Source organism: Trematomus bernacchii, unplaced genomic scaffold (genome assembly GCF_902827165.1).
Source record: "Trematomus bernacchii unplaced genomic scaffold, fTreBer1.1, whole genome shotgun sequence".
Taxonomy (NCBI): domain Eukaryota; kingdom Metazoa; phylum Chordata; class Actinopteri; order Perciformes; family Nototheniidae; genus Trematomus; species Trematomus bernacchii.
In genome coordinates, this window is record NW_022987720.1 from 337,877 (window position 1) to 454,801 (window position 116,925).

General features: G+C 41.0%; 10 protein-coding genes and 13 pseudogenes across 10 annotated transcripts; 1 reads left to right on the forward strand and 22 right to left on the reverse strand.

Annotated features, from left to right (window-relative positions):
* Positions 1 to 12,919: 12,919 nt before the first annotated feature.
* Positions 12,920 to 18,383, reverse strand: LOC117492731 (terminal nucleotidyltransferase 5A-like). Its single transcript, XM_034143118.1, has 2 exons — positions 17,344 to 18,383; positions 12,920 to 16,297 (listed from the first exon to the last, which is right to left on the reverse strand). The coding sequence occupies exons 1-2, from the start codon at positions 17,761 to 17,763 to the stop codon at positions 15,482 to 15,484; spliced, it is 1,236 nt and encodes a 411-aa protein (XP_033999009.1). The 5' UTR covers positions 17,764 to 18,383; the 3' UTR covers positions 12,920 to 15,481.
* Positions 18,384 to 37,580: 19,197 nt separating this feature from the next.
* On the reverse strand, positions 37,581 to 38,581 carry LOC117493510 (C-X-C chemokine receptor type 4-like). The gene has a single exon (XM_034144103.1). The coding sequence runs from the start codon at positions 38,576 to 38,578 to the stop codon at positions 37,685 to 37,687; it is 894 nt and encodes a 297-aa protein (XP_033999994.1). The 5' UTR covers positions 38,579 to 38,581; the 3' UTR covers positions 37,581 to 37,684.
* Positions 38,582 to 40,150: 1,569 nt separating this feature from the next.
* On the reverse strand, positions 40,151 to 40,957 carry LOC117492696 (C-X-C chemokine receptor type 4-like). Its single transcript, XM_034143091.1, has one exon. The coding sequence runs from the start codon at positions 40,955 to 40,957 to the stop codon at positions 40,151 to 40,153; it is 807 nt and encodes a 268-aa protein (XP_033998982.1).
* Positions 40,958 to 42,061: 1,104 nt separating this feature from the next.
* LOC117492699 lies at positions 42,062 to 43,446 on the reverse strand (annotated as a pseudogene).
* A 2,982-nt stretch (positions 43,447 to 46,428) lies between these two features.
* On the reverse strand, positions 46,429 to 48,826 carry LOC117492700 (annotated as a pseudogene).
* Positions 48,827 to 48,837: 11 nt separating this feature from the next.
* On the reverse strand, positions 48,838 to 53,502 carry LOC117492702 (annotated as a pseudogene).
* On the reverse strand, positions 53,443 to 53,973 carry LOC117493316 (C-C chemokine receptor type 2-like). Its single transcript, XM_034143822.1, has one exon. It carries the CDS (start codon positions 53,948 to 53,950, stop codon positions 53,549 to 53,551), a length of 402 nt encoding a protein of 133 aa, XP_033999713.1. The 5' UTR covers positions 53,951 to 53,973; the 3' UTR covers positions 53,443 to 53,548.
* Positions 53,974 to 58,432: 4,459 nt separating this feature from the next.
* Positions 58,433 to 59,887, reverse strand: LOC117492707 (annotated as a pseudogene).
* Positions 59,888 to 62,958: 3,071 nt separating this feature from the next.
* On the reverse strand, positions 62,959 to 64,076 carry LOC117492713 (annotated as a pseudogene).
* Positions 64,077 to 65,381: 1,305 nt separating this feature from the next.
* Positions 65,382 to 66,213, reverse strand: LOC117492715 (annotated as a pseudogene).
* A 3,325-nt stretch (positions 66,214 to 69,538) lies between these two features.
* LOC117492716 lies at positions 69,539 to 70,586 on the reverse strand (annotated as a pseudogene).
* A 4,387-nt stretch (positions 70,587 to 74,973) lies between these two features.
* On the reverse strand, positions 74,974 to 76,430 carry LOC117492717 (annotated as a pseudogene).
* Positions 76,431 to 79,483: 3,053 nt separating this feature from the next.
* On the reverse strand, positions 79,484 to 80,592 carry LOC117492719 (annotated as a pseudogene).
* Positions 80,593 to 81,872: 1,280 nt separating this feature from the next.
* Positions 81,873 to 86,540, reverse strand: LOC117492720 (annotated as a pseudogene).
* Positions 86,499 to 87,011, reverse strand: LOC117493567 (C-C chemokine receptor type 2-like). The gene has a single exon (XM_034144194.1). It carries the CDS (start codon positions 86,986 to 86,988, stop codon positions 86,587 to 86,589), a length of 402 nt encoding a protein of 133 aa, XP_034000085.1. The 5' UTR covers positions 86,989 to 87,011; the 3' UTR covers positions 86,499 to 86,586.
* Positions 87,012 to 91,405: 4,394 nt separating this feature from the next.
* Positions 91,406 to 92,767, reverse strand: LOC117492721 (annotated as a pseudogene).
* Positions 92,768 to 95,271: 2,504 nt separating this feature from the next.
* On the reverse strand, positions 95,272 to 97,774 carry LOC117492723 (annotated as a pseudogene).
* LOC117492725 lies at positions 97,192 to 98,960 on the reverse strand (annotated as a pseudogene).
* A 301-nt stretch (positions 98,961 to 99,261) lies between these two features.
* Positions 99,262 to 101,095, reverse strand: LOC117493565 (leukotriene B4 receptor 1-like). Its single transcript, XM_034144193.1, has one exon. It carries the CDS (start codon positions 100,918 to 100,920, stop codon positions 100,012 to 100,014), a length of 909 nt encoding a protein of 302 aa, XP_034000084.1. The 5' UTR covers positions 100,921 to 101,095; the 3' UTR covers positions 99,262 to 100,011.
* Positions 101,096 to 102,530: 1,435 nt separating this feature from the next.
* Positions 102,531 to 103,703, reverse strand: LOC117493564 (leukotriene B4 receptor 1-like). The gene has a single exon (XM_034144192.1). The coding sequence runs from the start codon at positions 103,563 to 103,565 to the stop codon at positions 102,657 to 102,659; it is 909 nt and encodes a 302-aa protein (XP_034000083.1). The 5' UTR covers positions 103,566 to 103,703; the 3' UTR covers positions 102,531 to 102,656.
* Positions 103,704 to 103,777: 74 nt separating this feature from the next.
* LOC117493563 (C-X-C chemokine receptor type 4-like) lies at positions 103,778 to 104,844 on the reverse strand. The gene has a single exon (XM_034144191.1). It carries the CDS (start codon positions 104,813 to 104,815, stop codon positions 103,907 to 103,909), a length of 909 nt encoding a protein of 302 aa, XP_034000082.1. The 5' UTR covers positions 104,816 to 104,844; the 3' UTR covers positions 103,778 to 103,906.
* A 1,267-nt stretch (positions 104,845 to 106,111) lies between these two features.
* On the reverse strand, positions 106,112 to 106,756 carry LOC117492726 (C-C chemokine receptor type 8-like). Its single transcript, XM_034143108.1, has one exon. The coding sequence runs from the start codon at positions 106,694 to 106,696 to the stop codon at positions 106,112 to 106,114; it is 585 nt and encodes a 194-aa protein (XP_033998999.1). The 5' UTR covers positions 106,697 to 106,756.
* A 6,071-nt stretch (positions 106,757 to 112,827) lies between these two features.
* Positions 112,828 to 115,848, forward strand: LOC117492282 (serine protease 23-like). Its single transcript, XM_034142442.1, has 2 exons — positions 112,828 to 112,925; positions 113,485 to 115,848. Exons 1-2 carry the CDS (start codon positions 112,873 to 112,875, stop codon positions 114,890 to 114,892), a joined length of 1,461 nt encoding a protein of 486 aa, XP_033998333.1. The 5' UTR covers positions 112,828 to 112,872; the 3' UTR covers positions 114,893 to 115,848.
* Positions 115,849 to 116,925: the final 1,077 nt, after the last annotated feature.

Here is a 116,925-nt window from a genome sequence, read left to right on the forward strand (position 1 = left end):
CCTTCTCTTTCAATCTTTTTGAATGTACTTTTTAACAACTTTGTATTGGATCTCAAAATGAAGTTTTCCATGGCAGTAACCGCACAGAGCACACAGCTTCTGTGCTTTTATAGGATGTGGTTTTGTGACATATTAATGGTATAATTACTTTTTCTTGCCACGTTAGACTAACCTTCAGCTTTTTCGTATCTCTGAACATTTCTATTGAGTATTTAGCTGCTAACTCTACCCTCCAATAGAAATAACACGCACATAAACCAAACAGTTAGGGAGGAAGACAGATTAAGGGAGGGAGAAAAAGGGTGGAAAGATTTGCTGGTGTGAAAGAGGGTCAGAATGTGGGAAATATAAATCTTAAAGGAATGGGTAGATGCAGTGAAAACAGTGTTTTAAACCCAAACCCTAGACAACCCCACATTCAAACTGGTTAAGTAATTAAACTAAATAAACTAGAAATAATCAATTTCTCAGGGATAACTGGGATAAATGCAACTGCAAACCATACTATCTACTTCTTCCTAATCCGTTTAATTGGAAAGCCAAAGGTAGTAAGCTAAATGTGTCATTATTTAAGCATTAAGACTCTAAACATGTCAATGAAGCTATCAAATAACACTAGAAAGGAGACTGAACCCTTAAACACAGCTGTACATATTTTCAGAAGCCCTGTTTGAACTCCAGTTTTAAACCTATATTGTTTCTCTTTATTACTTAAATCTATCTCACCCTGGATTACCTTTGTCCCCTCTTTCACCCCAAAAAGGAGATGTCCTTTTCTCTCACTGTCTAACTTTCTTCATCCCTGTCCTTCCTTTCTATCTCTTCCCAGATGTCTGCTCACCAGCTGCGTTCAGATGGCTGAGGGGAGCAGACGGAATGGGTTCTTACAGAGCGTGCACACACACACACACACACACACACACACACACACACACACACACACACACACACACACACACACACACACACACACACACACACACACACACACACACACACACACACACACACACACACACACACACACACACACACACACACACACACACACACAACGCTGCAAGCAAACACGCACATTATTACAGTGACCCACCACACCGGGGATCCAGGACTCTTCTCCCAAAGTTGAAAGAGTTTTCTCCATGATCATTTTCATTTTGACATCTTCCCACTGTCTATGACCACATCAATATGAAACAGATGCCCTTAACTCACAAGTGACTGCAGACAAACATGGGATACGGTCCGAAGAGGTCAGGAATTTGGCTGTTTCTCTGCTCTAATCGGATAAGTCTTTTTTCTGTGTATGAAAATGATTAGACTGCAGCCTTTGGCCCAGAGAATGGGGGAAGTTTGTGGCAAAAAGGGCTGATGGAATAAGTTTTAATTATGTTGAGTCAGTATATCTCTCTATGTGTAGAATTAAATCTGTTGTATTTCAAGCTTATGAAAACATATGCGCGATTATGTTTATCTTATTTAGCCAGCTTTAGCTTCAATCTTATGATTTAGAGGGCCTCACAGTCACCTGTTAAAAATTTCAAGGGCTTATTTTCTTTTTTTTAACCCCTCAAAGTATGATGTGCTCCTTGGTATCAGTTCCTTAAACTTTATTTCTCATATGTTTGGTTTTGGAAAGAGTGGGAAATATACAGAACCCTTCAAACTCTCTACCCGCGCCCAGTGCACACACATATTCAACATATGAAGAATATTCAAAGAAGATTTAAAGCTTGTCAGGCCCTACTTGCCGAGTTACGAATGCTCAGCTTTGATTGAACCATTGCTGTTCATGGGATTGGATAAGCAAGCTGTCAATTGGCTTACATTTTACCGCATAGATAGCAGTTTATGTTTTAAGTCTGTGTTGTTGCCATGGTGACGAGATGAGGATGTGATGCCAGCCCCTTCAGACCTTGGGCAAACCGAGACCAGACCTTCTGCAAGGTTTCCTTCTGATTGACTTTTGATGGTGACATAACTCTGGGGTCGTCTTGTTGACCTCCCCACAGAAAGTAGAACAGAGTGTGTGTTTGTATGTATGTATGTGTGTGTATTGGGTAGCTGGGTAGGGCTACAGGAGGGGTTGAAGGGGAGCAAAGAAAGGTGAAAGTATGGACAGAGGGTGGATAGACTGAACAGGTTTCAGGATGTGAAATATGGTGGGCCTCATGAGTAAACATAGCTCTAGAGTGAGAGGAGAGGATACTTTGAAGTGTGTGTGTGTGTGTGTGTGTGTGTGTGTGTGTGTGTGTGTGTGTGTGTGTGTGTGTGTGTGTGTGTGTGTGTGTGTGTGTGTGTGTGTGTGTGTGTGTGTGTGTGTGTGTGTGTGTGTGTGTGTGTGTGTGTGTGTGTGTGTGTGTGTGTGTGTGTGTGTGTGTGTGTGTGTGTGTGTGTGTGTGTGTGTTCTTCAAGAATACTTTCCCATAGTGCTCCAGTCCAACTCCTCCTGTCCCTCCCTTTGGATTTCCCAACTTTAAGAGGATAAATATTCAACTCAGATAATCGATCAGGACATGAGAGGGTTCCAGACAGGAAAGAGTAAAGTGTTTGGTCTGATCTACAACATATTGCTGACACGTTGCTGTCTCTTTCACGCCCTCCTCTCAGCTTTCTGTCCCACCTTTGTTCTCCCCCTCACCCCTGACCTTTGACCGCAAAGCCCTCGCTGGGGTCAATGAAGACTATAAATCTGTCCACAAGCAGATGAGGGAGTTCTAGACTTCACCTTCACTTCAGATTTCCAGTTTTTAAAGTATGTTGTTTTCCAGCAAGAGAGCATTGAATACAGTTTGGTTTATGATAAGAATTATTATGAGTCAGAAACAAACAAAGTTAGTCCCGTTCTAAATGTGATAGCAACCCATCCATGTTGCCCTGACTATTTGCTGAAAACACAAAAATGCTAAGTTCTTAAAAAATAAATCCTAAAGCAATTTTGGCTTAGACCAATTACTGAGGAAATGTCACCTTCCAAAAAGTACAAACCACTAAACATAGTTTCCTCCCTGCACATTAAGCGAGCCAAATCTCACAAGGGAACATTTGATGAGCACAACAATAACAAAGCTGTTCCTCAGATATTTATATGTAAAAAAGAATGAACCAATCAAACTAAACCAAAACATAGCACGGAAATAACGTATAAACCCAGAAAACAGCCGTTAAATGATGAGAGAATGCAAAATAGAAAGCGAGCGAAAAAAAAAGACAAACCTACAAGAGAGGAATATAGGACAAATATGGGCAAGAAGGCCAAATGTGGAGAGAAAGGGGGGGGGATATTTCACAGTCTGGGTGACTTTTCCTACATTGGTGATCTCGGTCGAGGGCTGCATGGTTATTGTCTGGCTGTTGCAGTCACGCCATGGCTATGGTTTACTTGACTGCAATTAAAATACACATTGCAATGCAATAAGTCATTTAAAAGAGTTCGCTTTTGTAAACAATCTGTAAACAACTACTCTGGTATGTTTTCCAAATCAAGCAAAGAACGGTACAGAATACAGACATACATCTGACCAGACGATCTTAAAAGGAAGCAACGTTTTTCCCAGTTTGGTAATGGTTGGATTGGAATCACTGGTTTGTGTGACAGGTCAGAATGGGATGTTGATAATAGGCTCTCTAACCTTCTGTAACAAATTGACGGTCCGAGAAACTTCATAAATATAGGCTCAGTAATTGTTTTGGAATGATATTTTGGCCAAAGAAGGAGGGGAAAAAAGAAAGAAAGAAGCTGATTTACTATACTGATTATGCTGAATCCGGCATTTCGTCTTTTGTTGGGTTTTTTTCTTCATGAAAATGGCTTTCAACCATTGCTGACTAAAATATATTCATAAATGTCCCATTCCCGCTGTATGTACCCACTATATTTTTCTTTAAACATGTTAATACGAGCACCAACACTGCTGAAAGTCAAGCAGTACAACGCAACTTGCTTAAAGAATACAGTAGTAACATCACCTCATACTTGAGATAATCATTGTGCAAACATCCCAGAGAATATGTGCATTACATGCAGCGACATACATTATGTGCAATTTCTCACAATCAAATACAGACATGGTGATGCAGGCATTACAGTTTCCATTCATGCTGGTGCCTATCAAATACCAGGAACTGGGAGGTACACCTCGTGTGTGAAAACGTATTCTCTTTAATCATTGGTCGACAGTAAAAAAAAAGCTTAGCTTGCCCTTTGACTATCTTATCGACGGACATGATTATCCAGTACAGTTGAGTAGTAGTACCCAAGCAAGAGTTGGAAGATATGATTCATTTAGCTGTTTTGGCGGCTTGTGAAGTGATGAACACTGTATTTGCGGAGTAGCTAATCCCCCCAGTATAAGCTCATTGGTGACAGATATACTCTCTTTATACACTAACAAGTAAACATGTAAAGCGTTAGTGAGACAACAAAGGATAATGCTAAGAAGGCTCAAAACAATCCAATTCCCATTTTGTGATTGATAGAGTTCAAAGTTTACAAGTCCCCCATGTGCTAGCGTTCTGTATTAGTTACAACAATGACTATGCATAACTAAAGGAAAGTGTGAGGGGTATCAGAGCCAAAGGAACACATGTAGAGTTGGTTCTCCTAGGGTTTTTATGAAACCTTTATATTTTTCACTTTTTTGTAGCTTGTCACATACTCTGTTATCAATTACAATGTGTTAGGCCTTGACATGTTGAATCTCTCTTGGCTGTTAACTCAAATAAATAGTAACTTATTTTGTGTCTCAGAAGCAGAAGAAGCTTGACAGCGCCATAGAGCTGCTAAACCTCTTGGGTTTGGGTTGATGGGTACACAAAGTGTCTGACTTTGATACGAGTTTTTTACAGTAAACAAATCACTTTCCAGGAGTCTTCTTTAAACCATCACTTGAACTTTCCCTAACTTAACCAAGTAGTTTAAGCTGCCACACCAAACCTTACCATAGGGTTTGCAGATTGGAAAATGCCAATCTGAATCATTTTGATGGTCATGTGGGTTAATCACAATAAGCCTAGTGGTTGTGTCACACTTTGCTGTTTTGGTTGGTTTACAAGATTTGCAACACCTGACTGGAATAATTTCAACTCGAAGTCTAAAATAAGTAATTTACACAGCTGAATCCAAACCGTGAGAAAAGTCTGGGTCTGGGTGAAGGCCAGGCAGTCTGATAAGGGTAACGGGTCCATTTTCATGCAGCATCCATCCAACTGATAGCTCTTTTACATAAACACATCAACAGGTTTATCATGATAGCATCTTTGTTTGTATTTCTAGGGGCCCTGAAGATCTGTGTGTCAGGTTAGGGTTAGGGTTATCTTGTACAATACAGTAAATGTTATTTATTTATGGAGGTTAGCATTTAGTTTCTGTCTGTTTAATGAAAACTTAGCAGCTGTTTCCAACTGTTGAGCTCGAGGTATGTTTGTTCTGGTTTGCTCTGGCCAGGAAAATGTGCTGTGATCAGGAACCAACAAACCCAGAGTCTGCAGACTAATCACTGCCTGCTTGTGTTTTTCTGACAAGCAGCAGTAATAATGCATAACTCCTCGAAAACATTTAACCAGATTGCTTGTTTGAAGACAAACTGCTGTGACTAAGAAGGTTTCTATGATTATTCACACAAAAGATCTTAATCTTACAGAGCTTTTACATGTTTTAATTTCAGAGAGCCTTCATGAAGTGATGACACATACATTATCAGCCATACAGATATAAAGATCAGAGGATATATGATGCTATAAAGCTGAAAACGAAGTCATTTTCTTCTCTCCGTTTCCCTATATAGCGACACAGCTATACTTAACCACATACAGGTGTGTTTTTGGCATGGGCAGCGAGCTGGCAGGTGTGTTTGCTATTACAATGTGATAATGTCTATCATTACAGCACAGTAAGAACAGGCGTGTTAGCAGGAGGCTGGGACCGAGAGGAAAGCAATAATGCTTTTATCAGGATGTGAGCGCACCACCGGCATTTCTGCCCCTTAAGAGTCATAAACACACACACACACACCCATCAGAACAGTATAAGAGACATACGACTCACTCAAATTAGCACCCTGGTGGTTTAAATTTAGCTCCAAATTATCCCTTTAGAGGGAATATGTGCAGTGAATAAATGCCCATTACAGATTACAGTCATTTCATGGAAGGAGGAAAGTGCAAGTCAGAGTTTGAGACTATAATTACTTATAGATAAAGTGCACATAATGAGAAAATGCACATAAACCTAAGCTGTATTAAAACTAGTGATTCTTAAATAAATAATTACAGGAAAGGGTTTATACTTTTTAAATCTCTACATTTGACAGAGATGAAATGCTCACAGACATACACACGCACGCACACACACACACACACACACACACACACACACACACACACACACACACACACACACACACACACACACACACACACACACACACACACACACACACACACACACACACACACACACACACCCAGGTAGATGTTGCAAACAAATATTTTCTCAGGCTTGATCTCCATTTCTGCTGCCTCACCATCTGGAGCAAATCCATCACAGCTTTTCAGCACCTCCTTGGGTGTTGTAAACACGCGGATGTGCGCACACACCCACATTCACACACACCCCTTTAAATCATTATACTTGTGAGGGCTTTCACTGACCATGTTAACTTTGCCTCATGAGCAACTTTAACCTATAAACCTGATTCTGACTCTACCTTAAATCTTTGATTCAACACCTAACCCTTAGGGTGAATGCGAGGATCAGCTACATGTCATCATGTTTTTATAATTGCAAGCACATTCATTTTTGTATACCTTCCAAAAAAACGTACTTACTTCTAAACAACTTTAAGACCCGGGTGTATTGCAGTCACTTTCTGTGGCAATGCTCCAAAGAAATCCTTATTTTTCTGAAGTGGAGTTTTAATGACTGGACTCTGGCGCCAAGACAATAATATGGCATGATGAGCTCTGACTAAAAGTTGGAGATAACAGCAAAAACTGTTGCTTCTTATTATATCTATGGTAATGATGATGGTGATAATTGCTATTGTTTAAACCCTGATTGTCTTCGCATGAATATTTAAGTGGGTGTTATTTCACACTCTTTGAACTCTTAGCAGCTTTGTGTGTAGCTGTAATGTTTTCAAAGTCATCATGCACTTAAAATAGTTATATATCTTTGATGCTTAACCACAGAATATGACAATTCAAGGGTTTTTCCCATATTTGTACTTTCATAACGCTCTGTCTTTTCCTGTGTGTGTGTTAGAGCAATGTACCAGATGTTATTTTTTTGTGAAGAGGAGACCAGCCTCTCATGACTAGTTGTAAAAAAGAGAATTGTTACAACACTGTTGTGGTAACATGCTGTTTATATTAAGGCTATGGCAGTGAAGAAACATCTGTTTAAAAACTGACATAGGTTCCTTTTATTTTGGATTCATGCATTTTAATTAATGGATTTAATAATAGGTATTTTTGGTAAGAAGCTATAAATAAGAACAACTTTGTAACTGTCTGCTCTCCACTTCAAGCATGGGAATTCCTTTTTTTTTTAGCTAGCTGTTTTAAGCTAGCTCTTTACAATGTGATAGTGTGAAAAATATAAATGTGTAAAAGTGTTAACCTTTGCAACATCTTTGTGATGTTCTCTCTGCAGACATACCCCAAAACTGGAAGAACAGTTTTACTTGTTGCGACAGACATTTTTTGAGTTTCTGTCTGAGGCCCTGCTCAACTTATTCGACATGGATGAAAATCAAGAGATGTCATCGCAGATGGTATTGCAGTTAAATGAAATCCACCACTCCACTATGTTTTTTCCTTGTCGGTCTACCTGCAGCCATAAGGAGGCTGATAGTAGGATGTTACTCCATGTTTCACATGCTGCACTTCATGAGAAGATATTGATTTGCTCTGTTGATTCAGGTGCTAGCTGTTCTGTGTTGCAAAGTCTTAGAGAAGGGTATGAAGTTGGACTTGCATTCGTAGCAGGCAAAAATGTCAGACACTTTGCAGTAAATTCGGTTTTAAAGGGCCTTGGATCTGAAAAGGCATGTGCACACCCAATGATCCAAACTCTATGTGGGTGTGCCACTGAGAATAAGAGGTTTGTGATGTTGCTCTATGATAGAACCAGTATAGCACCAGTATAGCCTCTAAGAAAGAAAGATGGTTTGAACCAAAAATAAATAATATTTAACCAACCAGTACCTCTCTGGAACAAGGGAGAGTAACTTAATAGGATGATATGTGCGGTAAATACTGTTATCCAAATGCTTGCTCAGGGCTGTCTCTGTATGAAGAGGAGTGTGAGAAAGTGTAAACAATGTGCGGGTATGTCAAATTTAGTTAGCGTTATTGTTTAACCTTTGTTCTCAGCATCCTGCTTCCTTAGATTTTGTTACATTAAATAACCCAGCCACTTGTTCTGTAACAAACTTTATGAACATATATTCATTTAAAACCCCCATCTTTAGGAGTCATAAGATCAGAATTGTGCAGAATCGTTTGACATATTTAGCGCTTATTTTGCAACTAATTTGGAAATTGGACACCAAAATGGTAGAACCTGAGATCTATATATTTTCATAACAAATGAACCAAAACGGTGGTAAATGCGCTGCGTATGATTGCGAAATGCAGAGATGTTAGCTGATGTTAGCTAAACTTAGATGCCTAACTATACTAACACCAGGCAAAAGAGATTTCTTTCATAACTTAGCAACTTTTATTTCGGTCCTTTAGTTGACAAAGCATTTTATTGGATTTTATAATTTACTGCTTACAAACCCTAACCTGGTTAGCATGCTGTTTTTAGCATCTAGCTCAAAGCACTGTTGTACCCGAGTAAATCACAGAGCCGCTCCCGAAGTTGGATGACCTTCAACATCTGTCCAGGTACTGCAGATGAAAAATAGCCTGTTGGCTAACTCTGGCGCATTTACAGAAATGTTAATCAATGTGCACTGTCCCTGTCAAATAAATAAATTAAAAAGTAGACCCGTAATCCTGTTAAAGGGTGCCTTATTAAAAAGTGTTACAAAATAACTGAATTGAACTTTATTGCAATAAAGAGAATTGGCTACAGCAACATGTGTGCATACAAACAATGAGACACAGATCTATTTATGGATTTATCCCTGCTCTTATTGAGAAAACAAGCCAATTATTTACACTGCTGTCAAATCGCCTCTATATCTGTTACCGGCTGGTTCCTGCTCTGCAACACGCCAATCTGCGCTGTCGCGTCTCTCTATCTGGTCAAACTATTTACACTACAGCATAAACACTTAAGATTATGAAGGAATCTGATTTGTGGCTCCAGCCAGGCAGTTGTCGAGTGATGTCACCGAAAGACTCTCTCTGGGATTGGTTTGTCCCACACAAAGGGATTATTGTTATTATGTTGGCTAATAATCAAGGGGATCAAGTTTTGCTTATGACTGCTAGTCATAATCTCTAAAAGCAACCTCACCCACACATGTCTCACACTGCAAACTAGACTAAAGTTCTTCTGTCAGACAAATACACAAACAGCACAAATACAGGCACACACACTATTTTTTCCCTCCATCTCACACTATCTTTTTTTTTGCTTTCCTTCACACGCAGACTGACACACATCGCTGTTTCTCACAGTCTGGACTTGCTTTTGTTTGATTTACTCAGTGACCTCTGACCCTAGCTGGACTGAGCTGGATGGACTCTGGGCCATGCTGCGGCTCAGACAGTTCATTTCCAACAAAACCCCATGCATGTGTGTGTGTTTGCATTTCAACATACTCATCTTCCTCATTAAATTCCAGTTTTACTCTGTGGTCCAAAAAGCGAAAGTGTTATAATGTGCCTTTGATATTTCGAAAGTGCCTGACAAATAAATTGTGTTTTTATACCACATAGCATCTGTTAAAAAGCTGCACCTGTGCGACCCACTGTTCCTAAAAAAGAGTTAAACTAAATGAAGTTGCCTTCGTGTGCATATGAAACCCTCTTGGTAGCACTACACTTGTAATTCCAGTGTTTGACAAGCTGTTAACTGACCTTTTGGCACTTTCATTTCCTGTTTTTGTGAAGCTCAAATCAATTAAAGATGGCAACAGTTATGTGACTCCTTCTGACCTTAGCCTGTGAAAATACCCACTTATGAGTCTGAGAGAGCATCAGGGAGAAAGGAAAGAGCTGTGTTCACTCAATCAAGATGACTATTTCATTACTGTTAAAAGTACCGTTAACATAGAGAATATTGCAGTAGCTTTCTATTTAAAAGATACATTTAATTGAAAGTGACTTTAAATTTGACTGAGTTGCTTTGTGGTCCACTTTTTCCCACTTGTTTTTAAAACCACATCTTTAGGTCTCCATCTGTCTTATGTTAGATTATGGATTTCTAGGCATTTTCATGGTGGTCGAAACCAAATGTGATAATCACTTTGTTTTCACATTTATACCATCGGAGGACTTACATTTTAACTGATGTTAAAGCTTTGGATATAATACTCATACATCTTTCCTTAATAATCCGCCTCAATCTATCTTTTGCTCCGATCTGTGAAAAGCTAAAACAAAACTATGTGGTGATAGATATATATCCTCCCTGACTGTAAGAAATATCTAAATCTGCAGTGAATAAATCTGTCATCCCTTATTCGCACGGATCAAGAAGAAATCTTTTGTTGTCATACTTCTTTGATGGCTCCTCTTAAAGTCGTAGCTGGGGTATTTTTCTCAAGTCATCTTTGAAGGCGGTCCATTGCTCTGAGTTTTTAAACAGATGTGGGATTCCCAATGTTTACTCCCTGACGTGCAGTGCCTAAATATGGAGATAATAAAGACTGAAAACAGCCTGGAACTGTGCAAAGCCATCAAAAACAAAAAAGAGAAGTGATGGATGTTGTCACCTTTGGAAAGAGCTATGCTAGATCTTCTGCTAAGCTAAGCTAACCAGCTGCTGGCTTTAGGCCATTTTTTTGTGCAAGTTAAACAAAGAAGATATCATTTTCCCCTTGATAACAACTACGTATACAAAGATTACATTTATCTATAACTTACCTTTTTTTATTAAAATAAGTTTAAATTACTCATTATTAAGGCGTAGTTGCTTTGAGTGACAGATGGCTGTTGCTAGCCACATTTCTGTTTTGAGATGGCCGACTTTCCAGGATAAACTAGGCTTGGCGCAACACTGTTAACTGTTACAGCAACATAGTAACACACTTCTTAAGCTGTGTTATTAGGTTAGCTATTTTTCTTGTTGTGCAACACATTAAACGGCTCAACCCCTCGTTCTCAGTTCCCTTTAAGCCGTTGATAAGGAAGTGGACTGAATTTTTTTCGGGTTTCCAACGAGAGTGACCTGAAAGACAGCGGGAGATGGGGGAGGTATGTGTTACAGTGCAATAGCCGGTAAGTCTCTTTGCAGTAACCACACCAGAGCTCTGAGCACATGCTTATAGAGGGAGGCTAATCAGCTTTCTGCAGATGGGCTAATGTCCTTACAGTGGCCGAGAGGGGGGCCTATATTTAGCGTCTACTCTCTCCCTCTTAACAGCGGATAACATTGGTCCTGTTCTCCTTTTGTATAGCTCATCTCTGCTTAAAATCGCCAAGAAGAACATGCAGACAAAGATATAGGAAATGAGTGAGGAAAACAAATCAAAAGGGAAAGAAAAGATGACACTATACTAGACTTGCATGTAGCAGATTTTCGAAAGCATGGTATTCAAAGAAATGATGTAGAAGCTGAAAATAAAGAAGAAAGAGAAAGGATTACAAACAGACAGACAGGCGGCAGATTGAAAAAGAAATGAAAGAGTCTAGGAAAATATCCTTTCTCAATGACAGCAGGGAAAGTGACATCTGGAGGCAGAGGCCTGTGGGCATTAGAGTAATGCAGACCTGAAACAAATCTACTCAATCAGTTACCATGTGTCTCTGGACACCAAGGCTCTGCTGGTACTGAGGTCTGTGCATACGGTTGACATTTACCTGCTTACCTGTGTTACAAATACACTTACAGCTGATGAAGTCTGCAAGCGCTGCCATGACGGCGGTTGACGCTCGTTGTGACGTCTCTTGGAGGGGAACCCGTTAAGTTTAGCTTTCACTGGCAGCAGCTGTGGTGCCCGTCAGGATTGTGCGGGCAATTTGGGACGTTGACCTGAAGAAGACTTTTGCTCTGTCTGTAAAACCTTGGCACAACACTTAAATGCCAGAGCTACTTATCTGTAATCAAAGTAGGCGGAGCTTAGAGGTTCAAGAGGACCTGCTCTACATTTGGTCCTTTTGAACCTCTAAGCTCCGCCTACTTTGATTTGTTTTTTATTAGCATAATGTTCAAAACAGTGAAATATTCACTTAAATTTCAATTTTTTGTTTTTCGACACCAAACTTAATATACAGCATTGGTGGAGGGTCACACACATTACCCTAGGAAATGAGCATGTTCAGTCGATAAATATGGCCGCCATTAATCAAAACGTATTTGCAAAAAGGCGGGGCTTAGAAAGAAATGCTCATAACTCATCAACAATGTATCCAAATATCACAGATGTTGGTGGATAGGTTCAGTCTGTCTTGGGGAATAGGCACACTAAAGCATTTTCATTTTGGACTATAGGGGGTGCCAAAAACACCACAAATGTATAACTCAAGGACGGATGGACAAAATAATTTTCTTTTTTTTGACATACTCTGGGGGTGAGTATGAACTGTAATTCAAAGTGTCGCAACGAATGACGAACGTGGGCGTGGCCTATACTTTTTTTTAAAATTGCGATGTGCTAAAAAGTTTTCCTTCGAGACGCCGCGACGACCGGCTGCCCTCCCCGACAGGCGCATAGACGCGAGGGCCTGCTCATTTAATTCAAATTGTTATTGTAGCAGGTACTGTTTCCGAGTCAAAAACCGAACTGTACAACTCTTGTCTGATGTTTTTTTGCTTTTAATTCTCAAGTTGATCAACTTGAACACACTTATCAGATCATTATTTTCCTGTCCACAAAGGGCGGCAGTTTAAAAACACGTAAAACAGTGTAACAATCTCTTTAAAGCAACAGAAACCCATGTAAAACAGCTCGGAGCACACATGTAACAAACTTAAGCTAAATCTGCATCTCAGCATAGCCGCCGTCTCATCCTGTTCTGCTCTTCATCAGCCAAAAAAACCCACACATTTGCATACACCACAAAGTACTCAACGACACAGCTTTGGATCTGCCAGCTACATCAGCCAAATATAAACTGTACAAAAATCGATAGAAAAATAGGAGATCTGACATGTTTGAGAGAATACGCACTTGCAAAGCAAAAGAGTTACACCAGTTATTTTCATCAATATATCAAATACATGTCTTATAGCCCTTCAAATATCTTTGTGATGGTCCTCATCTGAACTACACACTTTTTGCATTGCTCCCCATTGTTTGGTGCTTTTCCATGCTAAGGAGTAAGAATATTTTTGACAGCTTGTATCTGAACATACAGCCCAATTTCCACACATCTCAAACAATCAAAACAAGCTGAAATGTACATTGGCCAATATTCACTGTGCTTTAATCAATTTTCAGGCTTCGTGCAGCACATTTTCTACATTGTTCCTCTTCTGCTGGGCCTCTGACTCTACCAGTAGTTTGCTTTTACTCCACTTCTCTCAGGAGTTGCTCTGCTGCTACATCCTTGCACACACAATCCAACCTCCACCCCTCTGACAAACATACAGTTTGTTTTGTGCTGCAGATGTTCTCTTTCTCTCTCACACAAGGAAGGAAAACATGTTTTTACAGTGCATACAACATGTCAAAATCATCTTCATACGGCATACAAAAGATGTAAAAAATAGTTGAGTTATATATTCGATAAGAACAATATATAAAATGAATAAAATAACTGTATTTAAACTTTCCAGTGTAATTTAAAATAAATGGTTGTCCCTGTTTCAGAATGATTTCATACAAAATGCTGCCCTTTTTTGTGTGTAACATTTTCTTTTTAAGTCAATGGTACCCTGTGGACCTTCTGACCATTAGTAGCACTATGGACAAATGTTTTTACCAGTAGGTCCTTTTTTGGAAAATCTTAATTCAAGCACACAAGGATACATGTGTGTGATATCCTGTTATCAATGTCACACTCTTCCACTGAGACCAAATCCTGCTTTAGACGCAGTTAAGAAGAAGCAAACATGGATGTGACCAATGCAAAGAAAACAATTATCCAAATTGGCTTTGCAAATGTTTGAGGAAGAAATAGTGTGCAACACTTTGGTGAGTCAGAATGTCAACATAACTTTTGTTTGTTTACATGGAAACTCCACAGGGCACCTTTAAGTAAGTTCGAGTTCTATGTTTCAGTTTTCAATCAAACATGTCTCAAATGCATTTTAGTATAGACCACATGAAATGAAGATGCATTTTGAAAATATTCATGGCCAGAAATTATTTAAGTAGCCATTCTGTGATAAATTGCTTTTTGGAAATCAAGCGTTCCACCTTCCCTCTAATTTTGCATTTCAATAAAACTGCAGATAAAAGCTTTCTCTCTAGTTTGCTCTCTCAGCGCCAAACCTCTTTCTCTGTACATTTCTCTTAACATTGATCATCTATTTTACTCTCATAAGAATTTTGATGCAATCACCACCTACCCCCTCTCTCTAAAGATGATGAGATTATGTTGCTACTTCCTCTTTGGTAATCAGGATGTGAGTTCGTCAAGCAGGGCTGCGGATAAGGGCAGAACTAAACATTGTCAGAAATGATTGCAAAACCGTTAGAGACCTTACTCAGCATAGGTAAACTCTCCATTCCACAGTACATTCATCACCTCGGAAATCAATGACTCAACAGCTCTCTACGATAAAGACTCATAAAGACATCTCTTCCCTTTAGGCTTGATCTAGGCACTTAAAGAAAACATGCATTGCTTCGTTGTTTTTTTTTGTTTCAGTATTTAGATGGGAATCAAAGTCAGTAAACAGTATCCAGTTCCTCTTTTTTTTTGCATTGTCTGTGAAAAGGAGTGTCATAGGAACAGTGTCACCTCTTGTCTGACCATAACTCGATACAAGCGCATCACGTGTGTCCTAAGCCACTCTCCGCAGCTGTATGCAAGTCTGTTTTGGTTATAATATGAAGAGAATGTGCAAGTTCCTGTCAGTCGCAACATTCTTACAAAACTCTTGTTTGCCAAGTCAACCATAGCGCTGATGAGAGAACCCTAAATGTGATGGGTCAGCCTCTCTCTCGTTGGCATCCCTCCCTGTGTGCTCAGCTTCTCCTACTGTGGCACCTTGACCCAAGGAAAAGCCTTTCTCTGACCCACTGCCTCGATCCAAGTTCCTTGTCCTCATTTCCCCTGCTTCCTTTATTCCCTTTTTTTTATCTGTCTAATTATGTCCCATGTCCTTTTCTCATTTCCCTCAATTTCTAATCTCAAGGAGCAGATTAAAATGCATCCCTTTTTAAGGAGTTGGTTCCAAAAGTTCCAAAGTTTAGTTACACGGCAACCAGGTGGCGTACATGGGATGGTGCTGAGGAGGAATGTACTGGTGGGAAGGCGAGGGAGGACAGTGGTACATGGGCTGAACCTGCGCTACGTAATAGTTGCTGAAGTTGCCGTCTGACACATAAGGAGCCGGCTGGTAGAAGCAGGTGACGTTGGCGGCGTTTGGGATGGCGTTCTGCTCGGCTAGGACGCGCAACGCCAGCGACGATATTAGGCTGAGCGTCTGGCGCCTCTCATGGCCCATCAGACACACCGTGCTCTCCTGCACCACTTCGTACAGCGTGGCCAGATAGTCGTACTTCCTGTCCTCCAGGTCCACAAAGTGGTTCTGCAGATAGGACTCCAGCTTCCTTCTTTGCTCGCTGACATCAGGAAAGTCTATGAAGAAGCGCGAGCACATGTAGCGCTGCAGCAGTTTCATCTCAGGTTCAGAGGCTGCGCGGAAACCCCGCACCAGCAAGTGGCAGTACTTCAGCAGACCCCCGCCTCGAATCTCCTCTGGGCTCCTGGTGCAGATGAGGCGCTTGCGCAGGTGATCGAGGGCAGTGGGGAAGTCGCCGTAGACGCTCTCCCCGAGGATTGTAGGGTGGAAAGTGGCAGCCATGGGGTGCTCCGAGCACTCGTAGAAAAGGAGAAGTGAGTCCAGGCGGATCTGGAAGGAGTCCACGCTGAACTCAAACTGCCGTCGAAGAGAGTCCACAAATTTGAGCTCCACGTTCTTGCCACGGTTGTTGGAGAGGGAGATGAGACTCCAGCGGTCCGAGTCATTGCACACTTTCACCATCTTTTGCACATAGGCCTCCTAAAACAAGGCACAAGGGAATTGTTAGGAGTTTTTACAGACTAAATAATGCATCAAAGTTTGTAGACAGTGACTGAAAACTGAAGTCAAGACACCAAAAAACATTGTTGGAGTTAATTGGTACACAAAGATAGATTTAACTGCCATATCATCCTGAATGAGAGCAAATGCATAATTATCAATATATAATACACATTCCTCGTTTTATTCCTATTTACAAGAGGTCAAAAGATATGTTATTCCAACTTTATGGGCAACAGTGCATAACAAACTTCAAAACATTTGTTAATGTGTTTGTCTATATTCAAGTCCTGAAGACTACTCCAATATAATCAAAGCAAATTAAAGGCCACAATGATGAATGTCAGATTTTCTTTTTTCCATCACACAGGCCTACTTCTTTCCCTGTGTTTATCTCTTTTTTTCCTCCTTTTGCAGCTGGTGTAATATGGTGTTAGTGCATCAACATAAACATGCTTTTCTTATTCTTCTAAACTTCACACATGTACCCATGGTGGTGTTTAAGCACTGTGAGTGTTACATTGAGATCCTCTGAATAAAACATGTAAAAAAAAAACAGGATTACTTTGATCAGGCTTCAACAATAGGACATTAATGCTATTTGCAGTAGATAGAAATCTTGGATTTGGTCTGTTAGTAATGATGTTTTGCTTATCACATCTGTTAGTGGGCCATTAGTAGCTGGGTCAGTCCTCAGTATCCAGGTAACTGAGGCCAGACTTATTAATGTGGATCCAACTACAATTGGATTAGACAGAATCCTCTTTGAATTGGAAACAGACCTTTTTACTATTTCAGGGCTTATGTATCCGTGCAGATTGCATGTATTCAGGTCAGATCTAAATCTTTTTTGTGTACGATTTATTTACAGTACATTTAAGTGCATTTACAAAAATAAAATGCACGTGACTGCAGCAGTGTTTACTGTGTAAATACATGGGAAAGGAAATGATATAATGATGTGCATATTCTGTCAGGTTTGACAATCATATGATCTACATATATGTTAAATATAGGCCTACTACCTTTAATGTCACTGGTGTGATCTTTTCTTTATTCACCCCCTCGGGCAGGAAGTCCAGAAGAGAGTCCAGCACAATATCTTTCACTATCTGAAACTCCATCTCTGATTTCAGGTCGGCGCAGAATATTAAGTCCAAATCTTTCCAGCCCAGACCGCTGTCCTCGTGCAAGACGTAGCTGGCCGCAGAACCGTTCAGCCGCACCTCCCGGACATGGATCCGCTTCTCCTCCATGCGGCTCCGGACCACCTTGACGATATCCCGGGGCTTCACCTCCAGAGTAGGGAAGCTCCAGCGGCCGTGGATGGGGATGGAGCTGGTGAGGATGGTGTCCAGCCGCTGCACTTGCTCCCAATTGAGCACACTGAGGTTGATGCTCTCCCCATCCGAGCAGCTGTCAACACTATCAACACTTTCGTTCATGTTGAGAAGAGGTAGACAGAATGATGTAGAAACTTGCCACTAACTCCTGCTGGAGCTTTGGGAGCTAATGAGTATCATAACATCAAGATTCTGGATGAAAAATCGTCTCTGCGCGTGGCGGAAATAACTAGACGGTGTCCTAACTTCTTGTCCTACTTCTTACATAAAGTCTGCAGTCCAGACACATTCAATGTATTAGCTTCCCAGCCGTAAGGCTTAGTCACTGTCCAGCATCTGCTGCTACACTGCGCGCTCCGCTCCGGTTCGGTCGCCAAACTCTAAAAACATCAACTGCAAAAGTTTGAACAATTCTTCTTCTCAGTGTCAGCTTCTCATTTCGTCCCAAAGGCACACAAACGCATCCATTGCAAACATGAAAACGTTTCTTCCACCGCAGAAGTTTTACTTTACCCCCTTTGACTCACTTTTACGCACGGAGTAGTGCGCGCCTCTGCTGCCTAACAACAACTTTACGCACTCGTTTAAGGACTGCTACACTTTCCCACTGCACACCCACTTTCAGAAAGTGGTGTATGGCAGTTTCCCTTCACATTTTGCCCGTATCTTGCTCGTTGGTACTGTGTGGTGTGTCACCGAGGTCCCACTCCACAGCTGCAGGAGAAGTTGTGAACAGAGCGCTTCCCGTCTGAGAGGCGTTGGGGCGGGGCGGTTTGATTGACAGCCCACACCTACTAATAGCCGCAGCCGCTTCCCATACTTTGAGTTGCTGCAAGCACAGGGAGGCGTGTCTGGAGAATGGGCGTTACTACACCAACAAATGAGACCCACTATGTATCGATGTATCGACACTCCATCCTCTCCAAACTAACCATCAATATGGGTGCTCCACTCTCTGTTCCAAATTGTTACGTTTGATCATTGCAGGAATGATAAACGTGCTTAGATATCAGCTTAATTTACCAATAGATGCCCAATATTTGATGTCTGGAATAAACTTTAACCTGGTACAATAATGGCCAGTAAACAGAAAGGGTTGCTCAAGCTGCTGACTAATTACAATTACTGTAAATGATTTCACTATTATATGACATTTCCTTAAGTGATCATTCACAGGTGAGGAAGGGGGATGTACATACAGCCACATTCCCCTAGGTCTTTTTTTTTTAACCCACTATCATTTGGCCCTGCATACATTTATGTGCATCAATCCGGGACTACTACACACTTTTACAGGTACATTACTTGTATACAGTATATATCCAATGTAATATACATTTATAAATAAATGTAAAAAAGGTCTGTATTCGGTGCATGTGTGCAATGAACTCCCCTGATGTTTAGGATGTAGACAGTCTGTCAGTATAGGGTATAGGCCATGCAGGTTTAGTTGTCATTAAGAATCTATCAGTGCAAGGCTTGCGTCACTGCAGACGAGCCCATAAACCAGCTTACCGCAGATTACCCTGTATGTGCTGTGACACACACATTTACACACAGGCATGCATAGAAACGCATGCATTGAAACACATGCATATACATATAATTCAATGCTTATGCCCCTTAGCTTAAAAGTATTATCACTGCATTCTCTGTGCATCAGACCATAACACATCAATGGAAGCTTGTTTTTAATAAGCAACCTTTAGATTTATTTCTGCAAAATTACTTTGACATACTGTTGTTTCGTGTGTGTATTTGTCTGGATAAAACTGAATCTGATAGCACTTTATTCATCAAGCATTCCAGCAATTAATACCGAGATATCAAATGAAACACTATTATGTACAAATATGGCCTACAGGTCAAATGTACTCTGACTTGTTAAAGGCTTTTACTTTTTCAGGTAATTGGAGTGTTTTTTTTTCTTCTGACATTACTAAGTTTGTGTTAATCAAATGTCACATACTGTAAAGACAAATTAAAATGACAATAAGTTCAATGTTGAACCTAAAACTTTATTCATGCCACGGTACAGAGTACATTTTGTGTCAACAGATTGACTGAGTTGTAAGTGTCACGGAACTTTCCCCATTCACCAAGGGGCTCAATGTCAGGCTTACTGCTGGGGATGCTTACCGTGAATCTTCTCCTTACCTGACCTCTGACCTGTCAAGTGGATGACACCTTGATTTTCTCATTTCTGACGAAATTAGAGGATTAGCAAGGGGATTTCAGACAGACCCCTTGTTTGGCTGCCAAAGCAATTGCCAAGTATGGAAACAATTGCGTGCGTGTTAGTTTTTGTGAATGAGCTGAATGTGCCTACATCCCTCTTTATGCACGTACACAGGATAGTCAATTAAATTAAGTTTGTTGAAAGTGTTGTGTACACTTAGTTAACTCACCACTTGATCTATGGCCACCTCCCTTCTGACCACATCATTCCTTCCCTGTGTCCTATCCCATCCCACTGTTCTTCTTTTTTAGCTGAGCCTCTTTTCCATCCACTTTTCTTTCATTCTCACACGTAGAAGTTCATCATGAGATTACAGTGAGCCCGTTAGCTGAATGGCCTCTACTCTCTTGCTGCTTCCTTTTCCCCTCTCACTCCTTAACACCGTCAACTATTTTTATTCTTTGGTCTGGATTTCAATTAGAAGGGAAAACTATCAGTTTTTGAGGCCATATTGACTGAATGCACTCTTCCTTAGGCCAATTAGCAAAAACGTCTTTATTTGTTCTAAAGTAGCAGACTTGGGAGTACAATTCATAAAAGGGAATATGATCAGCTTTTGTTAATATCGGTAGAGGGTAACAGTATCCATTTTTAAGGGCTAAAAAATAATAAAACCACCCCCACATTTCCTACACTTCCACTTTTCCACTTAATATTGAATTCAAACCCTGGTGATTGTGTACGAAGTTGCTAACAGGGACGTGTTTCAAAATAACATTCAGTAAAAAAAAATCAGACCTAAATCAAATATCATGATCAGACGTACAAACCTAGCTAACCTCAGTTTACTTGAGTGAATGCTAGAAGAGATTAGCGAGGTAGCTAGCTGTAAAGAGCAGCTAGTGGTTAGCTAGTTTGTGAAGATGCTAATGTTAGCTGGTTACATTTTTGCTACCTATTTTATGTCAAATGGGTCGTTCAGTGCATTGTTGAAAAATAGTTTTTGCTGTTAAAGTTGAGCCAGATTGCATAAACAGTGAGAAGTTCTGCTAATAAAGTGGCTAGTTAGCAACACCTGTTGGTCAGCTGACAGACTGGACCTGGGTTACTGTTTGTTTCAACCTGTTAGCACAGATTAATTGATGTTTGCATAACTAGATATATATCTGCTTCACCTTAAAGGACCATTTTGTAGGATTTAGGTTGATCTATTAGCATGTGATACAGAACATCATATTTATTTCTACCTTTTCATTTGTGCATAATCATCTGAAACTGAGAACCTGCAAACTCACAGTTATTTCCCACTAGAATTATAATTATTTTGTTATTCTAAATGGTGGCACAATTTGCATTCTAAATTATTTTACAATTTCATTTAATCATGATATATTTGAGATGGAAAGGATCAGCAAAGTGCATTATTAAGAATGTATTATTAACAGCTTAATTATTTAAGAGAGGTAGGCCTACAGGAGGGATCGGTATTGTGATTCAAGGTTGCGGTACACGAAAAATGATATTGCGATTTGAAGTATTGAAGTTGATACACTTGCACTTTTGCAGTAAAAATGAATCTGCTACAGACCTTCCTGTTCCTCCTACTGTACTATGCAAGAAACTTAACATGTTCAGCCCATGTAAAGCAGTAGCTAATTTAGCTAATGACACTTCATGCAGGACGAACCTTAACATTAGGCCTATTTCCAATCAGTTTTAACCCTGACCTCAGTAAGAGCCCTTTGCTGAGTAGTAGTGTAAGCCCCCACTAAACTCTTCCACAGCCTCTAATGAGATTCTCTGACGTGCTCTGCGCTGTAAGCCATGCTGCAGCGCTCCAAAGTGCTCCGTGTGGGAGTATGTTAATGGCACATTTACACTGTGAGAATATCATGTTTAAAAAAAGGGCAGTGAAGATGGTGGCTTTCCATATCACTTTTCTTCACCAAAACATAAAGGAACACACACAGTTTTGCAAATGTTCACATTGTTAAATTTAACATCTGCAAAATGTTCTTTCTCACCAATAAAAAACGCATATGATCATTTTCAGACAATGCATTCATTCACAGATGTGTGTTGCTCAAAACAAAACACACATATTGTCCATGAGAAAATGTTTATAAAAGTCTTAGCACTCCTAAGGTTTACAAGTTGTTTACAATTTAATGATCCCAGAGCATATATTATGTGTAGAAAAACACTGTGTGAACTGAACTCAGTATTTTAAAGAAGCCGCAGAGATACATACAGCCTCTCTGCCAATTTGTTTCCCCATTTTGGTATAAGACTGTTCTGCGTTCTTGACCAGTCATGACTTAAGGCAGCAAACTGCTGTGACAAGATCAACAGGAAGCAAATGGCTCTATCTGTGACTCAGCTTCCTGTTTGATGCGGTAGCTGGAGATGTCAAGACCACATTGATATCTGCGCTGATCTCTGGCCCATGTGAACAGACACATGCACAGACACAATATGGATGACTCCTGGCCCTCAGCTGTGACCTTAAATGAGTTTTATGGGCACTAAACTAGAGGTATAGCACCCACAAGTGGTTACAAATTGAACCTGAGCGGTCCAGGGATTATTGACAGGATAGGAAAGCACGAAAAATCAGGAGCATTCATTTCTGCCCGTCTCAGATATTTATTGATTCATTAAAAAATAAATATTGGAACAAAAACAGGGAGACATCAGTCTTGAGTTGAACTGGTTACAATTGGTTTGTATTCAAGGCTGGATAACTAGCCATCAATGTGGGCCCCTGAACTCCAAGGCCCAAATGCTCCTGTTTTAAATTATTGTGCCATTTTTTTAATATTTCTTCCTTGCATGATGTTTCAAAAAGGGTTCCTATGTCAAGATCTACTCTTAATGCATTCATACATTCAGTTTTGTAGGTATTTGTCACAAATTCCTAAAGGAATAAGTGGAATCAAATGTTCAGGTGGTAGCATACACACATTTAAAAACGTTGATACTGTAGTTGTTGGATTCAAATATCAACCTAAGGCAGGAATTCGACAAAAGGTCCATACTTTGAATGAAAGATTCCAAGCAATTTTAATTGTGCTAATTTTTTTCTTTGTCAGGCTTGGTGTAAGGATTTGTTAGATCTAAATGTTGCACAATTAAAATGTAAGGGTGCTGGTTGTAAGTTACTTCTGTCTGATTCTTCACCAGGTTACTGAGCAGTCTCAGAAATAAAATGACAAGTTATTAGAATAATTGTATCTAATAAAAAAGTACATTGTAATAACAGATTAACAATTTACCGACATTTTCTTCTAGTTTCATGGAGAAGCTGGAAAACCCCTCATACTGTAAATCTCGACGGTCCCGCAGCATGAAAGAACTATGGTGCCATCTGCTGGATTTTAGCAGGCAACCCATGTTGTAGCGAACTAACATGAGATGTGTGACTCTGTGAACACGTCCTCTGATATCTCACTAGGTGTCGCTCTTTTCATACTATTTATTTTAGAATAAATCTTTCCTCTCTTTCCCACACTGCAGCCTGCACTGAAACGTTAACACATGTATTTGTACAGCTGTGTTGAGTAAACAGTGTCATCCAAGAGCCAAGTTAGGTCATCTTATCCTTTAATGTGGTGTATTGTGATTCTGGTATTAAAATCTGAAGGAGTTGGATGAACCAGTGAAATGTATGAGAACATAAACCAAATCAGCCATCAATCATTCAAAGCATCTCCATCTTTCTTCACATGTGTATCTTATGTGCCGAGAGAAGAGGGGTGAGCAGATTTAGTTTTTTTTTTAGTCCAGTGTTTAGTCCCCAATGACTATTGAATCAGAGATAAGTTTGAATAACTTTTCAATACAATTTTCTGTGTGTATTTTTCACAAATAGGCTCACCAAATTTAGAATTGTATTTTACCTTACACTTGGCTCTTTTTATTTAGCTCTTGGCTATTTTATCTGCTACGGCTCTGTGGACATATAGCAGCCTGTGTTTAGTTCTTCACCATGCCTTTTATCTGATCTTTTTCAAATGTAAATCTTACGATATCTCAACAATAATCCAAACATTATAAATAATAGAAATGGATGAAATCCTGAGATATCCACCGCCCAAAAATACACCTTGAGACCCCTCATGAAGCTTTTATGACTTCCATTTGGGGTTCGGACCCCCAGGTTTAGAATAATGCTCACATTTGAGATATTGCAGGTATCTACTGTGAACAAACGTTGGGTCTTCTAGGTTTCATGCATGGTTTAACCTCAGTATTTCAACATGTGTATTCTCTTCTGCTGTTTATTTTGGGAGACTTGTGTCAGCAGTAGCCACGACAACAGTGCTGAGCCTTTTCTGTTCCTCGCCTGTGGGACGGATGACTCAAATGATTGCGGAAGGAATGCTCAGGCTCAGTTTAGTTTTGAATCAGAATGATTAATGGCGTTGCAAAAGTAGGAACAAATGCGTTTGAGCTGTTGGCCAAGATTGTGTGTGCACATTTTTATAGACCAATTACCATCTGACGATCTGTATCTCCTGCATGTGCTCATGTAAACGGTGAGAAAGATAACATATTTATTGCGCTTCTGCATCTGCAACTTGTTAGCTCCCATCCTTAGTGGCCTCGGTTACACCATTTGTTGAAATGGCACAGAAAGTAAAAGCACAGCAAACCCACACATGTGCAGTCACACCCTGCTGGTGACATTCAGCTTATGGGGTCAGTGGTGCAAAGTAACTCAGTACATTTGAGTACTGTTCTTAAGTACAATTTTGAGGTACATGTACTTTTCTAAATAAATTCAATTTTATGCTACAGTACTTTACACTTCTACTACAATATGGAAGCACATATTGTACCTTTTATTACTCTGCATTTATTTGACACCATAAGTTAAATGTTACTTTTCGAGTTCAGATTATTATGACAAAATATAAATCAACTAATGAATTGTGATGCTTTATTAAGAAATAACTCATTACAGTTAGCTTCATTAGCTAAATGAACATGCTAAACATATTAATCCCTCAATAATTATATCAAATATTATTCTAAAAATTGCCAATATGCAGGACCTTTTTAGTTTTAGTTTATTTTTGTTTGATTTGATGTAAATACTTTGTACTTTACTTCATAAGAAAATGAAGGCTGCACTTTTATTTACAAGATCTGAGTTCTTCTTCCACCGCTGCATAGATCAGGTTGGGTTTTTAGGAGATGTTTTCGGCTCCAAAGGAACAAAGATGATCTGATTGGTAAGATCTTGAAGGAAATCCCAGCCCTGTACGAGCTGCAGCTGCAGGTGATGTGGCAGTCATTTTGCACCGAGGCCAGTCATTTGGCTCTTTGCTCTTTCATGATTGAAGGTTTAGGGTGGAGCTCAACTCCTCTGCTCTTCTGTCTGGACGTCTCTGAGAGTATGACCTCGGTGAATAGTGATTTAGGGTAAGGTGTTCTTGTCTCTCTCCCACCATGCAGAACAGTGGCGGGGGATTGGAGGGTAAGAGGAAAGTGAATGAAAGATTAAACGATAAAAATAGTCTCTGGTGTATAATTGAGGTCTTGAATGAAGAGACAGAAGAGAGAGGGAAGTGAAGACTACACGATGAGTTCAGGGAAGGGTGGGGAAGAATGAGGGGGTGGGGAAGCATAAACAAAACATTAAAAGAAGAGGTGGATAGATGATGGGAGTCTGAAGTCAAATTGCTAACTGAAGCCCCAGAGGAACGAGTCCCCGCCTCATATGCCAAGCCAAACACAGATTTCTCTATTTCACTCACATGAGACTGCTTCCCTTCTATGGCCTACTTCTCAAACTAGACCATGTTTTCTTTTGAAAGATAGCTTAAAACTCCTGCCTGCACTTGATATTTTATCAGAAAAGTATTTATTTAATTAGTGAATACTGTGTTTAAAGCAACATTAAGAACACTTGGGATTTAAAGCATGTTCAAAAACAAATAATTTATATTGCATGCTAACCTATTTTCGGCTTCATGTGTTACAATTACATTCGTGTCAATCATCCGCTCTTCTGAAGTATATACCCGGCAATCTTCAAGAATATTTTTCAGTACAGTCAATTTAAAGTTTGCTGCACAATAAAGCTATATATATTTGTGAATCTATGGCGCCTGATCTTGCTCTTTTTGAGCGACACAAGATAATAAATGATAAGTCTAAAAATACAACTAGCATTTAAGTGATATTCATTCTTTAAATTCAGTTCCTGTTTTATATTTATCGTTCACACTTGTAAACAACCTGATATGTCCGCTGCAGAAGGGTAACATATCTCTGAACCACAATGTCACATTAGCTTAAATATGTATACTTTACATTTTCAGAAAGAGTAACTTCATGTAAACAACCAAAAGTGTGTTTAAATTTGTGTGCAGCCATCATATTTTCAAAAGATCTTGGTTTAATACACGATGCTCTGATAGAAATGTTGTGTCAATTTAGCTATCATGTTATGTATAATCCCATATCTGCATATGAATGAAAAAGCCAGTTTTCATATCAGAAGTGCTGTGGTTTCCGTAGTCCGAGTAGACCAATCAGTGAGCTCGCTTGAATGCAGGTAAACAGCCGTGGCATGAGATAATAGCATGTGTGTTGGCAGACTGTGTTTTCTCATACTGCAAGTTACCATCATTGTTCATTTCCACGTGTGTGTTTTTTTAAATTAGTTTGGACCCTCTATTGTAATTGTGATTATTAAATAAGAAGTTTTTAAATATGTAATGGTAACATTTAAATATTTACCAAAATGTGACACAGCCAAGGGACCCTCAACAGTTTTCAGTGATTCTTTGAACTTGATCAACTCTTTCTGGACTCTGTTTTCCAAAGTATTTATTGGACTGGATTCTATGTTGTCTCGTAAATAATTGCTGTGTGTTTATAATCAGATTCCTTCCTGTTTGGAGCAGAGGAACGGACTCAAAGTTTAAGGTCGATTGCGGTCATAGAGAAGTGTGTCTGTGTGTGTGTGTTGGAGTTTTTGCATGTGTTTGGTGGTTAAGAAATGGCAAGAATTACACCAGAGGGAATTTCATCTCTCATAAATAATTAGTAGATGACCCTGCTGTGTTGTTTAGTTGGACCAATATCTTACTTTCTGTTCCAGCAGCTGATTTAAATGCAACTCAGTGTCCCATGTTGACGTGTTCAGGGAAGGAAAAAGTCAGATTGAAATCAACAGCTGCGTGTTATTTTACTTCATTAGTCTCCGTCTCGACCTGCCACCTTTCAAGTATCTGCATCATCAGTGTAAATTACATGGATTTTTGTTCTTTCTTTGACCGTTTTTCCTCATAATTTCTTTTTACTTTTTATTGTACTTTTGATATGTGGATGGAAACACAAGTTGTTTGGTTGGAAAGGGTATTTTTGATGTCCATTAGTCAAATTGATTTAAAGGTGGAACCACAAGGCAAGCTCTGTATATTCATGTTTTTTTGTTCATTTCTTTGCATTTTAAGCAAAAATAAAATGACTTGACTTGGTGGAACAATTTGAAACCTTGCAAAATAATCAAAAATTACTCCAAATTAGGGGTTTTATTCCTGAATATCTAAAGCATCCTTTGGTATCTACCGCACACAGGTGTTTGGTTTTCAGCAAATTAATAGATAAGGAAATTCAGCAATTAAGGTATCTAGGGCACAACCATCAGAGGTCATAAGAAGGACAGAGACATTCCCAAAAAGTCAAGTGAGGTGACATTATCTCTTACTCTAACTCCAGTTGTTTGTGAAACTTGGCAACAAAGCTTGTTATCCTTTTCCATACAGATGGATTCAGACATAAACATAGCCAATACAGTTATGGATGTGTCATTATGTATTCAGTAACTTTGCCAAACTGTCTCCCACTATCACACATGACTTAGTGGGATTTTCTTGTTCAATCCCAAAACAGTGGACCCACTACTTAAACAAGGCGGGCGGCTGTCAAAGCATAAAGCATGATATAGCACAGCTGAATCACAAAGACTGAAGTAATTGCCAAAAGACAGAGGAAGTAGAAAGAGTAAATCTGAACACATAAATGGTTAACCAGCTTGTCGGTGGTCATATTTCATGTCAGGTAATATTTACTGACATTTTTTAATTTATTTTTTGCAAATAAATCTGACCACGCAAACTATATCTGCCAGCAGTCAAACTCTTTTCTTTGTTCGGTCACTGCCATGGGTTCAACAAGCACAGGCTGTGAGCTGGTAAACACAACTCATTGTATCCATTACACTCGGTGCTGCAAAGTTTCAACATGCACTTTTTTTGGAGTTGAAACAGAAGCAACATGCTAAATCTCTTCCTTATCCAAGCGTTTCACCAGCAAGAGGGCGTCATGTCTGAGGGGAGATTACCATGCAGAAGAATGTCTCTTAAATTACAATGATGCAAGCTAGCAGGGCCACTTCTCATGGTACTAAATCGTCATCATCGTGCTAACGACACATGTTATTTAGCACCACACACCGAGATAAAATGCAGTTTAGCAAAAATCTGTCCCCTACCAAGTAAACATCCAAGAAAAAAACTTTTTTTCATCCCATATTGGTTTCTAAGTGAAGCTCCTCACAGACATGTTTTCCTCAGACATTATGGATAGCAAATGTAGTACATATGCCATTAATAACTTATTTAATATTCCAAGGTGTCAAATGTTGTAATTCAACGAATACTACAAATTTGGAGCTGAATAATTTTAGCTACAAATGCAGATTCAATGCACTAGTGTATGACTCCGGCCCTTATTTATCAAATTGATGAGGTTTAATGGCGCATTTCCACTGCAGGACCTAGCCCGGCTTAGTATGGTATGGTTAGGCCTTGTTAGGCCAGGCTCACTTTATGCTGCGTTTCCATTACAGTTTAGGAATTGGGGTAGTAACTATAGTAACGCAGTGTAGGCAGGGCGATCGGCTGTTCGGCAGGCGGGGCGACGCTGCGTAAAACTGCCGTGACGTCATCTTCAATGCGAACCACAAAACCATAACATCAGCTCCTCATATCTGTTCAGAAACTAGACAAAAGTTAAACAAGTACAAACCACAGACTGTCTGTGTCATGGCGAATACAGTCGCTGGTTTATTTATGTCTGTAGGCCGTTGTTGTGAGTGTGGACGGAGCATATACAACGTTAGCTTAGCCTGATCGATCCGATCTCCATTCAGAAAACACGCTTAAACCGTGCTACGTGCTGCAGTGGAAAAGCGCCATTAGAGAACTTTTTCAGCTTTTGGCAAACACACAGCGAGCTATTATTCATCATGGAGGAACAGAGAGACATGCGCTACATTGCCAAAGGTTTGGAGAAACCTGAATATTATACCCATATGTGTTTATTGAACAAATCATTCCACATTTATTTTGCTGCTATGACAACCTAAACTTGTCTCATACAGACACTAGCCAGGACCCTTTTGTGTCAGTTTTCAATGCAGTGGGCATGTTTAACGTAATGATTTAAACAGAACTGTTCTGTTAGGTTCAGCAAAAGATCATGGTTTGGGCTAAAATATGTTTGTTAGCCAAGTTAAGGAATTATTACATAAATTAACTATGTTACGTGCCTGGTGTAAGTAAGTTAACTTTGATAGTATGTTACAATAAGCTAACATTGAGTTTTGTTTCACATTGGACACAGCAGTATCCTGGATAAAAGTCTTTCTTTGGTTTGAACCATCCATCAAATCCTTACTCTTGCTTATGCAGACTTAGGCCCCGGCCACACGAGGACGATAACGGTCGTATCTGCTACAGTTCTCTATCAGATAGACGGTTCGGCCACACGAGGCACGTTTTTATTATTATATTATTATATAGAGTCGTTATCAATTTGTTTTAAAGCTCAATAAATAACAAAGAAGACCTTTGACCGGCACTTTTCTAATTTTGTCCGGAAGATTTAAACTTTAACTGACATGTTGACCGGCGAAAAAAAATCTAACTGAAACTCTGACGCACGGTCCCTTCGTCCCTTGGAAGAGGCGGAGAGGTGGGTGTTTTTCATCTGCTGGTGGCAAACCGGAGAGAATTACAGCGCTTGCCTCGGGGAGGGAGAAAAAGAGTCAGAGCGTCCACAGCGGAGAATAAACAGAAGGGCAACCATGGCAACCATGCGCGGGAAGTCTTCTTCGCTGCTTTTGTGGCAGGAGTACAGCGCCACTTACAGGCCCGGCATATGTACTACAGCGTCTCCAGCGCTTTCGAGCGGTCTCGTGTGAACGGACACGTTTCTGGTGCCTGTTGCGTGTGTACGGAAGACTTTTTTGATATCGATTTCGGTCCGTTTGCGTTATCGTCCTCGTGTGGCTCCAGCCTTAGTTGCTCTTGTTGCTCAGTCATCAAACTTAGAGGCAGCCCTGAATGTCAGAAACTGTGGCTAGGGGTGCACTTGGAACGTCATAGTTAGAAGTAAAGAGCCACTGATCAAGGTGCTATATTTGACGCGTTGGGAGTGAGAAACCACTGATTAGATGGGGTAGAGGTTAGGGTACTTTCATTAAAGGGCCTTCCCTGAACTGCTTCTGAAAAGTTGGACATCTTAAAAGGCAGTAGGGTTACAAATAGGCATTGCTTTGCTACATAGGGTCACAAGCCAAAAAGGTTGGTAGCCATAACTTTATCCAAGTAATGGTAGGTCAATATAGACTGACTGTAAAGCTGGCAGCAGGAAATCAGGGGTTTATTCAAGGAAACTGATCTAGTGAGGACTGGCCTGTCATGCCATGCATCAGTATCTAGGTTCATTTAGGGATTACACTTCTTTAGATCTGTCCCAACTGCTAAACATATGGTTTGTGATGTGTAACGCTGAGTGATAAAAGAAAGTAAACACAACAAAAGCGTAAACAGCTGACCATTATCGTGGCAGAGAGTCTATAAACAGAAACTGGACCACACACACTTGTAACTGGTATACACACACACAGTAAGAAACGCACACACACCAACAAACATACCAACAGCAGGATGGACGTTTAAGTCTGTCAAACACATGCACACATCTGTTTTGATTTGGACTAATAGAACAACAAAACCTCCTCCTTCTGGAGCGATAACATCATGACTGTCAGCACACACATCAGCATGTTTACCAGAACTAGGCTTCACAGATGTTTTAAGGAACAAACGTCATCAAATGATATTTAAATTGACTTCAAGCCACCTTCATTTGTGTGAAGAATTGAAACTGATGGACAAAATCAGCAACTAGCTAGCTGGTAAACACAATTAGCAGCGAAAAGCCTGGTCAATTTCTCACGAGTTGGTGGAGATTTTGCATTTGTCATACTTGACAAGTCAATTAAAACCTTCTACTCGCCTTGAATATTGATATTATCAAATGCAACACACTGCAAATTCAACATAAGTTAACGCATAAATAACCAGTTGAATGAGTGCCATCTCATCTTGGTATACTTGGCTTCTAGTGGTCTGTGAACGAAGCTTAAAGACTAGCTGGGAACCAGCTACAATCCCATGAACCACAGCCATTGCTTTATTTCCAACGTAATTACATTTTTGAGACCTCCATGATTTGTTTGTTAAATTACTCATGTCGAAACTTGTACAAGAACGTATAGCCCTTTTTAGCATCAAGTATTTACACTGTATTTACTTTCTGTGTCCTCCTCGGTTTATCACAACTTTGTGTTCCGTTGGCTGAGAATGAGACTGGACAGAAAGTGTACACTTATTTCTACAGAAGAGCCCTACCCTTTGTGTTGTAAATCCTCCAATGAGACATCAAGAAGTCGGAAAAACACCCCCTGAAAGCTCAAATGGCCCATAACTTCTACATTCCTCATTAATTTCACAGTTGTAGGTTAGGTTTTGTATTTACATCTCTCTGAAAAGATGTCCATGAAAAAATCTAAAGGCAGCTGTTGGAAAGTCATTGTTGTAAGTTACCTATAGGAACTCGAGCTGATGTTTTCAAAAACGTCAGATCTCATTCAAATGAAAACAAATGTTTGGAAAGTGGTGCTGTTGTCTTTATTTCAGGTTAATGTTTTCATAGGAGTCAAAGACTTACAGATGTGCCTCTTTACAGTGTAGTGTAACAATGCACGACTAATCACAGTTACTAAAACGCTTGTGGGTAGAATGATTTGTTGGCAACACAAACAAACACAAGTGAGTTCTTTGTTTTTAATTTGTGCATGAACTGCATTTCATCAATGCATGCACATAAAATGTCAAAATGCATGGCATTGGTTTCTGCCTGCTCTGTTGTGTCGTTGTGCATATGCTTCCTGAGAAATTGCTTTCACCATTACTCCAGTCACATTCATTGGCACCTGCATTCGGCCACCGTCTGCTGCACTGATGAGTACTTCAACACGTGTGTCCATTATGTTCAGTGGTGGAATGTAATGAATACATTTACTCAAGTGTACTTAAGTACCAATTCAACTTACTATTTGCTCATGTCCTTTGTAGCGAAAACCATTATCTCGAGATTTTGTGAATTTGTGTTTACAATATTTCTACTGAACTGAAAGAAGAAGTGTTCCTTCATGTTTGAGAAAATTACCTAGAAAAATGCTGTCTCATGAAGCTGAAAACAATGTGTGTTGTTCTGATAAAACTTGATGGATGGTGACAGAGATGTGTGGTTCTCACAGGACAGCAGTGCTAATGACCAATGCTTTTGACTATTTCTCAAATAATGTTTTGAATGCAGGGCTCATACTTGTGTCATTACTTTTGTAGTAAAGAAGAAAGAAAAGACAATGAACCTTTATTTATCCCCCTAGCGGGAAATTCAGTTTTCACTCTGGTTTATATTTTTATACAGATACAGATACAAACAGTTTCCTTTAGATGACATTAGTTACATATAATAATGTTAAAGGCATAAGGTAATATTTTTCATGGTGATGGTTGTTTATTACAGTAGTTTATTCTCCATGTCCACAACCTTGGTATCTCACTGTATCATTTAAATATGTTGTTTCGATGAGGGTTAAGTGTTTGAGTGTCAATGCGTCACCAATGAGATGATTTCACACCCCGAAAACAAACCACTGTGAGGAAAGTACTCACTTCCTCTAGGCTTCTTAGAAGCAATCAGAGATATAATGCATCAATGATTCAGTTATGTTTCAAACATTATTGAGAAATTAAAGTCAATTATCTTCTATCTATTTTTTTGATGATCCATTTTTATAAACCATATTTTTGTTTCACACAATATGCAGATGAACTGTTTCTTTCCTTAAAATAATAATAACCCGGAAGTAGTCTGTCTTTTTATAGAGATGACATTAATTACATAACTCATAATGTTTTGAGAAGACATCATTAAAAATGTTGCCATAATTGTTTATGCAAAATGTTCACTTACTGTATGACATTTTGTAGGATGAAGGTTGAGTGTTCGAGTGTCAAAGCGTTACCGATTAAATGACTTTACACCTTAAAACTAAAACAAACGGGAAACACATCTGTCACTTCCTACAGGCTTCTTAAGAAGCTATCAGAAAAATATTATCAGTGGGAAAGTTTGCATCAATGTTGCAGTTGTGTTTCACCAAATATAAAGGAACTTAATGCTATGCAGGGCTACCTTAAGCTTTCAGTGCACGCCCTTAACACCCTAGGTCTATATAAAACAACTCAACCGAACATGTATGCACAAAAATAATTACCCAGACATTCACCCACACCCTTGAGATATTTTTACCCTTAAAGGGGACCTATCATGCAAAATGCACTTTGTGATGTCTTTTATACATAACGAGCGGATACAGATTCCATCCGAACTGACGTCAAATCAGCAGCGGACCCACAGAAAGTTGCTATCAGAAACAATGCCTGACATGTTTTGGACGTAATCTCGTCTTTGTTTACATTAGCAAGCCTCGCTAACGCTCAGAGCTAACCTGTACTGTAGAGCTGTATGTGTTTAAAAAGCAGGAAATAAAAAAAGAACTCACCTTGTGATAAACCTGCAAGAGAAAAAGCATTTGAGCTCCATACTATTTCAGAAATAATCCTTGACGTGGTTTAAACAGGATGGCGTTTTATCACAGCAGAATTTAACTTTATCTCCGGTAGAATTCTGATCAGGCATTAGCTCCGCCTCCTCTTCTTTCGTTTTTTCAAGCTAAGGACCCAAGATCCGCGTTTCTCTAACAGGGCTTCAAAAGAGGGGTATGAGCAATATGAGGCATGGCTACAATGGGTGATCTGTTTGGTATTTTGAAAAAAAACTTCACAGACATGTTTTGTATAGGTATGGCCCTACAATATATGTTTCAAATATAGCATGATAGGTCCACTTTAACAAACCTTTCTGCCCAAAGTATGTTTTAAAAAGAAAGAAGCTAGTAATTCCTGACCTGTCATTATATTTCCATCTTTGTTGATTAATACTGGCAATAATGCTGGAGTTATTCAAGCAACCAAAGGCCACGTTATCAAAAATATATCAACCCTCCACTCAGCAGGTCCCACTGAGCCTTAATACTCAAATCAGTAATGCTGCTGATGGGGAAGCTTTTCCACTTACTTGCAAAATCCCACTCACTTTACACAAGAATTACGGTTGGACAGGAACCAGTAAAGCTCTAAATAAAGACACATGAAGGTGAAGAGAGCCAATATAAACCAGCTCCTTTTCTTTTTCCTCACTATCTCTCACACCTGGCTTCTGAATACTGCCAGCTGGAAGAAACCTAAATGGGGGAGGAAAGAGAAAGAAAAAGGTACTTACTCATCTTTTAATAAAACGTAAGAGAAAGATTGTAGAGTGAAAGAAAGGACAGGATGTGAGAGGGAAAATGAGAGAAAATCTTAGATGCGTGAGAAGAGAGGAAAGCTCAGGCAACAATGAGTCATCTACCATCCCAGACTGTTATCACTAGTCCTCCACAGACTTGACCCAACTTAATTTAAAAAATCTAATTTCGTCAAAGTATTGGCATCTTTCCATATGCTTGCTTCCCACGATCTGTAGTTATTACATTATCTGGGATAATAAAAGCATTTTATTTATTTTTTTAGTCACTGAATTTCCTGAATTGGATGTAGGACTTGAATGTAGAACTCAAGTTATTTCCAAAGACACACATGTAAATAATGTTTAGAAAGAATAGGATAATAGGAGGAATAGTTCAACATTTCAACAACACTAGGGCTTTTTGGGGCGAGAGAGTTTTATGAGAAGATTATAACCCCTCTCATTTACAGTAAATGTGAAGACATTCTGGCAGGAGGTAGTTAGCTTAGACTAGCATAAAGTACAAAAACGGGGAAACAAATACAGACTGGCTCTTATGATAACACGGTTCAAGCGTTAAAGCAGCATGTTGCTGGACTATTACTTGACAAGTACCTGTAACTTCCTGGAGTGACGTCTTCACTGCTTGCTAACTGTTAGCTCCTTGTCCAGTCTTTGTGCTAATGTAGGCTAACCGTCTACCAGCTGTAGCTTCATAATTACAGTGTGTTATCAATCTTCTCATCAAGAAAGTGAATAAGGGTATTTCCCAAAATTGAATTAGACGTCAGACTGCTGAGCAAAAACAAAGATTAAGCTCAGTTTATTGCTTTATAATAAGCTTTGCGGTTTTGTAAACACTCCCTGATTAGATGGATGTAGCCATGAGTTGGAATTTATGATGTTGCAATCTGAATAACTAAAATGTAATTATAATTTGAAAATTCATTTAAATTAGCAGATGTTATGATAAGACCATAATTATCCCATAATGTATTCCTTTGCATGACTAAACTGCATCTTCAAACCACACAAAGTACATTGACAGAAACATAAAAAACTAAAAGTATTTGTATAGAGTCATTTTTTATTTTGTTTTCATTCCCACAAAGAAGAAATGTACCACTTCTTAAGCCTTTAAGCATTCAAATACACTCAGTCTTTTAATATATTATTCCTTTGTTTGCTCAGCATCGAGATGACCCCTTTCTGATGACCAAAAGTGTTTGATATTATGAAATTGCAAGAGAGCCTCTTGGCAGCAGGACATGAACAGAATTTAGAGGAGAAGTCATCCTTGCATGGGAAAGGGGTGCTTTCCTTGTTGAAAACAGGCCAGACAAAACCCTGCCTGGGCCTAAAGGAGCAGCTGGGGGAAATACTGAGTCACAAAAACTCTCCCCAGCAGCAGTTCTGACCCTTTGGTTAGACTGTTTTTTTATTAATCAACAGTGGTGCCTGGACAGAGATCATCAAAAAAAAAATGGTTGTGAGGTGACCCAGCCTGCTGCTCACACAGCCCGAGGAGAGAGCTTAAATTGTGGAGGTTTTGCAGCCTATGAGGGCAAGACCGTCTGAGTAACTTCAGGAAAAAAGTCCCTCTTCTCAGCCAAACACAGGAGAAGACCCCCTGGACTTCCTGGTTCACAAAACATATCAAAGTCTCAGTTCTAGTTGTGCCGGAAATTAATGAAATGAAGGCACAAAAGGTGAAGGCTGAAGAGGGTGCAAAGGGAAGGAGAACAAAAACATGCAGTGATGGATGTAGCCAACTATCATGGGACACATCAGCAGAAGAACAAAGAGCTTTATTGAGAATGATTTGTACAACGACTAAGCATAGTCTCGTAGGCCGTAATAAAACACAGCTAAGGAAAACAACACATTTCAAACATCATATGAGCACAGTCCGACAAAGACGTTGTGGTGTGTAGGACAAGAACTGTACATTACATAGTTACAATTATAATTGTTTTACTCTGCTTCAATCAAGAAGAAAATGTTTTAATTAACTTGTTTACATTGTGATAGATTATCACTGAACTAGTTAAACATTAGATCCACATCAACCGAACTACAACAATAAAACACTGCTAACTCATTTATGCAAGAGTTACTTAAAGGTATAACTAATAATCATAAACTGAGCAGTATACGAGATTTAACTTTTGATTCTTCAAGTGCATTCTGAAAACACTTCTGTGCTATTAACAAAATCCATATAGAGAAAACAAATGTAAAGGCTGAAAATGTGTCTGGATTCAAGCTGTCCGTACACATCCCCGATAGAGATGATAAAAAAGCATTTAAGGAAGTTAGAAAGATTATCCAATAAAGTTATTTCCAGTTGTTCTTAATTCATAAACACATAGATCAGTCGTCTTTCAGGACTTCCATAGGTCATAGACAAAGGAAGGAGAGTAAATGAATGAATGAATGAATGGGTTTAAAAATCTGCTTGTATTATTAGTAAAGTACATTCTTTCTCTCTCTGAATGCTTCCCTTTAGCTTTCTCGTTGTCTGTCTGTTATTTGCAGATACATGGTCTTTCCTTTTCTCTTGGTTGCACACCAACACATACATTCATTCAATCTATTCATTAACTGTTGTTTCCTCTGAATGGATCCCTCCAATAAAGATAAGATGCTTATGGATATAATGTACACAGTAAAAATTGCATTATTTCACAGTGCCGGAAAAGGCTTTTGGACAGTTTGACCATACACATATTCACATCAAATCACCCAAAAAATAATATATATATATATATGAGGAAGTATACAAAATATATCTGGGGATTATCCACACATTTCAAATAAACATACATTTTCTATGGAATTTCTTTTTTGAATTTTCAATTGAAAAGATTATATTATTCCTGTGTTCGTCTTTTCACTGTGTCTGATTCATTTTATTTGTACAGCTCTGACTTAAGGCCACAGTTGATTTGAGGCAAGACGTTGCCTATTAACCTTACATTTTTTCATTAAACTACAAAACATCCACAGCGAGATTAGAGAGACACACCCTCAAAACAGATCAGTAGGGAAGTTGAGCTTTCTTGAAACTTTTTTTAGTTCAACAAACTGTAACGGCAAGCCTGTGCATTAACATCGCTATTCATTTTCCCTTTTACGGCACACAGCAAATGCATAAAGGAGTGGATTAAGGCAGCTATTCACCACTACCAGTGCTGTAACAAGGTTCCAGATTTTCCAGCAAAACTTCAACAGGGCTTCATTTTTTAGCAGAATAGCTGCCACACCAAGAACATTTGTGATGTAAAATGGCATCCTTAGAACAAAAAGGGTCACAATGATGCTTGTGACCAGCCGGGTCGTCTGTGGGTTGTTGAAGAAAGCTGCCTGGTTCACTTTCCTGTGGAGACCCATGTATGCAAATGCGACAACAGAAATTGAAAAAAATCCTATCAGGCACTCTTTCAGCAGCACGGACACCAGCTGGGAAGGGGGAGCGTAGGTACCTGTGCAGAATGTCCAATGATGGTCTTTGATCACCTCTTGGTTCACTAAAGCAGGGATAGACAGGATCATGGTAACCAGCCAGAGCAGAACCAGAAGCCTCCTCTTTCCTGCCCGGTCGAAGGTTTTCTGCCGGTGCACCACCTGTAGGTAGCGCTGGACACTCAGCAATGTCACAGAAAGCAGGCTAGAATAGAGGCTGCAGTACATGAGATACGCCAGAAGCTTACAGGCCACCAGGCCGAGAGTCCAGCTGTACAGTAAGGTGAAAATCCAAAGTGGCAGTGTGAGCAGGCAGATCAGATCTGATATGGCCAAATTCAGCATCAGACTCTGGCTCAGACTGGACAGGTGCTGCCAGTTTGGTTTGAGGATGATCACAGCAATATTTCCAGGAACTCCCAGCAGGAAGCAGATGGACAGCACCACCGCTGGGATCAGATGGATGGAGGCCCAGGACGCAGGAGATGGATGATCAGGAGTGGAGGAGATGTTGAAGGGGACCAGAGAGGTGTTGAACTCTTCCATGCTGCAAACTGCTGGCAGACAAGATGAGTGTTGGGCACCGAGTGAGTGATAGCAACTCAGTCAGTCTTTTAAAGGAACAAAAAAATCAGGAAATAGTTTTCACCACTACAACCCCAGAGAAGTAAAAATAAAACCTAAGTGCTACTTTTTTTTACTTATTGACAGGTGCACCACCTGTAGGTAGCGCTGGACACTCAGCAATGTCACCGAAAGCATAGAGGTTGCACAACATGAGATACGTGAGGAGCCACCAGGCCGAGAGTCCAGCTGTTCAGTAAGGTGTAAATCCACAGAGGCAGGGGTAGCAGGAAGATCAGATCTGATATGGCCAAATTCAGCATCAGACTCTGGCTCAGACTGGACAGGTGCTGCCAGTTTGGTTTGAGGATGATCACAGCAATATTTCCAGGAACTCCTAGGAGGAAGCAAATTAAAAAAAGGAACATAACTGCAGAGACGTTAACTAATTGTGGAACAATTAAAGTTTGGTTAACTACACCCCCTGGATTGCTGCAGTCTTTCTGACAGAAGATTTAGGCCAGACTTGTATTCATCTTTTTTCACAACAACCAAAAATGACCACATCTTTATCATAACTAGGTTGATTTTGGAGTCATCAACAGTAGAGGTTGGCAGCATGCACTCTTGTACAATATCAATAACAGACCAGCATATACAGTAGATTAAAAAAGCATTTATTAAAAAAGATAATAATGGTAAACACACAAACGTTCTTTCAGCAAAATATCCACTCCTAAAAAAGAAAGCGTGTGTGTGTACACGTGCGCGCAAGAGCATTCATCAGGTCGGAAAAAAAAACATGTGGGTAATGATGAGCCATTTTTAACTTTGTATTTCCTCTCTGTGTGTCTTTGAAGACCAACTCAAGGTACATCCAAAACTATTCAATAACGTGACTTGAAAGAGACCAAAACAATAAAGCTCACTTTCTAAAATTAAACCACATCAACATTAAGACTTTCGAACAACATCAAGCAGTCCTATTCTTAGCCAAATATACTATAAAAACGATATAATATCTCGATTTCATATATAAAAAATGCTAAACGCTGTTATGTTATACTATCGAAAGTTCTCAGGACGCTGTTCTCAAGACAAAGATGAACATTGAATCTTAACATTAGCATTTAGTTTGCAAAGGAAACTTCCAGATGAATCACTTTAATTCATCTTGATGACCACAAACATCATCTTTCAGTGTGATGACAGTAATTACTGAGCCTTTGATGTGTGGGTGTGTTTATCATTACAATGTTCATCTTTCAACTCTTCGCGTGATTAAATTAAAAAATATATACTTTTTGGGAAGTCCAGGGAAGTCAATGGTTAACCTAACAATTGATCAAAGAATAAAACAAACTGCATATCAGCTGATATCTTTAGACTAACATATCTTTTTTTAAGATCCATGAGTTATTGTAAAATGATTTCTGTGCTTTCTTTTAACATCATACAAGTTCAGCATTTTGTACAGTTTTTTTGTGATCATGCAAAATCAAATGATTAGGCGTCCTATAATGTTGAGCTACTGCATTAAAAACAGTATTACATTTAGCTTTCTCTGCACCCAGTGCACATGTTTCTATAAGCAAAAGCATAAAGGAATGGATTCAGAGAGGAATTCACAAATACCAGTGATTTGACAAGGTTGTAGCTGATCAAGCAAAACCTCCATAGGCCTTGATTTTTGAGCGAAATAGCTGCAACACCAAGTACATTTGTGATACAAAATGGCATCCATAGGACAAAAAAAGCCACAGTGATACTTATGATGAGCCGGGTCGTCTGTGGGTTGTTGAAGAAAGCTGCATGGTTCAGTTTGCTGTGGAGGCCGATGTATGAAAATGCCACGACAGAAATTGCAACCAATCCTACAAGACACTCTGTCAGCAGCATGGCAACCAGCTGGGAAGGGAGAGAGTCAGTACGTGTGCAGGATGTACCATACTGGTCTTTAGTGACATGTGGAACCACTGAAGCAGGGATAGACAGGATCATGGTAACCAGCCAGAGCAGAACCAGAAGCCTCCTCTTTCCTACACATTTGAAGATCGTCTGCAGGTGCACCACCTGTAGGTAGCGCTGCACACTCAGCACCGTCACTGTAAGCATGCTAGAATAGACACCACAGTACATGAGATACGTGAGGATCTTACAAGCCACCAGGCCAAAAGTCCAGCTGTACTGTAAGGTGTAAATCCACAGAGGCAGGGGGAGCAGGCAGATCAGATCTGATATGGCCAAATTCAGCATCAGACTCTGACTCAGACTGGACAGGTGCTGCCAGTTTGGTTTGAGGATGATCACAGCAATATTTCCAGGAACTCCTAGGAGGAAGCAAATTAAAAAAACGAACATAACTGCACAGACGTTAACTAATTGTGGAACAATTAAAGTTTGGTTAACTACACCCCCTGGATTGCTGCAGTCTTTCTGACAGAAGATTTAGGCCAGACTTGTATTCATCTTTTTTCACAACAACCAAAAATGACCACATCTTTATCATAACTAGGTTGATTTTGGAGTCATCAACAGTAGAGGTTGGCAGCATGCACTCTTGTACAATATCAATAACAGACCAGCATATACAGTAGATTAAAAAAGCATTTATTAAAAAAGATAATAATGGTAAACACACAAACGTTCTTTCAGCAAAATATCTACTCCTAAAAAAGAAAGCGTGTGTGTGTACACGTGCACGCAAGAGCATTCATCAGGTCGGAAAAAAAACATGTGGGTAATGATGAGCCATTTTTAACTTTGTATTTCCTCTCTGTGTGTCTTTGAAGACCAACTCAAGGTACATCCAAAACTATTCAATAACGTGACTTGAAAGAGACCAAAACAAAAAAGCTCACTTTCTAAAATTAAACCACATCAACATTAAGACTTTCGAACAACATCAAGCAGTCCTATTCTTAGCCAAATATGCTATAAAAACGATATAATATCTCGATTTCATATATAAAAAATGCTAAACGCTGTTATGTTATACTATCGAAAGTTCTCAGGACGCTGTTCTCAAGACAAAGATGAACATTGAATCTTAACATTAGCATTTAGTTTGCAAAGGAAACTTCCAGATGAATTACTCGAATTCATCTTTCAGTGTGATGACAGTAAGTACTGAGCCTTTGATGTGTGGGTGTGTTTATCATCACAATGTTCATCTTTCAACTCTTCGCCTGATTAAATAAAAAAATATATACTTTTTGGGAAGTCCAGGGAAGTCAATGGTTAACCTAACAATTGATCAAAGAATAAAACAAACTGCATATCAGCTGATATCTTTAGACTAACATATCTTTTTTTAAGATCCATGAGTTATTGTAAAATGATTTCTGTGCTTTCTTTTAACATCATACAAGTTCAGCATTTTGTACAGTTTTTTTGTGATCATGCAAAATGAAATGATTAGGCGTCCTATAATGTTGAGCTACTGCATTAAAAACAGTATTACATTTAGCTTTCTCTGCACCCAGTGCACATGTTTCTATAAGCAAAAGCATAAAGGAATGGATTCAGAGAGGAATTCACAAATACCAGTGATTTGACAAGGTTGTAGCTGATCAAGCAAAACCTCCATAGGCCTTGATTTTTTAGCGAAATAGCTGCAACACCAAGTACATTTGTGATACAAAATGGCATCCATAGGACAAAAAAAGCCACAGTGAGACTTATGATGAGCCGGGTCGTCTGTGGGTTGTTGAAGAAAGCTGCATGGTTCAGTTCAGTTTGCTGTGGTGGCCGATGTATGAAAATGCCACGACAGAAATTGCAACCAATCCCTCAAGACACTCTGTCAGCAGCATGGCAACCAGCTGGGAAGGGAGAGAGTCAATATGTGTGCAGGATGTACCATACTGGTCTTTAGTGTCATGTGGAACCACTAAAGCAGGGATAGACAGGATCATGGTAACCAGCCAGAGCAGAACCAGAAGCCTCCTCTTTCCTACACATTCGAAGATCTTCTGCAGGTGCACCACCTGTAGGTAGCGCTGCACACTCAGCACTGTCACAGTCAGTGTGCTAGAATAGACACAACAGTACATGATATACGTGAGGATCTTACATTCGGCTAGCAAGAGCGTGTTTACAATTGCAATCTTATACGGTAGTCTGCTACGTTTCGGTAATTCTTTTTAGCTTGCATAAAAACAATGTCTTCCCTAGCATCTCAAGCTCTAGGTAGCCTTGTTGTTTAGCTTTGTAGCATACATGCTAGGAAAGCCAAATATCTACTAACCACTGACTTCGTCGTGGTTCTTCCGTCGGTAGGAGAAACAGCTCAGATTTCCCCTCACATTTCAAGAAACAGGTCCTTGGCTTTGGCATGACTGGATCGATTGTGAACTGAACCAGAGCTTCCAACAGTAAATGTTAGGCTGGCAGAGGGTGCGGCCAGCGCCGCTGGGTGTGGCCATAGCTCTTCCGGATTGGTCCATTTTGTTCCGGGTACGGCATGACATAATGCCGTACCCGGAACGAAATGGAAGAATCAAATGGACAATGACGTATCTCCAACGAGGCGTTTTGGGGAGGTATTTTCTGCGTTAGAGTTTTACTCGCTACAGGGTGTACTTTGAGGGTTTGTGACTCTGCACACCGTTTACATGCATAACCTTCATAACACAGTAGTTATGGGTACTTTTTACTTAAGTACATTTCGAAGCCCATACTTCTTTACTTTTACTTGAGTAAAGAAGTTTAGTCAGTACTTCTACTTTTACCAGAGTATTTTTAAACACGAGTATCTCTACTTTTACTTGAGTAAATGATGTGTGTACTTTTGCCATCTCTGGACATGAGGTGAAAAGAGCCTGGACCATAACCTGCATCACCTTCATGGTCAGTTCAGGACGTGGAAAAGACAGAGTCAGTTGAGTGACATCTGCATAGCAGTGGAAGCAGAATCCATGCAAGAGAATAACAGAGCCAATTTAATTGATGTAAAGAAAAAGAGGGGACCCAGGACGAAGCCATGAGGGACACCAGTCATGAGTTGACAAGGTTCTGGCACACATCCTTTACAAGTTGCACTGTGTATGCGCTCATATTTGTGGCCTTATACTGTATAGATATACTGCAACAAGGAAGACATGTTCGAACAGGATGTCAAAGGTAATGCATTTTCCACAAAATAATCCCAATGTAATTTGCATCCAACATCACTCATTACATTTAATTTTAATTTAATTTAAATTTTTGTATTTTATTATATATGTTGCATTGTTGGAGGAGCTCGGGTCATAAGAATGTCATTGCCTTTTCTACACTGTAGCTCAGGGGTACTCAAACTTTTTTATTAAAGGTCCACTTGTGAACTTTATACAAGGTCACTGGTCCGGATCAATGCCAGTAAAGTCACCCCCCCCCGGAGCGGAGCAACGAAACTGAAATTAAGAAAATGTTTCTTACGGCGCTCTATGCATGGGGCCCCCTTGAGGGGGTTTCCCGACATGTTGTTGCAGTAAATTAAAGGGTGTTTCATGTTGTCGTTGCTGTGGACCTTCTTAATCTACCTTCTTTGGGGGCCCCCTTCTGGTCCAAGCACTTGCCTGCCTTGCCTGTCGGCAAACGGCGCCCCTGTAATATACACACACACACATTCAATACATACATACAGTATGATGGCTTGAACTATGGGAGAAATGGCACTGTTTGTCTGTAGCCAATGCCTTGAACCTCGGCAAAAAAGGCATTAGAAGCATTAGAAAGTCAAGGTAAACTTGCGGTTAACTTGCGGTCTGCAATGCGTGTCACGCTCGCGCACACAAGTAAATATATATGCACGTTCATTCTCACAATGCGTCTGACACAAGACGCGCGTACACAATGATGTACATTAATTTATCAGAATCATTATAATTTTTTTTTTTTTTTATAATGGGACACAGGGTTCGGTCCGGATTGATTTGCAGTTCGGTCCGGATCCGGACCTTGGTCCGGAGTTTGAAAAGCCCTGCTGTAGCTCATGTGCATATATGACAATAAAATAAAACCTGAATCTTGTATTTAATACAGAAACTGATGTAGAACAAATTGCTTTCTCCCTGCATGCTACATATTCATTTTATGGGAACAATATACCTTAATATTTACAACTTTAAAATGATTTTAATAAAACCTTGTATCTCTTGACAAAAATAGTCTCCACATTAAGCCATTTAGAAAAGCTGTTTAGTAGATGTACTACAGATTTGAAGCGATTACATTATTTGAGGCACAGCATATGATTGAGATGAAATGGGCAAACGCTAAAACACTTAAAGACATACACCAATGTAACAATCCCTTTTCAATTACAAATTATGCTGCTGTGTATCATTCAGACACAATAAGAGTTTCTTGTTCCTCTATATCAGCAGAGATGTGGAAAGAGACGCAACAGGGCATGACAAAGTTGCAATCTGACAAACAGGGAATGAGAACTGGCTGAACACCCTGATTATTGGCTCGGGGTAATTCCTTAAGACTAGGCCCAAAGGTTCTTCGACGAACTACCCATTGAAAGGGAAAGCAATAGTAATTAATGTAGTCGGATAAAATAAATTGAACTTTCTATTTCAAAATGTAAATAATGATTAAAATAATAACTACAACCACAAATGACAATATCACAAGCCTAACACAAAACCATTAATCATCGCCAAATTTCATTTAACACCCTTTCAAACTGTAAATATTGTATCAGACTACTGGTATACATGAAAAACTGCAGTAAATATACAAAGAATAGGCACTGAACATGTATTGCGTGTGTCAGGTGTGATCCATGTGGGGGGATGGGCACATAAGAGCGGGAAATGTATCAAATTGTTCTGTGTGTGTGTTTGTGTGTGCCAGGTGTGATTCACATGGGGGATGGCCACATAAGGGGGTGAAAACACATATAGTGTGTGTGTGTGTGTGTGTGTGTGTGTGTGTGTGTGTGTGTGTGGTGTGTGTGTGTGTGTGTGTGTGTGTGTGTGTGTGTGTGTGTGTGTGTGTGTGTGTGTGTGTGTGTGTGTGTGTGTGTGTGTGTGTGTTTGTGTGGGTGTTTTATCTCATCCGGATGGTTACTAATTCCTTTTCTTTATGGTGGTCATTTTTGACCGGGAACACCATGTGTTACAAAGTTGACTAAAGCATCCAAAATTAAATGAAAGTGTTGATCAACAATTTTATATGTTCAAATGTCTACTGTGAAGGATATCATAAAGCCTTAATGCAATCGAATGTAAAACAAAAAAGTTATAATTGATGAAAGTAGTAAATCGGTCAGATTTGACCCGAACACAACAGGAGGGTTAACTCAGTTGAAGGATTCAATAGTAGAGGTTAGCAGCATTCACTCTTGTACAACATCAAAAACAGACAAGCATTTAGATGAAAAAGCATTTATTAAAAAAAGATGATAATGGTAAACACACAACATTCATTCAACAAAATATAAAGACTGAAACAAATGGAAGTGTGTCAGTGTGTGTTGATTGCGCGACATTAAGAGTGTGTGTGTTTGTGTGTGCAAGAGCAGGTGTCAGGTCAGAAAAAAACATCTGGGTAGTGATAAGCCATTTTGAACATTGTATTTCCACTCTGTGTGTCTTCAAAGACCAACACAAGTTACATGTATTCACATAAATAACTACTCAATAACATGACTGAACAGATATTACAACAGTAAAGCTCAGTGAACAACATTACACATTAAACCCAATCAATACATGAACATTTACAAAAGTAAAGCAGTCGTGTTCTTTGTCAATACCTGCTACAATAACAATAAATTATCTTGATTTTGTATTTTAAGTTCTGCATTATGTAATATTATTTGAGATCATACTTAATCATGAGATTACATTACCCGAAATGCTTATCTTCTGCCTTACTAACTTTTTTTTTTTGCACACAGTGCACATATTTGTAAAAGCAAAAGCATAAAGGAATGGATTAAGGCAGCTAATCACAAATACCAGTCCTGAAACAACGTTCCAGCTTTTCAAGCAAGACTTCCAAAGGCCGTCATTTTTTTGCAGAATAGCTGCCACACCAAGTACGTTTGTGATATGATATGGCATCCATAGAACAAAAAAGGTCACAATGATACTTGTGATGAGCCGGGTCGTCTGTGGGTTGTTGAAGAAAGCTGCCTGGTTCACTTTTCTCTGGACACCGATGTATGAAAAGGCCACAACAGAAATTGAAACAAATCCTATGAGGCACTCTGACAGCAGCACAGCCACCAGCTGGGAAGGGGGAGCGTGGGAATCTGTGCATGTTGTCCCATGCTGTTCTTCGATCACCTGTCGGATCACTAAAGCAGGGATAGACAGGATCATGGTAACCAGCCAGAGGAGAACCAGCAGCCTCCTCCTGCCTGCCCGATCCAAGCAATTCTGCAGGTTCATCACCTGTAGGTAGCGTTGGAGACTCAGCACTGTCACTGTTAGCAGGCTAGAATAGATGCTGCAGAACATGAAATACGTGAGGAGCTTACAGGCCACCAGGCCGAGAGTCCAGCTGTCCAGTAAGGTGTAAATCCACAGAGGCAGGGGGAGCAGGCAGATCAGGTCTGATATGGCCAAATTCAGCATCAGACTCTGACTCAGACTGGACAGGTGCTGCCAGTTTGGTTTGAGGATGATCACAGCAATATTCCCAGGAACTCCCAGCAGGAAGCAGATGGACAGCACCACCGCTGTGACCAGACGGATGGAGGCCCAGGAGGCAGGAGATGGATGATCAGGAGTGGAGGAGATGTTAAATGGGACCAGAGAGGAGTTGAATTGTTCCATGCTGCAAACTTGCTGCTAGACAAGCTGAGTGTTGGGCAGCGAGTGAGATAATTGAGTGCTACACAGGATAAAGAGGACACATCTTAAGAGGAAATGCCAACGTACTTTATATTTAAATGCAAATTATTTTTTTCATGGCTTCATTATCTGACACATTTCCCCATATTCGGTTCCCTTAAAACAGCTTTCAGACACACACTTCTAATAGTTCATGAGTAATGACTGAGAGTGATTACTTTTGTATCAGCCTGTATTTTTCTTTAGGACATTCCTGCATATCATACATTTAGTTAATAATATCATACATTTAGTTAATATTTGTTCCCCTTTGAATAGGGAAAAAAATATAAACAATTGATGCAGTCTCATAAAATGTACTCATCTATAAATTAAGAAATGTATTTAACAATACAATTAATAACTCCAACCAACTATGACCATATTGATATCTTACCTAGGTTAAAGGATTTTACAGTGATCAATAATGGAGGTTGGCAGCATTCACTCTTGTACAACACAAATAACAGAGCAGCATATGGAATATAGAGCATTTATTATTAGATACAAAATTGTAAGCACACAAATATTTATGTAACAAAAGATAAAGTGAAGGAAACAAAAAAAAAGGAAGTGTGCGTGATAGTGTGTGTGTGTGTGTGTGTGTGTGTGTGTGTGTGTGTGTGTGTGTGTGTGTGTGTGTGTGTGTGTGTGTGTGTGTGTGTGTTGTCCTCCCTATGTGAGTTCCGTGTGCCTGAGCATAAACAAACATGTCAGGTCAGAACAAAAATGTGGAGAGTTAATAAAGAGAATGTTAAAATGCATGCAATATCCTGTGTCTGTGTGAAATATAGCTACCAACAACTTAACAGTGTGGTGAGAGGCTACTCTAATATATGACCTAAAAAAGTACAACAATGAAACTCAGTGAACATCATTAAACATTAAACCCAACCAATACATTTACAAAAGAGAAGCTGTCCTGATTTTTCCATTGAATGTTGCAGATTGCTTTGTCCAGTAACAATGACACTACTGTGTAAAACATTCATACTTTGTATGCAAAATAAACTTCCAGATGATTTACTCGAATTAATCTTACAGACCACAAACATCATCTTTCAGTATGATGACAGTAATAATTGATATGTGGGTGCCTGTATCATTACCATCTTCATCTTTTAACTCTTTGCCTAACCAATTAAAACATATATTTTTGGAGAATCAGAGGAAAGACTATGGTTAGCCTCACAATTGATCATAAAATAAATTCCAAACTGTGTATAATGTTAGAACTTTGGACTACTGTAAATCACCTTTTTTGAGTTTCACAGGTTAATGGGTATATTTTTTGTGTTTTCTTTTCATGTCAAAAAGTTCTGCATTATGTAATGGTATTTCAGATCATGCAAAATCAAGTAATTACACTACCTGAAACATTGAGCTACTGCATTATCAACAGCACTAATGTTCCCTTTCTCCGCACATAGTGCACATGTTTTTAGAAGCAAACGCATAAAGAAGTGGATTAAGGCTGCTGATCACAAGCACCAATGCTGAAACAGTGTACCAGCTGTCCATGCAAAACTTCAAAAATCTTTCATTTTTTAGTGAAATTGCTGCCACACCAAGTACATTTGTGATATGATATGGCATCCATAGAACAAAAAAGGTCACAATGATACTTGTGACCAGCCGGGTCGTCTGTGGGTTGTTGAAGAAAGCTGGTTCACTTTTCTGTGGAGACCGATGTATGAAAATGCCACGACAGAAATGGCAACAAACCCGGTCAGGGTCTCTGTCAGCATCACGGCCAACCCCAGAGAAGTAAAAATAAAACCTAAGTGCTACTTTTTTTGACTTATTGACAGGTGCACCACCTGTAGGTAGCGCTGGACACTCAGCAATGTTACCGAAAGCATAGAGGTTGCACAACATGAGATACGTGAGGAGACTACAGGCCACCAGGCCGAGAGTCCAGCTGTACAGTAAAGTGTAAATCCACAGAGGCAGGGGGAGCAGGCAGATCAGATCTGATATGGCCAAATTCAGCATCAGACTCTGGCTCAGACTGGACAGGTGCTGCCAGTTTGGTTTGAGGATGATCACAGCAATATTTCCAGGAACTCCTAGGAGGAAGCAAATTAAAAAAACGAACATAACTGCACAGACGTTAACTAATTGTGGAACAATTAAAGTTTGGTTAACTACACCCCCTGGATTGCTGCAGTCTTTCTGACAGAAGATTTAGGCCAGACTTGTATTCATCTTTTTTCACAACAACCAAAAATGACCACATCTTTATCATAACTAGGTTGATTTTGGAGTCATCAACAGTAGAGGTTGGCAGCATGCACTCTTGTACAATATCAATAACAGACCAGCATATACAGTAGATTAAAAAAGCATTTATTAAAAAAGATAATAATGGTAAACACACAAACGTTCTTTCAGCAAAATATCTACTCCTAAAAAAGAAAGCGTGTGTGTGTACACGTGCACGCAAGAGCATTCATCAGGTCGGAAAAAAAAAACATGTGGGTAATGATGAGCCATTTTTAACTTTGTATTTCCTCTCTGTGTGTCTTTGAAGACCAACTCAAGGTACATACAAAACTATTCAATAACGTGACTTGAAAGAGACCAAAGCAATAAAGCTCACTTTCTAAAATTAAACCACATCAACATTAAGACTTTCGAACAACATCAAGCAGTCCTATTCTTAGCCAAATATGCTATAAAAACGATATAATATCTCGATTTCATATATAAAAAATGCTAAACGCTGTTATGTTATACTATCGAAAGTTCTCAGGACGCTGTTCTCAAGACAAAGATGAACATTGAATCTTAACATTAGCATTTAGTTTGCAAAGGAAACTTCCAGATGAATTACTCTAATTCATCTTTCAGTGTGATGACAGTAAGTACTGAGCCTTTGATGTGTGGGTGTGTTTATCATCACAATGTTCATCTTTCAACTCTTCGCCTGATTAAATAAAAAAATTAGGGCTGTCAAGTTAACGCGTTAATAACGCGTTAACGCAAAAAAAAATTAACGCCACTAATTATTTTAACGCGATTAACGCATGTGTATTTTTTGTCCTCGGCCGCCGTAGTTTCAGAGCGCATCGAGTTTAAAATACCATCGACAAGCTGATGCTGACAGCCCCGCTGATGCTGACAGCCCCGCTCCTACCGCCCGCTTGTGGCAGACCACACTTCCACGCTCACTGGCAGGCCCGGACTGGCCATCGGGAGGACCGGGAGGGAGTGTGTATGTGTGGCGCGACTCGCGCGAGCGAGGCACACCTTACGTGTTGTTGTTAGCATCTGGTGCTAGCTAGCTGCGCTAACGGATATAAGGAGCTGTTTCAATGACATTTCGCCGACAACTGCGCCGAGCACTTGACTTTATGCAGGTAGCCAGACAGTGGGACATTGTACGAAAAGTCAGCACACGCAACATGATTGCAGCTCCCGTTGGAGCATATATGCCTTGAGCTGCACATAGCTCCAACACACACACACACACACACACACACACACACACACACACACACACACACACAATTATTGTATGAGAGAGGTTCCAGGTTGATTTGAAGCGAATATTTGTAATGTTCAGAGGTTGTTGTGTTTAATATTCATGAGAATATTTGTCATTGTTCAAATGATAATAAACAAACATATAAAGCATATTTGTTCACTCATATGTTGATAAGAGTATTAAAAACTTGAAAGATATCCCTCTAAGGTACATTTAGAACAGATAAAAAATGTGCGATTAATTTGCGATTAATCGCGATTAACTATGGACAATCATGCGATTAATCGCGATTAAATATTTTAATCGACTGACAGCCCTAAAAAAAATATATACTTTTTGGGAAGTCCAGGGAAGTCAATGGTTAACCTAACAATTGATCAAAGAATAAAACAAACTGCATATCAGCTGATATCTTTAGACTAACATATCTTTTTTTAAGATCCATGAGTTATTGTAAAATGATTTCTGTGCTTTCTTTTAACATCATACAAGTTCAGCATTTTGTACAGTTTTTTTGTGATCATGCAAAATCAAATGATTAGGCGTCCTATAATGTTGAGCTACTGCAGGGGTCGGCAACCTTTTTGATATGAAGTGCCATTAAAAAAAAAAATTGTTATCAGCGTGCCAACGATCGAGAATTATCAACGGGGGGGGGGGGGGGGGGGTCGTTGAGGAGCTTGACGCTCGTGAACTATCAACAGGAGGGCGGGGGAGCCTCGCTGCGGGGAAGCAGTGTGTGGACCTGTCAGCGCAACTTACATGATACCGAATTTAACAAACACATTTAAATAATTGGTTTAAAACGGCATAATAATAAGGACGATCGTCCGTTCTGTAATTCTCCAGAACACACATGTTATGCAGAGTGAGATGAGATCGCTGTCCCTTTAAGAGAGAGAGAGAGAGGGGTGTGGCGTGTGCATGTGTGTGTGTGTGTGGATGGTAGAGCGAGAGTGAGTGAGCGTGTGTATGTTTCTGGAAGTGAAACGAGGCAGCAGAAAAACAGAGGTCTGTGATGTATTTTGTGAAACAGAAGAACAGCTAAATAAATGCAACGGCCTCCCAAGAAGAGCTCGCCTCTCTCCAGTCATTTAAGCTAAAGTGGGTTATTGAACCTGAAGCTTGTTGCTTCTGCCCTCCTCGACTACGGTCTGGGAGCCGACAGGAAAGTTCAACACACAGATGGCCAGTCCGCCCCTTTGTAGCATATTATTTCAATGAGAGATGAGCAGATCGCCACTGGGCTTTCAACTAAAGACACAGCCACGCAAAAACTGCGGCATTTGTAAAGCTCCTTATGAGTACTGCAATTTGTGAAGTGCTTTCCTCTGTGGTGAAACGATCAGCCCTGCACAACGGAGGAAAGCGGCAGAAAGTCACCTGGAGTTAAAGAGAGCGGGGCTGCGCTGCGTGCATGGCTTCCTTCTGCAGGTAACGGGGAGACGCGCTCTGACGGCGGTCTCGTTCAGGATCCGAAAATACAATTTAAATATTGTGCACACTTATTCCACTTATTCCTAGTGTGCCACTGGTTACGGGGCCGCGTGCCAATGCTGGCACGCGTGCCAGGGGTTGCCGACCCCTGTTGTAGATGGTGGTCTGCAAAATGTGTACATGCCGTTTAAGGCCTGGTCATAGGAGAACCCAAACACATAATGTTCTTTAAAATGTTCATCAAAGCTGACAGGGAAGACTTGGCCTTGCAGGGAAGGAGCTACTTGAGTTCTGTGTGCCTGAGCACAAACATATCAGGTCAGAAAAACAAATACGGAGAGTTATCAAAGAGAATGGTTCATTTTCATTCAAAATCCTGCATCTGTGTGAAATATAGCTACAACAACTTCAAAGTCAAAGTCAACTTTAATGTCAATCTTCCAGTTTGTGTGTACAGACAGAGAGATTGAAATACTGTTTCCCACTATCCCGAATATAAAAACAATGTATATAGAATATAAAATATAAAAATATGTGTGCAAATATGTATGTATATACACAGTCAAAGACACATTTTTACATGTGCACACATTAAGACCTAAATAAAAACACAACAATCAATATATAATAACTTGACAGTTTGGTGAGAGGCTACTCTAATATCGGCATCTTTGCATAACCAACAGCACTAATGTTCCCTTTCTCCGCACAGAGTGCACATGTTTTTTTAAAGCAAAAGCATAAAGGAGGGGATTAAGGCAGCTATTCACAAATACCAATGCTCCAAAAATGCTCCAGCTGTTCAAGCAAAACTTCCATAGGCCGTCATTTTTTAGCAGAATAGCTGCCACAGCAAGTACGTTTGTGATGTAATACGGCATCCATAGGACAAAAAAGGTCACAATGATACTTGTGACCAGCCGGGTCGTCTGTGGGTTGTTGAAGAAAGCTGCCTGGTTCACTTTTCTCTGGACACCGATGTATGAAAAGGCCACAACAGAAATTGAAACAAATCCTACGAGGCACTCTGGCAGCAGCACGGCCACCAGCTGGGAAGGGGGAGCGTGGGAACCTGTGCAGGATGTCCTATGCTGGTCTTTGATCACCTGTCGGATCACTAAAGCAGGAATAGACAGGATCATGGTAACCAGCCAGAGCAGAACCAGAAGCCTCCTCTTTCCTACACGATCAAACATTTTCTGCAGGTGCACCACCTGTAGGTAGCGCTGGACACTCAGCAATGTCACCGAAAGCATAGAGGCTGCACAACATGAAATACGTGAGGAGCTTACAGGCCACCAGGCCGAGAGTCCAGCTGTACAGTAAAGTGTAAATCCACAGAGGCAGGGGGAGCAGGCAGATCAGATCTGATATGGCCAAATTCAGCATCAGACTCTGACTCAGACTGGACAGGTGCTGCCAGTTTGGTTTGAGGATGATCACAGCAATATTCCCAGGAACTCCCAGCAGGAAGCAGATGGACAGCACCACCGCTGGGACCAAACGGATGGAGACCCATGAGGCAGTAGATGGATGATCAGGAGTGGAGGAGATGCTGAAGGTGACCAGAGAAGAGTTGAATTTGTTCATGCTGCAAACTTGCTGGCAGACAAGATGAGTGTTGGGCACCGAGTGAGTGATAGCAACCCAGTCAGTCTTTTAAAGGAACAGAAAATCATGAAATCGTTTTCACAACCACGCCTCCAGAGAAGTAAAAATAAAACCTAAGTGCTACTTTTGACTTATTTTCTATGTGTGTGTGTGTGTGTGTGTGTGTGTGTGTGTGTGTGTGTGTGTGTGTGTGTGTGTGTGTGTGTGTGTGTGTGTGTGTGTGTGTGTGTGTGTGTGTGTGTGTGGGGGCAATCTTGTTCATACCTCATCGATGTTCTTCACTCTATACTGATATTTGTGAACATACATTATCAAATGATTCAACTGTCTTTAAAGTATAGTGTCTGCTTTAACAACAGTATTGATGTTGTCTTTCTTGGCACATGTTTCTGGAAGCAAATGCATAAAGAAGTGGATTAAGGCAGCTATTGAAAAATACCAGTGCTGTAACAGGGTTCAAGTTGTACAAGCAAAACTTCTACAGGCCTTCAGTTTTTTTGGAAAATAGCTGCAACACCAAGCACATTTCTGGCTTGATACGGCATCCATAGGACAAAAAAGGTGAGAATGATACTTGTGATGAGCCGGGTCGTGGAGGAGATGTTTAAGGTGATCGCAGAGGTGTTCAGTTGTTCCATGCTGCAAACCTGCTGCTAGACAAGCTCAAAGTTGGGGACCGAGCGAGTAATGGCGACTCAGTCAGTCTTTCAAAGTAACAATAAAACAGGAAACAAATGTCACCACTACACCCCCAGAGAAGTTACAAATAACCTGAGCACTACTTTTGACTTACTTTCTATTTGTGTGTGTGTGTGTGTGTGTGTGTGTGTGTGTGTGTGTGTGTGTGTGTGTGTGTGTGTGTGTGTGTGTGTGTGTGTGTGTGTGTGTGTGTGTGTGTGTGTGTGTGTGTGTGTGTGTGTGTGTGTGTGTGTGTGTGATTTTGATGTGTTTTAAATATAACATCTAGTCAGTAGCAACATGAAAACAACCCACAAAATACATTGGTCATACTGTAGGTGGAAATGTGTGTACATTTGCTCCTTAGGCCTCTCATTCCAAAATCCTGTTACAACAAATGGACAACGTGGAATACTATACACTAGTGCTAATGTGCAAAGTAAACTGACAAAAATAGTGTTTTGAAAGACTAACAATCACCGAGCAGGATGATCAACATCTAAAAGTCTACATGGCAACCAGTTTACATCAATGTTGTAGATGGTGGTCTGCAAAATGTGTACATGCCGTTTAAGGCCTGGTCATAGGAGAACCCAAACACATAATGTTCTTTAAAAAGTTCATCAAAGCTGACAGGGAAGACTTGGCCTTGCAGGGAAGGAGCTCACCATCCAACGCAATGTAGTACTCATGGAGCTGTTTCTTGTGGTCCCAACTGCTAGGATGTAGGGTTGCCTCCACTGGACCAGAGTACTCCTGAGGGCTGGAGATGACTGTAAGATAACAATAAACACAAATATAACTACACTGTACATCATATTTTGATGGATGGGTCAGACACTGACAAAAACCTTTGATAGCAAATCAGATCAGCTCGGCCATTACCATGAACAGAAGTCAAATGCAACAAATATATTAATGCAGCAGTAATATAAAACCTAAAAGCATCCCAAAAATAGTAAAACACTGACAATTTCACTGCACAATGAGTGCTTTTACTTGATACTTAAAGTACATTTACTGTAGCTGATTATACTCGCATACTTTTACTTAAGTCAGGTTTTAAGTGCAGGCCTTTTACTTATAGTATTTTCACAGGGTGTTATTTGTACTTTTACTAAACTTAAATCATATGAAAACTTCCTCCACAACTGGAATTGATCTATTGCACATGTACTGTACCAAATGTAGTGCAAAGTTAGACTTAACTGTTAACAGCATTATATCAGGCGGGAGGCGAGAGCTTCGAAATCATTCAATCTGAGTAACGTAAATTGGCGGTAGCTAAGCTAACAGCTGCTAACGTTAACGGTCTCATTATTTCAAAGGTGCCTGCAGACTAGAGTTGATTATGGATTAAAAAAACATTTATTCAAGGCCGCTGAGCCACTCCCGTAACGTTACCCCCCTGTCAAATGATTGTAAAGAGGAGCGGTTTGTCGCCTGAGTCAGCGTGAATGAAGCCTAACAATTAACACTAGAAAATGCATTTCCTGCTGAAAATCCGTGCGAATGCTGTGAACTGTGTACATTTGTTGCTGAATTTAGCTGAAAATGCAGAAAAAGCTGAATATTTTATTAGTTGAATGTTCTCTGTAGCTGCTTTTAGCTACAAAAACCAAGTAAGTGTGTTGCTGAACTTAGCGGAGAAATACGAAAAGTGAAATGATTTGAATCAAAATGGTTACAGCTCAAATGCATTGCAATGACTTTGAAAACTTGAAAGTGAAATGTTAAACTGGAAGAGTAGGAAAAATAGTGAAGAAGCTTAATATTTAAAAGAAAAGCTTTAAAAAGGGTATGAACCCACACAGCATTCGCACTAATTAGCTCAAGTCACGGGAGCGGCAGCTAAAATATCAAACAAATACATATTTCGTTGTCAGAATAACCTTAATCTCATTAACTACAGCTAACGTTACCACTACAATAACGTCACAAATATTCTACTTGCTAACGTTATCGTTTTTAGTTGTTTAGTTATACAAATTAAAACAAGAAGACAAATATGAATATTCAGAATTATTCACTTGGTGTCTATTTAACGTTACCGTCCTGCGGAGAAATGTTGACGTGTTCGATCCATGGATGTATAACGCAGCGTCCACACGGCGGCGTGCGTTGAAGGAAGCTTGCCGGTGAGCTTGTCTGAAACTCAACCAACAACCAATCACATGAATCTCCCGCCCCGGACACACAAGCACACGGTTTGATTGGCTAGAGCTTGTACTGGCATATGATTTGATTGGCTGGCCGCTTCCGTCGAAGCTTCAAAAGTTGAACATTGCTCAACTTTTGAAGCGAGTAACGCGAGCAAAGCGAAGCAACGCTCCCACAATGCAGTTCGGCAAAGCGTGACGTCACCCCATTCAAAGTGAATGGGCAGAAGTGTTGAAGCTTCAACGCACGCCGCCGTGTGGACGGGCCGTATAACGCAGCGTCCACACGGCGGCGTGCGTTGAAGCTTGCCGGTGAGCTTGTCTGAAACTCGACCAACAAACCAATCACATGAATCTCCCGCCCCGGACACACAAGCACGCGGTTTGATTGGCTAGAGCTTGTACTGGGATATGATTTGATTGGCTGACGCTTCCGCCGAAGCTTTAAATGTTGAACATTGCTCAACTTTTTAAGCGAGCAACACTCCCACAATGCAGTTCGGCAAAGCGTGACGTCACCCCATTCAAAGTGAATGGGCAGAAGCGTTGAAGCTTCAACGCACGCCGCCGTGTGGACGGGCCGTAACTCTTGCATCAATCTGAAACAGTCACGGTCACGCTTTTCCTGGAGAATATTTTCAAAGAGTCGAGGGTCACGAGGCTGCATTAAACCAATGAGAAGGCGCGGCCTATCTGATGACGAATCGAAACCTAAGATCAGATGCGGACCAGACAGATTCAATGAAAAGATATACTCTGAGGGAGTCCATCATCCCAGAATACACACTACACAAGTCAACACCAACACCACACCAAGAAATAACACCAAAGAGAGGTTCTGGTGCACTTTATGTCCATTCTACTCCAAAGTGTAAACATTTCTACTCTGGTCATCAGTACTCTGGGATTTTAACACTTTGGTATTTGCTGTGAAGGTATGTACATAAACAACTGTTCAATAACAGAACTTGAAAGAGACCAACAAAATAAAGCTCTGTTTGTAAGATTAAGCATTGAACACATCAACATTTAGACTTTCGAAAATAATTAAAGCAGTCCTATTTTGAGCCAAATATATAAAAACTATACAATATCTCGATTTCATATATTAAAAATGCCAAACAAGCCACTGGGTATGTTATACTATCAAAAGCTCTCAGGACGCTGTTCTCAAGGTGAAGATTAACATTGAATCTTAACATTAGCATTTAGTTTACAAAGGAAACTTCCAGATTAATTACTCTAATTCATCTTGATGACCACAAACATCATCTTTCAGTGTGATGACAGTAATAATTGAGCCTTTGATGTGTGGGTGTGTTTATCAATACAATGTTCATCTTTCGACTCTTCGCCTCACTATATAAAAATATATACTTTTTCTGTAGTCCAGAGAAGTCAATGGTTAACCTAACAATTGATCAAAGAATAAAAATACACTGCATATGAGCTGATATCTTTGGACTAAAATATATTTGTTTAAGTTCCACAAGTTATTGTGAAATTATTTCTGTGCTTTCTTTTAACATCATAAAAGTTCAGCATTTTGTACAATTGTTTGTGATCATACTAAATAAAATGATTAGGCGCCTTGTAACGTTGACCTACTGCATTAAAAACAGTTTTAATTTTCCCTTTCTCTGCACCCAGAGCACATGTTTCTGCACATGTTTCTATAAGCAAAAGCATAAAGGAATGGATTCAGAGAGGAATTCACAAATACCAGTGATTTGACAAGGTTGTAGCTGATCAAGCAAAACTTCCATAGGCCTTGATTTTGAGGGAAATAGCTGCAACACCAAGTACATTTGTGATATGATATGGCATCCATAGGACAAAAAAGGCCACAGTGAGACTTATGATGAGTCGGGTCGTCTGTGGGTTGTTGAAGAAAGCTGCATGGTTCAGTTCAGTTTGGTGTGGTGGCCGATGTATGAAAATGCCACGACAGAAATTGCAACCAATCCTTCAAGACACTCTGTCAGCAGCATGGCAACCAGCTGGGAAGGGAGAGAGTCAATATGTGTGCAGGATGTACCATACTGGTCTTTAGTGTCCTGTGGAACCACTAAAGCAGGGATAGACAGGATCATGGTAACCAGCTAGAGCAGAACCAGAAGCCTCCTCTTTCCTACACATTCGAAGGTCTTCTGCAGGTGCACCACCTGTAGGTAGCGCTGCACACTCAGCACTGTCACAGTCAGTGTGCTAGAATAGACACAACAGTACATGATATACGTGAGGACCTTACATTCGGCTAGCAAGAGCGTGTTTACAATTGCAATCTTATACGGTAGTCTGCTACGTTTCGGTCATTCTTTTTAGCTTGCATAAAAACAATGTCTTCCCTAGCATCTCAAGCTCTAGGTAGCCTTGTTGTTTAGCTTTGTAGCATACATGCTAGGAAAGCCAAATATCTACTAACCACTGACTTCGTCGTGGTTCTTCCGTCGGTAGGAGAAACAGCTCAGATTTCCCCTCACATTTCAGGAAACAGGTCCTTGGCTTTGGCATGACTGGATCGATTGTGAACTGAACCAGAGCTTCCAACAGTAAATGTTAGGCTGGCAGAGGGTGCGGCCAGCGCCGCTGGGTGTGGCCATAGCTCTTCCGGATTGGTCAATTCAATTGGTACGGCATGACATCATGCCGTACCCGGAACGAATGGAAGAATCAAATGGACAATGACGTATCTCCAACGAGGCGTTTTGGGGAGGTATTTTCTGCGTTAGAGTTTTACTCGCTACAGGGTGTACTTTGAGGGTTTGTGACTCTGCACACCGTTTACATGCATAAAAACCTTCATAACACACAAGGGGACGGGTAATAACCGCAAAAGCATGACATGGGCCCTTTAAAACAGTTGGTAGTTATGGGTACTTTTTACTTAAGTACATTTCGAAGCCCATACTTCTTTACTTTTACTTGAGTAAAGAAGTTTAGTCAGTACTTCTACTTTTACCAGAGTATTTTTAAACACGAGTATCTCTACTTTTACTTGAGTAAATGATGTGTGTACTTTTGCCATCTCTGGACATGAGGTGAAAAGAGCCTGGACCATAACCTGCATCACCTTCATGGTCAGTTCAGGACGTGGAAAAGACGAGTCAGTTGAGTGACATCTGCATAGCAGTGGAAGCAGAATCCATGCAAGAGAATAACAGAGCCAATTTAATTGATGTAAAGAAAAGAGGGGACCCAGGACGAAGCCATGAGGGACACCAGTCATGAGGTGACAAGGTTCTGGCACACATCCTTTACAAGTTGCACTGTATATGCGCTCATATTTGTGGCCTTATACTGTATAGATATACTGCAACAAGGAAGACATGTTCGAACAGGATGTCAAAGGTAATGCATTTTCCACAAAATAATCCAATGTAATTTGCATCCAACATCACTCATTACATTTAATTTTAATTTAATTTTAATTTTTGTATTTTATTATATATGTTGCATTGTTGGAGGAGCTCGGGTCATAAGAATGTCATTGCCTTTTCTACACTGTAGCTCAGGGGTACTCAAACTTTTTTATTAAAGGTCCACTTGTGAACTATATACAAGGTCACTGGTCCGGATCAATGCCAGTAAAGTCACCCCCCCCTGGAGCGGAGCAACGAAACTGAAATTAAGAAAATGTTTCTTACGGCGCTCTATGCATGGGGCCCCCTTGAGGGGGTTTCCCGACATGTTGTTGCAGTAAATTAAAGGGTGTTTCATGTTGTCGTTGCTGTGGACCTTCTTAATCTACCTTCTTTGGGGGCCCCCTTCTGGTCCAAGCACTTGCCTGCCTTGCCTGTCGGCAAACGGCGCCCCTGTAATATACACACACACACATTAAATACATACATACAGTATGATGGCTTGAACTATGGGAGAAATGGCACTGTTTGTCTGTAGCCAATGCCTTGAACCTCGGCAAAAAAGGCATTAGAAGCATTAGAAAGTCAAGGTAAACTTGCGGTTAACTTGAGGTCTGCAATGCGTGTCACGCTCGCGCACACAAGTAAATATATATGCACGTTCATTCTCACAATGCGTCAGACACAAGACGCGCGTACACAATGATGTACATTAATTTATCAGAATCATTATAAATTTTTTTATTTTTTTTAATTTATTTTTTTAATAATGGGACACAGGGTTCGGTACGGATTGATTTGCAGTTCGGTCCGGATCCGGAGCCCAAAGGTTCTTCGACGAACTACCCATTGAAAGGGAAAGCAATAGTAATTAATGTAGTCGGATAAAATAAATTGAACTTTCTATTTCAAAATGTAAATAATGATTAAAATAATAACTACAAAACCACAAATGACAATATCACAAGCCTAACCCCCCTGTTTGTGTTCGTTTTCCCCCCCTTACTTTGGTGTTCGCGGTCAAATTTGACCGGGTCCTGTTTTAACTGCTATTACATTAACACAAAAAACCATTAATCATCGCCAAATTTCATTTAACACCCTTTCAAACTGTAAAATATTGTATCAGACTACTGGTATACATGAAAACTGGCAGTAAATATACAAAGAATAGGCAATGAACATGTATTGCGTGTGCCAGGTGTGATCCATGTGGGGGGATGGGCACATAAGAGCGGGAAATGTAATCAAATTGTTCTGTGTGTGTGTTTGTGTGTGCCAGGTGTGATTCACATGGGGGATGGCCACATAAGGGGGGTAAAACACATATAGTGTGTGTGTGTGTGTGTTGTGTGTGTGTTGTGTGTGGTGTGTGTGTGTGTGTGTGTGTGTGTTGTGTGTGTGTGGTGTGTGTGTGTGTGGTGTGTGTGTGTGTGTGTGTGTGTGTGTGTGTGTGTGTGTGTGTGTGTGTGTGTGTGTTTTTATCTGATCCGGATGGTTACTAATTCCTTTTCTTTATGGTGGTCATTTTGACCGGGAACACCATGTGTTACAAAGTTGACTAAAGCATCCAAATTAAATGAAAGTGTTGATCAACAATTTTATATGTTCAAATGTCTACTGTGAAGGATATCATAAAGCCTTAATGCAATCGAATGTAAAACAAAAAAGTTATAATTGATGAAAGTAGAAAATCGGTCAGATTTGACCCCGACACAACAGGAGGGTTAACTCAGTTGAAGGATTCAATAGTAGAGGTTACAGCATTCACTCTTGTACAACATCAAAAACTGTCACAGTCTGCTTTCTCACTCACCTATTTTCTGCATTAACATTCCTTAGTCACCTGGTAGTCAACACCCTGTCTCTCTCTCTCACTCTGTTACACCCATCAGCTCCAGTAGTATATAGGCCCACTTCACTCTCACCTCAGTGCCAAGATCGTACTTTGCAGCATGCCAGTCTTTCCAGCATTACTTCCCAGATTGCTCTCCCCGGTTCCGACCCTGCCTGTCCCTGACCTGCCTGCCCTCGCCTGATTCCTGACCCTGCCTGTACCCGGACTATTCTGCCACGCCTGCTCCCTGACCCGTCTGTACCTGCGACTCCCGTCTTGCCTTCTCCTGGAACCCTCGCCTGTCCCCGACCAGCCCTTTGCCTACTACTTGCCTTTTCGTCTCCTACCAGTTATTGCCTTCAATAAAGCTGGTTACAGACTATCCCTGGTTTCCCCGTGTTTTGCATTTTGGTCCTCAGCTCGTTTGTGACAAAAACAGACAAGCATTAGATGAAAAAGCATTTATTAAAAAAAGATGATAATGGTAAACACACAACATTCATTCAACAAAATATAAAGACTGAAACAAATGGAAGTGTGTCAGTGTGTGTTGATTGCGCGACATTAAGAGTGTGTGTGTTTTGTGTGTGCAAGAGCAGGTGTCAGGTCAGAAAAAAACATCTGGGTAGTGATAAGCCATTTTGAACATTGTATTTCCACTCTGTGTGTCTTCAAAGACCAACACAAGTTACATGTATTCACATAAATAACTACTCAATAACATGACTGAACAGATATTACAACAGTAAAGCTCAGTGAACAACATTACACATTAAACCCCAATCAATACATGAACATTTACAAAAGTAAAGCAGTCGTGTTCTTTGCCAATACCTGCTACAATAACAATAAATTATCTTGATTTTGCATTTTATTTTGTATCTTTTAACATCATAGAAGTTCTGCATTATGTAATATTAATTTGAGATCATACTTAATCACGAGATTACATTACCCGAAATGCTTATCTTCTGCCTTACTAACAGTACTAATGTTCCCTTTTTTGCACACAGTGCACATATTTGTAAAAGCAAAAGCATAAAGGAATGGATTAAGGCAGCTAATCACAAATACCAGTCCTGAAACAACGTTCCAGCTTTTCAAGCAAGACTTCCAAAGGCCGTCATTTTTTTGCAGAATAGCTGCCACACCAAGTACGTTTGTGATATGATATGGCATCCATAGAACAAAAAAGGTCACAATGATACTTGTGATGAGCCGGGTCGTCTGTGGGTTGTTGAAGAAAGCTGCCTGGTTCACTTTTCTCTGGACAACCGATGTATGAAAGGCCACGACAGAAATTGAAACAAATCCTACGAGGCACTCTGACAGCAGCACAGGCCACCAGCTGGGAAGCGGGGAGCGTGGGAATCTGTGCATGTTGTCCCATGCTGTTCTTCGATCACCTGTCGGATCACTAAAGCAGGGATAGACAGGATCATGGTAACCAGCCAGAGGAGAACCAGCAGCCTCCTCCTGCCTGCCCGATCCAAGCAATTCTGCAGGTTCATCACCTGTAGGTAGCGTTGGAGACTCAGCACTGTCACTGTTAGCAGGCTAGATAGATGCTGGCAGAACATGAAATACGTGAGGAGCTTACAGGCCACCAGGCCGAGAGTCCAGCTGTCCAGTAAAGTGTAAATCCACAGAGGCAGGGGGAGCAGGCAGATCAGGTCTGATATGGCCAAATTCAGCAATCAGACTCTGACTCAGACTGGATAGGTGCTTGCCAGTTTGGTTTGAGGATGATCACAGCAATATTCCCAGGAACTCCCAGCAGGAAGCAGATGGACAGCACCACCGCTGTGACCAGACGGATGGAGGCCCAGGAGGTAGTAGATGGAATGATCAGGAGGTGGAGGAGATGTTAAATGGGACCAGAGAAGAGTTGAATTGTTCCATGCTGCAAACTTGCTGCTAGACAAGCTGAGTGTTGGGGGCAGCGAGTGAGATAATTGAGTGTTACACAGGATAAAGAGGACACATCTTAAGAGGAAATGCCAACGTACTTTATATTTAAATGGCAAATTATTTTTTTCATGGCTTCATTATCTGACACATTTCCCCATATTCGGTTCCCTTAAAACAGCTTTCAGCCACGCACTTCTAATAGTTCATGAGTAATGACTGAGAGTGAATACTTTTGTATCAGCCTGTATTTTTCTTTAGGACATTCCTGCAATATCATACATTAGTTAATAATATCATACATTTAGTTAATATTTGTTCCCCCTTTGAATAGGGAAAAAAATATAACCAATTGATGCGGTCTCATAAAATGTACTCATCTATAATTAAGAAATGTATTTAACAATACAATTAATAACTCCAACCAACTATGACCATATTGAATCTTACCTAGGTTAAAGGATTTTAACAGTGATCAATAATGGAGGTTGGCAAGCATTCACTCTTGCTACAACACAAATAACAGAGCAGCAATATGGAATATAAGCATTTATTATTAGATACAAAATTTTAAGCACACAAATATTATGTAACAAAAGATAAAGTGAAGGAAACAAAAAAAAGGAAGTGTGCGTGATAGTGTGTGTGTGTGTGTTTGAGAGAGTGTGTGTGTGTGTGTGTGTGTGTGTGTTGTGTGTGTGTGTGTGGGTGTGTGTGTGTGTTGTCCCTCCCTATGTGAGTCCGTGTGCCTGAGCATAAACAAACAGTGTCAGGTCAGAAACAAAAATGTGGAGAGTTAATAAAGAGAATGTTAAAATGCATGCAATATCCTGTGTCCTGTGTGAATATAGCTACCCAACAACTTAACAGTGTGGTGAGAGGCTACTCTAATATATGACCTAAAAAAGTAACACAACAATGAAACTCAGTGAACATCAATTAAACATTAAACCCAACCAAATACATTTACAAAAGAGAAGCTGTCCTGATTTTTCCATTGAATGTTGCAGATTGCTTTGTCCGAGTAACAATGACACTACTGTGTAAAACAATTCATACTTTGTATGCAAAATAACTTCCAAGATGATTACTCGAATTAATCTTACAGACCACAAACATCATCTTTCAGTATGATACAGTAATAATTGATATGTGGGTGCCTGTATCATTACCATCTTCATCTTTTAAACTCTTGGCCTAACCAATTAAAACATATATTTTGGAGAATCAGAGGAAAGACTATGGTTAGCCTCACAATTGATCATAAAATAAATTCCAAACTGTGTATAATGTTAGAACTTTGGGACTACTGTAAATCACCTTTTTTGAGTTTCACAGGTTAATGGGTATATTTTTTGTGTCTTCTTTCATGTCAAAAAGTTCTGCATTATGTAATGGTATTTCAGATCATGCAAAATCAAGTATTACACTACCTGAAACATTGAGCTACTGCATTATCAACAGCACTAATGTTCCCTTTCTCCGCACATAGTGCACATGTTTTTAGAAGCAAACGCATAAAGAAGTGGATTAAGGCTGCTGATCACAAGCACCAATGCTGAAACAGTGTACCAGCTGTCCATGCAAAACTTCAAAAATCTTTCATTTTTAGTGAAATTGCTGCCACACCAAGTACATTTGTGATATGATATGGCATCCATAGAACAAAAAAGGTCACAATGATACTTGTGACCAGCCGGGTCGTCTGTGGGTTGTTGAAGAAAGCTGGTTCACTTTCTGTGGAGACCGATGTATGAAAATGCCACGACAGAAATGGCAACAAACCCGGTCAGGGTCTCTGTCAGCATCACGGCCAACCCCAGAGAAGTAAAAATAAAACCTATGTCTACTTTTTTTGACTATTGACAGGTGCACCACCTGTAGGTAGCGCTGGACACTCAGCAATGTTCACCGAAAGCATAGAGGTTGCACAACATGAGATACGTGAGGAGACTACAAGGCCACCAAGGCCGAGAGTCCAGCTGTACAGTAAAGTGTAAATCCACAGAGCAGGGGGGAGCAGGCAGATCAGATCTGATAGGCCAAATTCAGCATCAGACTCTGGCTCAGACTGGACAGGTGCTGCCAGTTTGGTTTGAGGATGATCACAGCAATATTTCCAGGAACTCCTAGGAGAAGCAAATTAAAAAAACGAACATAACTGCACAGACGTTAACTAATTGTGGAACAATTAAAGTTTGGTTAACTACACCCCCTGGATGGCTGCAGTCTTTCTGACAGAGATTTAGGCCAGACTTGTATTCATCTTTTTTTCACAAACAACCAAAATGACCACATCTTTATCATAACTAGGTTGATTTTGGAGTCATCAACAGTAGAGGTTGGCAGCATGCACTCTGTACAATATCAATAACAGCCAGCATATACAGTAGATTAAAAAAGCATTTATTAAAAAAGATAATAATGGTAAACACACAAACGTTCTTTCAGCCAAAATATCTACTCCTAAAAAAGAAAGCGTGTGTGTGTACACGTGCACGCAAGAGCATTCATCAGGTCGGAAAAAAAAAACATGTGGGTAATGATGAGCCATTTTTATAACTTTGTATTTCCTCTCTGTGTGTCTTTGAAGACCAACTCAAGGTACATACAAAACTATTCAATAACGTGACTTGAAGAGACAAAAGCAATAAAGCTCACTTTCTAAAATTAAACCACATCAACATTAAGACTTTCGAACAACATCAAGCAGTCCTATTCTTAGCCAAATATGCTATAAAAACGATATAATATCTCGATTTCATATATAAAAAATGCTAAACGCTGTTATGTTATACTATCGAAAGTTCTCAGGACGCTGTTCTCAAGACAAAGATGAACATTGAATCTTAACATTAGCATTTAGTTTGCAAAGGAAACTTCCAGATGAATACTCTAATTCATCTTTCAGTGTGATGACAGTAAGTACTGAGCCTTTGATGTGTGGGTGTGTTTATCATCACAATGTTCATCTTTCAACTCTTCGCCTGATTAAATAAAAAAATTAGGGCTGTCAAGTTAACAGCGTTAATAACGCGTTAACGCAAAAAAAATTAACGCCCACTAATTATTTTAACGCGATTAACGCATGTGTATTTTTTGTCCTCGGCCGCCGTAGTTTCAGAGCGCATCGAGTTTAAAATACCATCGACAAGCTGATGCTGACAGCCCCGCTTGATGCTGACAGCCCCGCTCCTACCGCCCGCTTGTGGCAGACCACACTTCCACGCTCACTGGCAGGCCCGGACTGGCCATCGGAGGACCGGGAGGGAGTGTGTATGTGTGGCGCGACTCGCGCCGAGCGAGGCACACCTTACGTGTTGTTGTTAGCATCTGGTGCTAGCTAGCTGCGCTAACGGATATAAGGAGCTGTTTCAATGACATTTCGCCGACAACTGCGCCGAGCACTTGACTTTATGCAGGTAGCCAGACAGTGGGACATTGTACGAAAAGTCAGCACACGCAACATGATTGCAGCTCCCGTTGGAGCATATATGCCTTGAGCTGCACATAGCTCCAACACACACACCACACACACCACACACACACACACACACACACACACACACACACAATTATTGTATGAGAGAGGTTCCAGGTTGATTTGAAGCGAAATATTGTAATGTTCAGAGGTTGTTGTGTTTAATATTCATGAGAATATTTGTCATTGTTCAAATGATATAAACAAACATATAAAGCATATTTTGTTCACTCATATGTTGATAAGAGTATTAAAAACTTGAAAGATATCCCTCTAAGGTACATTTAGAACAGATAAAAAATGTGCGATTAATTTGCGATTAATCGCGATTAACTATGGACAATCATGCGATTAATCGCGATTAAATATTTTAATCGACTGACAGCCCTAAAAAAAATATATACTTTTTGGGAAGTCCAGGGAAGTCAATGGTTAACCTAACAATTGATCAAAGAATAAAACAAACTGCATATCAGCTGATATCTTTAGACTAACATATCTTCTTTTTAAGATCCATGAGTTATTGTAAAATGATTTCTGTGCTTTCTTTTAACATCATACAAGTTCAGCATTTTGTACAGTTTTTTGTGATCATGCAAAATCAAATGATTAGGCGTCCTATAATGTTGAGCTACTGCAGGGGTCGGCAACCTTTTTGATATGAAGTGCCATTAAAAAAAAAATTGTTATCAGCGTGCCAACGATCGAGAATTATCAACGGGGGGGGGGGGGGGGGTCGTTGAGGAGCTTGACGCTCGTGGAACTATCAACAGGAGGGCGGGGGAGCCTCGCTGCGGGGAGGAAGCAGTGTGTGGACCTGTCAGCGCAACTTACATGATACCGAATTTAACAAACACATTTAAATAATTGGTTTAAACGGCATAATAATAAGGACGATCGTCCGTTCTGTAATTCTCCAGAACACACATGTTATGCAGAGTGAGATGAGATCGCTGTCCCTTTAGAGAGAGAGAGAGAGAGGGGTGTGGCGTGTGCATGTGTGTGTGTGTGTGTGGATGGTAGAGCGAGAGTGAGTGAGCGTGTGTATGTTTCTGGAAGTGAAACGAGGCAGCAGAAAAACAGAGGTCTGTGATGTATTTTGTGAAACAGAAGAACAGCTAAATAAATGCAACGGCTCCCAAGAAGAGCTCGCCTCTCTCCAGTCATTTAAGCTAAAGTGGGTTATTGAACCTGAAGCTTGTTGCTTCTGCCCTCCTCGACTACGGTCTGGGAGCCGACAGGAAAGTTCAACACACAGATGGCCAGTCCGCCCCCTTTGTAGCATATTATTTCAATGAGAGATGAGCAGATCGCCACTGGGCTTTCAACTAAAGACACAGCCACGCAAAAACTGCGGCATTTGTAAAGCTCCTTATGAGTACTGCAATTTGTGAAGTGCTTTCCTCTGTGGTGAAACGATCAGCCCTGCACAACGGAGGAAAGCGGCAGAAAGTCACCTGGAGTTAAAGAGAGCGGGGCTGCGCTGCGTGCATGGCTTCCTTCTGCAGGTAACGGGGAGACGCGCTCTGACGGCTGTCTCGTTCAGGATCCGAAAATACAATTTAAATATTGTGCACACTTATTCCACTTATTCCTAGTGTGCCACTGGTTACGGGGGCCGCGTGCCAATGCTGGCACGCGTGCCAGGGGTTGCCGACCCCTGTTGTAGATGGTGGTCTGCAAATGTGTACATGCCGTTTAAGGCCTGGTCATAGGAGAACCCAAACACATAATGTTCTTTAAAATGTTCATCAAAGCTGACAGGGAAGACTTGGCCTTGCAGGGAAGGAGCTACTTGAGTTCTGTGTGCCTGAGCACAAACATATCAGGTCAGAAAAACAAATACGGAGAGTTATCAAAGAGAATGGTTCATTTTCATTCAAAATCCTGCATCTGTGTGAAATATAGCTACAACAACTTCAAAGTCAAAGTCAACTTTAATGTCAATCTTCCAGTTTGTGTGTACAGACAGAGAGATTGAAATACTGTTTCCCACTATCCCGAATATAAAAACAATGTATATAGAATATAAAATATAAAAATATGTGTGCAAATATGTATGTATATACACAGTCAAAGACACATTTTTACATGTGCACACATTAAGACCTAATAAAAACACAACAATCAATATATAATAACTTGACAGTTTGGTGAGAGGCTACTCTAATATCGGCATCTTTGCATAACCAACAGCACTAATGTTCCCTTTCTCCGCACAGAGTGCACATGTTTTTTTAAAGCAAAAGCATAAAGGAGGGGATTAAGGCAGCTATTCACAAATACCAATGCTCCAAAAATGCTCCAGCTGTTCAAGCAAAACTTCCATAGGCCGTCATTTTTTAGCAGAATAGCTGCCACAGCAAGTACGTTTGTGATGTAATACGGCATCCATAGGACAAAAAAGGTCACAATGATACTTGTGACCAGCCGGGTCGTCTGTGGGTTGTTGAAGAAAGCTGCCTGGTTCACTTTTCTCTGGACACCGATGTATGAAAAGGCCACAACAGAAATTGAAACAAATCCTACGAGGCACTCTGGCAGCAGCACGGCCACCCAGCTGGGAAGGGGGAGCGTGGGAACCTGTGCAGGATGTCCTATGCTGGTCTTTGATCACCTGTCGGATCACTAAAGCAGGAATAGACAGGATCATGGTAACCAGCCAGAGCAGAACCAGAAGCCTCCTCTTTCCTACACGATCAAACATTTTCTGCAGGTGCACCACCTGTAGGTAGCGCTGGACACTCAGCAATGTCACCGAAAGCATAGAGGCTGCACAACATGAAATACGTGAGGAGCTTACAGGCCACCAGGCCGAGAGTCCAGCTGTACAGTAAAGTGTAAATCCACAGAGGCAGGGGGAGCAGGCAGATCAGATCTGATATGGCCAAATTCAGCATCAGACTCTGACTCAGACTGGACAGGTGCTGCCAGTTTGGTTTGAGGATGATCACAGCAATATTCCCAGGAACTCCCAGCAGGAAGCAGATGGACAGCACCACCGCTGGGACCAAACGGATGGAGACCCATGAGGCAGTAGATGGATGATCAGGAGTGGAGGAGATGCTGAGGTGACCAGAGAAGAGTTGAATTTGTTCATGCTGCAAACTTGCTGGCAGACAAGATGAGTGTTGGGGCACCGAGTGAGTGATAGCAACCCAGTCAGTCTTTTAAAGGAACAGAAAATCATGAAATCGTTTTCACAACCACGCCTCCAGAGAAGTAAAATAAAACCTAAGTGCTACTTTTGACTTATTTTCTATGTGTGTGTGTGTGTGTGTGTGTGTGTGTGTGTGTGTGTGTGTGTGTGTGTGTGTGTGTGTGTGTGTGTGTGTGTGTGTGTGTGTGTGTGTGTGTGTGTGTGGGGGCAACCTTGTTCATACCTCATCGATGTTCTTCACTCTATACTGATATTTGTGAACATACATTATCAAATGATTCAACTGTCTTTAAAGTATAGTGTCTGCTTTAACAACAGTATTGATGTTGTCTTTCTTGGCACATGTTTCTGGAAGCAAATGCATAAAGAAGTGGATTAAGGCAGCTATTGAAAAATACCAGTGCTGTAACAGGGTTCAAGTTGTACAAGCAAAACTTCTACAGGCCTTCAGTTTTTTTGGAAAATAGCTGCAACACCAAGCACATTTCTGGCTTGATACGGCATCCATAGGACAAAAAGGTGAGAATGATACTTGTGATGAGCCGGGTCGTGGAGGAGATGTTTAAGGTGATCGCAGAGGTGTTCAGTTGTTCCATGCTGCAAACCTGCTGCTAGACAAGCTCAAAGTTGGGGACCGAGCGAGTAATGGCGACTCAGTCAGTCTTTCAAAGTAACAATAAAACAGGAAACAAATGTCACCACTACACCCCCAGAGAAGTTACAAATAACCTGAGCACTACTTTTGACTTACTTTCTATTTGTGTGTGTGTGTGTGTGTGTGTGTGTGTGTGTGTGTGTGTGTGTGTGTGTGGTGTGTGTGTGTGTGTGTGTGTGTGTGTGTGTGTGTGTGTGTGTGTGTGTGTGTGTGTGTGTGTGTGTGTGTGTGTGTGTGTGTGTGATTTTTGGTGTGTTTTAAATATAACATCTAGTCAGTAGCAACATGAAAACAACCCACAAAATACATTGGTCATACTGTAGGTGGAAATGTGTGTACATTTGCTCCTTAGGCCTCTCATTCCAAAATCCTGTTACAACAAATGGACAACGTGGAATACTATACACTAGTGCTAATGTGCAAAGTAAACTGACAAAATAGTGTTTTGAAAGACTAACAATCACCGAGCAGGATGATCAACATCTAAAAGTCTACATGGCAACCAGTTTACATCAATGTTGTAGATGGTGGTCTGCAAAATGTGTACATGCCGTTTAAGGCCTGGTCATAGGAGAACCCAAACACATAATGTTCTTTAAAAAGTTCATCAAAGCTGACAGGGAAGACTTGGCCTTGCAGGGAAGGAGCTCACCATCCAACGCAATGTAGTACTCATGGAGCTGTTTCTTGTGGTCCCAACTGCTAGGATGTAGGGTTGCCTCCACTGGACCAGAGTACTCCTGAGGGCTGGAGATGACTGTAAGATAACAATAAACACAAATATAACTACACTGTACATCATATTTTGATGGATGGGTCAGACACTGACAAAACCTTTGATAGCAAATCAGATCAGCTCGGCCATTACCATGAACAGAAGTCAAATGCAACAAATATATTAATGCAGCAGTAATATAAAACCTAAAAGCATCCCAAAAATAGTAAAACACTGACAATTTCACTGCACAATGAGTGCTTTTACTTGATACTTAAAGTACATTTACTGTAGCTGATTATACTCGCATACTTTTACTTAAGTCAGGTTTTAAGTGCAGGCCTTTTACTTATAGTATTTTCACAGGGTGTTATTTGTACTTTTACTAAACTTAAATCATATGAAAACTTCCTCCACAACTGGAATTGATCTATTGCACATGTACTGTACCAAATGTAGTGCCAAAGTTAGACTTAACTGTTAACAGCATTATATCAGGCGGGAGGCGAGAGCTTCGAAATCATTCAATCTGAGTAACGTAAATTGGCGGTAGCTAAGCTAACAGCTGCTAACGTTAACGGTCTCATTATTTCAAAGGTGCCTGCAGACTAGAGTTGATTATGGATTAAAAAAACATTTATTCAAGGCCGCTGAGCCACTCCCGTAACGTTACCCCCTGTCAAATGATTGTAAAGAGGAGCGGTTTGTCGCCTGAGTCAGCGTGAATGAAGCCTAACAATTAACACTAGAAAATGCATTTCCTGCTGAAAATCCGTGCGAATGCTGTGAACTGTGTACATTTGTTGCTGAATTTAGCTGAAAATGCAGAAAAAGCTGAATATTTTATTAGTTGAATGTTCTCTGTAGCTGCTTTTAGCTACAAAAACCAAGTAAGTGTGTTGCTGAACTTAGCGGAGAAATACGAAAAGTGAAATGATTTGAATCAAATGGTTACAGCTCAAATGCATTGCAATGACTTTGAAAACTTGAAAGTGAAATGTTAAACTGGAAGAGTAGGAAAAATAGTGAAGAAGCTTAATATTTAAAAGAAAAGCTTTAAAAAGGGTATGAACCCACACAGCATTCGCACTAATTAGCTCAAGTCACGGGAGCGGCAGCTAAAATATCAAACAAATACATATTTCGTTGTCAGAATAACCTTAATCTCATTAACTACAGCTAACGTTACCACTACAATAACGTCACAAATATTCTACTTGCTAACGTTATCGTTTTTAGTTGTTTAGTTATACAAATTAAAACAAGAAGACAAATATGAATATTCAGAATTATTCACTTGGTGTCTATTTAACGTTACCGTCCTGCGGAGAAATGTTGACGTGTTCGATCCATGGATGTATAACGCAGCGTCCACACGGCGGCGTGCGTTGAAGGAAGCTTGCCGGTGAGCTTGTCTGAAACTCAACCAACAACCAATCACATGAATCTCCCGCCCCGGACACACAAGCACACGGTTTGATTGGCTAGAGCTTGTACTGGCATATGATTTGATTGGCTGGCGCTTCCGTCGAAGCTTCAAAAGTTGAACATTGCTCAACTTTTGAAGCGAGTAACGCGAGCAAAGCGAAGCAACGCTCCCACAATGCAGTTCGGCAAAGCGTGACGTCACCCCATTCAAAGTGAATGGGCAGAAGTGTTGAAGCTTCAACGCACGCCGCCGTGTGGACGGGCCGTAACGCAGCGTCCACACGGCGGCGTGCGTTGAAGCTTGCCGGTGAGCTTGTCTGAAACTCGACCAACAACCAATCACATGAATCTCCCGCCCCGGACACACAAGCACGCGGTTTGATTGGCTAGAGCTTGTACTGGGATATGATTTGATTGGCTGACGCTTCCGCCGAAGCTTTAAATGTTGAACATTGCTCAACTTTTTAAGCGAGCAACACTCCCACAATGCAGTTCGGCAAAGCGTGACGTCACCCCATTCAAAGTGAATGGGCAGAAGCGTTGAAGCTTCAACGCACGCCGCCGTGTGGACGGGCCGTAACTCTTGCATCAATCTGAAACAGTCACGGTCACGCTTTTCCTGGAGAATATTTTCAAAGAGTCGAGGGTCACGAGGCTGCATTAAACCAATGAGAAGGCGCGGCCTATCTGATGACGAATCGAAACCTAAGATCAGATGCGGACCAGACAGATTCAATGAAAAGATATACTCTGAGGGAGTCCATCATCCCAGAATACACACTACACAAGTCAACACCAACACCACACCAAGAAATAACACCAAAGAGAGGTTCTGGTGCACTTTATGTCCATTCTACTCCAAAGTGTAAACATTTCTACTCTGGTCATCAGTACTCTGGGATTTTAACACTTTGGTATTTGCTGTGAAGGTATGTACATAAACAACTGTTCAATAACAGAACTTGAAAGAGACCAACAAAATAAAGCTCTGTTTGTAAGATTAAGCATTGAACACATCAACATTTAGACTTTCGAAAATAATTAAAGCAGTCCTATTTTGAGCCAAATATATAAAAACTATACAATATCTCGATTTCATATATTAAAAATGCCAAACAAGCCACTGGGTATGTTATACTATCAAAAGCTCTCAGGACGCTGTTCTCAAGGTGAAGATTAACATTGAATCTTAACATTAGCATTTAGTTTACAAAGGAAACTTCCAGATTAATTACTCTAATTCATCTTGATGACCACAAACATCATCTTTCAGTGTGATGACAGTAATAATTGAGCCTTTGATGTGTGGGTGTGTTTATCAATACAATGTTCATCTTTCGACTCTTCGCCTCACTATATAAAAAATATATACTTTTTCTGTAGTCCAGAGAAGTCAATGGTTAACCTAACAATTGATCAAAGAATAAAAATACACTGCATATGAGCTGATATCTTTGGACTAAAATATATTTGTTTAAGTTCCACAAGTTATTGTGAAATTATTTCTGTGCTTTCTTTTAACATCATAAAAGTTCAGCATTTTGTACAATTGTTTGTGATCATACTAAATAAAATGATTAGGCGCCTTGTAACGTTGACCTACTGCATTAAAAACAGTTTTAATTTTCCCTTTCTCTGCACCCAGAGCACATGTTTCTGCACATGTTTCTATAAGCAAAAGCATAAAGGAATGGATTCAGAGAGGAATTCACAAATACCAGTGATTTGACAAGGTTGTAGCTGATCAAGCAAAACTTCCATAGGCCTTGATTTTTGAGGGAAATAGCTGCAACACCAAGTACATTTGTGATATGATATGGCATCCATAGGACAAAAAAGGCCACAGTGAGACTTATGATGAGTCGGGTCGTCTGTGGGTTGTTGAAGAAAGCTGCATGGTTCAGTTCAGTTTGGTGTGGTGGCCGATGTATGAAAATGCCACGACAGAAATTGCAACCAATCCTTCAAGACACTCTGTCAGCAGCATGGCAACCAGCTGGGAAGGGAGAGAGTCAATATGTGTGCAGGATGTACCATACTGGTCTTTAGTGTCCTGTGGAACCACTAAAGCAGGGATAGACAGGATCATGGTAACCAGCTAGAGCAGAACCAGAAGCCTCCTCTTTCCTACACATTCGAAGGTCTTCTGCAGGTGCACCACCTGTAGGTAGCGCTGCACACTCAGCACTGTCACAGTCAGTGTGCTAGAATAGACACAACAGTACATGATATACGTGAGGACCTTACATTCGGCTAGCAAGAGCGTGTTTACAATTGCAATCTTATACGGTAGTCTGCTACGTTTCGGTCATTCTTTTTAGCTTGCATAAAAACAATGTCTTCCCTAGCATCTCAAGCTCTAGGTAGCCTTGTTGTTTAGCTTTGTAGCATACATGCTAGGAAAGCCAAATATCTACTAACCACTGACTTCGTCGTGGTTCTTCCGTCGGTAGGAGAAACAGCTCAGATTTCCCCTCACATTTCAGGAAACAGGTCCTTGGCTTTGGCATGACTGGATCGATTGTGAACTGAACCAGAGCTTCCAACAGTAAATGTTAGGCTGGCAGAGGGTGCGGCCAGCGCCGCTGGGTGTGGCCATAGCTCTTCCGGATTGGTCAATTCAATTGGTACGGCATGACATCATGCCGTACCCGGAACGAAATGGAAGAATCAAATGGACAATGACGTATCTCCAACGAGGCGTTTTGGGGAGGTATTTTCTGCGTTAGAGTTTTACTCGCTACAGGGTGTACTTTGAGGGTTTGTGACTCTGCACACCGTTTACATGCATAAAAACCTTCATAACACACAAGGGGACGGGTAATAACCGCAAAAGCATGACATGGGCCCTTTAAAACAGTTGGTAGTTATGGGTACTTTTTACTTAAGTACATTTCGAAGCCCATACTTCTTTACTTTTACTTGAGTAAAGAAGTTTAGTCAGTACTTCTACTTTTACCAGAGTATTTTTAAACACGAGTATCTCTACTTTTACTTGAGTAAATGATGTGTGTACTTTTGCCATCTCTGGACATGAGGTGAAAAGAGCCTGGACCATAACCTGCATCACCTTCATGGTCAGTTCAGGACGTGGAAAAGACGAGTCAGTTGAGTGACATCTGCATAGCAGTGGAAGCAGAATCCATGCAAGAGAATAACAGAGCCAATTTAATTGATGTAAAGAAAAAGAGGGGACCCAGGACGAAGCCATGAGGGACACCAGTCATGAGGTGACAAGGTTCTGGCACACATCCTTTACAAGTTGCACTGTATATGCGCTCATATTTGTGGCCTTATACTGTATAGATATACTGCAACAAGGAAGACATGTTCGAACAGGATGTCAAAGGTAATGCATTTTCCACAAAATAATCCCAATGTAATTTGCATCCAACATCACTCATTACATTTAATTTTAATTTAATTTTAATTTTTGTATTTTATTATATATGTTGCATTGTTGGAGGAGCTCGGGTCATAAGAATGTCATTGCCTTTTCTACACTGTAGCTCAGGGGTACTCAAACTTTTTTATTAAAGGTCCACTTGTGAACTATATACAAGGTCACTGGTCCGGATCAATGCCAGTAAAGTCACCCCCCCCTGGAGCGGAGCAACGAAACTGAAATTAAGAAAATGTTTCTTACGGCGCTCTATGCATGGGGCCCCCTTGAGGGGGTTTCCCGACATGTTGTTGCAGTAAATTAAAGGGTGTTTCATGTTGTCGTTGCTGTGGACCTTCTTAATCTACCTTCTTTGGGGGCCCCCTTCTGGTCCAAGCACTTGCCTGCCTTGCCTGTCGGCAAACGGCGCCCCTGTAATATACACACACACACATTAAATACATACATACAGTATGATGGCTTGAACTATGGGAGAAATGGCACTGTTTGTCTGTAGCCAATGCCTTGAACCTCGGCAAAAAAGGCATTAGAAGCATTAGAAAGTCAAGGTAAACTTGCGGTTAACTTGAGGTCTGCAATGCGTGTCACGCTCGCGCACACAAGTAAATATATATGCACGTTCATTCTCACAATGCGTCAGACACAAGACGCGCGTACACAATGATGTACATTAATTTATCAGAATCATTATAAATTTTTTTATTTTTTTTAATTTATTTTTTTAATAATGGGACACAGGGTTCGGTACGGATTGATTTGCAGTTCGGTCCGGATCCGGAGCCCAAAGGTTCTTCGACGAACTACCCATTGAAAGGGAAAGCAATAGTAATTAATGTAGTCGGATAAAATAAATTGAACTTTCTATTTCAAAATGTAAATAATGATTAAAATAATAACTACAACCACAAATGACAATATCACAAGCCTAACCCCCCTGTTGTGTTCGTTTTCCCCCCCTTACTTTGGTGTTCGCGGTCAAATTTGACCGGTCCTGTTTTAACTGCTATTACATTAACACAAAAACCATTAATCATCGCCAAATTTCATTTAACACCCTTTCAAACTGTAAATATTGTATCAGACTACTGGTATACATGAAAAACTGCAGTAAATATACAAAGAATAGGCAATGAACATGTATTGCGTGTGCCAGGTGTGATCCATGTGGGGGGATGGGCACATAAGAGCGGGAAATGTATCAAATTGTTCTGTGTGTGTGTTTGTGTGTGCCAGGTGTGATTCACATGGGGGATGGCCACATAAGGGGGGTAAAACACATATAGTGTGTGTGTGTGTGTGTGTGTGTGTGTGTGTGTGGTGTGTGTGGTGTGTGTGTGTGTGTGTGTGTGTGTGTGTGTGTGTGTGTGTGTGTGTGTGTGTGTGTGTGTGTGTGTGTGTGTGTGTGTGTGTGTGTGTGTGTTTTATCTGATCCGGATGGTTACTAATTCCTTTTCTTTATGGTGGTCATTTTTGACCGGGAACACCATGTGTTACAAAGTTGACTAAAGCATCCAAAATTAAATGAAAGTGTTGATCAACAATTTTATATGTTCAAATGTCTACTGTGAAGGATATCATAAAGCCTTAATGCAATCGAATGTAAAACAAAAAAGTTATAATTGATGAAAGTAGAAAATCGGTCAGATTTGACCCGAACACAACAGGAGGGTTAACTCAGTTGAAGGATTCAATAGTAGAGGTTAGCAGCATTCACTCTTGTACAACATCAAAAACTGTCACAGTCTGCTTTCTCACTCACCTATTTTCTGCATTAACATTCCTTAGTCACCTGGTAGTCACACCCTGTCTCTCTCTCTCACTCTGTTACACCCATCAGCTCCAGTAGTATATAGGCCCACTTCACTCTCACCTCAGTGCCAGATCGTACTTTGCAGCATGCCAGTCTTTCCAGCATTACTTCCCAGATTGCTCTCCCGGTTCCGACCCTGCCTGTCCCTGACCTGCCTGCCTCGCCTGATTCCTGACCCTGCCTGTACCCGGACTATTCTGCCACGCCTGCTCCCTGACCCGGTCTGTACCTGCGACTCCCGTCTTGCCTTCTCCTGGAACCCTCGCCTGTCCCCGACCAGCCCTTTGCCTACTACTTGCCTTTTCGTCTCCTACCAGTTATTGCCTTCAATAAAGCTGGTTACAGACTATCCCTGGTTTCCCCGTGTTTTGCATTTTGGTCCTCAGCTCGTTTGTGACAAAAACAGACAAGCATTTAGATGAAAAAGCATTTATTAAAAAAAGATGATAATGGTAAACACACAACATTCATTCAACAAAATATAAAGACTGAAACAAATGGAAGTGTGTCAGTGTGTGTTGATTGCGCGACATTAAGAGTGTGTGTGTTTGTGTGTGCAAGAGCAGGTGTCAGGTCAGAAAAAAACATCTGGGTAGTGATAAGCCATTTTGAACATTGTATTTCCACTCTGTGTGTCTTCAAAGACCAACACAAGTTACATGTATTCACATAAATAACTACTCAATAACATGACTGAACAGATATTACAACAGTAAAGCTCAGTGAACAACATTACACATTAAACCCAATCAATACATGAACATTTACAAAAGTAAAGCAGTCGTGTTCTTTGCCAATACCTGCTACAATAACAATAAATTATCTTGATTTTGCATTTTATTTTGTATCTTTTAACATCATAGAAGTTCTGCATTATGTAATATTATTTGAGATCATACTTAATCACGAGATTACATTACCCGAAATGCTTATCTTCTGCCTTACTAACAGTACTAATGTTCCCTTTTTTGCACACAGTGCACATATTTGTAAAAGCAAAAGCATAAAGGAATGGATTAAGGCAGCTAATCACAAATACCAGTCCTGAAACAACGTTCCAGCTTTTCAAGCAAGACTTCCAAAGGCCGTCATTTTTTTGCAGAATAGCTGCCACACCAAGTACGTTTGTGATATGATATGGCATCCATAGAACAAAAAAGGTCACAATGATACTTGTGATGAGCCGGGTCGTCTGTGGGTTGTTGAAGAAAGCTGCCTGGTTCACTTTTCTCTGGACACCGATGTATGAAAAGGCCACGACAGAAATTGAAACAAATCCTACGAGGCACTCTGACAGCAGCACAGCCACCAGCTGGGAAGCGGGAGCGTGGGAATCTGTGCATGTTGTCCCATGCTGTTCTTCGATCACCTGTCGGATCACTAAAGCAGGGATAGACAGGATCATGGTAACCAGCCAGAGGAGAACCAGCAGCCTCCTCCTGCCTGCCCGATCCAAGCAATTCTGCAGGTTCATCACCTGTAGGTAGCGTTGGAGACTCAGCACTGTCACTGTTAGCAGGCTAGAATAGATGCTGCAGAACATGAAATACGTGAGGAGCTTACAGGCCACCAGGCCGAGAGTCCAGCTGTCCAGTAAAGTGTAAATCCACAGAGGCAGGGGGAGCAGGCAGATCAGGTCTGATATGGCCAAATTCAGCATCAGACTCTGACTCAGACTGGATAGGTGCTGCCAGTTTGGTTTGAGGATGATCACAGCAATATTCCCAGGAACTCCCAGCAGGAAGCAGATGGACAGCACCACCGCTGTGACCAGACGGATGGAGGCCCAGGAGGTAGTAGATGGATGATCAGGAGTGGAGGAGATGTTAAATGGGACCAGAGAAGAGTTGAATTGTTCCATGCTGCAAACTTGCTGCTAGACAAGCTGAGTGTTGGGCAGCGAGTGAGATAATTGAGTGTTACACAGGATAAAGAGGACACATCTTAAGAGGAAATGCCAACGTACTTTATATTTAAATGCAAATTATTTTTTTCATGGCTTCATTATCTGACACATTTCCCCATATTCGGTTCCCTTAAAACAGCTTTCAGCCACGCACTTCTAATAGTTCATGAGTAATGACTGAGAGTGAATACTTTTGTATCAGCCTGTATTTTTCTTTAGGACATTCCTGCATATCATACATTTAGTTAATAATATCATACATTTAGTTAATATTTGTTCCCCTTTGAATAGGGAAAAAAATATAACCAATTGATGCGGTCTCATAAAATGTACTCATCTATAAATTAAGAAATGTATTTAACAATACAATTAATAACTCCAACCAACTATGACCATATTGATATCTTACCTAGGTTAAAGGATTTTACAGTGATCAATAATGGAGGTTGGCAGCATTCACTCTTGTACAACACAAATAACAGAGCAGCATATGGAATATAGAGCATTTATTATTAGATACAAAATTTTAAGCACACAAATATTTATGTAACAAAAGATAAAGTGAAGGAAACAAAAAAAAAGGAAGTGTGCGTGATAGTGTGTGTGTGTGTGTGTGTGTGTGTGTGTGTGTGTGTGTGTGTGTGTGTGTGTGTGTGTGTGTGTTGTCCTCCCTATGTGAGTTCCGTGTGCCTGAGCATAAACAAACGTGCCAGGTCAGAACAAAAATGTGGAGAGTTAATAAAGAGAATGTTAAAATGCATGCAATATCCTGTGTCTGTGTGAAATATAGCTACCAACAACTTAACAGTGTGGTGAGAGGCTACTCTAATATATGACCTAAAAAAGTACAACAATGAAACTCAGTGAACATCATTAAACATTAAACCCAACCAATACATTTACAAAAGAGAAGCTGTCCTGATTTTTCCATTGAATGTTGCAGATTGCTTTGTCCAGTAACAATGACACTACTGTGTAAAACATTCATACTTTGTATGCAAAATAAACTTCCAGATGATTTACTCGAATTAATCTTACAGACCACAAACATCATCTTTCAGTATGATGACAGTAATAATTTATATGTGGGTGCCTGTATCATTACCATCTTCATCTTTTAACTCTTTGCCTAACCAATTAAAACATATATTTTTGGAGAATCAGAGGAAAGACTATGTTAGCCTCACAATTGATCATAAAATAAATTCCAAACTGTGTATAATGTTAGAACTTTGGACTACTGTAAATCACCTTTTTTGAGTTTCACAGGTTAATGGGTATATTTTTTGTGTCTTCTTTTCATGTCAAAAAGTTCTGCATTATGTAATGGTATTTCAGATCATGCAAAATCAAGTAATTACACTACCTGAAACATTGAGCTACTGCATTATCAACAGCACTAATGTTCCCTTTCTCCGCACATAGTGCACATGTTTTTAGAAGCAAACGCATAAAGAAGTGGATTAAGGCTGCTGATCACAAGCACCAATGCTGAAACAGTGTACCAGCTGTCCATGCAAAACTTCAAAAATCTTTCATTTTTTAGTGAAATTGCTGCCACACCAAGTACATTTGTGATATGATATGGCATCCATAGAACAAAAAAGGTCACAATGATACTTGTGACCAGCCGGGTCGTCTGTGGGTTGTTGAAGAAAGCTGGTTCACTTTTCTGTGGAGACCGATGTATGAAAATGCCACGACAGAAATGGCAACAAACCCGGTCAGGGTCTCTGTCAGCATCACGGCCAACCCCAGAGAAGTAAAAATAAAACCTAAGTGCTACTTTTTTTGACTTATTGACAGGTGCACCACCTGTAGGTAGCGCTGGACACTCAGCAATGTCACCGAAAGCATAGAGGTTGCACAACATGAGATACGTGAGGAGACTACAGGCCACCAGGCCGAGAGTCCAGCTGTACAGTAAAGTGTAAATCCACAGAGGCAGGGGGAGCAGGCAGATCAGATCTGATATGGCCAAATTCAGCATCAGACTCTGGCTCAGACTGGACAGGTGCTGCCAGTTTGGTTTGAGGATGATCACAGCAATATTTCCAGGAACTCCTAGGAGGAAGCAAATTAAAAAAACGAACATAACTGCACAGACGTTAACTAATTGTGGAACAATTAAAGTTTGGTTAACTACACCCCCTGGATTGCTGCAGTCTTTCTGACAGAAGATTTAGGCCAGACTTGTATTCATCTTTTTTCACAACAACCAAAAATGACCACATCTTTATCATAACTAGGTTGATTTTGGAGTCATCAACAGTAGAGGTTGGCAGCATGCACTCTTGTACAATATCAATAACAGACCAGCATATACAGTAGATTAAAAAAGCATTTATTAAAAAAGATAATAATGGTAAACACACAAACGTTCTTTCAGCAAAATATCTACTCCTAAAAAAGAAAGCGTGTGTGTGTACACGTGCACGCAAGAGCATTCATCAGGTCGGAAAAAAAAACATGTGGGTAATGATGAGCCATTTTTAACTTTGTATTTCCTCTCTGTGTGTCTTTGAAGACCAACTCAAGGTACATACAAAACTATTCAATAACGTGACTTGAAAGAGACCAAAGCAATAAAGCTCACTTTCTAAAATTAAACCACATCAACATTAAGACTTTCGAACAACATCAAGCAGTCCTATTCTTAGCCAAATATGCTATAAAAACGATATAATATCTCGATTTCATATATAAAAAATGCTAAACGCTGTTATGTTATACTATCGAAAGTTCTCAGGACGCTGTTCTCAAGACAAAGATGAACATTGAATCTTAACATTAGCATTTAGTTTGCAAAGGAAACTTCCAGATGAATTACTCTAATTCATCTTTCAGTGTGATGACAGTAAGTACTGAGCCTTTGATGTGTGGGTGTGTTTATCATCACAATGTTCATCTTTCAACTCTTCGCCTGATTAAATAAAAAAATTAGGGCTGTCAAGTTAACGCGTTAATAACGCGTTAACGCAAAAAAAAATTAACGCCACTAATTATTTTAACGCGATTAACGCATGTGTATTTTTTGTCCTCGGCCGCCGTAGTTTCAGAGCGCATCGAGTTTAAAATACCATCGACAAGCTGATGCTGACAGCCCCGCTGATGCTGACAGCCCCGCTCCTACCGCCCGCTTGTGGCAGACCACACTTCCACGCTCACTGGCAGGCCCGGACTGGCCATCGGGAGGACCGGGAGGGAGTGTGTATGTGTGGCGCGACTCGCGCGAGCGAGGCACACCTTACGTGTTGTTGTTAGCATCTGGTGCTAGCTAGCTGCGCTAACGGATATAAGGAGCTGTTTCAATGACATTTCGCCGACAACTGCGCCGAGCACTTGACTTTATGCAGGTAGCCAGACAGTGGGACATTGTACGAAAAGTCAGCACACGCAACATGATTGCAGCTCCCGTTGGAGCATATATGCCTTGAGCTGCACATAGCTCCAACACACACACACACACACACACACACACACACACACACACACACACACACAATTATTGTATGAGAGAGGTTCCAGGTTGATTTGAAGCGAATATTTGTAATGTTCAGAGGTTGTTGTGTTTAATATTCATGAGAATATTTGTCATTGTTCAAATGATAATAAACAAACATATAAAGCATATTTGTTCACTCATATGTTGATAAGAGTATTAAAAACTTGAAAGATATCCCTCTAAGGTACATTTAGAACAGATAAAAAATGTGCGATTAATTTGCGATTAATCGCGATTAACTATGGACAATCATGTGATTAATCGCGATTAAATATTTTAATCGACTGACAGCCCTAAAAAAAATATATACTTTTTGGGAAGTCCAGGGAAGTCAATGGTTAACCTAACAATTGATCAAAGAATAAAACAAACTGCATATCAGCTGATATCTTTAGACTAACATATCTTTTTTTAAGATCCATGAGTTATTGTAAAATGATTTCTGTGCTTTCTTTTAACATCATACAAGTTCAGCATTTTGTACAGTTTTTTTGTGATCATGCAAAATCAAATGATTAGGCGTCCTATAATGTTGAGCTACTGCAGGGGTCGGCAACCTTTTTGATATGAAGTGCCATTAAAAAAAAAAATTGTTATCAGCGTGCCAACGATCGAGAATTATCAACGGGGGGGGGGGGGGGGGGGGGGTCGTTGAGGAGCTTGACGCTCGTGAACTATCAACAGGAGGGCGGGGGAGCCTCGCTGCGGGGAAGCAGTGTGTGGACCTGTCAGCGCAACTTACATGATACCGAATTTAACAAACACATTTAAATAATTGGTTTAAACGGCATAATAATAAGGACGATCGTCCGTTCTGTAATTCTCCAGAACACACATGTTATGCAGAGTGAGATGAGATCGCTGTCCCTTTAAGAGAGAGAGAGAGAGGGGTGTGGCGTGTGCATGTGTGTGTGTGTGTGTGTGGATGGTAGAGCGAGAGTGAGTGAGCGTGTGTATGTTTCTGGAAGTGAAACGAGGCAGCAGAAAAACAGAGGTCTGTGATGTATTTTGTGAAACAGAAGAACAGCTAAATAAATGCAACGGCCTCCCAAGAAGAGCTCGCCTCTCTCCAGTCATTTAAGCTAAAGTGGGTTATTGAACCTGAAGCTTGTTGCTTCTGCCCTCCTCGACTACGGTCTGGGAGCCGACAGGAAAGTTCAACACACAGATGGCCAGTCCGCCCCTTTGTAGCATATTATTTCAATGAGAGATGAGCAGATCGCCACTGGGCTTTCAACTAAAGACACAGCCACGCAAAAACTGCGGCATTTGTAAAGCTCCTTATGAGTACTGCAATTTGTGAAGTGCTTTCCTCTGTGGTGAAACGATCAGCCCTGCACAACGGAGGAAAGCGGCAGAAAGTCACCTGGAGTTAAAGAGAGCGGGGCTGCGCTGCGTGCATGGCTTCCTTCTGCAGGTAACGGGGAGACGCGCTCTGACGGCGGTCTCGTTCAGGATCCGAAAATACAATTTAAATATTGTGCACACTTATTCCACTTATTCCTAGTGTGCCACTGGTTACGGGGCCGCGTGCCAATGCTGGCACGCGTGCCAGGGGTTGCCGACCCCTGTTGTAGATGGTGGTCTGCAAAATGTGTACATGCCGTTTAAGGCCTGGTCATAGGAGAACCCAAACACATAATGTTCTTTAAAATGTTCATCAAAGCTGACAGGGAAGACTTGGCCTTGCAGGGAAGGAGCTACTTGAGTTCTGTGTGCCTGAGCACAAACATATCAGGTCAGAAAAACAAATACGGAGAGTTATCAAAGAGAATGGTTCATTTTCATTCAAAATCCTGCATCTGTGTGAAATATAGCTACAACAACTTCAAAGTCAAAGTCAACTTTAATGTCAATCTTCCAGTTTGTGTGTACAGACAGAGAGATTGAAATACTGTTTCCCACTATCCCGAATATAAAAACAATGTATATAGAATATAAAATATAAAAATATGTGTGCAAATATGTATGTATATACACAGTCAAAGACACATTTTTACATGTGCACACATTAAGACCTAAATAAAAACACAACAATCAATATATAATAACTTGACAGTTTGGTGAGAGGCTACTCTAATATCGGCATCTTTGCATAACCAACAGCACTAATGTTCCCTTTCTCCGCACAGAGTGCACATGTTTTTTTAAAGCAAAAGCATAAAGGAGGGGATTAAGGCAGCTATTCACAAATACCAATGCTCCAAAAATGCTCCAGCTGTTCAAGCAAAACTTCCATAGGCCGTCATTTTTTAGCAGAATAGCTGCCACAGCAAGTACGTTTGTGATGTAATACGGCATCCATAGGACAAAAAAGGTCACAATGATACTTGTGACCAGCCGGGTCGTCTGTGGGTTGTTGAAGAAAGCTGCCTGGTTCACTTTTCTCTGGACACCGATGTATGAAAAGGCCACAACAGAAATTGAAACAAATCCTACGAGGCACTCTGGCAGCAGCACGGCCACCAGCTGGGAAGGGGGAGCGTGGGAACCTGTGCAGGATGTCCTATGCTGGTCTTTGATCACCTGTCGGATCACTAAAGCAGGAATAGACAGGATCATGGTAACCAGCCAGAGCAGAACCAGAAGCCTCCTCTTTCCTACACGATCAAACATTTTCTGCAGGTGCACCACCTGTAGGTAGCGCTGGACACTCAGCAATGTCACCGAAAGCATAGAGGCTGCACAACATGAAATACGTGAGGAGCTTACAGGCCACCAGGCCGAGAGTCCAGCTGTACAGTAAAGTGTAAATCCACAGAGGCAGGGGTAGCAGGCAGATCAGATCTGATATGGCCAAATTCAGCATCAGACTCTGACTCAGACTGGACAGGTGCTGCCAGTTTGGTTTGAGGATGATCACAGCAATATTCCCAGGAACTCCCAGCAAGAAGCAGATGGACAGCACCACCGCTGGGACCAAACGGATGGAGACCCATGAGGCAGTAGATGGATGATCAGGAGTGGAGGAGATGCTGAAGGTGACCAGAGAAGAGTTGAATTTGTTCATGCTGCAAACTTGCTGGCAGACAAGATGAGTGTTGGGCACCGAGTGAGTGATAGCAACCCAGTCAGTCTTTTAAAGGAACAGAAAATCAGGAAATCGTTTTCACAACCACGCCTCCAGAGAAGTAAAAATAAAACCTAAGTGCTACTTTTGACTTATTTTCTATGTGTGTGTGTGTGTGTGTGTGTGTGTGTGTGTGTGTGTGTGTGTGTGTGTGTGTGTGTGTGTGTGTGTGTGTGTGTGTGTGTGTGTGTGTGTGTGTGTGTGTGGGGGCAATCTTGTTCATACCTCATCGATGTTCTTCACTCTATACTGATATTTGTGAACATACATTATCAAATGATTCAACTGTCTTTAAAGTATAGTGTCTGCTTTAACAACAGTATTGATGTTGTCTTTCTTGGCACATGTTTCTGGAAGCAAATGCATAAAGAAGTGGATTAAGGCAGCTATTGAAAAATACCAGTGCTGTAACAGGGTTCAAGTTGTACAAGCAAAACTTCTACAGGCCTTCAGTTTTTTTGGAAAATAGCTGCAACACCAAGCACATTTCTGGCTTGATACGGTATCCATAGGACAAAAAAGGTGAGAATGATACTTGTGATGAGCCGGGTCGTGGAGGAGATGTTTAAGGTGATCGCAGAGGTGTTCAGTTGTTCCATGCTGCAAACCTGCTGCTAGACAAGCTGAAAGTTGGGGACCGAGCGAGTAATGGCGACTCAGTCACTCTTTCAAAGTAACAATAAATCAGGAAACAAATGTCACCACTACACCCCCAGAGAAGTTAAAAATAACCTGAGCACTACTTTTGACTTACTTTCTATTTGTGTGTGTGTGTGTGTGTGTGTGTGTGTGTGTGTGTGTGTGTGTGTGTGTGTGTGTGTGTGTGTGTGTGTGTGTGATTTTGATGTGTTTTAAATATAACATCTAGTCAGTAGCAACATCAAACAACCCACAAAATACATTGGTCATACTGTAGGTGGAAATGTGTGTACATTTGCTCATTAGGCCTCTCATTCCAAAATCCTGTTACAACAAATGGACAACGTGGAATACCATACACTAGTGCTAATGTGCAAAGTAAACTGACAAAAATAGTGTTTTGAAAGACTAACAATCACCGAGCAGGATGATCAACATCTAAAAGTCTACATGGCAACCAGTTTACATCAATGTTGTAGATGGTGGTCTGCAAAATGTGTACATGCCGTTTAAGGCCTGGTCATAGGAGAACCCAAACACATAATGTTCTTTAAAAAGTTCATCAAAGCTGACAGGGAAGACTTGGCCTTGCAGGGAAGGAGCTCACCATCCAACGCAATGTAGTACTCATGGAGCTGTTTCTTGTGGTCCCAACTGCTAGGATGTAGGGTTGCCTCCACTGGACCAGAGTACTCCTGAGGGCTGGAGATGACTGTAAGATAACAATAAACACAAATATAACTACACTGTACATCATATTTTGATGGAAGGGTCAGACACTGACAAAAACCTTTGATAGCAAATCAGATCAGCTCGGCCATTACCATGAACAGAAGTCAAATGCAACAAATACATTAATGCAGCAGTAATATAAAACCTAAAAGCATCCCAAAAATAGTAAAACACTGACAATTTCACTGCACAATGAGTGCTTTTACTTGATACTTAAAGTACATTTACTGTAGCTGATTATACTCGCATACTTTTACTTAAGTCAGGTTTTAAGTGCAGGCCTTTTACTTATAGTATTTTCACAGGGTGTTATTTGTACTTTTACTAAACTTAAATCATATAAAAACTTCCTCTACAACTGGAATTGATCTATTGCACATGTACTGTACCAAATGTAGTGCAAAGTTAGACTTAACTGTTAACAGCATTATATCAGGCGGGAGGCGAGAGCTTCGAAATCATTCAATCTGAGTAACGTAAATTGGCGGTAGCTAAGCTAACAGCTGCTAACGTTAACGGTCTCATTATTTCAAAGGTGCCTGCAGACTAGAGTTGATTATGGATTAAAAAAACATTTATTCAAGGCCGCTGAGCCACTCCCGTAACGTTACCCCCTGTCAAATGATTGTAATAAGGAGCGGTTTGTCCCCTGAGTCAGCGTGAATGAAGCCTAACAATTAACACTAGAAAATGCATTTCCTGCTGAAAATCCGTGCGAATGCTGTGAACTGTGTACATTTGTTGCTGAATTTAGCTGAAAATGCAGAAAAAGCTGAATATTTTATTAGTTGAATGTTCTCTGTAGCTGCTTTTAGCTACAAAAACCAAGTAAGTGTGTTGCTGAACTTAGCGGAGAAATACGAAAAGTGAAATGATTTGAATCAAAATGGTTACAGCTCAAATGCATTGCAATGACTTTGAAAACTTGAAAGTGAAATGTTAAACTGGAAGAGTAGGAAAAATAGTGAAGAAGCTTAATATTTAAAAGAAAAGCTTTAAAAAGGGTATGAACCCACACAGCATTCGCACTAATTAGCTCAAGTCACGGGAGCGGCAGCTAAAATATCAAACAAATACATATTTCGTTGTCAGAATAACCTTAATCTCATTAACTACAGCTAACGTTACCACTACAATAACGTCACAAATATTCTACTTGCTAACGTTATCGTTTTTAGTTGTTTAGTTATACAAATTAAAACAAGAAGACAAATATGAATATTCAGAATTATTCACTTGGTGTCTATTTAACGTTACCGTCCTGCGGAGAAATGTTGACGTGTTCGATCCATGGATGTATAACGCAGCGTCCACACGGCGGCGTGCGTTGAAGGAAGCTTGCCGGTGAGCTTGTTTGAAACTCAACCAACAACCAATCACATGAATCTCCCGCCCCGGACACACAAGCACACGGTTTGATTGGCTAGAGCTTGTACTGGCATATGATTTGATTGGCTGGCGCTTCCGTCGAAGCTTCAAAAGTTGAACATTGCTCAACTTTTGAAGCGAGTAACGCGAGCAAAGCGAAGCAACGCTCCCACAATGCAGTTCGGCAAAGTGTGACGTCACCCCATTCAAAGTGAATGGGCAGAAGTGTTGAAGCTTCAACGCACGCCGCCGTGTGGACGGGCCGTAACGCAGCGTCCACACGGCGGCGTGCGTTGAAGCTTGCCGGTGAACTTGTCTGAAACTCGACCAACAACCAATCACATGAATCTCCCGCCCCGGACACACAAGCACGCGGTTTGATTGGCTAGAGCTTGTACTGGGATATGATTTGATTGGCTGACGCTTCCGCCGAAGCTTTAAATGTTGAACATTGCTCAACTTTTGAAGCGAGCAACACTCCCACAATGCAGTTCGGCAAAGCATGACGTCACTCCATTCAAAGTGAATGGGCAGAAGCGTTGAAGCTTCAACGCACGCCGCCGTGTGGACGGGCCGTAACTCTTGCATCAATCTGAAACAGTCACGGTCACGCTTTTCCTGGAGAATATTTTCAAAAAGTCGAGGGTCACGAGGCTGCATTAAACCAATGAGAAGGCGCGGCCTATCTGATGACGAATCGAAACCTAAGATCAGATGCGGACCAGACAGACTCAATGAAGATATATACTCTGAGGGAGTCCATCATCCCAGAATACACACTACACAAGTCAACACCAACACCACACCAAGAAATAACACCAAAGAGAGGTTCTGGTGCACTTTATGTCCATTCTACTCCAAAGTGTAAACATTTCTACTCTGGTCATCAGTACTCTGGGATTTTAACACTTTGGTATTTGCTGTGAAGGTATGTACATAAACAACTGTTCAATAACAGAACTTGAAAGAGACCAACAAAATAAAGCTCTGTTTGTAAGATTAAGCATTGAACACATCAACATTTAGACTTTCGAAAATAATTAAAGCAGTCCTATTTTGAGCCAAATATATAAAAACTATACAATATCTCGATTTCATATATTAAAAATGCCAAACAAGCCACTGGGTATGTTATACTATCAAAAGCTCTCAGGACGCTGTTCTCAAGGTGAAGATTAACATTGAATCTTAACATTAGCATTTAGTTTACAAAGGAAACTTCCAGATTAATTACTCTAATTCATCTTGATGACCACAAACATCATCTTTCAGTGTGATGACAGTAATAATTGAGCCTTTGATGTGTGGGTGTGTTTATCAATACAATGTTCATCTTTCGACTCTTCGCCTCACTATATAAAAAATATATACTTTTTCTGTAGTCCAGAGAAGTCAATGGTTAACCTAACAATTGATCAAAGAATAAAAATACACTGCATATGAGCTGATATCTTTGGACTAAAATATATTTGTTTAAGTTCCACAAGTTATTGTGAAATTATTTCTGTGCTTTCTTTTAACATCATAAAAGTTCAGCATTTTGTACAATTGTTTGTGATCATACTAAATAAAATGATTAGGCGCCTTGTAACGTTGACCTACTGCATTAAAAACAGTTTTAATTTTCCCTTTCTCTGCACCCAGAGCACATGTTTCTGCACATGTTTCTATAAGCAAAAGCATAAAGGAATGGATTCAGAGAGGAATTCACAAATACCAGTGATTTGACAAGGTTGTAGCTGTACAAGCAAAACTTCCATAGGCCTTGATTTTTGAGGGAAATAGCTGCAACACCAAGTACATTTGTGATGTGATATGGCATCCATAGGACAAAAAAGGCCACAGTGAGACTTATGATGAGCCGGGTCGTCTGTGGGTTGTTGAAGAAAGCTGCATGGTTCAGTTCAGTTTGCTGTGGTGGCCGATGTATGAAAATGCCACGACAGAAATTGCAACCAATCCCTCAAGACACTCTGTCAGCAGCATGGCAACCAGCTGGGACGGGAGAGAGTCAATATGTGTGCAGGATGTACCATACTGGTCTTTAGTGTCCTGTGGAACCACTAAAGCAGGGATAGACAGGATCATGGTAACCAGCCAGAGCAGAACCAGAAGCCTCCTCTTTCCTACACATTCGAAGATCTTCTGCAGGTGCACCACCTGTAGGTAGCGCTGCACACTCAGCACTGTCACAGTCAGTGTGCTAGAATAGACACAACAGTACATGATATACGTGAGGATCTTACATTCGGCTAGCAAGAGCGTGTTTACAATTGCAATCTTATACGGTAGTCTGCTACGTTTCGGTCATTCTTTTTAGCTTGCATAAAAACAATGTCTTCCCTAGCATCTCAAGCTCTAGGTAGCCTTGTTGTTTAGCTTTGTAGCATACATGCTAGGAAAGCCAAATATCTACTAACCACTGACTTCGTCGTGGTTCTTCCGTCGGTAGGAGAAACAGCTCAGATTTCCCCTCACATTTCAGGAAACAGGTCCTTGGCTTTGGCATGACTGGATCGATTGTGAACTGAACCAGAGCTTCCAACAGTAAATGTTAGGCTGGCAGAGGGTGCGGCCAGCGCCGCTGGGTGTGGCCATAGCTCTTCCGGATTGGTCCATTTTGTTCCGGGTACGGCATGACATAATGCCGTACCCGGAACGAAATGGAAGAATCAAATGGACAATGACGTATCTCCAACGAGGCGTTTTGGGGAGGTATTTTCTGCGTTAGAGTTTTACTCGCTACAGGGTGTACTTTGAGGGTTTGTGACTCTGCACACCGTTTACATGCATAACCTTCATAACACAGTAGTTATGGGTACTTTTTACTTAAGTACATTTCGAAGCCCATACTTCTTTACTTTTACTTGAGTAAAGAAGTTTAGTCAGTACTTCTACTTTTACCAGAGTATTTTTAAACACGAGTATCTCTACTTTTACTTGAGTAAATGATGTGTGTACTTTTGCCATCTCTGGACATGAGGTGAAAAGAGCCTGGACCATAACCTGCATCACCTTCATGGTCAGTTCAGGACGTGGAAAAGACAGAGTCAGTTGAGTGACATCTGCATAGCAGTGGAAGCAGAATCCATGCAAGAGAATAACAGAGCCAATTTAATTGATGTAAAGAAAAAGAGGGGACCCAGGACGAAGCCATGAGGGACACCAGTCATGAGTTGACAAGGTTCTGGCACACATCCTTTACAAGTTGCACTGTATATGCGCTCATATTTGTGGCCTTATACTGTATAGATATACTGCAACAAGGAAGACATGTTCGAACAGGATGTCAAAGGTAATGCATTTTCCACAAAATAATCCCAATGTAATTTGCATCCAACATCACTCATTACATTTAATTTTAATTTAATTTTAATTTTTGTATTTTATTATATATGTTGCATTGTTGGAGGAGCTCGGGTCATAAGAATGTCATTGCCTTTTCTACACTGTAGCTCAGGGGTACTCAAACTTTTTTATTAAAGGTCCACTTGTGAACTATATACAAGGTCACTGGTCCGGATCAATGCCAGTAAAGTCACCCCCCCCCCCCGGAGCGGAGCAACGAAACTGAAATTAAGAAAATGTTTCTTACGGCGCTCTATGCATGGGGCCCCCTTGAGGGGGTTTCCCGACATATTGTTGCAGTAAATTAAAGGGTGTTTCATGTTGTCGTTGCTGTGGACCTTCTTAATCTACCTTCTTTGGGGGCCCCCTTCTGGTCCAAGCACTTGCCTGCCTTGCCTGTCGGCAAACGGCGCCCCTGTAATATACACACACACACATTAAATACATACATACAGTATGATGGCTTGAACTATGGGAGAAATGGCACTGTTTGTCTGTAGCCAATGCCTTGAACCTCGGCAAAAAAGGCATTAGAAGCATTAGAAAGTCAAGGTAAACTTGCGGTCTGCAATGCGTGTCACGCTCGCGCACACAAGTAAATATATATGCACGTTCATTCTCACAATGCGTCAGACACAAGACGCGCGTACACAATGATGTACATTAATTTATCAGAATCATTATAAAAAAGAAAAAAAATTTAATTTTTTTTTTTAATAATGGGACACAGGGTTCGGTACGGATTGATTTGCAGTTTGGTCCGGATCCGGAGCCCAAAGGTTCTTCGACGAACTACCCATTGAAAGGGAAAGCAATAGTAATTAATGTAGTCGGATAAAATAAATTGAACTTTCTATTTCAAAATGTAAATAATGATTAAAATAATAACTACAACCACAAACGACAATATCACAAGCCTAACACAAAACCATTAATCATCGCCAAATTTCATTTAACACCCTTTCAAACTGTAAATATTGTATCAGACTACTGGTATACATGAAAAACTGCAGTAAATATACAAAGAATAGGCAATGAACATGTATTGCGTGTGCCAGGTGTGATCCATGTGGGGGGATGGGCACATAAGAGCGGGAAATGTATCAAATTGTTCTGTGTGTGTGTTTGTGTGTGCCAGGTGTGATTCACATGGGGGATGGCCACGTAAAACACATATAGTGTGTGTGTGTGTGTGTGTGTGTGTGTGTGTGTGTGTGTGTGTGTGTGTGTGTGTGTGTGTGTGTGTGTGTGTGTGTGTGTGTGTGGTGTGTGTGTGTGTGTGTGTGTGTGTGTGTGTGTGTGTGTGTGTGTGTGTGTGTGTGTGTGTGTGTGTGTGTGTGTGTGTGTTTTATCTGATCCGGATGGTTACTAATTCCTTTTCTTTATGGTGGTCATTTTTGACCGGGAACACCATGTGTTACAAAGTTGACTAAAGCATCCAAAATTAAATGAAAGTGTTGATCAACAATTTTATATGTTCAAATGTCTACTGTGAAGGATATCATAAAGCCTTAATGCAATCGAATGTAAAACAAAAAAGTTATAATTGATGAAAGTAGTAAATCGGTCAGATTTGACCCGAACACAACAGGAGGGTTAACTCAGTTGAAGGATTCAATAGTAGAGGTTAGCAGCATTCACTCTTGTACAACATCAAAAACAGACAAGCATTTAGATGAAAAAGCATTTATTAAAAAAAGATGATAATGGTAAACACACAACATTCATTCAACAAAATATAAAGACTGAAACAAATGGAAGTGTGTCAGTGTGTGTTGATTGCGCGACATTAAGAGTGTGTGTGTTTGTGTGTGCAAGAGCAGGTGTCAGGTCAGAAAAAAACATCTGGGTAGTGATAAGCCATTTTGAACATTGTATTTCCACTCTGTGTGTCTTCAAAGACCAACACAAGTTACATGTATTCACATAAATAACTACTCAATAACATGACTGAACAGATATTACAACAGTAAAGCTCAGTGAACAACATTACACATTAAACCCAATCAATACATGAACATTTACAAAAGTAAAGCAGTCGTGTTCTTTGTCAATACCTGCTACAATAACAATAAATTATCTTGATTTTGTATTTTAAGTTCTGCATTATGTAATATTATTTGAGATCATACTTAATCATGAGATTACATTACCCGAAATGCTTATCTTCTGCCTTACTAACTTTTTTTTTTTGCACACAGTGCACATATTTGTAAAAGCAAAAGCATAAAGGAATGGATTAAGGCAGCTAATCACAAATACCAGTCCTGAAACAACGTTCCAGCTTTTCAAGCAAGACTTCCAAAGGCCGTCATTTTTTTGCAGAATAGCTGCCACACCAAGTACGTTTGTGATATGATATGCCATCCATAGAACAAAAAAGGTCACAATGATACTTGTGATGAGCCGGGTCGTCTGTGGGTTGTTGAAGAAAGCTGCCTGGTTCACTTTTCTCTGGACACCGATGTATGAAAAGGCCACGACAGAAATTGAAACAAATCCTACGAGGCACTCTGACAGCAGCACAGCCACCAGCTGGGAAGCGGGAGCGGGGGAATCTGTGCATGTTGTCCCATGCTGTTCTTCGATCACCTGTCGGATCACTAAAGCAGGAATAGACAGGATCATGGTAACCAGCCAGAGGAGAACCAGCAGCCTCCTCCTGCCTGCCCGATCCAAGCAATTCTGCAGGTTCATCACCTGTAGGTAGCGTTGGAGACTCAGCACTGTCACTGTTAGCAGGCTAGAATAGATGCTGCAGAACATGAAATACGTGAGGAGCTTACAGGCCACCAGGCCGAGAGTCCAGCTGTCCAGTAAGGTGTAAATCCACAGAGGCAGGGGGAGCAGGCAGATCAGGTCTGATATGGCCAAATTCAGCATCAGACTCTGACTCAGACTGGACAGGTGCTGCCAGTTTGGTTTGAGGATGATCACAGCAATATTCCCAGGAACTCCCAGCAGGAAGCAGATGGACAGCACCACCGCTGTGACCAGACGGATGGAGGCCCAGGAGGCAGGAGATGGATGATCAGGAGTGGAGGAGATGTTAAATGGGACCAGAGAGGAGTTGAATTGTTCCATGCTGCAAACTTGCTGCTAGACAAGCTGAGTGTTGGGCAGCGAGTGAGATAATTGAGTGCTACACAGGATAAAGAGGACACATCTTAAGAGGAAATGCCAACGTACTTTATATTTAAATGCAAATTATTTTTTTCATGGCTTCATTATCTGACACATTTCCCCATATTCGGTTCCCTTAAAACAGCTTTCAGCCACGCACTTCTAATAGTTCATGAGTAATGACTGAGAGTGATTACTTTTGTATCAGCCTGTATTTTTCTTTAGGACATTCCTGCATATCATACATTTAGTTAATAATATCATACATTTAGTTAATATTTGTTCCCCTTTGAATAGGGAAAAAAATATAACCAATTGATGCAGTCTCATAAAATGTACTCATCTATAAATTAAGAAATGTATTTAACAATACAATTAATAACTCCAACCAACTATGACCATATTGATATCTTACCTAGGTTAAAGGATTTTACAGTGATCAATAATGGAGGTTGGCAGCATTCACTCTTGTACAACACAAATAACAGAGCAGCATATGGAATATAGAGCATTTATTATTAGATACAAAATTGTAAGCACACAAATATTTATGTAACAAAAGATAAAGTGAAGGAAACAAAAAAAAGGAAGTGTGCGTGATAGTGTGTGTGTGTGTGTGTGTGTGTGTGTGTGTGTGTGTGTGTGTGTGTGTGTGTGTGTGTGTGTGTGTGTGTGTGTGTGTGTGTGTGTGTGTGTGTGTGTGTGTGTGTGTGTGTGTGTGTGTGTGTGTGTGTGTGTGTGTGTGTGTGTGTGTGTGTGTGTGTGTGTGTGTGTGTGTGTGTGTGTGTGTGTGTGTTGTCCTCCCTATGTGAGTTCCGTGTGCCTGAGCATAAACAAACGTGCCAGGTCAGAACAAAAATGTGGAGAGTTAGTAAAGAGAATGTTAAAATGCATGCAATATCCTGTGTCTGTGTGAAATATAGCTACCAACAACTTAACAGTGTGGTGAGAGGCTACTCTAATATATGACCTAAAAAAGTACAACAATGAAACTCAGTGAACATCATTAAACATTAAACCCAACCAATACATTTACAAAAGAGAAGCTGTCCTGATTTTTCCATTGAATGTTGCAGATTGCTTTGTCCAGTAACAATGACACTACTGTGTAAAACATTCATACTTTGTATGCAAAATAAACTTCCAGATGATTTACTCGAATTAATCTTACAGACCACAAACATCATCTTTCAGTATGATGACAGTAATAATTGATATGTGGGTGCCTGTATCATTACCATCTTCATCTTTTAACTCTTTGCCTAACCAATTAAAACATATATTTTTGGAGAATCAGAGGAAAGACTATGTTAGCCTCACAATTGATCATAAAATAAATTCTAAACTGTGTATAATATTAGAACTTTGGACTAAATCACCTTTTTTGAGTTTCACAGGTTAATGGGTATATTTTTTGTGTCTTCTTTTCATGTCAAAAAGTTCTGCATTATGTAATGGTATTTCAGATCATGCAAAATCAAGTAATTACACTACCTGAAACATTGAGCTACTGCATTATCAACAGCACTAATGTTCCCTTTCTCCGCACATAGTGCACATGTTTTTAGAAGCAAACGCATAAAGAAGTGGATTAAAGCTGCTGATCACAAGCACCAATGCTGAAACAGTGTACCAGCTGTCCATGCAAAACTTCAAAAATCTTTCATTTTTTAGTGAAATTGCTGCCACACCAAGCACATTTGTGACATGATATGGCATCCATAGAACAAAAAAGGTCACAATGATACTTGTGACCAGCCGGGTCGTCTGTGGGTTGTTGAAGAAAGCTGCCTGGTTCACTTTTCTGTGGAGACCGATGTATGAAAATGCCACGACAGAAATGGCAACAAACCCGGTCAGGGTCTCTGTCAGCATCACGGCCACCTGCTGGGACTGGGAAGAGTACTGGAAGTGGCAGTCTGTCCCATGCTGGTCTTTGATCACCTGTCGGATCACTAAAGCAGGGATAGACAGGATCACGGTAACCAGCCAGAGCAGAACCAGAAGCCTCCTCTTTCCTACACGATCAAAAATGTTCTGCAGGTGCACCACCTGTAGGTAGCGCTGGACACTCAGCAATGTCACCGAAAGCAGGCTAGAATAGAGGCTGCAGTACATGAGATACGTGAGGAGCTTACAAGCCACCAGGCCGAGAGTCCAGCTGTACAGTAAAGTGTAAATCCACAGAGGCAGGGGGAGCAGGCAGATCAGGTCTGATATGGCCAAATTCAGCATCAGACTCTGGCTCAGACTGGACAGGTGCTGCCAGTTTGGTTTGAGGATGATCACAGCAATATTTCCAGGAACTCCCAGCAAGAAGCAGATGGACACCACCAACGCTGGGACCAAACGGATGGAGACCCATGAGGCAGTAGATGGATGATCAGGAGTGGATGAGATGTTGAAGGTGACCAGAGAGGAGTTGAATTCTTCCATGCTGCAAACTTGCTGCTAGACAAGCTGAAAGTTGGGCACTGAGTGAGTGATCGGAACTTTGTCAGACTTACACAGTAACAAGAACACAGGAAACAGTTTTCACCACAACACCTTAAGAGAAGTAAAACAAAAAATGCATATCTAGATATTATTCAACAGTAAAGACTCCACATATTTAAACAGTGTGTTCAAGTTAAAGCATTTAACACAAAATAATTACAAATAAATGGCCGGATCTCTGCAGATACAGACACCAGGGTCTGCATTGTTCTTTAAGATGTTCCTGTATAATAAATGTAATTCATATTAAAGTTACTTGGGGAACTACCCTTCGGAAAGAAAAATTGATAGCCAATTAATGTAGTTGAATAAAATATATCCAAATATCAATTTTTTTAATGTAAATACTGATTAAAATGATGATTACAACAAAACATTACCATATCACTAGCTTAACAAGGTTGAAGGATTCTGGAGTCATCAATAGTAGAGGTTGGCAGCATTCACTCTTGTACAACATTAATAACAGACCAACATTTATATTAAAAAGCATTTATTAAAAAGGATTCTAATGGTAAACACACAAATATTCTTTCAACAAATTATCTAGATTGAAAAAAAGGAAGTGTGTGTGTGCGTGTGTGAGTGTGTGCTTTTTTATTTTTTATTCTGATTTGGAATGGTAAGAATGGTAAATTGCGTCCAAGCACCTGCGTCTTGTGTGAATCTTTGCTGACAACAACTTAACAGTGTGGTGAGAGGCTATTCAAATATCTGACTTAAAAGAGATCACAACAATAAAGCTAAGTGAACAACATTAAACATTGAACACAACCAATACATATAGATTAACACAAATATATTTGTAGACATTGACTGTAATGGTGTGCTTGAGATGCAGATCATTTACTCTGATTAATCTTGCTGACCACAAACATCCTCTTTCAGTATCATAACAGTAATAACAAACGAGTGATCGGATCTTTGTCAGACTTACACAGTAAAAAGAACACAGGAAACAGTTTTCACCACAACACCTCAAGAGAAGTAAAACAAATAATTATATGGAATAATTCACTAGAATTGTGGCTAAAAACAAGCTGTGTATCAGCTGATATTTTTAGACTAAGTTACACTAGTAATGGTGGGGTTATTTCTGCGAATTATTTTAACATCACAAAGGTTCTGCAATAGATAAGAGTGACTTCCTCAGTCCCTTGTTTTTAAGCCAATTAGCTCCCACACCAGGTACATTTGTCCTAATTTATAAAATATTTACACTTTCTTTAACAGCAAGCTTCTGTATTTACAACAGTATCAATATGTACTTTTGTGGCACACAGTGCACATGTTTTTAGAAGCAAACGCATAAAGAAGTGGATTAAGGCAGCTGATAACAAACACCAATGCTGAAACAGTGTACCAGCTGTCCATGCAAAACTTCAAAAATCTTTCATTTTTGAGTGAGATTGCTGCCACACCAAGTACATTTGTGATATGATATGGCATCCATAGAACAAAAAAGGTCACAATGATACTTGTGACCAGCCGGGTGGTCTGTGGGTTGTGGAAGAAAGCTGCGTGGTTCACTTTTCTGTGGAGGCCCATGTATGAAAATGCCACGACAGAAATTGCAACAAATCCGGTCAGGGTCTCTGTCAGCATCACGGCCACCTGCTGGGACTGGGAAGAGTACTGGAAGTGGCAGTCTGTCCCATGCTGGTCTTTAATCACATGTCGAACCACTAAAGCAGGGATAGACAGGATCATGGTAACCAGCCAGAGCAGAACCAGAAGCCTCCTCTTTCCAACCCGGTCGAAGATTTTCTGCAGGTGCACCACCTGTAGGTAGCGCTGGACACTCAGCACTGTCACTGTCAGGAGGCTAGAATAGAGGCTGCAGTACATGAGATACGCCAGAAGCTTACAAGCCACCAGGCCGAGAGTCCAGCTGTACAGTAAGGTGTAAATCCACAGAGGCAGGGGGAGCAGGCAGATCAGATCTGATATGGCCAAATTCAGCATCAGACTCTGGCTCAGACTGGACAGGTGCTGCCAGTTTGGCTTGAGGATGATCACAGCAATATTTCCAGGAACTCCGAGCAGGAAGCATATTGACACCACCACTACAGAGACCAGTTTGATGGAGGCCCAGGACGCAGGAGATGGATCTCCAGGAGTGGAGGAGATGTTAAAGGGGACCGCAGTGGAGTTGAGTTGTTCCATGCTGCAAACTTGCTGCTAGACAAGCTGAAAGTTGGGAAGCGAGTGAGTTATAGGAACTGTGTCAGGCGTTCAGAGAAACAGGAAATAGTTTTCACCACCACTCTTCCAGAGAAGTCAAATTAAAACCTGAGTCCTATTTGTATTTTATTTTCTATATATAGCAAAAGTGTTTGTATGTTTCTTTCAGGTGGCCACCAGTGAATGTGGGGAATTTTTTTCGTATCATCATCAATGTCTTGCACTCAAAACTGATGAGTAGAATTATACTACAGTATATCCAATGATGAGACTTTGTGAGACGAACAGCTTACTCTACATAAAAAATATGATGTTTCTATCTCATAAAAGTTTCGTTTATCTAACCAACCGTTATTTGGATCGGTGAGTTGGTTGTATACTAAGAAAACCAGGCTAGTTTTGGTCAGTGCATGCATTATAGACATGTATCAAATTTATACAAATGGGAAGTCACGTCCGAAAACTTCCACTTTTGGAACTCGGTATGTCTATTCTCATGAAATGGTATGCCTGTTCATGCCTTTTTGTTTCCGATGAGTCGCACTTCACATGAACTACACGGAGAAAATTAGACACAACACATTAAATGGAGCTTTGACTTTATTGACCACATGAAATGGCATGGAACCTTTTGCACTCATGAAGCGTACACTTGCTAAAGTAAATGGAAAAACAGTATTTAGATCATGTAGAAGTAAAAGCATTTTCACACATCCCAATTGGTTTCACAACCATCCTCATATATAAGCGATTATACATCATATATATTTGCCTCAAACTGTGTATTTCAAAAATAATTTTCACCATTTTATAAATTATATAAATAAAACTATCTTAATCAAACCTTTAATATTTTGAGAAAATTCATCTCGCCACAAGTCCTATTCAGAGGCGGTTCTGGTGGCCAACACTGAAAAAATTGAAACTTTGACTTTTATTAAAATAAATAATATTAAGTTTAAACATGTTCAACCTAATATTATTGCTTTCAACTAACCTAATGCAGTTATGTGGTTTTGTTGAACGTTTCAGTTTTTTCAGTGAAGGATAAACTTTGCATGTAATTTGCATACCGTGTTTGCAATAGACACTAAACACAGCTGTCTTTTGAAGTGCAAAAAACTGGCTGTATAGCTAGTAATGGCGCCTTTTATGTGTGTGTGTGTGTGTGTGTGTGTGTGTGTGTGTGTGTGTGTGTGTGTGTGTGTGTGTGTGTGTGTGTGTGTGTGTGTGTGTGTGTGTGTGTGTGTGTGTGTGTGTGTGTGTGTGCGTGCGTGCGTGCGTGCGTGCGTGCGTGCGTGCGTGCATTGCCCTCCCTACGTGAGTTATATGTGCCTGAGCACAAACATATCAGGTCAGAAAAACAAATACGGAGAGTTATTAGAGAATGGTTAATTTTCATTCAAGATCCTGCATCAGCGTGCAATACATACAACAACTTGACAGTCAACTTTAATGTAAATCTTCCAGTTTGTGTGTACAGACAGAGAGATCGAAATACTGTTTCCCACAATCCCGAATATAAAAACAATGTATATAGAATATAAAATGTAAAAATATGTGTGCAAATATGTATGTATAGACACAGTCAAAGACACATTTTTACATGTGCACACATTAAGACCTAAATAAAAACACAACAATCAATATATACAAAATAACTTGACAGTTTGGTGAGAGGCTACTCTAATATCGGCATCTTTGCATTATCAACAGCACTAATGTTCCCTTTCTCCGCACATAGTGCACATGTTTTTAGAAGCAAACGCATAAAGAAGTGGATTCAGGCAGCTGATAACAAACACCAATGCTGAAACAGTGTACCAGCTGTCCATGCAAAACTTCAAAAATCTTTCATTTTTGAGTGAAATTGCTGCCACACCAAGTACATTCGTGATATGATATGGCATCCATAGAACAAAAAAGGTCACAATGATACTTGTGACCAGCCGGGTGGTCTGTGGGTTGTGGAAGAAAGCTGCCTGGTTCACTTTTCTGTGGAGGCCCATGTATGAAAATGCCACGACAGAAATTGCAACAAATCCGGTCAGGGTCTCTGTCAGCATCACGGCCACCTGCTGGGACTGGGAAGAGTACTGGAAGTGGCAGTCTGTCCCATGCTGGTCTTTGATCACATGTCGAACCACTAAAGCAGGGATAGACAGGATCATGGTAACCAGCCAGAGCAGAACCAGAAGCCTCCTCTTTCCAACCCGGTCGAAGATTTTCTGCAGGTGCACCACCTGTAGGTAGCGCTGGACACTCAGCACTGTCACTGTCAGGAGGCTAGAATAGAGGCTGCAGTACATGAAATATGCCAGAAGCTTACAAGCCACCAGGCCGAGGGTCCAGCCTTTCACAAAAGTGTAAATCCACAGAGGCAGGGGGAGCAGGCAGATCAGATCTGATATGGCCAAATTCAGCATCAGACTCTGGCTCAGACTGGACAGGTGCTGCCAGTTTGGCTTGAGGATGATCACAGCAATATTTCCAGGAACTCCGAGCAGGAAGCATATTGACACCACCACTACAGAGACCAGTTTGATGGAGGCCCAGGACGCAGGAGATGGATCTCCAGGAGTGGAGGAGATGTTAAAGGGGACCGCAGTGGAGTTGAGTTGTTCCATGCTGCAAACTTGCTGCTAGACAAGCTGAAAGTTGGGAAGCGAGTGAGTTATAGGAACTGTGTCAGGCTTTCACAGAAACAGGAAACAGTTTTCACCACCACTTCTTCCAGAGAAGTCAAATTAAAACCTGAGTCCTATTTGTATTTTATTTTCTATATATAGCAAAAGTGTTTGTATGTTTCTTTCAGGTGGCCAGGTCAGAAAAACAAATACTGAGAGTTAGTAAAGAGAAATGTTCTTTTTCATTCAAGATCCTGCGTCTGTGTGAAATATAGCTACAACAACTTGAAAGTTTGGTGAGAGGCTACTCTAATATCAGCATCTTTGCATAACCAACAGCACTAATGTTCCCTTTCTCCGCATAGAGTGCACATGTTTTTTAAAGCAAAAGCATAAAGGAGGGGATTAAGGCAGCTATTCACAAATACCAATGCGCCAAAAATGTTCCAGCTGTTCAAGCAAAACTTCCATAGGCCGTCATTTTTTAGCAGAATAGCTGCCACACCAAGTACGTTTGTGATGTAATACGGCATCCTTAGGACAAAAAAGGTCACAATGATACTTGTGATGAGCCGGGTCGTCTGTGGGTTGTTGAAGAAAGCTGCCTGGTTCACTTTTCTCTGGACACCAATGTATGAAAAGGCCACAACAGAAATTGAAACAAATCCTATGAGGCACTCTGACAGCAGCACGGCCACCTGCTGGGAAGGGGGAGCGTAGGAACCTGTGCAGGATGTCCTATGCTGGTCTTTGATCACCTGTCGGATCACTAAAGCAGTAATAGACAGGATCACGGTAACCAGCCAGAGCAGAACCAGAAGCCTCCTCTTTCCTACACGATCAAAAATGTTCTGCAGGTGCACCACCTGTAGGTAGCGCTGGACACTCAGCAATGTCACCGAAAGCATGCTAGAATAGAGGCTGCAGTACATGAGATACGCCAGAAGCTTACAGGCCACCAGGCCGAGAGTCCAGCTGTACAGTAAGGTGTAAATCCACAGAGGCAGGGGGAGCAGGCAGATCAGATCTGATATGGCCAAATTCAGCATCAGACTCTGACTCAGACTGGACAGGTGCTGCCAGTTTGGTTTGAGGATGATCACAGCAATATTCCCAGGAACTCCCAACAAGAAGCAGATGGACAGCACCACCGCTGGGACCAAACGGAGGGAGACCCATGAGGCAGTAGATGGATGATCAGGAGTGGAGGAGATGTTAAAGGGGACCAGAGAGGAGTTGAATTCTTCCATGCTGCAAACTTGCTGCTCGACAAGCTGAGTGTTGGGCACCGAGTGAGTGATGATGTGTTACACAGGATAAAGAGGACACATTTAAAGAGGAAATGCCAAGGCTACATATCTAAATGCAAATTATGTTTTTCATGGCTGCATAGTTTTGCTTGGCCTCATTATATGATGCATTTCCTGATAATCTGTTTCCTTGAACAGCTTTCACCACACAATAAATAAAATAACCTATGTATAATGCAATTTTCTAAATCTATATTAGTGCAAAAGCAAAGATTCCACATATAACAGAGACATTTTCTGGAAGTTATCTTTGGAAGCACATTACTAATTTGGAGATGAACTGTTCATTTACCACTAAAAAGACACAACAAGGACCAGCTCAATATGAACACAACTATAAAGACCACAAGAAGACATTTGAGGTTTTTGTACTTTACAAACAGTTTTTATTTACATACAAAATGTATAGCCAATAGAATATGCTACATTGTTATAGATTAACATTCAGTAACAGTAAACTAGTTTAAGATGAAATCCCCCTCAATCTACAAAAATAAATCACTAGTTACTAATTTTTGCATCAGTAACATTACATTTCATTACATTTAGTTGACGCTTTTATCCAAAGCGACTAACAATAAGTGCAGTTAACCATGAAGATTCAAAGTCATGCAGGTATACTCATTGCATATTCCTTTCACCATTGTAAAGATTATTTAAATAATAACTTTTAACATAAGTGTGTGAGTTGGCCAACTAACACACCAACAGCAGTACACAGCAGGCGATGGAGATAAACTGGGGAAACGCTGAACCACATTAAAACACACAGCGATGTAATCTGTGCTCATTATAAAAAATGTACACTTTAAAAGTTTAAATCATACAGACGCCAAAAACAGTGTCTTGTATGTATTGTGTCTTGTGACGAAGTGGCTATTTGATGACCTGGGTTTGAGAACCTGCTGCATACCCTGATCATTGGCTGGGGTTAACTCCTCAAGTTGGGACCCACAGCAAAATAAGGAAAAAAGGGAAATAAAGGCAGAGGGCAAAATTGTAAAGAAACAAATATTTATTTAACACAAGATAATATGAGGGAAACAAAAAAAAAGGAAGTGTGTGTGTGTGTGTGTGTGTGTGTGTGTGTGTGTGTGTGTGTGTGTGTGTGTGTGTGTGTGTGTGTGTGTGTGTGTGTGTGTGTGTGTGTGTGTGTGTGTGTGTGTGTGTGTGTGTGCTATTCACAAATGCCAATGCTGATGTATGAAAAGGCCACGACAGAAATTGAAACCAATCCTACAAGGCACTCTGGCAGCAGCACGGCCACCTGCTGGGAAGGGGGAGCGTATAGGAACCTGTGCAGGATGTCCCATGCTGGTCTTTGATCACCTGTCGGATCACTAAAGCAGGGATGGACAGGATCACGGTAACCAGCCAGAGCAGAACCAGAAGCCTCCTCTTTCCTACACGATCAAAAATGTTCTGCAGGTTCACCACCTGTAGGTAGCGCTGGACACTCAGCAATGTCACCGAAAGCCGGCTAGAATAAAGGCTGCAGTACATGAGATATGTGAGGAGCCTACAGGCCACCAGGCCGAGAGTCCAGCTGTACAGTAAGGTGTAAATCCACAGAGGCAGGGGGAGCAGGCAGATCAGGTCTGATATGGCCAAATTCAGCATCAGACTCTGGCTCAGACTGGACAGGTGCTGCCAGTTTGGTTTGAGGATGATCACAGCAATATTTCCAGGAACTCCCAGCAGGAAGCAGATGGACAGCACCACCGCTGGGACCAGTTTGACGGAGACCCAGGAGGCAGTAGATGGATGATCAGGAGTGGAGGAGATGTTAAAGGTGACCAGAGAAGAGTTGAATTCTTCCATGCTGCAAACTTGCTGCTAGACAAGCTGAATGTTGGGCACTGAGTGAGTTATACATGTAGGAACTCTGTCGTTCACAGAAACAGGAAACAGTTTTCAGATAATGTAGAAGTAAAAGCATTTTCACACCCATCCTCATATGCGGTTATACATCATATATATTTGCCTCAAAATGTGTATTTAAAAAATAATGTTCACCATTTTATAAATGATATAACTATTTATTATTATGCTCCAAATATCTGGAACAAACTCCCAGAAACCTGCAGGTCCGCTGCAACTCTTACTACTTTTAAATCCAGGCTGAAGACTTTTCTTTTTGTCGCCGCTTTTAATTGAACTATTCACATCTTAAACTGCACTGTAACTTTTATCCATGTATTTTTTCTTTTAATGTGTATTTTATTATCTTTTCTTTTTAATGACTGATTTTAAATGCCATTTTCTTAATGTCTTTCATTTTTTGTAAAGCACCTTGAATGGCCTTGTGTTGAAAGGTGCTATATAAATAAACTTGCCTTGCCTTGCCTTGCCTTGCCTTGCCTTGCCTTGTCTTGCCTTGTCTTGCCTTGCCTTAATCAAACCTTTAATAATTTGAGACTGAAAAAACTGAAACTTTGACTTTTATTAAAATAAATAATATTAAGTTTAAACATGTTAACTTAATATTATTGCTTTCAACTAACCTAATGCAATTATGTGGAATTTGTTGAACGTTTCAGTTTTTTCAGTGAAGGATAAACTTTGTATGTCATTTGCATATCGTGTTTGCAATAGAAACACAGCTGTCTTTTGAAGTGCAAAAAACTGTCTGAATAACGATAGTTACGTCTGTAACTACGGTTCTATGAGTCCCGGATGACCGCCAGAGTATCCTGTCACTCAGAATTCTTGTGTGCTCACGAGAAGATTCTGGGAACAGATCCTCTGACGACACCGGCATATGTAGCCGGTGTCACGTGGGTCACAGGCTGTGACCTGCAGAGAGCTCTGAGCAGAGTAGTGGGAAGCCTCCTCGGGGGTGAGCGGGGCCCCGTCATCCACCCCTTCATAGAAGAGGTTTAGCCGAAGCCGCTAGCGACATGGCATCCTCAAGCAGAGGTGCGGCAACCGAAGGAGGGCCAGGCGGCAAGCTAGTAGCCCCCACACCGGCCCCTGGCTGAAGGGCCAAGAGGAGCAACTTCATCCGCTCCATAACAGCAGCTAACCGATCCACCTTAGAGGACAGCCTGTTTCAAGTCCTCTACCTGGGGGGTGAACCCATAGCCATCACTCCATCAAGTCGCCGAGAACGGCCAGACTGAGCTGGAGGAAGTTGTGACGAGGAGAGGTGTCCATTGGCTGCTTTCAGACGCTCCACCTCTGCGACTCTAGCCACCCTGAGCGCCCGAGGCATGAAGCTACAGTTCATACAGGCGCTTACCGTGAGAGCCTCCCTCGAATGCTCGAGGCCAAGGCAAGAGGGGCAGCGGTCATGGCCGTCCTCGGGCTCAAGAGAAGCCATACAGGCGCTACATGAATGAGCCATCCTGTAGGTAGCCAGATGCAGCGTAGCCGGGAGCGGGTGCGAGAACACAGCCTTCACCAGCTACCTGCTGAACGGAAAGAGTAGAGCACTGCTACTACTCGCCTAACACAAAGAGGGATGTAACTATGTCGTGAGTGAGCCCTCTATGTAATGGCCCACTTGCTGGCACCCAGTTCGGAGCGTGTCCGACTCAGAGGCACACTGGCCCTGATAGGAACAAGTGAGCGGTGCAAAAGACAGGAACTTGAGAGCGTTGCAATAATCAGGAACTTGAGAGCGTTGCAATAAACAGGAACTTGAGAGCGTTGCAATAAACAGGAACTTGGGAGCGTTGCAATACTGCCTTCAACCGACCCGTCGATCAGCGTCTGGCAGCCGTACAGCAAATCTTCGTGCAGCAGAGCTTCCACAGTGGACCCTTGCCTCACAGTCGCTTCCTCGTCGATCCGTCCAGAGCCTTGCTTCCCGTTCGCTCTTCCGCCTCGTAGGAAGAGCCGGAAGAACCTTTTCCGTTCTCCCGGATCTCCCGGTAAATGTCCCGGCCCCTCGATTTAAACAACCACCGGCCAATCCACGGAGCCCCCTGGAAGGCTGGGCAGGCAGCAGCCAATCACGCTGCCCTCATCCAGCTGATTCACACCAGCTGTGACAACACAACCACCACACATACTCCGCCCACCTGACAGACTAACCCTTTTTATGAATGGAAACACACATTTTTCCCCACTTCCGCTTAAAATACATATACACACAGTAAATATAGCGCCTCATTATTTGACGTACAAAAAGCCCATCCCTACTGGCGACAACTACACCCACGTTACCAGCAGAGGGAGCGGGAGCGAGAGCACTGCCTTCACCTACCTGGATTAAATAAAGAAGCTTAACAGGGCAGTTTAGCCAGGTGGCTGCTGCTAAGAATCAAGCAGCACGTCTACCAGGAGCGGGGGCGAGAACACTGCCTTCACTGGTTGAGTTAATAACGAATGCCAGATGCAGCATAACCGGGAGCGGGTGCGGGGACACAGCCATCGCCAGCTACTTGCTGAACGGAAAGAGTAGAGCAATGCTCCTACTCGCCGAATAAACAAAGCTAAGACCAGAAAACTGGTGTCTAAAGAAAAAACAGCACGGCTAACTCCGGTGCTTATCCCAGCGTCAGCCAAGTGGCTGCACAGGACACAGTCAGGCTGACCCCTAGATTCCACCGGGTCCGTCTGCGGCGCGTTACGGGCGCGTTACGGGCGCGTTACGGCTGCGCCGTGGTGCTCACGGCGATCGCGGCCACTCTAGTCAATGGGTGTTATTCCACCACACGCGGCGCGTTACGGCTCAGAAGCGTCCCAGAAGCGGCTTGGCGCAGGGCTCCTCTAAAATTAGGATCGAATCCTATTTTTGTCGCGGCGCAGCCGTAACGTAAGGTCGGGCAGGCAGGAAGTGGAACCTTCAGAGCATATATAGCATATATATATAGATATATACACACACACAAACTAATTTTGCAGACCCTATCCCTCCGTAGTCTTTCAAGTAGGAGGAGAAATGCCAGCGTTCTCCTCCGGTTTACAGGCACTGTGTAAATTATATATATAGAATAATTATGATGATGAATGCATTTTTTTACCACTAAAATACAGCAACACATCTTTGATTCATGTCGTTTATAACTGGAATATTACAGTTATTATTAACTTTGTCTGTACAAAGTAGCCTGTCCAGGAAATATGCCCAAATCAACAAAAACTGCGAGCCGGCAGGCAAGACGCTCCGCTTCTGAAATGCTTCTGAAACGCGCCTGGTAGGGTATGACGCCGGAGGAGGCCGGACCAAAACCGCAACGCGGCGCAGACGGACCCGGTGGAATCTAGGGGACTAGCTAGACAAGAAAACGCTGCAAAACCTGGAAACTCACAATGCTAATGGTAGCTTGGCACAACGCCACGGTCAGAAAAAGTACAAAAGAGCACAACCAGGACAACTTAGCTGGGAGAGGGAGCGGAAACGCTGCCATACACCGACCAAGCCAACACCAACCTGTCCTATCGAAGTTTCTGCACAGCCGGCCACAGCTCCTGGAGAACGAGTAGCCTGCGGCTCCGACTGGATCAGTCGCGAAGCTGCACGCAGCCAGCTGCTTGCAGAGAAATCCTTAGATCAAACGTTCCAACCGAAACGCTGTAGGCTACAAGAATGTAGCCACGGTACTCTCGCGCAGCGAGAAGGTTCAAGGTTCTTTATTGTCAATCTGACATAGCTACAGAGTAATTATGCAGTTGAAAATCTTATGTCACAGGCTTCTCCAACAATGCAACATAATAACATAATAACAATAAGAGCATGAGCAATACAAAAATAATAATAGTTATAAAAATGAAATAAAGTTATGATGTGGAATAGTGCAGTACGAGTCTATATACAAGTTATTGGAATGATATATATATATTAGGTATTAGATACATACTACTGAGTAGCAGATGAATGTTTGATGTTGTTTCAACAGTTTTTTAACAGTCTCACTGCCCGCGGGAAGAAACTGTCTCCGAATCTTCTTGTCCTTGCCAGGATGCTGCGGTACCGCCTGCCAGACGGCAACAGAAAGAACAGTTTGTGGCTGGGGTGATGGGGGTCTTTGATAATCCGTAGTGATTTCTTCCTGAGCCGCTGGGAGTAAAGGTCCTCCATGGATGGCAGCTCCGTCCTGGTGATGTGCTGTGCAGTTTTCACCACCCTCTGTAAAGCCTAACGATCGAGGTCGGTGCAGCTGCCGTACCAGGCCGTCATGCTGCCAGTCAGGATACTCTCTATCGTGCACCTGTAGAAGTTGCAGAGTATCCTGGGATCCATTTTGAACCTCCTCAACCTGCGGAGGAAGAAGAGCCGCTGTCGAGCTTTCTTGGTGATGGTGGTGGTGTGAAGAGACCATGTCAGGTCCTCAGTGATGTGGACCCCAAGGAACCTGAAGCTTTTGACTCTCTCCACCGTAGTCCCATTGATGGCGATGGGGGCGTGTCCCTCTCCCTGCTGCTTCCTGTAGTCCACAATCAGCTCCTTTGTTTTGCTGATGTTGAGATGGAGGTTGTTATCCTGGCACCAAGATGTCAGGTTTTTGACCAGGTTTTTGACCTCCTCTCTGTACGCCGTCTCGTCATGAGAAGATGAAAGGAACAGATCCTCTGACGACACCGGCAGATATAGCCGGTGTCACGTGGGTCACAGGTGACTTTGTTTGTTCAGCGTTCAGTTGGAACGTTTGATTTAAAGGATTTCTCTACAAGCAGCTGGCTGCGTGCAGCTTCGTGGCTGATCCAGTCGGAGCCGCGGGCTTACTCGTCCTTCAGGAGCTGTGGCCGGCTGCGCAGAAACTTCGACGGACAGGTTGGTGTCTGCTTGGTCGGTGATGGCAGTGTTCTCGCTCCCTCTCCCAGCTAAGTTGTCCTGATTACTGTCTTGTTTGCTATTTGGCGTAAACTTTTTGGTGACGGCAGCGTTTCCGCTCCCTCTCCCAGGAGTTGCCCTTGTTGTGCTCTTTTGTGCTTTTTCTGATCGTGGTGTTGTGCCAAGCTATCATTAGCATTTTGAGTTTCCAGCTTTAGCTGTGTTTTCTGTTTAGCTAGTAGCAGTAGCGTGGCTCAGCCTAACTGTGTCCTGCTTGTGCAGCCACTTTGGCTGATGCTTGGGATAAGCACCGTAATTACACGTGCTATTTTTTCTTTAGAAGCCAGTTTTCTGGTCTTAGCTTTGTGTTATCATTGAACTTTGTTATTAACTCAACCAGTGAAGGCAGTGTTCTCGCCCTCGCTCCTGGTAACATGTTGCTTGATTGTTAGCAGCAGCCGCCTGGCTAAGCTGTCCTGTTAAGCTTCTTTATTTAATTCAGCTAGGTGAAGGCAGTGCTCACGCTCCCCGCTCCCGCTGCTGGTAACGTGGGTGTAGGACATTTACATCCCCCTTTGTGTTCGGCGAGTAGTAGCATTGCTCTACTCTTTCCGTTCAGCAGGTAACTGGTGAAGGCTGTGTTCTCGCACCTGCTCCCGGTTACGTTGCATCTGGCTATCTACATAATGGCTCACTCTTGAGCCTGAGGACGGCCATGACCGCTGCCCCTCTTGCCTTGGCCTCGAGCATTTGAGGGAAGGTCTCACGCAAAGCGCCTGCATGAACTGTAGCTGCATGCCTCTGGCGCTCAGAGTGGCGTGTGTGTGTGAGTGTGTAAACATCACTTTAAAACTTACATTTCTGACCACAAAAGCACTGGGTAAATGCTATAAGGCAATGTTTTCTTGGTAACTCTCTGTGTAAATAGGTTAACATTTAAAAAAAAAAAGGTTCTATTGAAATCAAAACTGTTCTGTGGGTATCTTTGACGTAAACAAAACATTTGCGAAATCTGAGAGAAATACCTCAAATTCTCTTCCTATGACTCCACTTTTGACCCGAAATCTAATGTCATCACACGATCCAGAACTTCATTCATGGGCCCCCTTATGGCTGACTCCCCCTTTTCTGCCTGTTTTTTTTTTTTTCTGCATCAGAGTGGGATGTCGATTTCTCTGAGGACCTTGCACACAGCTTCTCCTCGTGCTCCAGTTGCCCATTACATGATGGAAGCCAGTCTGCTGGAAGCTGTTTGGATGGAGAGGATTTTTTATTGATGAGAAAAAGAACATTTACTGGAAGTTTTGGGATATTTTTCCAGGTTTGCAGGTAGGAAAGGGTTGAGACGTTTGTATTTCTTGACCATCTCTCCTCTTAATATTGTTTGCAAAAGCTATGTATTCTGTATTTTTACCAGTTCTCGTTTGTTTATTACCATGGGTTTGAGACTGGCTTACGTATTTACTATGCATAACTTTTAATATAACTTATAACCAGACCATAATACTTTATTACCTTAGAAATAGTCAATAGTAATGTCAAAAAAGTCCTTTGTGTCACTGTAAATTAATATTGCATGTAATTATGATACTATTGGCTGTATTCCTAATGGATGTTTTGTAGTAGTTCATGCTTTACCTCATGGTAAGGTAAAATATTACACTACATTTTGCTGCTCAGCGTTTTATTGTTTAAAAATTGAGCTTGTGCACCCTCTGCCGGCCATAATAATATATAGCTTAACCAATGCTAGAATGAGCTATGTGAACATGAACATGCATTTTCTATATGCTTGATATCATTAGAAAAAGATAAAGAAGTCCATGGTATATCTCTCTAACACTTTTGATATTTGATATTTGCTATCCCGGTCTCTGTTTCTTCTCAGTGGGATGGGACTCAATCGCTTCATGTGTCTGCTGCTCTGTGCAGCAGCCCTGACAGATTCTGCAGTTTTTGGTAAAGAAGAGAGCAGCGAGGCAAACAGGTGGACCAGACACAACCTGCCGTTGCTGCTGGACACACACACACAGCCTTTACAAGTGCCTTTGTTCAGAGGACAGGAGGAGGATGAGGAGAAAGAAGGGACAAAAACATTCTGTGGAATAGAGTGTCAAAGCCACCTACCATCTATGAACCAAACTGAGCAGGAGAGGATTCTGGGATATGAGACAATGAATGAGGATGGCACTCGCACACATACAGATATCATCTTGCAGGGTTTGAACCAGACATCTACAGGACAACCGGCCCACTCCCCTGCTCCCACCCGTAGGAAACGGGAGATTTACGGAGCAGATGGACGCTTTGTGATCTCTGACTCGCATTTCATCACCAACTATCCTTTCTCCACTGCTGTGCGTCTCTCCACAGGCTGCTCCGGAGTCCTAATATCCCCGAAACACGTGCTGACAGCGGCACACTGCATCCATGACGGGAGGGACTACCTAGAGAGTGCCAGAAGGCTGAGAGTAGGAGTGTTGCAGCTTAAGACTAAAAGAAGAAGAGGGCCTGGGAGGCAAGGAGGGCGGCAGAGAGGTGGGGTGAATCAAGAGGGGGTGAAAGGTGAGGAGCAGATAATGGAGGAGGATGAGGAGCGGAATAGTATAGATGGAGATGTATGGCAAAAGGGAGTAAAAGGAAGTAGGCTCAGGGGAAGAAAATATGGTAAGGAGGGTGTAGCTGATCATGGGATTATAGTAGGAGCAGGGAAACGGAGGAAACGTATACGACGTAGTCCTGGTCCCATGAAGCAGCCTGTCTTCCGTTGGACGCGAGTTAAACAAACCAGAATCCCTCAAGGGTGGATCCAAACCAAGAGCTTCACCAGCTCCGTGTCCCCTGACTACGACTACGCTCTCTTGGAGCTGAGACGACCCCTCAAACTGAAGTATATGAAGCTGGGAGTGGCGCCCTCCGCTACCCCCCTGGTACGAATCCACTTTTCAGGCTATGACGCTGACAAAAGCCGTGACGGACGTGGAAACGAGAAGGTGGTGTACCGGTTTTGTTCGGTGGCAAACCAGTCTCTCGATTTAATGTACCAGCACTGTGACGCGCAGCCGGGCGCCACAGGTGCAGGCGTTTACATCCGTCTGAGACAGGAAGTGGGAGAGAAAGGCGGGAAAGGGAAGTGGCAGCGAAGAGTGATTGGGGTGTTTTCAGGCCATCAGTGGGTGGAGGTAGAAGGAGGTGAGCAGAGGGACTTTAATGTTGCAGTGAGGATTACGGCACCCAAATATGCCCAGATCTGTCACTGGATCCATGGAGATCCAAGACGCTGTAAAGAGATTTGACCAAGCGATACAATAGAGACTTAATGACCTGGGCTGGTGTATATAAAAGCACTTTAAAAGTATCTTTTATTAAAGTGTAAATCTTAAAAGAAAAACTGAAGGGCCAATTAAAAACTAAAATCATGCCCTTCCTCAAGTACTTAAAAGCCAATAGCAGGCCTCTATAGGTTATGTGTCATGGCTGCATTACAGCCTCACGCACAATGCCATGCAGCCGACCTTTCATTATTGTGTTATATGCTTCAATATCGTTTATATATTGTAAGATGCAAGAATGCTTTTAGCAAATGTGTTGTGAACAGCTATAATGACAATTTTAATATGTGCTGTTCTTAAATTAGTTCACGAAGTAGCCATTTTAAATGATAATCATCTGTTGAGTTCCCATAAAATGTCTGTTAAATACACTTCCAATTATTTATTTTTCAACAAAAAAAATAAAGAAATACTGCACATCCTCACCATTGTTTTGAACACGTCATTGAATTTGAAAAGCAATAACACTATCATAACCAAGATCCCATGTATTATTCTAAATGTCTCTTTTACCAGAACTTTGACTGTAAATTGAATGAAATTACACTAAAATACAACATTTACAATTTCAAAAATATCTGTATGCTTTGGAAATGTGCACTCTTTACCTGTTGACTCTAAACTCTCAAAAACTCTGACATAGTAATCAACACAATGACAATTCAATATTCATAAATGCCTGGAGAGCTCAAGATAAAAGGAGAATGTTTCCCATCGTGCTTTGCGAGGCATACACATTTTCGGTTCAATCAGGCGAATACAAATAAGCCTCAATTCTGTCTGTGCTTTGAAGCAGCCACCAGGTGGCCACGAACATCCAGAGCTCTCACCGGTGAACGTCACTCAAACTTGACCAAGATGGCTGCTGTCTCCTCCCACAGCAGTCCAAAGCGTGAGTAACTAAAGCCCGCAGTTTTGGCTAAAATATCATGTGCCCTCGTCAAATATGGGCAAGAAAATAGATTTCAGTGGCATGAAGCTATGTTCTTAATGATGCAAATGTGGGTGACTGTAAAGCGTGAAGTTCGGGACTTCTCCTTTACCAGGTAAAGTTTACCTGGTTATAGTGGCGTTTGGGTAGCCTACTATAAAAGTCTAGGAATTTCTAGTTTCCAGCAATAACCAACATGTTAAAGACTGACAACAAAATGACCCCGGCTCTTATAAACACAACTTAGTCTTATAAGGTTGGAATTGAATGCCTTTATTATTAAAATACTTGGTAAAAAAAACATAGTTTGTTTAACGGCCTATATTCAGTATATATGTAGTATATCTCTTATTTTAAAAGATAATTTTCCTTTGTGAATATTTGTAATGGACTCATAGCTCAAGGACAAAAGCAAAACTACTGTATGCCATTTTTTAAATAATATTTAAAAAATCTTCAAGACCCAGGAATTGTGATCTGAGACCAGCTCACCTCTTCTTGAGTGACAGTTTGTCAGACAAATCTATAATCCAGTAAGGCTGCACATGTCACGTGGTTTTGGATCTGTGGACTAATCAGCCATTTAGTAGTTCATTTGGAGACAGGGGGAAATCTTGTGAATGAGTTAAAATGTCATTGTTAACTCTCAATTTTCTTAACCCTACATGTGTCTGTCTTTCTCAGCAACACCTAACTTATTACATCACATTTCATTTACCTGACGCTTTTATCCAAAGCGACTTACAATAAGTGCATTCGACCAAGAAGATACAAACTTGAAGAAAACAGAATCATATAAGTACATTAGATTTCATAGAGCCAAACCATTTCAAGTGATACTCAATAGGCTTTAGATAAGCCAGTCCTTTGTTAGTATATAAGTGCTTTGTTAGTATGTAAGTGCTTAGTTAGTATATAAGTGCTTAGTTAGTATCTACTGTAAGTGAAACATTTTTTTTTCATTTTATTGCTTGAAGTGGAGTCGAAAGAGATGAGTTTTCAGTCTGCGCCGGAAGATGTGTAGGCTTTCTGCTGTCCTGATGTCAATGGGGAGCTCATTCCACCA

What these genes read in the sequence shown, in the direction of transcription:
- LOC117492731 (XM_034143118.1), bottom strand. Translation starts at nt 17,763, where the DNA reads ATGAACGAAAGTGTTGATAGTGTTGACAGCTGCTCGGATGGGGAGAGC. An exon ending in TCACACCAGTGACATTAAAG is followed by an intron (nt 16,298 to 17,343) that starts GTAGTAGGCCTA and finishes GCCTTGTTTTAG; the next exon opens with GAGGCCTATGTGCAAAAGAT.
- LOC117493510 (XM_034144103.1), bottom strand. Translation starts at nt 38,578, where the DNA reads ATGGAAGAGTTCAACACCTCTCTGGTCCCCTTCAACATCTCCTCCACT.
- LOC117492696 (XM_034143091.1), bottom strand. Translation starts at nt 40,957, where the DNA reads ATGTTCGTTTTTTTAATTTGCTTCCTCCTAGGAGTTCCTGGAAATATT.
- LOC117493316 (XM_034143822.1), bottom strand. Translation starts at nt 53,950, where the DNA reads ATGAACAAATTCAACTCTTCTCTGGTCACCTTCAGCATCTCCTCCACT.
- LOC117493567 (XM_034144194.1), bottom strand. Translation starts at nt 86,988, where the DNA reads ATGAACAAATTCAACTCTTCTCTGGTCACCTTCAGCATCTCCTCCACT.
- LOC117493565 (XM_034144193.1), bottom strand. Translation starts at nt 100,920, where the DNA reads ATGGAACAACTCAACTCCACTGCGGTCCCCTTTAACATCTCCTCCACT.
- LOC117493564 (XM_034144192.1), bottom strand. Translation starts at nt 103,565, where the DNA reads ATGGAACAACTCAACTCCACTGCGGTCCCCTTTAACATCTCCTCCACT.
- LOC117493563 (XM_034144191.1), bottom strand. Translation starts at nt 104,815, where the DNA reads ATGGAAGAATTCAACTCCTCTCTGGTCCCCTTTAACATCTCCTCCACT.
- LOC117492726 (XM_034143108.1), bottom strand. Translation starts at nt 106,696, where the DNA reads ATGGAAGAATTCAACTCTTCTCTGGTCACCTTTAACATCTCCTCCACT.
- LOC117492282 (XM_034142442.1), top strand. Translation starts at nt 112,873, where the DNA reads ATGAGAAAAAGAACATTTACTGGAAGTTTTGGGATATTTTTCCAGGTT. An exon ending in ATATTTTTCCAGGTTTGCAG is followed by an intron (nt 112,926 to 113,484) that starts GTAGGAAAGGGT and finishes GTTTCTTCTCAG; the next exon opens with TGGGATGGGACTCAATCGCT.